The sequence below is a fragment of the Amblyomma mixtum genome, chromosome 9 (genome assembly GCF_055824585.1).
Source record: "Amblyomma mixtum isolate Tamu chromosome 9, ASM5582458v1, whole genome shotgun sequence".
Classification (NCBI taxonomy): domain Eukaryota; kingdom Metazoa; phylum Arthropoda; class Arachnida; order Ixodida; family Ixodidae; genus Amblyomma; species Amblyomma mixtum.
This window is the reverse complement of record NC_143020.1, coordinates 18,163,885-18,308,063: the sequence shown is the minus strand read 5'-3', so window position 1 is coordinate 18,308,063 and position 144,179 is coordinate 18,163,885. Positions and strand designations below refer to the sequence as shown.

The window sequence follows — 144,179 nt, the reverse complement described above, 5'->3', positions numbered from 1 at the left end:
CGCACTCCTAAGACACAGCGCTGTATCGTCTGGCCTTTCTTTGTCCGTGTCTTAGGAGTGCACTGTGTTTTTCCTCAAGATAGCGTAAATAAATGTTGCGCTCTTCTCTGAGTAGAATCTATGAAGCCGCGGTACATAGAATGAGTGTTTTGATTTAATTATGGCATTCTATGCTAGTTTGTTTCTTAAGAGCGGATATTTTATTGCGAGCATGCGTATGTGCAGTTTTTGCAAGTCATCAACGTGGATGAAGCCACGATTTCCGTAGTACTCCTAATACTCAGTGGAGTATTAAGCCAAGCAGAAGATTCTCTCAACGAGAGCGGGTTGATGACACAAAAGAGCATCGAAGCTATTCTTAACGCAGCTCTAGGCGCAAAATATAGGTCGAACTTTCTCTAGAGCTGAATCTGCTCTGGCGCCGTTCTTATTTCTGTAACAGGTCATTTATCTTTTCGTATCGACAGTTCATTACTGTAATTTGCGTTTTAGTTGTACCTTGCAATTGTTTCATCATTTGCGGCTAATGGGAATCCATTCAGGCGAACTATGCGTTAGAAAGGAAACACACGAACTAAAATGTCTGCAAGTTCCCTCCAGCATCAAAGTCTGCGTTATGACTACTACGTTAGCATTATTACTCTGATCACAAACTCTTTGATCACTATATTACAGAAATTATTACTCACCCTTAGGAGCAAGGTGGCTACCTGAATAGTGGCTAATTAAAGTGTCATGCTCGAATTCGTTGTCAACATATCTCTATGAACCGTTCAAAGGAGCCGGCCTTCATCAAAGGAATCATTAACTCTGAGGATTTCTACAGGGAATTAGACACAACACTAATTATAAACATTATAGTAAACTTAAAGAGCGGCAACTTGTAGTCATTAAGGAACTGCGTAGTTTGAATGAAAGAAATCAATCTATAATGGGAAAGGCCTATACGATCCCGTCGATGTTTCTGGTGGCTGCGGTGCCAATTTATATCCTCTTCATGCACAGCTTCAATTGCTTCCAGCGAAGCACATGGGAAGTGTGTTTAGAAATTTTTAAACTACTATTGCGGGTGCGGCTGTTTAAAAATGGCTTTTGTATAACATTCTGCGTGACAAATTCAAAAAGCTGCGCCTGCTTGCGCATTGAAACTGAAGCAACGTAATATTCAGGGAAAAAAAACATCTATGCTTCGCCTTATAGCTGATCCTGGGGGCGTGCTTGCCTTCTTCGCAGCCTTTGCACCGCTCGCGAATTCTGGCACTTCATCATTTCATTCCTTTTCTTTTCATGTCTCGGTTTGAACTCTTTTCTATTGGCTTTTTAATGTGAAAGTAGCGAGGTTGGGGAAAGTGGACACACCCGTGCAGTTTTTGCTACTTTGTGGTGTTCATTCATCGATAAATATTGAGTTTTAGCTGTAAACAGAGCATCTTCGTTTTGCTCACAGGTGCCTCCCAAGTTTTGATGTTAAATTGTGCAGAATTCGTAAGTATAATTTGTATCTTGGCTGAAGGCCCGATTCGGCGCAGAACGACCGATGGGACAAGATTCCTGCTGATGCAAACTGATGTTAAATTATTCCGCAGCGCGCATATCTGCAAGGCTTAGTCCGTGCTACGCACGTAATAAGCCATGCAGATGCGCTCTCGCACTGCGCCACGATGTGTGGATATGCATACACACCTAACATTTCCTGGAAAACATTTATGCAGTCCTGTCTTCGTGTTTGTCTCGTGCCGTCGTGTGTCTCGCGCCGGACAACACCCCCAGATATGACCTGCGCAAACGTCGTCCGTCGGCTAAGCTGCCGCCAGGCCCAGTATACGACAATGTCGCGAAACCTGCGCAGCACAATGCAGAGTCACCGCAGCAGACGGTACTCTTCTCACCTCGACTCCTACCCACTCATTGCGAAGGCGATGCTCTGTTCGCCTTGCCGCGACGGAAACGTTCACCAGGGGCTCATTGAGCCACGCCAATTTGCATTTCCTCATCTGATATTCGCATATTTGCAGCACGCTAAGGAAGGCTGTTGAACATGGAACACATCAGAAACCTGAATTTCCCGGCTTCTTGGTCTCGGACCTTGATATTTGGAGGTGCTCTGTTGAAATGACGGAGGATGAAGCCGAGCCCATTCAACAGTTTGCGGCTCTGTTCTTAGACTACTGCGCACTAAGCATTTCAGTTATTTTTGCGTTGCAAAAACTAAAGTGGGATCGTGGATGTGACGCATGCCTATCTCTACTGACTAATCGATGCAGAGATCATAGGGATCTATGATTATTCCTGAAGAATCAAAGCTGAGAACACACGGATTCAGAATTCTTCTCTAATAGTAAATGCTGACAGCCCGCGAATCCAACCTAACACATAATTATTTTCTTTTGCTCTCGCGCATTTTGCAGTGTTCGTGCTTTTTATTAATTTCTATACAAATACTGCACGCCCACCTCGGGCCCATGAAGGAGAGGATACAAAGTATTAAAAGCAACATTAGCGTAGTGAACGAGGTAAACAAGTATTGGACAAATACAAACAATATAACACTTTATCATTACAGAGGCATCGCAGTGGTAAAGATGTTTAATCAAGGCGATTAACATACTCTAAGAAGGATTATACTCATTATCGCTTCACAAGAGTAGATAGCAGTTTATTCAAGTAACAGTTAGCTGAGACGAACTAGGAATACTTGTGAGTATTACTGCGGCTTACGGATCGGGAAATACTTTCTGACTGTTGTTCCTAGAGCAGGGCTGGAGTGGTTCGTGAAGGCATGCTCGTTTTGTTGTGATTAAGTGTCTGTGACAACGTAGCTACAAAGCGCTAGGTCTGGATATTTTTCTACGCTGAGCTAGGTCTGTTTGCTTTAGTAGATTAGGTATGCTGGAATTCCAGGAATAGTACGAGTATACACATCGTACTGCTAGGTCCGGAATTTTTTTTAATTCTTTTTTATTATTTTCTATTGCTTTTTTTCTTTCAGAGTTGGTGTTGAGCCGTTACTTTTTAATTTATTTTATTTCATTTCTTAAGTATCTTTATTTTGGAAGGGAGCACAACGTATATCCGTTACAGTCTTTGCGTACCTATATTTTAGGAGTGCAATGTTGAAGAGAAGTAGGGATAATACCTCCCCTTGCGGAGTGCCTCTCGTGCCCATCTTCACTTGCGTTGCTTGTTTTGCGCCGGTGCTGATGTTGACGTTTCTGTCCGTAAGGAACTCGCAGATGTATGGATAAACGTACTCGCTGGCCACTGTTCGTGCTGTGGAGTTAGTTGAGGATCGTGGAGTGCTATACGTTATCAAAAGCTCCCTTGAGGTTGAAGGTTAGAAGCGCTCGGTTGCTGTTTCTGCGTGCGGGATCAATGACTTCGCGTTTGAGTTGCAGAAGCACATCATGGGTGGACAAGTGTGCCCGGAGGATTGCCGTCGATTGTTCTAGGCTGTCCGAGTCGTTTCTACGCGATGCTGACGGATAGGGCGTAGCCTTGCGTGTACTAACAGATACCCTCCAGCTATTCACTCGCGCGACGGCAGCGGCGCCACGACAGAAAGTTCCAGATGCTCCTCGAAGCCACACCCGGCCTTTGTCCAATGAGGACGGGCGCCCAGCGCGAGAAGGAGAACGAGACTGCACAGCCCACACTGTGTGTATGTGCACGCCTGCCTTGGCGCGAAGAACAGACGCATGTGGAGCGAGCCTTTATAAAAAGGGCGTTGACCGCCCGAGCTACGATGGCGGGGGTATCTGTTTTTCAGCCAGCGTGTTCGCTTCGGCGGACGAGGTTGTTGCTGCGCAAGTCCCTTATTTCACTTTTTCCTCTTATATTTTAACTCTCCGCTATCTGCACGTGGCAGCGGTGGTGTATCAGCTGGAGCCAGTCGGCAGGCCCATTCACTTTCGTTTTCATCTTTCTTTCAGTGCCAACAACAACAACGAGCCGCCGTTCAAGCTTCAGTGAACAAATTTAAGGAAAGGTAATGTGCAATATCTGTCTCCCACAGCTGCGAAACCAACTGAGCAGGGCTTGGCAAGCAGAGGGTAAAATTTGTAAATTGGTTCTTGAGGAAAGGAAATGCGCAGTATCTGGCTCCCACAGCTTCGAAACTTATAGAGCGGGGGCTTGGAAAGAAGAGGGTAAAATTTGTAAACTGGTTTTTGCTGAAAGCAAATGCGCAGCATCTGTCCACACATCTCGATAGACACCTGAACCAGACGGAAGGCACATAACTGCCCTCTTGGAACAGTGGACACCTCAATCGTGCTTTAAGCTACGTGATGGTAGTGGCAGATGTGCGTTGTATGCTTTGGCATTGACAACGTTGTTCTAGAAACGCTGCCACCTGGCAGGGTGGCACGGTGGGTGGGACTTCAATGTAGATATAAAGACAAGCTGGAATTTATTACCACTTATGCGGGACAACATATCATTCCTCTCACTCGTAACGGCTCCCAAGTGACAACCTCGCGAAATATTTGTGCGGACCTCGCCTTTGAGAACCAGGCTTTGGTGCAGCAAGTCGAGCATATATCTATTTCTCCATCCACAAAGCTTCCTTCATAACAATCAAAAACTGTTAGTGGAGTGTTTTTTGAAAAAGGAATATGTGTAAAAAATAACAAGCCGTCTTTAATTCTACATGCATGTTTTGCTCGAATTCTCTGCCTCAATCTATCGAAAAGCTGGAACAGCTGATGCGGTGCGCTCAAATCTCGCATTAGGAAGTAACGTAATCCGTCGGTAATTTTTTTGACTCGACAGTGTTTGCAAGCACCTCGCCTACCGGGTCGGCCGCACTCAGCCTGCCCCACCGTCCGGTAAATTTTACCGAACCGTTCGTACGTGGTAAAATATCTGTGGTATCAGCGATCACTGCAGCTCATTGTATACACCCGCAACGCTTTAGCCATTTGTGACGATAGCCGCGAAACACCGTTCGTACGTGGTAAAATATCTGTGGTATTAGCGATTGCTGCAGCTCATTGTATACACCCGGAACGCTTTAGCCATTTGTGACGATAGCCGCGAAACACCGTTCGTACGTGATAAAATATCCGTGGTATCAGCGATTGCTGCAGCTCATTGTATACACCCGGAACGCTTTAGCCATTTGTGACGATAGCCGCGAAACAGCGCAACGTCACACAGCCATAGAAGAGAGCAGAGAGAAAAGTCGAAACAAACACAACACAACTAACGACTAGCATTTATTGGGCGGGTTCGGAGTGGACGCTCTTTTCCCGGCGGAAAACCCCTGGAGCCCTGGACTAGGGGAACCGACCCTGATGATAAGATGGAAGACTCCATCTGAAGGCGCAAAAAAAAATATTGTAAAATGGAGCAAATAAACGTTTTCCACCACATCCCGGCTCCGCAGAATGAAGAAGAGAGCTGGATTGTGTGTCCGAGAGAAAAACTCAAGGAAGACAATCCCTGAATGCAAGAAAAAACGCGATCACCAATTTCTGAAGCGTCAAAAAAACCTTGTGTATTCGATCTCTCTCCTATGTAACAGTTCATATATTGGCTGCACGGGGCAGTGCCTGAGTGTTAGGCTCAGGCACTGCCCCGAAAATGCAGATTATCATAGCCTTGGTATCAACTGTTGTTATTGCAAGTGGACCCTGCAGTTTTACGTGTGCCCATTTGTTGAAGCAAAGGTGACCTGTACCGAGAAATAATTGGGGTCTCAGAGGGCAAGAATCAGGATTATTGCGCTGTAAGTCCGCCATGGATATCTTAATCGGAAAATAATTTTATATCTTGAACTCTATATCTTAGCCATTGCTGTCTTGTGGTGTTCCTGGTGTATGAGTGGGATCATTGAGGTGGCTATAATTCATTTTTGTAGTTGCGTTAGCTGTATTTATATGCACATCGCGCCAGAAAATTACAATTCTTAGTTCATCGTTGTGTTGTGTCCCTTTCTACTCTTGCCCCTGCTCTCTTCTCTGGCCGTGCGCCGTTGCGCTGCTTCACGTCCATCGTACAAAACCAACTCGCCCAACATCTTGTGCTTTCCAGCTTCGTTTGTGACGATGCTTGCGATTTCGCAGAAGAGCTGTGGTATGCTGCACCTGCATTCAGAGAAACCTTCCGCTCCGATGCGGGGCTTTTATCCCATTCGTTCCAGCAGATGGGCTTTGCTAGACGTTGTAATTACCGCGCAGCTTGAAACGTGCGGTTTCACACTGGCTCGCAAAGCGACCTCGTGCAGTTGTCGTCTATTCGACTAAACCCGACTGGAAAAATGTCCGCTTGCATCGGTCGCGTGTAATGTATGCGAACACCTCAACTCGGCTCTCGGCGCTGATTAATGCAGACTCATAAGGCCTCGTTGTACATTCAGTCGGGATAATAAAAAAAGTCTAAGTAAAAAAAGTTCAGCTAGAGCATGAATGCAACTCGGCGCCCACGCTCCCCTCCGGCACGTTGGGTGCTCGGTATCGGTGTGAACAAACTCGGAGAACAAACTCGCCCCCGAATCAGAAACGTCGCTGCAGCTCCTCCTTCCTGAACGCGTCCAGAGGATTTGTCATTTCGCAAAACAGGCGATCACTGCGTAACTAATTCTGGGAGACCATTTTGAGACGAACAAAGCACAGAACCACAATGCTGGGTGGCGGGTCTTAGGATTCCATTAACATCACTCAGAGCCACCTAAGTTGGAATCTTAAGTCTTAATTTTCTGTCTTGTTTCAGTCTAGTTCCTATTGTGGAAGCGATTTAGTTTCTAGGGAATGATCAGGCCCCACTAAAATTTAGTATTCATACCCTCTTCTGTTGGTTCTGTGTTTAGTAAGCGTCAGTGACATGAAATTTTGTGCACGTATTTCTTCATAATTTCACATATGCATTTACACGTCATTACAATTCTATGGATGAAAATTTCCTTGTTGAATAAAGCGTTTTTTCAATTACATGCCTTACTAGTAGAAGTCAAAGAAACAAATAAGATTTGTGATGCGTAATAGAGAATTAATGAAATGAAAATTGGTTTTGAGCAAAGGAAATGGCGCCGTACTGTCTCGCGTGTTGCGGTGGACACCCGAACCGCGTGGAAAAGAAAGAATAGAGGAGGGAATGAAATAAAAAAACATGAAAGAGGTGCCGTAATGAACCGGTCCAGAATAATTTCAACCACACGGGGATCTTTAGCGTACACTGGCATCGCACAGCACACGGGCGCTTTTTTTCGCTTCCGCTCCGTGGAAACAAGGCCGTCGCAGTAGCCGCCGAATAGCCGCTCATTAGACAATCGCCCTAACCACTGAGCCAGCAAAGAGGGTTAACATAACAGCGGCATGTTTAGATTTACACGATGAACGATTTGTCTACTATCTTGCTTGGATTTATTTCGCCTCTCTGTGTTTCGCACTTTCGGCAGCTCTCTACGCCGCCAACAAGGAGAACCAGATTGCAGTCGAGGAAGTTTCTAAAATAAATTATAAATATATAGAATGAACAAAAAAGAGTGGGCTAGCCTCTTTCTCCCAGCAAGATCACTGGAGAACTCTACGATTTGTAAAGAATCCGCTCCATTCAGCGGACAACAAGCAAATTTTTTGCATGCATACAGAGCCAATCCTTAAGGTTTTGATCGCCTTCCTCGTGCATTTTTGAAGAATAGGAAGAAAACTTTAAAGACCAATTTGTAAACAGTGTCACACGGACTGACCTAACTGAGGAGCGCCATGATCACTATGGTTAATGTGACACCGTCGAGTAGCGTAAACTGTTAAAAACACTGCATTACCTATTAAACGGGATGCAGGAAGGCAAAGATACAAGTCACAATATAATTACTGTCTTCGAAGCAGTGTGACGTCAATATCCGTGTGGCAAGGAACAGTAGTTTGCTCCGTGACAAAGTCGGTCTGTTCCGTCCAACGTTGACATTCAGCCATGTGTTGGAAGCGAGCACGACGATTGACTACAGTCAAACCCATTACAGCTCCTCCTGTAGGCCCTTTTTAGATGTCAAGCGCATTCTTTTTTTCCCCGAGGGCCTGTGGCTAAAATTTCCCCAGTAGGACGTCTGAAAGTGAGAAGTATTCTGTGTGCCTTTGCTTGGATATTTCTGACAAACGCCATCTGCTAACACAATATCCGATCCGCATATGTATTTTGTAGAATCCATAATGCAAGCGACGTCGGGCTGCGTAACGCTGGCCTTGAGAAGAGCGGTTTAACGTATGCCATTCGAATTTCCCGCAGTATATTAAAGGGAAACGCAGCTGGCCGAGTGTCGCCTGTGGTTATGCTCCAGTGAGAGCAGCTCCTGACGCAGGTGCGCATGGAGTTCTCCAAAGCCACAGCGGTGGCTTGCTTCAGGCCAACGCTTTAAACTGTGGTTCACGAAGCAGAACAGCAGCACGAATCAGTTCAATTCATTTTTATTTTCCAGAAAGATTCTGGCGGATTTATAGGCAAAAAGCTATTGCTGACAGCTTGACAAAGGCCTACAAAAACCGCCAACAAGGCAGTAGGTTATGACCTGATGCTGCAGAATATTGAAGAAGAATAAAATATGTTTTACACACAATATATGACTACAAACATGGATAATAGCTAAGTAGCAAAATATACATTAACAATAACATACATGAACAAGAATTACATTTTAGAAGTTGACACCAGTTCTACAGACAACAGTATTGACGACGTATCGATTATAACTTCAAAGGAAGTTTACACATATTGTTTTCGAAATAAAATTATGTGGCATACAAAAATAAAAGACATTAAGGCTAAGCAAATAATAGCATGAAAAAACTATCCATGAAATAGTTAACCGGTAATATATCTAGGAAAAGGCAGCACATAATACACTCAATTTCGAAACCAACCTTATATAATTATAGCTAAAATGAGTACACTTGTGCACATCTGGTATAATTTTGTAAAGAAAGGTGCAGCTATGTGGACAAGAATTGGTCAAGTAACTGTTTCAGCGTAGGTTTGGTTATGTGTTTGTCTTTATTTAGGTTGACTGGAAGATTATGCGGAAGTGCTTGCACTTTATAATTTGTGCGGAAACGAGGTATGAACCATATATCAGTGTTCCGTGTATGAGTGTTTTTATTGAGTGCTAAACAGGCTAATGACTTAAGGAAAGGCCTGAAAGAATATATTGCTCAGAGGGTGAATACATCAATCAGTGGGTGAATACATCAATCACGACCTTCTACCAGGTGAATGTCATCGACTTAAAAGCGAGACAAAGGCCATAATACGCAATGATTGAACAAATGCTTACATCTGCGAATTTCGACGATACTTTCGATACTTTCGACGATACTTTCGTACTCTCGTACATCGCAGTGTCCATTTTCAACCTTTCAAGATAGTACCATTCTCTAAGCAAAGATGAAAGCACGGGACACAAGTTTTGGTTAACACTGCTGGCGCTGACTTCAAGGCAAGAAAGAAGCTACATTCAGTGACAGATAACAAGGACAAGCAGGACAAGAGGCTTAGAACTGATTTTGAAACACCGCCAAATAATGAGCTAGAATTCCTTTATATAAGGTTGGTTTTAAAGCCAGATCATGTTTCCTGATCTTTCAGATGTCAATGAAGCCCTTGCTTATTTAACGTTCTGGCCATTCCAAGATAGTTAATTGTGGTACAGCTATTTCTTGTTTAGGTTCTGTGAAGATGTCATGCGTGTGGGCTGTCAGTAAGAGTATTAATCAGCAGGTTCAGAGGCTTAGGCCAGCAGGAATTCCGGATGTTGCTATCACACTTGCAAAAAAATAAAGTATTTAAAAAGATCCAGTCATGTTGAAGGCACGAGATGCCAGAGCCTTCAAGAGAGGCAAAAAATAAATTTGATGTCTTTCCCTACGTTCACCAGTTCTCTCACCATTAAAGGAGGTAGGCCGCAGATATGTGGTTGACGTCCTTTTTTAACTACCCATTAACTGTGCAAGATTTCCGTCAGGGCTAATAGGAAAACCAAAGAAAAAAAGACAAAACTAGGAACAACCAAAAAGCGTGCCAAATGAATCATGACTGAAAGTTCGTCCCTTGTGCCAAGGGAGTGGTGTATACTGTTTCCTTAACGTGCGAAAGGAACTATAAAGGGTAGACGAGAAGGTGCCTGAATACCCGATTACCTGAACACACCACCTCATTGGAAGGCACCCTTTCCTGAAACCTATCCGTGCACTACAAATAATGTCGTCGTAACACCTAAAGGCCCACTAAAGAACCATGCACTCTACTTTTTACCGATTTTAAGGTCTTGTATGGTCACAAAGCCAAACTGACTAGAGAAATCAGCGAAGCGTTTCATATTCATAAAAGCCGCGACACATGCGTCGTTCATGACTGTTAACTATTCTATCTTTCCCACCATGGCATGAGTTGATATTTTATCAGTGTTGTTGGTTTATTCTAATGCGTGCTCTTAGATGTTAGGAGAGTATAATTTATATGTTCCTTTTCAATAAACCTTCAGTTGCCAGTCAGCGCCTGTCCCGTCTTCTCTCTAGCCCCGGTTACTGCGCTGTTTTCTTCAAGAATAGTAGGGAGATGGTGTCGACTTGAGTCCGATGGCAGCGAGTCTTTTTGCCAGTTTCCGAAAAGCGTGCGGCCATGGCTTCAGCACGATGATGCTTTAGGCTTCTGCGAACTGCGCAGTGGTGTCCCTGCTCATACACAGGTGGGAGATGGCCTCGGGCACTGTTTACGTTGTTCGGAGGTTTTTAAATATGCCAGGCCTTTAGTAGCAGACGCGCCTGACTCCACTTTTTCCTCTCAGCGTCACGTAAACTTCGCTCTACATGCCTCTACCCTGTGTTCCAATCGGGATTACAGGAGTGAGCGTTGCTACGCCAAGCCATCGCTCCGCGGATGCAATAGGCCCTGCCCGCGTTGAAGTAGGAGACAGAGAGTGAAACGCAGCTGAGCGAAGCATCGGTTCCAATGTCTCACACTTGAAGTTGTTTCCACCCAAGCACTTAATCTTGACAAAGTGTTCAGTTCAGCTGTTCAGATAGCCCGGGAGTAAAGTGAGATGCTCATATCCAATTTCGGTAAGCTACTGGACAGCGCGAACGCCGATCGCTCCTGCAACTGCCTTCTGGTGCATTCCCAGTTGCAATCCCAGCCAGCGGTGAGGTTTCTCACCTGCGTACCAAAAATACATACGACCTTCGATAAGTGCACACTGTAGTTCAGTCTTACTGGCTCATGCATGCCCACTACGCATGCAGGAAAGTCCATTCTTGTTTCAGTTTGCAATTAGATTCGTATATGGGACTGCGGATGCAGGATCGCGTTCCTCCGAGGTGGCCCTCATTAGGGCAAAATTTGAATATTCGCCATCACTCAGATGCACTGTTTAATGTTGTTCGAAACACGAAAATAAAAGAGCAATAATAGTTCCATGGCGTCATGGCGTCAACGATAGCGGACAGCCAAGGTTTCTGGCGGGGTCACCGTCTGGTAAATTAAGCAGATTGGCCGAATGAAAATTACGCGATTTTTAAGGGAAGTTTGTAATCTGGGATGATTAGGCAGCCCTGCTTAGAGTCAATCTCCAGCGCTTCCTGTTTGACTGTGTACCTGAACACTCCTTTCGATAGCCGCTTGGGCCGCGACAAACGCAGGACTACTTTCTGAAGCATTGAAAGTTTATGTAAAGCTGATAAAAAGTCTTGCCTGGGTACTCTTGGCATAGCCGAAAGTTTCCGTAGAACGCCTAACCTTATTCTTATAAAGGGAGAAAAGTTGTGTGAAAAAGCTTTGTGGGTGCGCAAGAAAAAAAAAACGCTGTCTCCTCTCGATAGGTCCTGTGTTACAGTGGTACGATCGATGAGAACTTCAAAGCAGGCTGCCGTATCCCACAGTAAGACGCATAGGTGTGTACACAACACGGTAAAAGCACTGGACGCCAATATAAAACAACGCCACAAGGAAATGACTCTTTTTCACATCAAGGCGGCGCTTCTTAACTATGTAAAAGGCGCAAATAGCGCGCCAAAATGTGCCGCTGAGTTCTGAGTTTCTTCTTTGAGGGTAGAGAAAGAGGTTAATTTTCACGGCGCCTAACCCTCGTCTCACCCAGGCGGTCGTTCTCTAACTTCCAACGGTACGGCTTTCGGGTGTCTCCCCCTATATATATTTACACGTCACCTATAGTTAGCTGGTGTCACTACAGTTGCGTAAATGAAATTTAAATAAACAGCAGCTAAAATTCACGCTGCTACCATGGTACACAAAAAAACCATGACACTGTGAAAGCGTTTGACATATTGTGTTGCAAAATAGCATAGAAGAGCGGAGTTATATTATGTGATCACGTTTAATAGCACACAAAATCAAACCGCGATGGTAGCATGATGCTTACTTTTTTGGAAGTACTGATGCTATTATTAATTTTTCCTTTCATGTTGAAAGATAAAAATATTTTTGCAATCAATAACTATTAAAGCTTTAGAACATGTTCATGGTAGGGTTACTTTCGTAGTTTTATGTGCCACGTAGAGGCATTGCAGTTTCATATCCGCTGTTTGATCATTGCATAAAGCCCAGAGTTGGCATTTATTTACTTCCAGCGCTTAGCCTAGAGACGCAATTACAGCTCCATTGCACATGAATGGAGGAATACCTGTCAGTGGCTCCAAAAAGTTGTGGCGGATGAGGGTGAAACCTCTTTCACCTGCTTCCTGCTAACTCTTTGACGGAAATAATCCTTTTTTTTGTTTCACTGCAAACTGTACGCTCCATCTAGAAACATGCAAAAAAATCACTCAGAATTTTTCTGCGCAGGTGTCGTACGTAGAGTAAAGAGCCTCCGAAAGCAGTCCACACGGAACGCACGTGAGCACAAAGAAACAGCTTTTCGGTTTCACCATAGTACGGAGTAGAATGCAACTTCGTGGTTTGTCTGGTGGGTAATGTCTGTGTTCGTTGGTTCAGCCTGGTTCGAAATCTAAACTCAATTTAAGGTTGCTACTGCGAACGTTTTAGATTGGGCTATTCGTGTTAGGAGCGTTTATTAAGGACTATTGCTGCTATAAGAAGTGTGCTGCTGAGGATGCTTTAGTGCACTTTGTGCGCATTGGCACTGCAATTCTTGCAAATATTCATTGCACAGCCTGAATTGCTTTGGGACGACGTTAACCAAGCCAAACCAATCATTGCACAGACTTCAGTTACTTCAACTGAGAAATATTAAGGTTTCAACGTTTAATAACTCTTGAAGAATAAATAAGCGACGTCGATGATTACATGATGATTCGGCTCGCACACAGGAGTCTTGTCCAAAATGAAGGTGAGGCATATTATTGTGGCTTTAAATACGGCTCGTGACAAAATCCACAAATCATGTGCATAATAGTGACAGATTTGTACCGCTGCAATTCAGCGCGCGAGCTGTCGCTTAAAAAATGAAAGACTCGGCAAACAGCTGTGATGCCCTGTTGTTCTATTTTGCAAGCACACGTGCCTGTGCCCAGTCGATATTGAGGCTGATAAATAATAAATGTTTGGCAAGCGCGTTCACAGTAACTTGCCTATTTCTCGCTTCATTGTGGTGTTCTCAAAGTCTTATTTCAATGTTGCCTGACTGACCTGTACGAACATCTGCGCATTTGGGGCACGGTGTAGCGAATACGGCGTCTGGGAATTTTTCGTGTTTACGTTTTTGTGTTACTTGTGCCACTTTCCTCCTTTGGTTATATCATATACTAATTTGGTTTGTTTGTTAGCTTCTTATAGTAATTATGTCAGCCATATACTGCCACGGTGGTGACGCAAAGCCCTGACTTAATAATGTTTATGATGTCCATAGGTTTCTTCTGGAAGCATTTTCTCGGTTAATTTATTGTGACATTTCAAATATGCACTCTGACCAAAGCTGCTGTTGCGTCATTAAAAATCATCGCCATCATCATGACTTCAGTTCACAAATGGGCTTCTGGCGTGACACAAGAGGACATGATTTTGTCGTTACATCTAACGTATGTTTCAGCATTGGAGCTAACGCTGAAAATGAGGGAGATGTTATGCTGACCAGGACTCAAGAAGACAGCGCTATTAAGCCAGCTGGTCGAGATGAGAGGATCGCAATGCTACTGATTTTGAGAGCTCAGAACGTGACAAGCTTATGACTAAGTCTGTCCTTTGAACTACGAAGCACGCCTTCCCTTATTTTAGGAAGCTATGTGAGTTTCCCCTCACTCTAATAAAATCGGTCTTCTGGACACTAAAGCATTCTTGTTGTAATACATCCTGCCAACCTGTAACACTACTCTCCTCATATTGCTTTCCCCTGTAGTCCTTGCGTTGAAAATATAGGTACGCAAAGACTGTAACGGATATACGTTGTGCTCCCTTCCAAAAGAAAGATACTTAAGAAATGCAATAAAATAAATTAAAAAGTAACGGCTCAACACCAACCCTGAAAGAAAAAAAGCAATAGAAAATAATAAAAAAGAATTAAAAAAATTCCGGACCTAGCAGTACGATGTGTATACTCGTACTATTCCTGGAATTCCAGCATACCTAATCTACTAAAGCAAAGAGACCTAGCTCAGCGTAGAAAAATATCCAGACCTAGGGCTTTGTAGCTACGTTGTCACAGACACTTAATCACAACAAAACGACCATGCCTTCACGATCCACTCCAGCCCTGCTCTAGAAACAACAGTCAGAAAGTATTTCCCGATCCGTAAGCCGCAGTAATTTTCACAAGTATTCCTAGTTCGTCTCAGCTAACTGTTACTTGAATAAACTGCTATCTACTGTTGTGAAGCGATAATGAGTATAATCTTTCTTAGAGTATGTTAATCGCCTTGATCTAAGATCTTTACCACTGCGATGCCTCTGTAATGATAAAGTGTTATATTGTTTGTATTTGTCCAATACTTGTTTACCTCGTTCACTACGCTAATATTGCTTTTCATACTTTGTATCCTCTCCTTCATGGGCCCGAGGTGGGCGTGCAGTATTTGTATAGAAATTAATAAAAAGCACGAACAGTGCAAAATGCGCGAGAGCAAAAGAAAATAATTATGTGCTAGGTTGGATCTGCGGGCTGTCAGCATTTACTATTAGAGAAGAATTCTGAATCCGTGTGTTCTCAGCTTTGATTATTCACGAATAATCATAGATCCCTATGATCTCTGCATCGATTAGTCAGTAGAGATAGGCATGCGTCACATCCACGATCCCACTTTAGTTTTTGCAACGCAAAAATAACTGAAACGCTTAGTGCGCAGTAGTCTAAGAACAGAGCCGCAAACTGTTGAATGGGCTCGGCTTCATCTTCCGTCATTTCAACAGAGCACCTCCAAATATCAAGGCCCGAGACCAAGAAGCCGGGAAATTCAGGTTTCTGATGTGTTCCATGTTCAACAGCCTTCCTTAGCGTGCTGCAAATATGCGAATATTAGATGAGGAAATGCAAATTGGCGTGGCTCAATGAGCCCCTGGTGAACGTTTCCGTCGCGGCAAAGCGAACAGAGCATCGCCTTCGCAATGAGTGGGTAGAAGCCGAGGTGAGAAGAGTACCGTCTGCTGCGGTGACTCTGCATTGTGCTGCGCAGGTTTCGCGACATTGTCGTATACTGGGCCTGACGGCAGCTGAGCCGACGGACGAGGTTTGCACAGGTCATATCTGGGGGTGTTGTCCGGCGCGAGACACACAATGGCACGAGACAAACACGAAGACAGGACTGCATAAATGTTTTCCAGGAAATGTTAGGTGTGTATGCATATCCACACATCGTGGCGCAGTGCGAGAGCGTATCTGCATGGCTTATTACGTGCGGAGCACGGACTAAGCCTTGTAGATATGCGCGCTGCGGAATAATTTAACATCAGTTTGCAGCAGCAGGAATCTTGTCCCATCGGTCGTTCTGCGCCGAATCGGGCCTTCAGCCAAGATAGAAATTATACTTACGCATTCTGCACAATTTAACATCAAAACTTGGGAGGCACCTGTGAGCAAAACGAAGATGCTCTGATTACAGCTAAAACTCGATATTTATCGATGAATGAACACCACAAAGTAGCAAAAACTGCACGGGCTTGTCCACTTTCCCCAACCTCGCTACTTTCACATTAAAAAGCTAATAGAAAAGAGTTCAAACCGAGGCATGAAAAGAAAAGGAATGAAATGATGAAGTGCCAGAATTCGCGAGCGGTGCAAAGGCTGCGAAGGCGGCAAGCACGCCCCCAGGATCAGCTATAAGGCGAAGCATAGATGTTTTTTTCCCTGAATTTTACGTTGCTTCAGTTTCAATGCGCAAGCAGGCGCAGCTTTTTGAATTTGTCACGCAGAAAGTTATACAAAAGCCATTTTTAAACAGCCGCACGCGCAATAGTAGTTTAAAAATTTCTAAACACACTTCCCATGTGCTTCGCTGGAAGCAATTGAAGCTGTGCATGAAGAGGATATAAATTGGCACCGCAGCCACCGGAAACATCGACGGGATCGTATAGGCCTTTCCCATTATAGATTGATTTCTTTCATTCAAACTACGCAGTTCCTTAATGAATACAAGTTGCCGCTGTTTAAGTTTACTATAATGTTTATAATTGGTGTTGTGTCTAATTCCCTGTAGAAATCCTCACAGTTAATGATTCCTTTGATGAAGGCCGGCTCCTTTGAACGGTTCATAGAGATATGTTGACAACGAATTCGAGCATGACACTTTAATTAACCACTATTCAGGTAGCCACCTTGCTCCTAAGGGTGAGTAATACTTTCTGTAATATAGTGATCAAAGAGTTTGTGATCAGAGTAATAATGCTAACGTAGTAGTCATAACGCAGACTTTGATGCTGGAGGGAACTTGCAGACATTTTAGTTCGTGTGTTTCCTTTCTAACGCATAGTTCGCCTGAATGGATTCCCATTAGTCGCAAATGATGAAACAATTGCAAGGTACAACTAAAACGCAAATTACAGTAAAGAACTGTCGATACGAAAAGATAAATGACCTGTTCCAGAAATAAGAACGGCGCCAGAGCAGGTTCAGCTCTAGAGAATGTTCGACCTATATTTTGCGCCTAGAGCTGCGTTAAGAATAGCTTCGATGCTCTTTTGTATCATCAACCCGCTCTCGTTGAGATAATCTTCTGCTTGGCTTAATACTCCACTGAGTATTAGGGGCACTACGGAAATCGTGGCTTCATCCACGTTGATGACTTGCAAAAACTGCACATACGCATGCTCGCAATAAAATATCCGCTCTTAAGAAACAAACTAGCATAGAATGCCATAATTAAATCAAAACACTCATTCTATGTACCGCGGCTTCATAGATTCTACTCAGAGAAGAGCAGAACATTTATTTACGCTATCTTGAGGAAAAACACAGTGCACTCCTAAGACACGGACAAAGAAAGGCCAGACGATACAGCGCTGTGTCTTAGGAGTGCGATGTGTTTTTCCTCAAGATGAACTACCAACTAGCCCGCTCTTCCACCCTTGCAAGCTATTTACGCTGTGTCAGTTTCATAACGTTAATTTGAATAGAAAAATGGCATAGTAAATGAAGCACTTTTCAGACATGTGGTTTGCGGTTAAGGAGTTGTTCAGTACCTATTAAACATCTCCTGGGTATGGAAGTCAACTCTATGTGCCTCCAGGCAAGTGTGGATGAAAGGCTTTCTGTTGGTTCAGGCTCGCAATAGACAGGTTCAAGTTGAGCCTCTTTTTTAAATAGTGATGCGCTGTTTGAATAGAAACGGACACAGTAGCGCGGGCGCACACCGAGAGCAGCAGTTGAGATCAACGACAACGCTGAACACATCCTCGCTGTGTTCGTTAACAGTGGCCGTGTTAACAAAAGAAGCTGCAAAAATTAACTTCCAACAAGCCTATGCCAATTATTTGCTTAGACACAATGACCATTTACTTGCGATGAAAATTTAAGGTGCTCTCTCAATGTACAAGATGCGCTGTGTGAGAGCACCATCTGGTCAGGACTAATGAACAGAACTATGCGCTTCAAGAAATGACGCCTCCACTTATGGGTGGTAGTTTCTGGACGCCGTATCGAGATGGCATCGTTCTCATCACTTCTTGAGTGGAGAGCTATTTTCTACATGAGCTGTTAGGTGCTTAAATGGCATGTATTCGAACAGAACCAGCAGTCATGTTTGGATCAGTAGTGCGGAAGGCAATATATGCGCCGAGTTTTGTTCGATAACTAATATAAAATGACGCAACTTGACTATTCGCCGCTTACCAAGCTTAATAAAGCATGCCGACGGAGAGAGGGTGTAATGACTAGTAGGAAAACTTCGAGTTGAGCGAGTTGCTACAAACTTTAAGGAAAGAGCGCGTGAGTTAGTACATACTTGAACAAAACAACGCAGCAACAGGGACAAGAGAGAAGATGGGACACGCGCTGGAGGTTTATTGAAAAGGAACGTATAAAATGTACTCTCTTAACAACAACGACACGCATGAGGTGCACCAACAACACTGATAAGATGTCAGCTTAAGTCATGCTGGACAAGATATAGTTCACAGTCATGAACCAGAGCGGATGGGGTGCTTACACAGGTGTCGCGGTTTCTGTGAATATGAAACGCTTCGCTGATTTCTCTAGTTAGTTTGTCGTTCTATTTGTACAACACCTTATAATCGTTAAAAAGTGAAGTACGTGGTTCTGTACTAGGCCTTTAGGTGTTACGACGACATTATTTGTAGTGCAGGGCTAGGTTCCAAGAAAGAGCTCCTTCAAAATAGGTGGTTTGTTCACGTAAGTGGGTATTCAGGCACCTTCCCGTCTGGCCTATATACCTTATTTCTGTGGAGAGCGGTGACTTCCAGGGAACGATATACAGCATTTTAAAGATTTTTGATGATTGCGGACGAGGCTTAAAATTCACCTTTGAAACACCGCAAAGCAATCAGCTAGAATTTTTTTATATAAGATGGGTTCTAAAGAAAGATCATGTTTTCTGGTCATTGAGAGGTCAATGAAGCCCTTGCTCAGTTAACGTTTTGGTCATTCCAAGATAGTCAGTTGTGGGACAGCTATTTCTTGTTTAGGTTCAGCGAATCAAAGTCATGTGTGCGTGTTGTCAGTCCGAGTTTTCATCAGCAGCTTCAGAGGCTGAGGTCAGCAGTCTTTTCGGATGATGCTATAACACTTGAAAAATTGAATCACTTAAAAAGATCCAGTCATCTTGAAGGCACCAGATGCCACAGCCTACAAGCGAGGAAAAACAATTGCTGTCATGCCCTACGTTCACCAGTTATCCCACCGTTTAACTCCTGTAGGCCGCAGATATGGAGTACACGTACTTCTTTCAGCCCCTAAGCTGGGCAAGATTTGCGTCAGAGTTGTTAGGAAAACCGTACAACCAAAAAAAGACGAAAAGAGGAACAACAAAAAAGCGTGTCAAGTGAATCATGACTGAAAGTTCGTCCCTTGTGCCAAGGGTGCGGCGTATAGTGTTTCCTTAACGAGCGAGAGTAACTATATAGGGTAGACGGGAAGGTGCCTGAATGCACGCTTACGTGAACACACAAGCTCATTGGAAGGCGCCCTTTCCTCAAAGCTATCCTGGCACTACAAATAATGTCGTCGTAACACATAAAGGTCCAGTACAGAACCATGTACTTCATTTTGTAACAATTAGAAGGTCTTGTACGATTACAACGACAAATTAACTAGAGACATCAGCGAAGCGTTTCGTATTCACAGAAATCGCGACACCTGTGTAAGAACCCTATCGGCCCTAGTTTGTGACTGTGAACTATTGTATCTTGACAAGCATGACTTAAGCTGACATCTTATCAGCGTTGCTGGTGCAGCTCATGCTAGCTCCTGGTTGTTAAGAGAGTATATTTTATATGTTCCTCTTTAAAAAACCTTCAGTTGCCAGTGAGAGTCTGTACCGTCTTCTCTCATGTCCCTGTTGCTGCACTGTTTTCTTCAAGACTAGTAGGGAGATGGTGTCGGCTTGAGTCCAACGGCAGCGAGTTTTTCTGCCAGTTTCCGAGGGGCGTGCTGCCATGGCTACAGCACGATGTTGCTTTACGATTGGCCGAACTGCGCAGTGGTGTCCCTGCTCATACACAGGTGTGAGATGGCCTCGGGCACTGTTTACGTTGTTCGGAGGTTTTTGAACATGCCAGACCTTTAATAGCAGTCACGCCTGACTCCACATTTTCCTCTCAGCCTCATGTAAATTTTGCTGCACATGCCTCTCCCCTGTATTCCAATCAGGATTACAGGAGTGAGCGCTGCTACGCCGAGCAATTGCTCTGCGGATGCAATATTCCCTCCCTTAGTTGAAGTAGGAGACAGAGAGTGAAATGCAACCAAGTGAAATGCTAACACTTGAAGAAGTTATTTGCAACCAAGCACTTAATCTTGTAGAAATTTCCACGGTTAAGGTGTTCAGAAAGCACGGGAGTGTGGCCAGGTGCTCACATCAAATTGCAGTCAGCTATTGGACAGCGAAAACGCCGATCGCGCCTGCGACTGATATCGGGTGCATTCCCATTTGGAATCCCAGCCAGCGGCGAGATTCCAAACCTACGTAAAAAAAATGCCTACGACATTCGAGAAGTGTACATTGTATTTCAGTCTTACTGGTTCATACATGCGCTCTACGACCGCAGGAAAGTCCAGTCCTGTGTTAGATGAGTACGTCTAACTCAATAGGCAGAATAGAACTAGCAGAGCTGTAGCAATTAATCAATAAGCTCAAGGTAGCCGACATCAGGAAGTTTAACATGGAGAAAATCGGGCGTGCTCTAAAGAGTGGAGGTAATCTAAACCAGTGAAGAGAAGGCTAGGCATAGGTGAAAACCAGTTATATCCGATAAGAGACAAAGGGGGCAATGTCATTAGCAATATAGATAACATAGTTAAAGTAGCCGAAGATTGTTACACAAATCTGTAAAGTAGCGATTGCAATCAGAATGTTACTGAGAGAGGCAGTAGAGCACAGCAATGGGGCATCCCGGCAGTAACGAAGAAGGAAGCGAAAAAAGCCTTAGGAGCAATGCAAAAGGAGGAAGCAGCTGGTGAGGATCAGATAAAAGCAGATTTGCTGAAGAATGGAGGAGAGATTGTGCTCGAAAAAGTAGCCACCCTGTATACGCAATGCCTTGTGGCCTCGAGCCTAAATACACCTTGGAAAAACGCTAACATTATCTTAAATCATAAGAAAGGAGACGTGAAGGTCTTGAAAAATTACAGACCGATCAGCTTATATCCTGTTGCCTACAAGTTATTTACTGAGGTAATCACTAATAGGTTCAGAACAACCTTAGACTTCAATCGACAAAATGATCAGGCAGGCTCGAGAATACTCGAGCGAAAGGATACTCGAGAATAGACCGTATTCACGCTATCAATCAGGTGATAGAGAAATGCGCAGAATATAAACAGCCTCCATATATAGCGTTCATTGATTGCGAGAAAGCATTCGACTCAGTAGAAGCCTCAGCAGTCATGCAGACATTGCGGAATCAGGGTGTTGAAGAGTGTTATGTGAAAATATTGGAAGATATTTATAACGATTGAATAGATACTATACTTCTCCATAATGTCGGCAATAAAAGTGCAATTAGGAAGGGTGTCCGGCAGGTAGACACGATCTCGCCTATGCTATCCACTGCCAGTTTACAGGAGGTATTTCGGGTCCTGAAATGGGAATAGTTGGGGATAGGAGTTAATGAAGCTTACCTAAGTAATCTGCGATTCGCTGATGACATTGCCTTGCTAAGTCACTGAGGACGTGAACTGCAAACCATGATAAATGAGTTAGACAGGCCGAGCAGAACGGTGGGCCTAAAAGTAACATGCAGAAAACCAAAGTAATATTCAACAGTCTAGCAAGAGAACAGCAGTTCGCAATTGGTGCGAGGTGCTGAAGTAGTAAGAGACTGTGTCTATTTTGGGCACGTAGTGACAGCTGATCCGGATCATGAGAGGGATATAACAAGAAAAATAAGAATGGGGTGGAATGCATTTGGCAAGTTTCCTCAGATCATGGATGGCCGTTTACCAATATCCCTCAAGACAAAAGTATACAACTGCTTTATTTTACTAGTACTCAGCTATGGGGCAGAAACGTGGAGGCTATAAGAGAGGGGTCAGCTTAAGTTAAGGGCAACGCAGCGAGATATGGAAAGAAAATTGGCAGGTGTAACGTTAAGAGATTGGAAGCGGCGGAGTGGGTAAGAGAACAAACGCGGTTTAATGACATCCTAGTTGAAATCAAGAGAAAGAAGTGGGCTTGGGAAGGGCATGTGATGCGAAGGCATGATAACCGCTGGTCCCTAAGGGCAACCAAGGGCATTCGAATAGAAGGTGAACGTTGCAGGGGGCGGAAGAAAGTTAGGTGGGCGGATGAGATTAAGAAATTGGCGGGAATATGGTGGCCGCAACTGTCGAAGGACAGGAGTAATAGGAGAGACATGGGCGAAGCCTTCACCCTGCAGTGGGCGTATAGTCAAGCTGATGATGATGGGTCTGTGCATGCAGGATCGCGTTCGTGCGAGCGCTCCGTCGTTAGGCCATAACTCGAATATTCACCATCACCGAGATGCACTGTTCAGCGCTGATCGAAACATGAAGGTAATAGAGCAATGAAAGCTCCTTGGCGTCATCGCGTCAACGATAGCAGACAGCCAAGGTCTCTGGCGGGGTCCGTGTCTGCTAACGTAAGCAGAGCGGTCAAATGAAATATAAGAGATATTTAAGAGAAGTTTGTAGTCTGAGTGGACGAAAAACCATGAATGCACGAAACCGTGAGTGCACGAAAAGACCTGAGTGCACAAAAAACCATGAACAGAAAATAGTGAAGTGTCATAAAAGTCATCTGTATTCGATTCTGCTCCCATGCAGCAGATTTTATATTGGCCAGAGGGAGAGTGCCTAAGTATTAGGCTCAGGCAGCACTACCGCTATGTTGATAATGTATTCTCGTATGGTTTGTATTCATTGTCCTGATTAGAAGTGCACCCGAGACTTCAAAAGGTGTCCAGTTCTTGAAACAAGGATCAGCTGTATAGAGAAAAACAGGTCACAGAGGTCAAGAAGTAGGATCATTGCGCTGTAAGTGCTCCGTCGATATCTTAATCGGGAAATGAATTTCCTTTGTTCAACTGTATGACTTAGCCGCGGTTGTCTTGTGGGGTTCCTGGTGCATGAGTGGGCATGCGGCGGTTGCCATTCATTTTTGTAGTTGCCCTACGTGTTATTATATGCGCACTGCGCCAACTAATAACAGTTGTTAGTTCAGCGTTGTGTTGCGTCTGTTACTACCCTTGCCTGTGCTCTCATCTCTGGCCGTGTGCCGTTGAGGCTGCTTCACGACCATTATGAAAAAACAACTCGCCTAAAAGCTTGTGCTTTTAAACTTCGTATGTGACGATGCTTGCAATTTCACAGAAAAGCTGTCGCGCGCTGCACCTGCACTGAGAACAACGTTTCTCTCAGGTACGGGGCTTTTAACCCATTCGTTCAGCAGATGGGTTGCGCTCGGCGCTGTAATGATCGCGCAACTTGAAACGCGCGGTTTCACTTTGGCTAGCAAAGCGACATTGTACACTTGTCCTCCATTCAACTGTACCCAACTGAAAAATTGTCCGGTTGCATCACTCGAGTGTAATGTATTCAAACACCTAAATTCGGCGCTCGGCGCTGCTTCATATAGAATTGTGGGGCCTCCTCGTACATCCGGCTATGATAACAAAAAAAAGGCGGAGGCAGGAACTTCTGCTCGGGCATGACACGCAGCTCGGCGCCCACGCGCCGCTTCGACACGTCTAGTACTCGATATCGGGGCGAACAAACTCGGAAAGATAGGAAGCGCACCCTCCCTCTCCGAACCACGCATGGGGTTGCAGCTTCTCCTCTCTGAAAGCGTCTAGAGGGTTTTCCATGTCGAAAAACAGGCGTTCGCTGTGCAACAAATGGTCGAAGACCATTTAGAGATGAGCCAAGCACAGAAAAGCCATGTTGGATGGCGGATTTTGGGCTTCGGTTATGACCTCTCGAAGCAGCCTTGGCTGCAATCATATTTAAGTCCTCACTCCCTGCCTTCTTTCAGTCTAGTTTCTACCTTGGAAGTTTACGGCGGGATCTAGCGCACTGGCAGCCGTAAAAAACGCAGCACTGATGTTGGGTTTGGGAGCTTTTAGTTGTTGTTGCCTTGTAGTCGACCAGACGGCCACACCGCTCGTCTTATTTTACGTCTAGGCGTTCAGCGCAACTTCTTCACTGAAATCTGCCCCCTCTCCCCCCCCCCCCCCTCTAAAGGTCTAAAGGGAAGCCATCTTCTCGACTCAAGGCGACTAAATGGTGGCAGGCTCATAGTATGGCTTCAAGCGGTCGACGTGGAAGATCTCACGGCCATGGCGGCGAAGGTCGCTGGAGTGAGCTAAAGGTTGAACGAGGTAGTTGAGAGGAAAAGCCCGTTGGATGACACGACAGGGGCCGTGATATTTGGCAAATAGCTCGCTGGACAGGCCCGCTGATGTCGAAGGCACCCACAGCCAGACGCGATCACCAGGAAGGAAGGTGTGGGCGGAGGGACTGTTCTCGATGCGGGCTTTTTTGTGGCACTGATCTTCTGATGTCAGGGAACGGGCCAGTTAGCGGCACTCTTGAGCGCGTCTAGAAGCTTCGGAAACCGACGTGTACTCCGAAATTTCCGGTCGGTAGGGCAGGATGATGTCTAGCGGAGACGAAATCTCGTTACCATACAGCAGAAAGAATGGACCGAATCCGGTGGTTGCTTGGACAGCCGTGTTGCAGCCATACTTAACAAATGGTAGAATTCGGTCCCAGTTAGAGTGATTGGAGGCGATTTACATCCCCCGTCAAAAGTATACATCCCAAGGGGTTTGCTTCTAAGCTCCATAGCGGAGCTCCCTTGCATGTCTAGCAGTCCATAGCTTGGGAGGACTGAGAACGCGATGTCGTTCCTCTTTCGAAGGGTTGCGGTCGCGGACGATGCATACCGAGGCATGCAGCAGGCCTCGTAATCAAACCCCTTGGGCTGTATACTTTTCACGGGGGGTGCACATTGACAGCATATCGCCCAGCGTGCGATTGAAGTGTTCGGTGAGCCCATTCGTTTGCGGGTGGTAAGCGCTGGCGGTCCGGTGGACTGTGACGTCCATGGAGGAGCACTGCAACAACTTCAGATAAGAATAATTTGCCTCTATCGCTGAGAAGATCACGGGGGACGCCATGCTTGAAAATGAAGTGGCGACGAAAAAAGGAAGCGATATCAGTGTCCGCGTGTCGAGTGAGGTCATCAACGGCCACAATTAATCAGCGATTCCCCGCTGGCGCGTACAGCAGAGGCCCATACAGATCGATGTTAACGCAATAAAATGGTTGGTCTGGGCAAGGCAGAGACTTAGTGGAGCAGGAGGATGTGGGGGAGGAGGCTTGTGAAGCTGGCAGTCGGTACACGAGCGCACTTAGCTAACGACGAAGGTATACGTGCCGCGCCAGTAGAAGCGCTGTCGCAACCATTCATAACTCTTCAACACTCCTGCATAGCCACACTGGGGTAGTTGTGGTAAGAAGCGCAGGTAGCACTACGGAGGCGGCGAGATACAACAAGCGGCCACTTACGGTTGTCTGGTACATAATTGCGTCTGTTGAGGAGGCCGTCACGAAGAGCGAAGTGCTGCGCCTGATGACGAAGGGTGTGAGAGGCCGACGAGGGCGACGAGCTGGTGAGGATAGCGATGAGTGACGTCAGCCAGGGGTCTTTGCGTTGCTCGGCAGGCATGTCGTCAACGGACAGGGAAGACAAGATGGATCTGGAGGCAGGCGGCAAGAGTATGTCAGGGGGCACCGGCGACAGGGATAAAGCGTCGGCATCAGTGTGCTTGCGCCCAGTCTGGTAGACAACGCGGATACTATATTCTTGCACTTGAAGAGACCAGTGGGCAAGACGACCGGTGGGGTCTTTCAGTGAAGATAACCAACAAAGAGCGTGGTGGTCCGTATCAAAAACTAATGGGCACCCGTAGAAGTGCGGCCTAAATTTTTGAAGCGCTCACGCGATGGCCAAATATTCCTTTTCTGTGACGGAATGATTGGTCTTGGCCTTGGTAAGAATCCGACTGCAGTACGCCACGACGTATTCTTCAGCGCCAGATTTGCCTTGGGCCAGAACAGCGCCGAGGCCGGCGCGACTGGCGTCGGTGTGAACTTCGGTAGGGGCAGCCGGGTCAAAGTAGCCGAAAATAGGGCGCGAGGTAAGTATGGCGCTTAATTTCATGAACTCAGTGTCGCAAGCCGGATAACAAGGCAGAAAGGTCGTTGTGGCCACCAAGAAGTTGCGTCAAAGGGGCAACGATGGTCGCAAAGTTGCTGACCAAGCGCCGAAAGTAACAACATAAGCCAATAAAGGTATGGAGTTGCTTGATTGAAGTCGGTCTCGGGAACGCAGCGACAGCTCGGAGTTTGGCTGGGTCAAGAAGGATGTCATCTTTTGACACGGGATGCCCTAAACTGGTGAGTTGGCGGGCGGCAAAATGGCACTGCTTCATATTGAGCTTCCGACCGACATCTGTCAGGCACTTCAAGACCGCCTCAAGGCGAGTTAGGTTGGCAGCTAAGTCAGAGGAAAACACCACAATGTCATCCAGGTAGAACGGACATGTGTGCCACTTCAAACCACGGAGGATAGTGCCCATCATGCGTTCAGTGGTCGCGGGCGCGTGGCATAGGCCGAACGGCATGAAGTTGAACATTCCCGATAGAGTCGATCGGGAGTGATGAAAGCTGTCTCGGCCAGATCGCCCTCCGCCGTGGGGACTTGCCAATAGCCAGACCGTAAATCGAGGGAGGAGAAAAATTCGGCTCCATGCAGACAGTCAAACGCGTCGTCTATGCGGGGACGGGGTAGACGTCCTTGCGTGTGATTGCATTCAAGCGTCGATAATCCAGAGAGAACCGAACAGATCCGTCTCTCTTTTTTACTAAAACGACTAGCGAAGCCCAGGGGCTGTTGGAAGGCTAAATCACACCTCTGCGGAGCATGACATCGACTTTCTCGTCAATAATGAGGCACTCTGAGGTGGAGACACGATAGGGACCTTGGCGTAAGCCACAGTTGAGGTCGTTTTGGCGTGAAAAGAAGTGCGGAATCTGTGCAGCTAGTCGAGGAGTTGGGCGCGTTGATTAGGAGAAAGTGCATTGTCAACGGCGGCGGTGAAGGCAGCCAGTAGTGATGAGGCGGGCAAGGGATGAGGCGGACCGATGGCATTGAGGCTGTTTGGGTCTGCAGTGGCAGTGTGGTATAGAGGCGGCACGAGAACGATCTGATCGGAACGAACAGGCTCGGCGTGTCCAACGCATTCACCACGGTGCAAGGTGAGTGGGCAGAAAGAGTCATTGCTGATGGCTAGATGGGCGCAGCCGCTTCGTGCAGTAAGAAGGGCGAAGGGTAGAGAAAGACATCTTCGCAAGGCGAAAAGAGAAGACGGAGGGAAGAGGACGGCACGTTCTGAAAATGAGGTACCGGTGACTGGAACAAGGGCACAAGGAGAAGGTGGGATAACGGTGTCTTGCGAAGCGTGGCACTTGGCCTCTCGAAGAATTGTAGCGGTCGTGGATACGTCGCAGAGCGGAGAAAGCTCCACTTCCGCACAGGCACAATGAATTACGGCTTGATTACGTGATAAGAAGTCCCACCCTAAATTAATGTCGTGAGAGCAGGCACGCAATACAATAGAACTACTAACTTAGAGAACGTCCTGGATCGTGACTCGGGGCGTACAGGTACCGAGCGTCTCTATGTACTGTGCAGTTGCGGTGCGGAGGAAAACGCCAGAGAGCGGCAGGACAACTCTTCAAATCAAACGGCAGAATCTAGCGGCTATGACGGGCACAGCAGCTGCAGTATCGACAAGCGCAAGGGTAGCGACGTGTTCAATGGAGGGTCCGATTAAATTCACAAAGCGTGAGGCAGGAGTTTCGCAGCTCGACGAAAGCGCAGTTCTTGCCTGCGGAACTGCATGGGCAGGGGACGATGGCCGGGCATAGGAGGCCGGGCTGTGGTCGGCGACGTACGGGGGTGTGTGACGGGAGCACAGACGTGCAACGTGGGTAGCGAGGCCACATGCGAACCAAATGAGCCGGTTGTCAAAGGTGCGACAAGGGTTCACAGCAGGTAGTACACGGCGCTGGGAGTGAAATCAACGCGGCAGTGAGGCGTTGGAAGAAAAACGTGCGGGTGGTGGTGTCATGCCACGGCTTCAGCATTGGATAGGGGAGCAGAAAACAATGTTCATGGCGACGAGACAGCTTCGGCCTAGGTGAGGATAGCCGTGAGCGGGGCGTCGTAGAGAAATGGGCGGCAGGCAGGGGGAAGCGCTTCGGCAACTTGTTCTCGAATTACATGGCGAACCCCAGGTGGAAGCTTTGAAGTACACTCGCGAGTGCTGGGCAGCAGTGATAACTGCCGAGCGACCTCTTCCCGGACAATGTCCTTCATGTGTTGGAGGAACGCAGTCTTCAGTGACATCGGACATGGCTGCCACCGTTTCGTCGGGTTGCCGAGACACGACACGTTGCCGGCGAAGCTCGTCGTAACTCTGGCCCAAAGTGATGACGTCAGCAATGCTGCGCGGCTCTTTTATCAGTTACATCTGGAAAGCGCCTTGATGGATGCCTTGATGGAAAGCTTAGCTTGCTTAGCTGCTTCGGTCTCTCGTCGTTTCAGCAAACATTTTTCCATGGCGAGACTCGTCGAGGAGCGCGGCACGACCGGCTCCACGTGGCTGCGGTGGAGGCAGCAAGCTTACTGACGCGTGCCTGCGTTCTGGAAGATCTTAAGCTTCGCCTGTAACAGCGGAACGTGACAGCGTCTTTGCAGCGCTGCCAGGGAGTCCACAGAATGCCATCGCCCGTTCGGCTGTACGCCTTGCTCGAAGCTACTGGTTTTTGAGGAAAGGAGATGTATCTGTCTCGCATATCGCGGTGGACACCTGAACCTGGCCGCAAGAGAAGGGAGAAAGATGGGAGGCAACGAAGACACCATATTCACTAGACGCGCCTTAGTTCATTCCAAGCCATCGAACTGGCACGGCGGACTGGTTAGCGCACTCGTCTCGCACTCCGGATACCTTGGTTCGATTGCACAACTCGGCCGATTTCCTACTAGGACTTATTTATTAAGTAGGTTATGCATTGGCCACCTCGCAGGCGGCCAATAGCGCGCGTGACGTCACTCAGTCGTGGCATACGACATACGGCATGCGCGAAGCTCTACTCCTACCTTCGTAGTGAAGCTTTTCGCTTCAAAAAGTCTCGATGTAGCTGGTTATAGTTTCCCCAGACTGCTGTGTCCGGCCGCAAAACGATTTTCAGCGCGAAGCTTGCGGACTGCCGAGCATCCAAAAACATCCGCAAAGCGGGCTTTGAAGGTGGCCCAAGTCGTGATGTCGGCTTCGTGATTTAGTGTACCACAGTTTTGCGACTTGCGCAAGGTAAAAGAGGACGTTGTTGAGCTTAAGGACGTCATCTCACTTATTGTGTGTGCTTACACGTTCATAGGACGAAAGCCAGTCCTCAGCGTCTTGATCTTCGGTGCAACTGAAGACTGGCGGGTCCCGGTTGCTAAGCATTCCGGAACAAGCAACTGAAGGGGCCGGAGAAGCGGGGGTGAAGAGGGGGAGAAGCGGGGGAGAAGGAGGGAAGAAGCGGGGAGAAGCGGTGGGGGGGGGGGCAGAAGTGCTGCCGGAGTCAGTCATCGAATTGGGGAACCGAAGGCTGCGGAGCTCCAGGGTGTACAGGGATGATCGAAACCCGCGACCTCCACCAAATGTACGGCGGGATTTCGCACACAGGTAGCCCTTAGAAACGCCGAACTGGTCTTCGCGTTTCGGAGCTCGTAGTTGTTGTGTCCTCGTAGTCTCATCATGATGATGTCCTCAGTCTTAATAGCACATACCCACGGCGGGGAATTGGCCAGGGTGCATCCGGGTGGCCACACTCCTCGTCTTCTTTTACGTCCAGGTGTACAGTGCAACTTCTTCACTACAGAGGCGACTTATTTTCCAGAAAATGCTCCGACCCCACTAAAATTCAGCATTCATATCGTATCCTTTTTGTCCTGTGCTTAGTAAACGTCACTGACATGAAATTTTGTGCATGCCGTTCTTTATAACTTCACAAACGCATTTACACGTTATTACAATTCCATGGACTAAACTTTCCTTGTGGAATAAAGCATTCTCTCTGCGGCTCGCCTTACGAGTAGAAATCAAGGAAACAAATAAATGATTTGTTCTGCATAACAGCAAAAAAAAATGAAATAAACAATTTTGATCAAAGGAAATGGCACAGTAACTGTCTCACGTGTTTCACTGGACGCCCAAACCGCGTAGTAAGGAAGGGATTAAGAAGGGAGTGAAAGTAAAAAGGAAGAAAGAGGTGCTGTAGTGGAGGATCGAACAGTACACGGGCGCCTTTTGGGTTTCGCCTCCGCTGAGGCGCGGCCGCCACAGTCGGATAGGAACCCGGCTACTCCTGTTGAATATCCGAGGGCCCTATCCACTGAGCCACCGTAGTGGGTAAACATAACTGCAGCTTGTTTAGATTCGCGTGATAAACGGCTAGTGTACTATCTTGCTGGTATTTATTTCCCCTGTCTTTGCTGCGTGCATTCGGCAGCCACGAGCGCCGCCAACAAATGCAGCCAATAAGGACAGAAAACTGGACGAGTTGGTAAGGATTCATACTTTCAACTGCGCAAAAAAACACGGACACAAGGTAGAAGGCGCTCGTGTCGTGCCTTCTACCTTGTGTCCGTGTTTTTTTGCGCAGTTGAAAGTATAAATACAGCCGCATTAAAATCGCGCAAAGTTTACAAAATAAATTCTCAAGATACAAAATGAACAAAAGACAGCGCTAGCCTGTTTCGATCAGCAAGAGCACTGGAAAACTCCAGGGTTTGTAGAGATATCCGCTCCATTCAGCACGCAATAACCAAGTATTTTCCATGCATACAGAACAATACCATTAGGTTTCTGTAGCCTGCCGCATGCATCTTACAAGACTCGCAAGAAAACCTTAAAAACCCATTTCTAATGAATGACACACGCAAAGACGTAACTGAGGAGCGTCGTGCCAGTGATGGTCAATGTGACACCACCGTGCAGAGTATACTGCAAAAAAACGGCATTACCTATTAACTACGATACAGGTTCGTAAAGTTACAATGCACAGGATATGTACTGGCCTGTGAACAGCCTGACTTCATTATCCGCGCGGAAAGGAACATTAGTTTGCTCCTCGAAAAAATTCAGGGGGCACTTTGGCTGTCTAAAGTGCACAGAGGCGACAGCCTTTTCCGCACCACTTTGACTGCCTCTGTGGCACTGGTGACGTCACCGCTAGAAATCGTCGCGCATAAATAATGACTAATTACTAAGTAATGATAGATAACTAATTAATGGTTAATGACTCATTAATCACTAAAAACTAATTAACTACTAATTAATCACTCTTAAGCTTCGCTTTAGGAGTGGAACGCGACAGCGTGTTGTAGGCCTGCAAGGGAGTCCATGGAACGCCACCACTCGTCCGGCGCGATGCCTTGCCTTTTGAACGCAACGCTTTTTGAGGAAAAGAAATGGCGCAGTAATTCTCTGTCATCTCGGTAGACACCTGAACCGCACCGTACAGGAAGGGAGGAAGTGGCAGTGAAAGAAGAGGGGCCATAACGAAGAAAATGGAAATTGTATTTGAGCAAAGGAAATTGCACAGTAACTGTCTCAAAACCCAAGAGCGTGGCACCTCTGCTGACGAGCTTCTGCTGATAACCTTCTGTCGACAACGATGACGCAATAAAGGCTTTCGCCTTAAAAAACCATTCTGTTCCGTCAAAGTTTGATATCGAACCATGCTTGGGAAGCGAGTACTAGGAGTGACTATAGTAAAACGCATTACAGCCGCTCCTGCAGAGCCTTTTTGCACCTAAAACGTTCTTTTCTTTGCTCGACGTCCTCTGTGCGCTCTGTGCACCTTTAATTGCAATCTTTCTGAAAAACGCTTTCTGCTAACGCAATATACGGTCCACAATCGTGTTCTGCAGAATCCATAGTGCGAGCGGCGCCGGGCTGTGTAAGGCTGGCTTTGAGAGGAGCGGTTTTGGGTACGCTATTCGAGTTTCCCGCAGTATAGTGAAGGGAAACGCAGCTGGCGGAGATTCGTCTGTGGTTATGCTTCAGTGAGAGCAGCTGCTCATGCAGGTGCGCATGAAGTTCTCCAGGGCCACAGCGGTGGCTTGCTCCAGGCTAACCATTTAAACACGGGCTCACGAAGCAAAACTGCCGCATGAATCAGTGGATGAATATATCAATCACAACCTTAGGAAAGGTGAATGTCATCTAATTAAATGCAATACAAAGGCCATAATGCGCGCCGATTTAACAGGTGCTTAAATCTGGGCATTTGGAGACAATGTCAAAGAGTTCGACTGCGGGACGCGCATCACAGCGGCCATTTTTAACCTTTAAATAGTTCCAAACTTTATGCCAAGATTGAAGCGCGAGAGATTACTTATGGTTTACATTACCTGCGCTGACTTCATGGCAAGACATTCGGTGGCAGATAACAATCTTTACACTCGACTCTCGACAATCAAAAGAGCTTTAACGGTGTCTAGAGAGCGCGAATACAAAACGGCGCGTGAGCTCGACGCAACCAGTATGCCATCCGAGACTGAAGCTGCGCTGTTGAAACACTCCGAGCACTTTCCCAAATCATATACTCATGTGTTGTAATCTGCTGAGAATAATGATGTTCCCTTCATGCTTTCAAAAGATAAAAAATTAGAGATCTCTGCGGCTACCCGCATTGGGAGAATGCGAAAGCATATATGCCTCCTTCACACTCGTCGCTTCTCTTTGCCTCTCTGCGTAGATGAAAAGTAAATTAATTGATGAATTATCGACCAATTTTTCAAATAACGACATGTTTATTAATTATCAATCAATTGATGATTTATCGATTTTTTAATATTATTGCTCGGTGATTGATTACCGATTTCGTTGTTCAAATTCGACACCTCATTTGCGTTTCCGTCCACTTACAATATCCAGTCGAAACAATTCAACACTCCATTGCTTTTTCTTTTCAATATCTAATCATTTATCAATTTTTTAACCTTTTTGGTCAATGATTGACTACCCAATTTTTTGTTCAAATTCAACTCGTTCTTTTTCTATTAACAGACTATATACCCGTCCAAACCATTCAATCCTCCATTTGCTCTTGCTTGTAATTAGTTAACTAATTTCTTGTAAGAAATGAAGTTTTTTAATTGATTACTTTATATTTTATTCACCAAACAAATTTCAATTCATTTCGAACTTTTATTTTTACACTCATTTTTTACTATTCCCTGCTACTGCTTGCCGTCCGCGCTACTTCAACATTCCATTTCGACATTTTGACTCTGTTTGTTGGCTGTAATTAATTACCTAATCATCTTAGTGACAATTTTTCTGCATCATTCGCACATCGTCCCTTATCGATCACATCCATTCGTTTGATGTTACCTCTACTGAGAAAGTCACGACTGCTGCCGACATATTTTGCGGACACGCTTTGCGGGCAAGTTTTGGTTACACGTCTCTACCGACATAGCCTAGAAACGCATTCGCATTAATAAAACAGTGATCATAACAGGATCAGTACAGTAATATCCAGCCTAAGTTTAAGTTTGGTATATAAGTATTAGTAGACATAGCGTTGCAGTAAAACGCTCTTTGTCTTTCTGTTTTTCCTCAAAAAAGTAGTTCATCACCCTTGTCTTCGTGACTGACCCACAGACTTAATTAGGAGTATTATCTAGTGCTTCGAACACCAAGCAGCGGTTGCCCGCGCAGCGTTTGGAACGCCACGACGGCCGCTGGTGGCGCTCCAATACTCTTCTATAGCACCACACAAAGCTAGTGTGGCCAGCGGGGATAGTTTGGATGTGCTCAACGTGAACCGCGTGGTCGCTGTGTGGACGCTGCGACGTGCTGCCTTCAGATCAATGAAGCCTCGTTGCCAGCAGTGAACTTCAAAGCAGACAGTGCTATCATGTAAAGCGAAGAATGCGGAAAAGAAAACAAATTCGCATTTCTTCTCAACGGGCTGGAGCACCAGGTGTCCCGGTGCTCTAATGCTTCCCTTTTCGCTACTGCAAGCAATGAAGTACAGCGGAAGAAATGGGAACGGAATTTGCGAAGGTAGAAAAAAAAAGCCTTGCAGAGTATTCGGCTGCCTGTGAAAGCCGTCCAGGCGCTCGACATTGAGCCTACTATTCTGCCTCGTTGCCCTACCTACCATCCTGTCCCTTCTGAGAAACAAATCCCAGAGCGAGAAAAGTCCCCTGCGAAAAGCGCTTTGGCGGACAAAAAGTTGACGCGCCAGCATTGGAAAGGTGTTTAAAACCGTGCTGCTTTGACTGATACTGTGTACCATGGAGCTTCAGGTGCACAAGGAAGTCATCATAAACTCAACCGGCCTAATTCACAGATTACAAGTTCCATCGACAAAATCATGTAGTCTTCAGACTGGTGATTGTGCCGGTGATCACCTGCCGGGCCGGTATCGTTGTATATATTTAAATAGTTCCATGTGTAGTATGCTGAATGAGTTCATGCAGGCCTTTCTTTTGCAACTACTCTGATTTAAAAAAAAGGCAAGGCTTGAAATAGCTAACGAGTGTGTGGATTTTATTTATTTCACATACTGTCAATCCCATTGGGATTTTTACAGGATGGGCATATAGTAAGAAGGTACAAAGCGAATACAAATGGAATGGTATACATTAAAAACACTGTTATTTTCAAGTAATTACATGAGTACGGGAAAAAAAACACAGACAACAGAAAATAAAACACATAACGAGAGAATATTTTTCACAGAAAAGGGTGCAATTTTATACATTGTATGTTCATAAAGATGCTGTTACATGCAGTGATACGAGTGGTCTGTTGTACTTGAATAATTATGATTTAATTATCTATTTAATTATCGCTCAACTGTTCTTCTACCAAAGTTACAAATTTCTGCAAAGATGTATTAGTAGTAATAGAGGGGTTCAAACTATTCCATTCTTTTATGGCAAGCGGGAAAAATGAATATCTGAAACAGTCGATCTTGAAGTGATCTTGAAGAGATAGCCTCGTGTTTGTTGAATGCTCACAACGCGCATTGTCGATAGCTTTTTTAGCATCATTAACCCTTGTCTTTTTTGCACTGCAATGTAACTAGCATCCACAAAAACTTTGATGCTTTATGCTCTTTTTCGGCTCAACACCATTGTCATTACGATGTTGTAGTTGTAACATACACATGGTTGCTGACTAATGAATCTTATAACATACCTGATTATGCTTTTTACCCTCGCACTCGCGATACGAACACAAGAGGAGGTGGCGTTGGTTTGTACATACGGAGTCTGATTCCATACAAACGATGTACTGGTCTCATAAATTCTGTAAGTGATACTTCAGACCTTCTGCTCGCTGACCCTGGTCGCGTTATTATTGGTGTTATTTACCGAGCCCCTCATGCCGATATGAGCGCTTTCCTACATGTCCTTGAGACAACACTTCTTCACTTTTCTATTACTTCTATACATCTTATACTAACTGGATACATGGACATCGATATGTGAGGTAGTACCCATAGTGAATGCTCTGATCTTATCTCCTCATACGGCTTCAAGAATTACGTTTCATGTCCTACGCATGTCACAAGTACTACCCAACCTGTCTTGATCATATGGTATGCAATTTTGAGCCTCTGAATTATTTAGTTGGCGCCTTCGACACAGCTTTTACTGACCAGTGTCTAGTTGCCTTATTATTTTCTGCTGAGGCTAAACCCAAGGTCTCAGACTTCAAATGTAAGTCAAGGAGTAAAATTGAATATACGACACTATCAAGGCTAACTACTGAAATAAATTTCACCGAATTCGAATCCTTCGATGCCAATGCGCACTGTGATCTTTTAATTGGAAATTTACAGTCGTTATCAGAGAATGTAGCAGAACCCTCATAAAGAAAGAGTACTATATGAAACCTATTCGCCCTTGGATGACACCTGCTGTACTAAACGTTATGAAGCAACGTGATCATTGGTTTTTTAAAATGAAGCAGAATAGGGGTAATAAATATTATAGCATGCAGTATCGCACCTATAGAAATAAAGGTGTGAGCATGTTGAGGTTGCAGAAGAAGCAGTATCATTGTGGTGGGATAAATAAGGGCGCTATTAATTCTAAAAAGATCTAGAATATTATCAATTCAGTTATTCAACCCTCCGTCAGTAAAACAGTACTGCACACATCCGACGACTCTCCGCAAACAACTTCTATTGTTGATCGCTTTAATGATCACTTCTTCACTTCTGCTCAGTAGGAAAGAATCCTGTTTCGTCTATGAAGATGTATCTGGTGATGAGATCATAAGTAGTGTTAAATTAAAAGAGTCAGGAAAGGCGCTGATAATTGATGAAATTTCTATTCACTTATTAAGGGCGGCCACAATACACTTGGGACAACTTTGGCCTCACTAATTAATAAAGCATTTTGTTCCGCTAGCTACCCTGAGGCAGTAAAGGTTGCCAAAGTTATACCGATTTTTAAACATGGTGATCCTAACGAGCTCGGAGATTATAGACAAGTTTCTGTTTTTAGTTGCGTTAATACCCTGTTTGAAAATTACTAGCCCGTCGTATAAAGCTCTCCTTAGAGAAGAATAACCTTCTTTACCCTCCTAACCAGCATGTTTTTCGAGGTAACAGGTGAACGACGACTGCTATAATATCTCTGTGTGAAAGTAATAAAGAAGCTCTTGAAAACAACAACATTGTAATAGGAGTATTTTTGGCTATTAAAAAGCATTTGATACTGCATATCATAATTAAATGTGTCAGAAACTCGAAAGATATGGATTTAGGGGTGCAGTTCTCAATTTTTTTAAAAGCTATTTGTGCGATCGTAAGCACAACGTAAATGTCGACGGAGAACCTTCTAGCTCTCTGCCGGTTCGTATGGGGGTGCCACAAAGTTCAGTTCTGAGACCTCTGCTTTTTGCTCGCTATACGAGGGGGTACCCAAAAGAAACCGGACTAAATTTTTTGGTCGGCAAAGCTTCTGTGGTACCGCGTTTTGCCACTAGGAGCGCATAGAACGAACATTCCAGAGTCAGTAAGCCGAGCGCCGTCGTTGCAGGAGGTCAGACTAGTTTAGGCAGAGTTTTAGAGTGACGACTGTTTTGTGTGAATGTCGTTTTTGCAATGGCTGATTTTCGTGAACAGCGTGCGCCGGTGAAATTCTGATTTTTGCTCGGAAAAAGTTGAATGAAAACTCTTGAAATATTAAGAAAGACGTACAAGGACGATGCTACGGGGACAACTCAAGTGTTCCTGAATCGAATCCTGAATCAAAGCAACAATCATGCCAATGGAAAACTTCAAATTCACCTCGCCTCAAGAAAACTCGTCAGGTGAAACCAAACATTAAAACAATGCTGATTTGCTTTTTCGACGTGAGAGGAGTCGTCCATTGAGAATTTGTTCCGCAGGGTCAGACAGCCAGGCTTTCTACTTGGATGTTTTGAAAAGATTGGGCAACAGTGTGCGGTGGAAGCGGCCAGATTTGTAGCGGTCGGGCGACTGGTTTTTCCATCATGGCAATGCCCCTGCTCGCACAGCCCTGTCTCTACGACAGTTTTGGACCAAAAATGGCATGACCCCTATTCCTCAACCCTCATACTCTCCCGACCTTGCCCCGTGCTACTTTCTTTGTTTCCTAGAATGAAAAAAATAGGTGAATGGAAAGCGTTTCGCTGATGTTGCTGAGGTGAAGAAAAAAACGACGGAGGCACTGTCAAGCATCACAAAAGATGAATTTAAACAATGTTTTGAAAAATGGAATGAAAGATTCGACAAGCGTATCATTGCAAGTGGGGAATACTTTGAAGGAGTTTGAAGGTCTGTGCTTAAAATGTGAACAAATAAGTTCAAACAAAAATAAGTCCGGTTTCTTTTGGGTACCCCCTCGTATAAATGACTTGCCGTATTTTTTAACTGGTGCTCTCATAGTAAAGTACGCCGATGGTACAGGTATTTTAGTGACCTCTAGAAGTAAAACTCAAGCGGAACTCATTATAAACATAGAGTTTCAGTATTTAAATGAGTGGTTTTGTGAAACAAACTATCTTTGCAAGCTGACGAAATTAAATACATTATCTTTAAATCAGCTTATAGGCGCTGCAATACGATGCCTTGCCATATGCAGGTAGGCAGTAACGAACTGCAACAAGCCTTAATTTTTCCTTACCTAGGTATTACACTGGACTGTGAATTAAACTGGAAACCGAATTTAGACAACCTTCGTAAAAAGCTGTCATATTCGGGCTTCGTTCTGTCAAAAGCACATAAGTATTTTGATGTGGCGACTTTAAGGACAATTTATTTTTGTATCTCTCAGTAACACATCGCATACTGCTTTGAGGCTTGGGGATTTACATATCGTACTTATCTTCAACATTTCATAATATTACAGAAGAGAGCTTTACGGTTTGTTAACTCGGCAGCACCTAGCGCCCCGTCGGGACTGCTGTTTATGGACTCCAAAATAATGCCCTTACTTATACTGCGTGATTACCGCACCACTTTACTGGTATACAGGATAATACACAACAGCCTCCCTTTCCGTCAACTGCATTTTCTTCACCTCATAGAAATGTACGCGCTGCGTCCGAAGGCAAATTTTTTAAACCTCCCTCTCATAACATCTATGGCCACCGTCACCTGAGATACACAGGTGTGAAAGCTTGGAATCATCTTCCGTAGGCATTCTTCCTGCTTTCTATAGGTGTATAACAGTACCGCTGAAGAAAAAGTTTTTGGCGCTGCATTTTTAACCACGTTATTTTGAAACTATAAGTAACGGGCATTTGCTCATGGGTTGTGTTCTTTAGCCGTAATGGTTAGCATGTGTGCAATGTGGATTATGCAGTGTATTTTGCTGATAGGGCATGAATTGCATATTATTTGCATTACCATCATGTATCTGCTTGCGTACATGGCAGTGTTAGTTGTGCAATGTTGGTATGAATAAGTATTTGGTTTATTTTTATGCAATAGCAGCAAGAGACCTGTGATAATTTTTTTTCATGCTTAGTTTGTTGTCTTGAGTTCGTGCGTACCATCGTCCGCCTGACGTTTTCATATTCTTTGTATGAATCCGGTACTAGCCTTTGGCTATGGATCCGCTGAGCTTTGCGTGTTGAAGATGTACTTGGCTATGACAATAAATAAATAAATGAATAAATAAATAAATAAATAAATTGTAAGATGGGTACTGGGATGGTTAGAGGTACTGGGCGCCGGCGGTAGACACAGAGACACAGGCCTCGTAGACACAGAGGTCGAGCACCACGAGCACACACCCAAAGCGATGGCAATGGCGCTCAACACAACGGTCAGAAGTTCGTCGTAGTCTTCGCTTGAAGAGGAACTTCTTCGTCGTTACAACTGCCTCCCCCCCCCCCCCCCCGGGGAGAAGAGGAGCCATCCTGGCGACTTACGGCGTAGGTGGGATGGCCGGGTCATAATACGGCTTTAGGCGCTGGACGTGAACAGTCTCGCGTCCGCGTTCGAGTTGACTTGTGCGAAGGAAGGTTTTTCAATCACTTTCTGAAGCGAAACAGTTTGCTCGAGGCAACTGAGAACATCTGCATCACCAAAGGAAGCCACGTAGAGTTTTTTAAGGGAAGTGCCTCGATTTTAATAACGAAGTTGTGGAAAAGAGCTACGTTGTTTTAAGATGCCGTCTGCAACAGAAAAAGCTTAGGAAACGTCTGTGCTCCGGGTATATTGTCCCTCTAAAGCCCATGGCTTTAAAAGACGTTATGCTCTCCAGTTTCCATGGGTATATTTAATTTTGGTGGCCGTACCATTTTTGTTTGGTATTTTCTGACCTGAATAGAAAGTTATTCAGAAAGAGTTGCTGCTAGAAAACTTGTGACCTCAGACCTCACGCCATAAATATTTGTGCCAGCAAGAGGGGCCCTTTCTCAGCGGCTCAAGCTTGAAAGAGAGACCTAGCGCCTCAAAAGCCATGTAGCCAGCATCGAAAAAAGACTTGCGGCAGTGGATGCCAAGAGCTCGACTTCTGCTGAGGAGATGTTAAATGCCAAAGGCTCCACTCTTTCCGCGGGGTAACTATTTGCAGCTCCAAACATTTTTAAAGAGCGTTCACGCGAAAGCCTGATGGAAATGAAAGTTTGAAATTAATGGGCTCTAGAGTGGCTTGTCATGAAAATAAAAAACTTCACGCCTCTGCAACCACCAGAGCAAAAATCAAATATGCTGACATTACCAAGCAAAACAACAATGCGCAAGTATTCGAGGTGTTACAATACAGGATTGTCTTTTATAGCAAAGGTGGTGATGTGCCGAGGGAAAAAAAGAAAAGAAAAGGTGAGTTCCAGAAGCACAGAGTTCACATTGTGGAGAAAATTGAGCTGTTGGAGCAGATATGACTCACATCTCATGGCCACAAACAAGGTTCCATGGAGCTTGGCGCATTTGCATCCGACCTGTATAAAGCGCGATGTGGGAAACCATGGAGGGTGGCCATTTTTATGCGAAGCATACTACTTTAGCTACCACTTCAGCTCTTCACCGTGGTTATGCGCCTCCAAATCACGTGATACATGACGTCCCACCACGTGACACGATGACGTCACGACAGTAGAGAAACGGGGGCCCACCTCGCGCCGTCGCTATGGTTGTGCGCCTCCAAATCACGTGACACGATGACGTCACGGCAGTGGAGAAACGGGGCCCACCTCGCGCCGTCGCTGTGGTTGTGCGCCTCCAAATTACGCGACACGATGATGCTTCGCATTCTGCAGGCTTAACCAAGTTAAGCCTCAGCCATTTTTTTTATTCCATTTGTGGGCAAGTAGAAGCAGCATCCTGGTGCTTGTGCCTAACTAGACAGCATCAAAAGGAAGCCACCTGACTACGATAATGATTTATGCAGGGATTTTAGCCAAAATAGCAAGGCTAGAATTTTATTTTATGATACCACAAGGGCACAAGAAACCACAGGATTTGGACTCTAACTGACGTCAGGGCATCCTTGACGAAATCAAGTGCAGTGTACCGCATCCTGCGAGCCCAAAGCATCGCTTTTACTTTCTTTATGATTTAATTCGCACACTTGCCATGAGTGCATAATTTGAGTTCGCTGTGTACTAGAGGAAATCATGGCAGGTATTCTCTTGCAGGAAGCGGAGAAGGCTCCTGCTTTTATTGATTTCGGTGAGCCACTTGGACAAAACCTCCTCCTTATCACCAACAGTCCTTATCACCAACCCCTTATCACCAACAGTCCCGGTTTCTGTAAAATCCGTGTCCTCGAACTCATTGTCCCTGCACAAGTCGACAGCAGGCGGCGAACATCGACCTCTGCAGCTGGTGTGGAACACCTCGCGAAGTGGTGGGTGCAGCGTCTTCATAGTCCCATCGGCACGTGACCGACGGGTCAAGGGCCGCCCCAGCCCTAAGAGATACCGCCTCCGATTTCATTAGGTTATGAGAAAAGCGGAAGGTGCAAGGGAGAATGAGGCCACGTGTACTTTTCCTTAAGGAGGATCCTCATCATATGGCCATCATACGGACTATGTGGTGCAAGGCACCTGGGGAAGTATGAGCGTTGTCAGTATGCGTGTGTCCTCACGCTCCGGGGAGCGCCAGCACCGAGAGGTCGAGAGGCGCAGCCGAAAGCGCGTCGCTCGATTCGGTGCCGCGCACCTGCTTCGCAGTGAAACCTAAGTTTCTCTTTGTTAGGAGCCGGTTTAACAATTTCTTCGTTTGCTTAGATACAACTGCAAGCTCCAATTTGTTCCAGTGAAAAGCTTGGTGGTCGCCGACATGCTGTCTCGAGCATCCGTCGAACACCGAGAGAATGAAAGCACCGACGATGAGGTGGAAGTTCACGCTGTAAGTGTTCTTTCATCACTCGTCAGCGAGGCAACTTTGAAACGTTTGTCACAAGAAACCAGCAGGGAAGACTACTTGAGTTACGTCATTCATTGCTTAGAAAGCAATCGACCAGTCCTGGGAACAATAAAGCCCTTCGAAAGTGAACTAGTTGTCGTGAGTGGTGTGTTGCTTAAGGGATGCAAAGCTGTAATACCGTCAAGCATGCGCCCTGAGCTACTTCGAAGAATTCACGAAGGCCACTTGGGGATAAATAAATGCAAATAACGAGCGCGCAAGTTGCTGTTTTGGCCTGGTACTAATGCTGACATTGAAGCCCTCGTCAAGAGATGCGCAGTTTGTCAAACGTACGCCTACCGACAACAGAGTGAACCGCTCTTGGACCGCCCAGTGCCTAAACATGCCTGGTATCGGGTGGTGTGTCGATATTTTTCAGTGGGCTGGAAAATCGTACCTTTGTGTTTTTGATGTACTATCCAACTTTCCTGAGGTTGAATTGCTGTGTGACACAACGGCGGCCACAGTTGTGATGAAACTCAGCTCTATGTTCGCGTGGTATGGATTACCTATTGAAGGCTGCACAGACAATGGTTTCCAGTTTGCGAGTCATGAGTTTGCATTGTTTGCGACAAGTACGATTTTAAACAGGTTACGTCCAGCCCAAGGTTTCCCCGCTCGAATGGACTCGCGGAGAAAGGCGTCCAAATTGTAAAGAGAGTTTTAAAGAAGACGTTTGAGATGAAAGAGGATTTTTGGCTGGGATTGCTCACTGAGCAGTCCGCTGGAAGACGGTCAGTCGCCTGGAGAGCTACTTCAGGGCAGACTACTTTGGACACCTCTCCCGGAATTCAGCGAAGCTCCAAGAAAATTGGTAAGGAAACATAAACAGTGCCGGGCCCCAAGAGGTAGTCTTCCACCACTACAAAAAGGCCAGGTGGTCACAGTACGCGGAGACTCTTGGTCCCCAAAAGCCAACTTTCTTAATGCACATGCTAATCCAAGATCCTGCCAGGTTGCCACCGAAGATGACAGAGTGTTGCGTCGCAACCGACAACACCTCATGGCGACGGCTGAGCCTTTAAGCCTTCTGTCCAATAAAGACATGCCAGATGACAGCCAAGAGAACGGATCCACCTGCCAGGTCCAACCAAACGAGGACAGCGTACCCATCACGACGCCCACACCACCGACACCAATACCAAGAAGATCCCAGCGGGAGAGAAGGCAACCACGGCGATTGGGATATGAAGACAATTTTGTGCAGGTTCCGTGAAGGCATCTCAAGAACAGTGTAAACAAACTTTGGATCGGTGACCAGTACTGTACAGCACCATCGAGTGTGATTGTTCTGTGAAATTTCAGTGTTGTGGCTTTTATTTTTTTTCCTGCAAGAAAAGGAAGATGTATCGCGTAGATAAGCAGAATGCAACGCGGGCCTGATCATCGGCGCATGCTCGTCACTTGTTCCCTTTCTTGTTCTCTTCCCCGCAACGTGTATAAAACCAGCACGAATAAACGAAAGGGCGTCTTCGTTGCTCGGGACTGGTCCCGGCTGTGTATCTATCGACGCAGCGAACGATACAATCGGCACGTGACCGACGGGTTAAGGGCCGCCCCAGCCCTGATGCGTCTAAGAGATACCGCCTCCGATTTCATTAGGTTATGAGAAAAGCGGAAGGTGCGAGGGAGAATGAGGCCACGTGTAATCTTCCTTAAGGAGGATCCTCTTCATATGGCAACGCAACGACCTACTCCCTTCAAACTATGTGGTGCAAGACGCCTGGGAAGTAAGAGCCTTGTCAGTATGCGTATCTCCCCTCGCTCCGGGGAGCGCCAGCACAGAGAGGTCGAGAGGCGCAGCCGAAAGCGCGTCGCTCGATTCGGTGCCGGGCACCTGCTTCGCAGTGAAACCTAAGTTTCTCTGTGTTAGGAGCCGGTTTAACAATTTCAGTTCGAATTCGAAAGATTCCGTGGAAAGACATCATCTCAAAGCATATTTTTGCAATGCTGGTCTAAGTGGGAGCAGTGGGCAGAGAAGTGCCTTTGGATGGCAGCAGCCTCACTTTACAGACGACGCCCGGAATCAGCGTCATCCACACAAATCTGAATAAATTGAAATGTATGAGTGTCTTTCTTCATTTTCAGCTCTTCAGTTCAAACGTTGTTCATGGACTGCTCGTCTGCAGAGACAGAATTGAATAAAGTTGCGGCATCAACGGAGCCACACTAACTTTTCCCACTGAGTAATATAGAGAGAACACTTGTATAAATAAACGTATAATAAAAATAGGTTCTTTGATACAACGAACACGGCAAAGGTGTAAACAGATCCGCCTAATTTAGGTCTAAAAGAAGATTAGAGGCAAAGAAGAAAAAGGCTGACTTCAACGGAGTGATAACGAAAAATATCTCTTTTAAACAACTACGAAATGGCCGTAAGGCCCATGCTATTGAAGGCGTTGCCACGTCCGCCTTTCCTACTCGTGTACTCATATCCTACTCATGCAGAAAACGCCCGTTTGCAAAATGATTGAACAATACGTCAGCAGCAAGCGGAGTTCCACCAGGACTGATGAGCAAATATGTTTGTTTAATAACGCGTTTGGCGAACTACGTTACACAATACAATTCTATAAAGGGCCTCAATTTAACTTCTCTGATGTCCTTCAACTTTACAGCTTGAAGAATTAAATCCGTGAAACCACTGACACCCACCCAGCGAGGCAGCAGGAACAATAGAAAAGGTTACAGTGGCGCCACAACGCGTTGTCTTTGTAGGCTGGCACGCTTCCGGATTGCCATTCGCGCATCTTACGATGTTTCTAATTAAATGCACGCCCCCCCCCCCCCCCTACAATACATTTAGTTGGGGTTACGTCGTATTTCTAAATCGCGGATTCTACTAGGTAAAACTAAAGTCCCTTTATGAGCTTTTCTAAAAAAAGCTAAGTACCGAAAACGTTTGCGGCGCCGCCGACGCACACTATTGGACAGCGCCCACTTCCGGTTGGGAACTATTTCCGTTCCGCCATGTTCTTCCTAAGTCGTCCGGCTGCGTAGTTTGACGGCGCTTGCACGCTACGTTTCTTCGTGACGCGAGAAGCGCCCGGACTAACCTCCACTGATCGCAGTCGTGCAGAGCTGCATCTACGCTTTTCCAGATTACTGTACATGATCCTGACCTGGTTGTCTCGAAGTTTCCTTGCCGGCTTTAAATTGAGCGATGCCGCGAGCGGCCGGCATTTCGTAGTTCGGCTACTGACGAGCACGTCTGTTGCTTACGGCGCCGCCGAGTGATTCAGTTGTTTTGCGGGCGCAAGTCAGCACAAATAAAGAGCTTCGTTTACAAGTTTTGTTGCTGTCTTCCTGACCGCTGGACTGCCGTCACTACAACGTGACAGTATAGTTGTGCTGGCCACGGACATTCAGTGGAGCTGACTTTATATTTGTCGCTGTTTGCTGGAAGTCACTTTAGTTTATCGGGCTCTTTTTTTGTGTCCGCAGCAGCAGCCGAAATTCCGGGCTGTTGCACCTTCGGGTACTCAACCCAGTCAGGAAAAGGTCTGGCGTTGTTTTCAGTGCCGCTGGCGAAGAACGATATTGTGCGACAGAAAGCGTGGCTCCACAGGATTGGGAGAAAAAATTTCAAGCTGACGAATTCTAGCAAGTTATACGATGTAAGCTCAATTCCTGTTTTCCATCGTTGAGAATCGATGCTCTAGTAGCAAACTTTGGCTGGCGAGTCAGAATTGCTAAAGCTCCCAGCTCGCACTATGCTTGACGATTGTTTGATTACGCGCTGCTGTCCGCCTTTGTAATTTCGTAAACATGCATGTCAGTGCAAGTATGCGCGCGTATTTCAGCCTACGGCCCCACTCCGGCACCTACTGCAGCTGGTCCATTGAGATCAAGTAGCCAAAACCTTTTCGCTCAGTAATGCGCCCTGAAACCGTAACCTCTTGCGAAGTGTTCTTCGGTACGCCCTGCCAATTGTTTAATAGTACCGCGCGACCGTCGACCAGCCGGCTTGTCAGCGCCTGATGACAGCGCTGAGCGGCAAAACGAGCGAGAACCAGTGCATCTGAAACAAATGCGCTTATTCTCGCTTGATTCGCGCTCCGCGCCATGATAAGGCGTTGTCCAGTCGACGCTCGCGCGGTACTATTAAAGATTGGCGGTGTCAGCATGGGCGTCCGGAAGGGGGGGCAAGGGGGGGCGGTTGCACCCCCCTAGAATTAGAGATATTATTTATGCACTAGTAGAAAACAATACACAGCTTGATTAGCACGCTAAGGTGATATTAAGTTATCGGATTTTGCTTATTGAGTTCAATTCTTTGCTCATTAATAAATTCTAATGTTTGTTCTCCAAGCCTAGCACTAATTTGCAGCTTCTAATTTTTGTTTCATGTGCCCAGTTTAGACAACAAATAGTTCCTTTTTGGAGGTAACCTACCGCCTGCCCCATATCCGGCCATCGGGTGCACCCCCCTGAAAAAAGTTCAACGGACGCCCTTGGCGGTGTGTACATAACTCGCGCTCCAATTAGATGAATTTACATGTGTTCACACTCGCGCATAGCATGTCTGATTTATTGGAGTGTCTGCTGCACAAGTGCTCTACGTGCCAAAAGTTTGTGACGCGGGCGCAAAGGAATTTTATTGCTGTGCGAAACCAACGGTCAGTCTCAGCATCCAATGCCCATAATATTCCTTTCATTCTATTCCCACCATACAAGTAATCCGCGAGGCAGCACCGTAATTATTTCGTGCATACCGGCACCCCGCAGACATCGGCTTCCGTCTGTCCTAGAAATTCATGAAGGGACTTCAGTGTGTTCACCTGCATAGCTAGGTTTTTGTATTTTTCATCTTCATATATATTCCTAATACGACTACCCTTCTTTAAAGCTCCATTTTACTGAAGATCAATTCGAGCCCATAATTCTGAGGAAGCTTAGCATAAAGAAACAAATGCACTGCTGTCCCGTCAATATTCTCTCACCGGCCAGCAAAACTGCCCCGCAAACCGCCACAAACCGCCGTTGGTAGTCTTTGCAATAATATGCTATATATAAAGTTGCACGCGTGTCCGTGTTCTCTCGCGAACTGGCCGCCGCACCACAACTGCAGTTCTGCCGCACTCGCTGTCTCCGACAAAACTGAACGCAAATCACATTCGGAGCGCATTACTGGCACGTTTCCCTTCTTCTCATACCAAGCTCATTTACTACATTTTTCACTGCCCCTTACAGCAAAGCCGCGACTCTGCAAGGTCCGCCGTTCCAGTGCATACAACCGCGCCATCGGAGCGCGTCAGGAAGAACATGGCGGACGACGCGAGCCGCAGGGGAAAGGGCGGTAGGAGAGGAGGGACTTGTCGCTACTTAGCAAAGCTGATCTAGGGACTTTAGGTAAAACTAACGTGTGTCCTAAACCATCTTCAGCGCGTACACTGAATAATTACAGTCACCTTTGGAGCGCTCGGCCCACCCGACGGGCGAAAACGCGAGATGCTGAGGACGCTGCAAAGGGAAGGAACCAATGGACTTACCCAGCAATCTGATGTCTCTCTTTTACGTCCTAGCGTTTTGTGCTAACGCATAACCACGCTGTAAAGAACTCCGAATCGCATTACATGAAATCAAGGACCTTCTTTACCGACTTGAAGTGCTAACAATCGCTATATCGGTTAAAGGAGCGCCGGCGATGTAGCTTCATCCACAGTCGGTGTTCCGTTCTTGTCGGTCATTTACCGGTATTTCAGGTTCGAACAGCAATGACAGAAAAAATTGCGATAACAGGTTCATTGTAACTCGCCTGATTACAGCTAACTGTTCTTCTCTGTGTCTCATGGGCTGGTTCTATTTACAGAGGCTGTACATAAATATTTTTGCGCCTTTCAAGGGTGGCTTAGAACGCCCAGGCTCGCAACTCGGGTAGCGCACGTGCCTCACGTCTGGCCTCGGCGCATTGCTCCCGCCGCGAATGCTTCTGTCAAAGTGACGGCCATTACTCCGCTTGAGATCCCTGGCAGCTCATTTATGCGCCGCGTCCTTCAACCCAGCTTCTGCATCCCATTGTTCCTCAATGCGAATGACGCACGTGTGCAACTATGCAAATGGCACCAAAACGTCAGCGCAGTCCCGCTGCTTCTCGACGCGTGCGCTTGAATCACAGCCGTTATACGCGGTGCGCCCTCCGCCGTTCCTCCTCTCTCTATCTCCTGCACACTCCGTACGGCGGATGAGCGGACGTGGTGTGGCTCCAAGTCGAGGACGCAGGTTTCATTTTCATTTCATTTGTGTCCATTTAAAATGAAATGTAAGGCCAAGGTAAAAGCTGCTTGTCGGCAGCTTGAGTGGTCCTTAGCCTCTTTTACATATTTGCAGATGGATGGGAAAGAACACTTTTACAAAAAAAAACAGAAAAATGGTTACATATATCGCGATGATTTAAATGATTGCTTTTACAAGAAGAGATGAGCTCCGATGATTTTAACTTTTAGATGTCAAATTCGGTTTCGGATTTATAATTTAGTAGTCGCGGAAGGGTGTTTGCTATCATTTTTTGACCATAATGAATAAATCATTTTTCAGCGCTGTGTGTTATATGTGGACTTGATGTTTTTTTAGGTTTCCTATACTTGTTATTACGTTCCTAGTATCTTTTAGGCGGATGTAGTCGGTGCGTAACAGAGTTCGTTTATAGAGAAGATGGCTTTTTGGTAGGTTGTACATTGGCGAAAAGGTGTTGGGTGTGTGAGGTATAGGGCATGTTCGCAATAGCAAGTATTATTTTATCTTCCATGAGTAGTGTCTCAGTTAGATTAGAAGGTGATGCTGTACCCCATTGAAGATGGCAATAATTTATATGTGACGCAAATGGTGCATTGTAAATGAGCAATTTTGTTGACATGGGCCGGAGGTAACGAGTTCGATGTAAGATACCCGCTATGCGGCTTAATTTCTGCAAAGTAAAATCGATGTGAGCGTCCCATTTCAATGCGTCGGTGTAATATATACCAAGTACTTTTACTGAACTAACGGCCTCTATATTCAGTGCATTTTATGATATCGTGGGCGTTTGTAGAAGACACGTATCTTTTGTGTTAAAGATGACTGCTTGTGTTCTCTTAGAGTTTACTTTTATACTGTTGTCCTGGCTGCACTTACAGAGATGGGTTCGGAAATTGTTCGCGGCGTTAATCAGGCCTGTATATCAGTTTGACGATAAAAAACACTAGTGTAGTCTGCGTAGTATATAAATTTTGGTTCCTTGTGGATAAGAATAATGGCATTTATGTAAATGTTGAAAAGAAATGGACTGCGAATAACTCCCTGAAGGTCACCTACTGTATTTGTCGTGTGGATCATGTGTGAGTGTTTATGGTCGCATATGCAGACACCAGCAACGTTTCACTGAAATAATGTTAAGTCGCCTTCGCATAGGACACACACACCTGACACACAACTACTTGCTTAGAAAAGAAGAAAAACTTGTTTGTGAAAGATGCGCAGACGAGCTCACGCTAAATGATATCTTATTTGCATGTTCAGACCTAGAAAAAACTAAGAAAAATGTATTTTAGTCAATTTTCTAATCAATACATTCCAGTTCGCCCAGCTCTACTCTTGAATTATAATGCAGTTGTTGACATTTCTCATGTTTTTATCTGATTACGAGAGCGTGGTTGCCTTAATAAACTGTGAATGCCTTACTTTATTTTCATAATCCTCAGCCACTTTCTCATTCCTGAGAAGAAGGCTGAGGTGTCTGTTTAATTGGTTTGGGGCCTCGACATCCCTGCCCGGCAGAGGATAGCCTCTGAGGCTACCTTACCTTCTTTAATGCTTTTAGCATTAGCCACTTCAAACGTTTTTCCGCCCTTTACATTCACTAGTTGTATGAAAAATATTTTAGGTCCTTTACACCACAGTTTTGTTTCTTTATAAAAATTCTGCACAAGACAATTTTCCATACCTTGCGTTTGGAACATGATGCCTTATTCGCCTATGTTCCGCAAAACACAACACAACTCTAAAAAAATAGTGCATGTGCAGATGCTGTTTGCTCGAGCGCCGCCACTGGTCCCAAGCTGGCTTATGCACAAGTGCTGGTTAAACAAACGTGCGGACAAACCACTCCACAGAGAACTTCAATTTTCCTGCTTCCAGTCAATATTCCCCTCAATATTTTTTATTAACAAGAGAAAAGGTGCCACAACAAAACACTGCAAAATAAAAGAACATTTGCTTGCACATTAAGAAAACATTGCAGGACGAATTCCACATGGCGAGATACATAACGTACAAATGTAAAAACGTAACCTGTTAGGAACCTGGTCCTGATAATTGTTGCCGATAGTTTTGGTGACAGCGCAGAATGGTCTTGCATCACCTGTCGTATATTTGTGTCTTGAGAAGAAAGCATTGTCCACCTGTATGCTCGTTCTGGAGTCTTCTTTTCCGGCCACGAGTGTCCCGAAAACCCGCGACGGATGAAAGCCTTGAAATTCCAGTGAATACAAATAAACCACCATTTTGGTTGCGTTATTGCGTTGAACTTTAGCCGTTAGAAACGTGAACTAAATGAGGAGTATTGCCACAGTAGGTTTTTTGAAACGAAAGTATTAGCGGCCGCTACGTGCTACTGGGTGTTTCACTTAAGACGTTCCGCAGTTTCAGAGCGCTGCTCTTTGGCGCCCGTTCCTGCATTTCGCGGCGTCGCCGTTGTTCATTGTAACCAGAGCAGCAGCCGGGGCAGTGCGCTACGCTAGTTGCGCGTGCTCCTGGCGACATCTCCCATGACCTCCCGATAACTTAACTGCTCTCTGCACTCCTCCTCAAGTGCGACCCCTGTGCGGTGGCTATCGGAGCACCGGATTGGTGGCGGCGGTTCTCGATATGTGCACCGCCCGAGCCGAAACGCATAGCCGCCGCCGTTCGTCACTGCGAACCGCCCGCCTATATAAATAGTTTATTCTGTGCCAGTTCTTTCTCAGCCATGAGTGAGGCAACCCGTGGAAGTCCTTCGTCTACCACTGCTGCTAAACGAGCTGCCACAGCAGAGGCCCAGTGCCATCGCCACCAGAATCCAGAGGTGTGTGCCGCCGAAGCAGACGCTTGCCATCGCCGCCGTCGAATTTTTTGCCTCCATCTATCGAAAAGATGGAACAGTTGATGTGCTGCGCTCAAATTTTGCAGTAGGATGTAACGCAATCGTCGGCAATTTTAGATATAGCCTTTTCGGGTTAGAAGAGAGCTTTTTCGGAATAGGACTGTCAGCGATGTATCGCACCCGATTAGAGTTAAGACGTGCTAGCTAGCAGTGCGGGTAACTAACATTGAGCTGCTAAGTTTTCGCCATTACTTTTACTCTCTCCTTATCACAGGCGTGCAGGCCACCGTAAGTTATGTTCATATAATTTTTAGAGTTTCGACAACGCAGTTACTCTTGCCGCCGTGGCCCAACAAATTATGGTCACATGTCACCAAATTGCGCCACCTAATAGACACCGCCCGGGTCTGGTATGAGACCCACGAAGACGGTCTGACCAGCTGGGGAGTGTGCAAAAGAGAAATTGCGCGAACTGTTTGGACGGCCGCTCGGCCGAACGCTTGCCGCTCAGAGGGACCTTGCCTCCCGAGCTCAGGCTTCTACGCAGTCCTATGTTTCGTATATTCAGGACGTGTTGGCCCTATGCCACAAAGTTCAGGCCAACAGGCCCGAATCTGGCAAAGTGGGCCACGTGTTGAAGGGAATCACCGACGATGCCTTCAGCTTGCTCGTGTACAAAAACTGCACTACAGTCGAGGGAATTAATAACAAATGTCGACGCTTCGAGGAAGCCAAAAGCAGGCGTATTAGCCAGCCGTACGCACGCCTCCCCAACACGGCTGCGACTTCCTCATGTGAAGACCTGCAGCACCGGAAAACTCCACCGCCTCGAGAAAATGTGATCCGCATCATCCGATGCGAACCCGAAGTTATGTCCCCTGCCCCCCTGCGTCTACGTGATGGCGACAACCACTTGCCCACCATCTCTCTGGTACAAGCCGTCGTCCGTCAAGAGCTTGCAAACATTGGTCTCTAGCCCGTCAGCCCCGTACGGCCTTCACCACCACCCGAAATCACTGCGATTGCCCCTAGACGACCTTCGTACTTCAATCCACGTCGACGAAACCCTAACAACTGGCGGACAACCGACGACAGGCCCATTTGTTTCCTCTGCCACCGCACTGGCCACATCTCCCGTCGCTGTCGCAATTATTGGTCCCGTCGTAGCACATACCGTCCTCTAAGCTCCCCCCGCGACGACGAACAGCCAAGCCACTTCACGCCCCATCCAGCCCAGCACAGTGCTACAGTCGAGAGGGGGATTCCTCGCGTCAGCCGCTCCCGGTCCCCCCTGCGTCGACTGTCTAGTTCACCCCAACGCCGACGTTCCTCTCCTGGCCCCTACGGACGCTCACAAGCGGAAAACTAAGTGCTGCAGTGTCTGGAGGTGATGCTGCAGTACAGACCCAGTCAAAAATACCTCGCTTAGCCCTTTGCGCGCACCATAATTTTCCCGCCAGCAATACATGCGCTTCCGAGAAGCTTGCAGGCAAAGCAACCCCTCCAGTGCCCACATATCGGCAAAAACCAAAATTTTGACGGGCCACAGCTCCCAGGGTATTTACGTTTTTGAAAATTTAAAAACCTATATGGCCATTACTTACGGTTGACTACAAGCATTTCATTAATAAGGATAATAAGAGTAATAGTTCAAAAGTAATTACTATGTATTTAACCAGCCATTTAGCAAGATCTTGCTTTATTCTGACGCGCTAGAGCGTTGACACCGCTATGACGAAAAAAAAAACCGGACTTCTCATTAAAAAGCCTATTTTTAAGAATTGCCGAACATCTTAGGTGAAACAGCGTGCATAAGCAGCTGTCTCACAAGATAAGGCTTGTTTCTCCTTTCTACCTTTTTGTACATTTCAAATAAAAGTTGTCGTGAAATGCAGTTCAAGAGAGTACAGAGAACAGGATTTCTTATTTTTTATTCCTTTGCCCCAAAGTGCGATCTATCGAGACACGTTTCTAGGCCTTGCTCCGAAATGAAGTTGGCCGCAACCGGCCACACGGGAGTTATTATTGCGTCCGGGTAGACTGTGGAATTATGCAGTGCCATAAATCTGTGTACGAAGCTCGTGGCAAAACATATAAAGGATAATACACCTTTTCATTGTTCAGTTAGCTTCTTTAGACAGCTCTCCAACTGAACACGCATCTTTACAGCCGACATCCACACTTCACATAATGAACGCTGAAACGCTCAAATCCATAGCAGTAATTTTCTGGCATTTCGTCCTTGCAGTGAGCCATTTATTTTTTCGGATAGCCTTCGCTCGCCGAGCACATCTGAACACGAGAGCGCTAGCCACCAAAGTGTCTTTTAATCATTTTTTTACTAATCAGTGGCGAATGAATCTGTTTTTAGGAAACGAGGTTGTGTTTAAATTGAGCCTGTGGGCGTGTTTATAAATTGGGGAATCTAAAAGAGGCTTAAATGAAAAAAATCGCGCAACGAGCTCAGAAGCAAAATGTCGTCAAAAACAACAAAACATTCGATATAAAGGCAGTAGGTTATACATCTTCATATACACATGCTCGCTCCGGTCTCCCCATTCACTGCACAAACATGCGACGGCAGCTTCATGTCGAAGGCTTTTCCATGAGGATCATCGCTGTTTTGTTGGCTTTACAAATTTATAGCTTGAACGTCTTTGGCGCTGACGTGTCCCGACAAGCCAAGCTTACTACCGTGAGTTGTCCTTTTACAAGTCTTTTGTCCATGTGTGGGCATAAAAGGGGTGGGGTTCTTTAAGGCTACAGAAATTCACATTGGTCGATGTAACGGTTGGGCTTCTTAGAAAAGGAGCTACGAGCAACATGCCTAGCGGACAGGGAGCACTAAGGGCTAGTTGCCATACCATGGTTTCAGTAGGAAGTTCCCTTTGCCTTTTTCTTTCAGTTTTATATTTCTACATAAAAGCAAGGTATTAAAAGAAAAATATTTTCTTTACCCCTTGCAAAAATCATAGCGCTTCAATATCAGGTTGTGTCTGCATAATAATTACAGATTATTGTTAATGCTTAATGTCGGGAGAATCATGGAAAATTATTCAGGAACCGCGGCGTACATGATACCGGAAATGAAGCCGAACCTCTGGACAAAGTGTGCGAACCTTCCCTCCGAGTTGTATCCGCGTTGTCGGCTGCGAATTTCTATCGAACTCTTTGGTAAGGTGCGGCGCTGGGACGACTCATGCGACGACGGGAGGGTGAGAACAGGTTTTAGACGTCATGGTTGTGTTCTATTTAGCCCCAAGTTTGGGCTAAACAAACAAAGGGACGCGACATTTCTCTAAAATAAAGAGTGCTTAGAGGAGATTATTAGCTCGTGCCGTAAATACATTGTTACGTATTTGCTTATTTAGGTGTCCTGCTAGAGCAGGACACCTGTGTAGGCACCACTCCTGTTCAGTACGTCTCAAAAGTGGAGGATATCGCTTCCCTTTGCTAGCCGCTCAGGAATGCGCTATGCCTTCCCTGCAATGGATTTTAAGCTCAAATGTAGTTTGGGTGATGCGATATATTGCAATATATTGAGATGTATTGCAATTTCTCTTATTTGTTTTCATAATATGGCATGTTGCTCATGGTTTTGCTGCACAACACTATACCTGTATTGTTATGCGGTTCGTATTGGGCGGCGTGTGTACAAGGCTCAAAATTCAAGCCACTCGAGGACTTTTCGCCAGCAATCCTGAGCACTGCATATGCAATTTGGGGTGCATGTCTAACCGCTGGGGTGGCTGAATCGTTAGCGTGCTCCGCCACTGAGCAAATGATTGAATGCTTAACTTATTAATTCATTGAAGAAATTATTCATTTATTGTTTTCTTAACTGACTGATTCTTTCTTTGTTTGACTTATTTCTTTTTCTTAATGTCTGAATTTTAAAACGATACTTAATGTAAAACTCTTCCTCCGAAGCGGATACGAGACGATGTTGCTCGGCTTTGCGGACGCTGTGGTTAAATTCAACGTATACATGTATAACAGGGGCGACGTTAAGATCTATTTGAGATCTTGGCTCTCTTGCAATTTTTAAAATCCATTCGACTTTCGAACAGCTGTTTTCGCTCGGTGGATCATGGCCACTGTCGCGAAAGAGTAGCGTTCTGCTTCCGCAACGGGCGCCCCATCGCACAAAATTTCTCAATGTGATGATTTCTACCGATTATGTGTAATCTTCAAGCGCGTGCTTTTCTCAAAAACAATTTCTCTCAATGCACTAGTGGTGCGAGTAAGGCTCCCTTGTATAAGCGCCACTCTGCACTCTGTGGGCTTCCCTTGCACACCAAGAAGTCTAACCGCCCTTGGGTTCATTTCTGTTGCTTGAAAATGACCTTCCAGGTCATTTTCTTCCCTTAGTGCCTCTAGAACGTATTAACAGTAAGTGTTTCTCTATTCCATTAGTAAGCCGTCTTTATGAATGATTTTCGCAGTCATTAATTTACTCCTCTGCCTATGGGTGCCTCCCGCCTTCGATGCAGAAGCTGGACTCTTTTGTTGCTAGCAATCAACCCGCGAATCACTGCGGGTAGCTGCTGCTTGTTGTGTGGCGTGGCAAAATTGTGAGCTTCTGTTGCCCAGCGCCCAGCCCAAATCACCCCTCCTTTTTGAATCGTATTAGCTTCAAACGCTGTGTCCAAGAAGAAGGGCACGATGCTAAAAGGAGCCTGAATTTTTACAGGGCAGGCATCAGCATCAATTTTATGATACATAGGTCCGATCTTTTTCCGTTCGCAAGTGGATTTAAGCAACTTCATACCCAGCAATTCCGGACAAAAGGATTATTCAGCGGGAAACCGTCTATGAACGCTTTTTAAGCATGAAATGCTTTTAGCCCCCGTTGTCGGCAGTGTGGTGACGTCACGCCGAGACCGAGAGCCATCATCCGGGCACTGAAATCCACTCATCCGGGCACTGAAATCCAGTAATCCGGGCACTGAAATCCAGTCATCCGGGCACTGAAATCCAGTCATCCGGGCACTGAAATCCAGTCATCCGGGTACTGAAATCCAGTCATCTTGGTACTGAAATCCAGTCATCCGGGTACTGAAATCCAGTCATCCGGGCTCTGAAACGAGAACATCTGGGCACCGTACGAGACTTAACGAGATTTAACGAGACTCTCTAAGCCCTCCTACGCGACCGGCATGCAAGCGCCGGTTGGTCTCCAAACGAGACAAAAAATAACTGCTGCCAGTGCCTTCTCAATGTTTATCAAGATATCAGTGGAGCTGTGGGTTTGATAATGCACGGAATTATAATTTCCGATTTCTAATAACGCGTGCAAAAAGCACATAAATGCCACGTTACACTTCGTTGTCATACGTGATCTCTTAGGGGCTTCGCGCATCGAAGCAAAGCCGCGCAGGCGCACAGGGGCCCGGGGGAGAAGCGCTGCGTTCAAAGGGCAAGACATCGCGCCGAACGGGTGGTGGCGTTCCTCCCTTCCTTTACGGTGCGGTTCGGGTGTCCACCGAGATGGCAGAGAATTACTGCGCCATTTCCTTTCCTCAAAAAACCTTGCGGTCAAATGGCAAGGCATCGCGCTGAACGGGTGGTGGCGTTCCTCCCTTCCTGTACGGTGCGGTTCGGGTGTCCACCGAGATGACATTAGGCCCGTAAACATTTCATGCTTACTCTACTCTCGTTTACGGGAGAGGCAGAGATTTTTAAGGAAGGGACATGGCGCAATATCTGTCTTACACATCTCGGTTTACACCTGAACCAGATGGAAGGGGCATAACGGTCCTGGAACAACGGACACCTCAATCGTGGAGTCGGAGAGGCTGGCTGGACGTGGCGTGGATCGGACGCTCGTGCGAACGCTCCACGCTTCACCCATGCCCACCGCTGAATTCAGCGACGGTCAACACCGCTCTCGCCTGGATTTCGTGTTTGAAGCTCGGATAACGCCGTCGAACGCATCGGCAAGTCCCTTTTTTTTTATTTCCACATAGTGGTGACTGCTGTCAAGAGAAAAGGAAGACAGCGAACATGGCTTTTAAGGAAACTTTTTATTTCCGCTGACTTGCGCCCGGAAAAGCGTGAATGAGTTGGCTGTGTTGTAGCAATGAGCGAGCTCGAAGGTCGTCGAGCCAAATGCTACCGCTCTCGGCCATGCTCAATTTAAAGCTGATAGCGAACTTTAGTGATAAAGCGGGCGATGTTACTGGAACATTCTGGAACAACATAGACTCGGCTTCGCCGGGATGCGATCAATGTAGATAAATCCGGTCGCATCTTGCATTACAAACTAAGCGACAAAGCAGCGTGCCCGCAGCTTTGAAGAATGATGATTTGGTTTATGGGGTCTCAAGTCCCAAAGCGACTCAAGCTATGAGAGACGCCGTAGCGAAGGGCTCCGGAAATTTCGGCCACCTGGGGTTCTTTAACGTGCGCTGACATCGCACAACAGATGGGCCTCTAGAATTTCGCCCCCATCAAAATTCAGTCGCCACGGCCGGGATCCAACCCGCGTCTTTCGACTAAGCAGCCGAGCACCGTAACCACTGCGCTACCGCGACGGGGCTTTGAAGAATGAAGAAACAAACATTACAAAGATTCGCGACATTACTCTACTCTCAAAGAAGCGTCTAACAGATGCATTAAAACACAAGGCTACTACAAATAAAGCGAACTGTGCAGTGACATGGACCGACATGGCCGAGATGGACAACTTCTGGTTGTACGCGGCGTCACTGGGATGCAGCCAATTCGTCAGGGACGATTTCATAGTCCAGTCCTCAACGTCGTCTGGCGGCGGTGCATCTACAGGGGCTCGTGACAGGCAATCAGCGTCGGAGCGCTTGCGCTCGCACTTGTAAGCAACGGTTACATCAAACTCCTCGAGGTGCAGGCTCCATCTAGCAAGGCAGGCGGAGGGCTCCTTCGAATTTCCAAACCAGCACAGTGGGTGGCGCTCGCGTACCTCCTTGAACGGTCGTCCGTGCAGGTAGGGGCAGAATTTCGGCGTAGGCGAGATGATAGCGATGCACTCCTATTTATTTATTTATTTATTTGTGACGCTATGTGTGCCGCACGGCGTGTTTTTCGTTATCCACAGCCGCAAAATGAAATCATTGTTTCAAGGCAGGCTTGCCTCTTGAAGAACACGAGCACTCACCAGCGAAGTTGCTGGGCATGTCCACAGTATGTGGTGCATATTGGTGTCGGAAGCGGGTGCTTCGCAGTGTCACCGAACTTCACGCACTTTTGCGTGACGTTCCCAGACACCTTAGAGCGTGTGGGGGTAGCGGTCTAGTACTCAAAGGAGGTGCCCTCGACTCAGCGTGGCAAGCTCAGCGGAGACCAGCTGCCACGTGACAAGAGGTTTTTGGTCGTTTGGTGCCCAGCTTTCGCCGTTTGCACGCCAGAGAATGGGTCGGAGCCAAAGGTTCACAAACAAAACAAAGTTTATACAGTAATGAGACGATACAGAGGATTTCACAATCAATAGTACAAACACGTACAATGTGATTAACAAACCAATGCAACTCGCGCAAAGTTTAACTCGAGAGAGAATACACTACAAAATGGATATTGCACCTAAAGTGCACCAACACAAGAGAGATTAACAAACAAAACACAATTTTTTCACCGGGCACTGCGACAGGTCCACGATGATGCCGTGCCGCAGACTGGCGCACGCTGTCTCGTTGGTCCTTGGTCCGTGCCTGGGCGAGTGGTGTTCTCCCGAGAGTCGAGCGGGCGCGCTTCGATGAAGCTGAAACGGTGGCTCGGACTAAACTGACAGCGGTCAACGCCCTCCTTATATAGGCTTGGTCCGCGTCTGTTTGTTCTACGCGCCAAAGTAGGCGCGCACATACACGCAGTGTCGGCCGTGCTGTCTTCTTTTTCCTTCTCGCGCCGGCCGCGCGTCCTCATTGGTCAAAAGCCGGGAGTCGACTCGGAAGCTTCACGTAATTTCTGGTGCGTCGCCGCCGCCGGCGTGCCAGTGCAGAGGAGGGGGACATGTCCGCGCACGCAAGGCTAGGCCTTTTCGGTCAACAACTCGTCGAAACGACTCCGACATTCTAGAAAAATCGACGTCGTGGCTGACTCATCCCCTCCGGCGAGCGGTGGTGGAAGGGGCAGCCGCACAAACATGAGGCTAGTCGCTCTCCAGGGGTTTCCTTCTCCCCCGTTTTATGACCGCGCCGGTGAGAGGCGTCCGCGCGGTGCTAGTTCTGTTTCTTTGTTTCAAAATGCGCCGAATTTTGTGACATGCAGTGAGGGCATTTTTGCGGCGCAATAATCTTCTCACTTTGCCAGTGGTTGCGAACTGCAGTCGTAAGGGCCACTGCGACCCGCAGCCGCCTCGGAGAGACCTCCTCCACCTGTGATAGGTTGGATGAAGGGGGTAGGCACACGGGGGAATAAGAGCACGTGTACGCTGCCTGACGGAGGCTGAAGATGTTAGAAGGGTCAGAAGTGGATCTGGTGGCAAAGAGGCAGGTGGAGTTTGTGAAATGTCAGTCACACGAGATATCATGTCAGGTGCGATGCTATGGACATCTGTGCGAGCTTGAACCTAGTGGATGAGTATAGGCACCGGGTAAGATTTACAAGCAGCATGTATGGCCTGGGAAACCCGAACGGTACCACGGACTTTCTTTAGACACTTCAGAGCTTCTTGTGAATAAATACATAGGTGCACCTGATTATAACGAGAGTCGTCTGGTAAAGCTTCTATGCATTTATTATCGCTTGCAGCCCCAAAGGACGAGATGATGAAGTGTCAGTACAGTAGGCTTGTTGGCTGTAGGGTTGTGGATGTGTCCGTCTTATAGAAGCAGTTTATCCTCCTTTTGGGGTTATGGCGACATCTGTGTAAAGAATGCAGCTATGATGATGCGCAGTAAAAGCTTGTGGTAACGGCGGTGAGGAGAACTCCGACTTTTTATGACGAGTAGGCTTTGATGTAATGCGACAGTAGTCCCATGGAGGTGGTTGAGGCTTGAACATTGGACGAAGAGAAACTTTAGGTGCTGTATTGGTTTGTCGCTGGGTAATTAAACCTTCCAGTGTGTTGAGCTGCGCATACTCCTGAAGCAGACAAAGAGGAGTTGCTCAGGGTAGGCTAGTAATGACTTGCATGGCTTCGTGGTTGAGTGCTTCAAGTGTGGACCACTGTCGTTTCGTAAGTTGTTGAAACTGAGCTTGGAATAGGAGCCAAGGTTGAAGGACAGTACGAAGTCGACGTTCTGTTTCTGAACGGACACCTACAGAGCGATTGCCTATCTGCAGATGAGGCCAAGTGTGTTTATAGGACTCTTGCACATAGCTGACAACCAAACCGTGTCGTGGCCTTTAGCATGAGCGTGCGGGCCCAAAAGATTGGTATGTGGTGCATTGTCAGGAAGGGGTGCATTTTCAATAGTGAGCATTAACGGAGTGGCTTTGAAAATGCGGCGGCCAGCTTTATTGCCCACATGAACATAGCAGGATTTGGAGACGTTGAGGGAGAGGCCTGTGCCAGCAAGAAAGTTGTGATGAAGATTGAGGGCATTTTGCAGGGAGTCCTAGTGCACCAGAGCTGCGCGATTTGTGGACCAGAGAGTGATACAGTCTGCATATGCTAGACCCTGAGCATTAGGAAGGATGGAGAGACTGTGTATCAGAGGAATGAATGCAATTTTAAATAGAGTAGGGGCTAAAACTGAGCCCTGTGGTTCACCGTGCTAAGAAATGAAGTGGCCTCTGGGTTTACCATTAACGCGGATAGCAAATGCCCGTTGCGAAAAAAAGGCATTAACTGCTCGACATAGCTAGAAGGGCATGCCAAATGATGACATAGTGTTGAGAATGGCTGCGTGGAGAAAGTCGTCGTAGGCCTTCATGATATCTGTTGCTAGCACTGTGCTGACGAGACAGCTGTGAGATGAGCGAAGTATCCCGTCGTTGGCAAAGCGGTCAAGACGATCCTCAGCTCCGTATCTTGGTCGGAAACCAATTTGAGCAGTCGTATATTTCTGATGATGGTCGCGCCACCAGAAGATTCCAGTGACAAGCAGTTTTTCATACAGTTTACAAATAATTAAGGTAAGAGATATCGGTCGTAGGGCTCCAAGAGTTGTGGCGGATTTTACGGGCTTTGGTATAGCAACTACCATTGATTGTTTCCAATCGGATGGCACTTCACTGGATGTCCAGATTTCGTTAAAAATCCTGAGAAGGGAAGTCAATGCTTCAACGTCCAGGTCCCGAGATCGGGCATAGGGTACACCGTCATGACCAGGTGCAGTGTCAGGGCGAATGTCTTCAATGGCAGCTATAAGCTCAGCCATCGTGAAAGGGACTGACTCATGTTAGGGACTGACTGGAGAAGGTGCAGGTGAGCAATCATAATTCGGAAAGAAGTGAAGGGCAGCTTGCGAAGTGAATTCATCTGGTGAAAGACGAATGGCAAGGCGAATACTCTCGGTGTAGTCTTTGACGGATGGCTTGCATTCCGTGGAATGGAACACATGCCACAAGAGGCGGTCGCCGGCAGGACTGTTGAGTTGAGAATACCACTTTGTCCAGCGCTTGTTCACAAGGCGTTTAGAATACCGACGGGCTTTAGCGGTGACTCTATGAAGTTCCGTTCATGCATTGTGATCTGACAGATGCTGCGGGACGTGTACGTCCAGCTGCTTGCGCCTTGTCCAGAGATTATTGAGGTGACAGTCAGAATTTGGTTCGTCTTTGTTGACAGTGGAAGAAACTGTAATCCGGGTTAAGAAAAGAACGAATGTAGAAAGTTCTGAGGCAGGAGTTATTGAAAAGAGGCGGCCATCCGTGCGAAGCCTGTCCCAAGAAGTGATATGGATCTTGCAGCGAATTTTACGCAATACACTTGAGACAAAATCAATTAGAGTGGGGGAGTGATCACTGCCCCAGGTGTCTGCTTCGCGAGAAGAGTGAGGATTGCCGGGACCCAGCCACCACGTAAGGTTCGAATTTGAAACAGGACCCTTATAAAAATGGTCTATAGACTTTCTATAGACTTTTTATAGACTCTATAGCCATCCTATAGACTTTTCCTTTTGTCTATAGACAGTCTATAGAAAATCTATGGACTAAAGTCTATAGCGGCTTCAATTTCCTTTTGTCTATAGACGGTCTATAGACTCTCTATAGACTAAGGTCTATAGCCGCCTCAATTTCCTTTCGTCTATAGACTGTCTATAGACCCTCTATAGACTAAGGTCTATAGCTGCCTCAATTTCCTTTCGTCTATAGACTGTCTATAGACTCTCTATAGACTAAGGTCTATAGCTGCCTCAATTTCCTTTTGTCTATGGATTGTCTATAGACACTTTATAGACTAAAGTCTATAGCTGGCTCAAATTTCCTTTCGTCTGTAGACTGTCTATAGACACTTTATAGACTAAAGTCTATAGCTGGCTCAATTTCCTTTTGTCTATAGACTCTCTATAGACTGAAGTCTATAACTACCTCCATTTCCTTTCGTCTATAGACGGTCTATAGACTCGCTATAGACTAAGGTCTATAGCCGCCTCAATTTCCTTTTGTCTATAGACTGTCTATAGACTAAAGTCTATAATTGCTTCAATTTCCTTTCGTCTATAGACGGTCTATAGACTCGCTATAGACTAAGGTCTATAGCCGCCTCAATTTCCTTTTGTCTATAGACTGTCTATAGACTAAAGTCTATAATTGCTTCAATTTCCTTTCGTCTATAGACGGTCTATAGACTCGCTATAGACTAAGGTCTATAGCTGCCTCAATTTCCTTTTGTCTATAGACTGTCTATAGACTAAAGTATATAACTGCTTCAGTTTCCTTTCGTCTATAGACGGTCTGTAGACTCGCTATAGACTACCATTCTTTTCTATAGACTATAGACTAATTTTCTTTTGTCTATAGACTCTCTATAGACTAAAGTCTATAACTGCTTCAATTTCCTTTCGTCTATAGACGGTCTGTAGACTAAAGTCTATAGCTGCCACAATATCATTTCGTCTATAGACGGTCTATAGACTCTCTATAGACCAAGGTCTATAGCTGCCTCAATTTCTTTTCGTCTATAGACGGTCTATGGACTCTCTATAGACTACGGTCTATAGCTGCTTAAATTTCCGTTCGTCCATAGGCGGTCTATAGACTCTCTATAGACTACGGTCTATAGCTGCTTCAATTTCCTTTTTTCTATAGACGGTCTATAGACTCTCTATAGACTACAGTCTACAACTACCTCAATTTCCTTTCGTCTATAGACTGTACACTATAGATAGTGTACTGTCTATAGACCAGTCTATAACAATCGTAATTTTATCTAACAATCTTCGATACACTGACTTTCGACTAAGTCCAGAACAATGTCAATTTCTTTTTGCACTGCATGTTGAGGGGACCTGCATCTAGTGACCGCAACAAAGTCGGGAGTCCCCCACCTCCTTCGCTATTACGGAAATTAAAAAGTATTGCGTAAGGCCATTACACCACTCTCCTGTATTTTGTTTTCAGGAGCATTGACAAGCTCCTTTTCGTTATACCGTGACGTACATTGTCAATACAATTAGATATTTAATGCTAACAAGTAAGCCGAGGAAAGGCAGCCATTCTTGAAGTAAGTGCGCCCGCAAACTGTACTACATCGAACGAATACGCTGTCCCTTAAAGGAATCGCTCTACACAATTCCATTCCATCTTTCGATCGTTACTGTCCAACGCGCTGAAATCAGAAACATTTCATCAACGGTTCTACATTTCTCTTTAAAACGTCCTGGAAATAAAGGGGGAAATACGGGTGTGAGAATTCAAGGAAGCGCCCATCCCTTAGAAACACCTTAGATTAATATCAAAGAGCCTGGTCCTCTGTGCGATTAACATCTGCCATTTCTACCTTTGCAGTTTGTATTCACGTGAATAAGTGCTGCGACGCAACAATCACAAAGCCAGTATTTTTTCGTTCCTACCCTTGCACCTGTTGCTTCGGAGCCGATGACACGCTGATGTGGCGCATATCAGTTTTCTAAACACGAACACACGCAAAAAAGACGTTATGCTATGCAACCTTATTATTATTATTTGAGAATTGTACCACATACTCTTCGGTGGGAGATGCGGCGCGTATACCGACAAGAAGTTAGATTTCGGTTCTGTTTTCACGAAAACAATAAGATTTTTAGAGGGTAAGCGAAGAATTTAAGCTTATAAACCAAATGCCTTCTGTGGTCTTGGATATCAGATCAAGCTGCACACGGCAAGAGTGCGAGCGATAAACATATGACCGTGAAATGGGTTTCTGTTTCACGTTTTACCCATTTTACCGCGAGACGGCGGAAAATCATTCGGGCTGCAAACAACCCTGTGCGTGGCTGCATCAATGGCGTTAGCGTGTTTTTCGCGGATTACGTTTTCTTCAAAATCCAGCTTCATCGTCCGCTTACGGTAAGTCTACACGTTTATATTTTATTCATTTGGTCTCCTCAACCACTCTAAGCAGAGCTGTGTGTGCAGAACAGATTATGTGCGCAGTTAGAAACGTCCTATCTTCGTTTCTAAGGCGGAAGCCATCGGGTTCTCGACTAATGCCGCTTATCTCTGTCCCGCTGTCTTTACTAACGCGCGGAAAGGCAGTCTGTGCGATGCCCTTGATGATAATCCGCTCCTCGCGAGCTGTCTACTAGATTTTTCGTGTTTCAAGGTAGATGCGCGGCCAGAAATGTCGTTTAGCCTGTAAATGACGACCGAAATGGAACTTTGTGTTAGTTAGCGCCGTGTGAGCTCAATTTACTTTGCACCTCCGAAAACGTAATTACATACAGTCTCGTTCAGTGGTGGATTACATTTATTTTCTTATCTTTGTGTTATCGCCTGTCTGGACTATGGAGTGCTGTTCTTTTTGAGCTGTGCATTGCTTGCTACGTATGGACGCTCGCTCGGTGCGCGTCGTGGACGCCGACGTTTCAGCAAAGGTGTCTTGTAACGCTATAGACTGGAGCGCGAGACGTTTGTCAAAGTTGTATTCAAGCGGCGCTGGAGGAATGCTTATAGTGTGATGGGTGAATAAAATTCGTTGCCGGCACGAATGTCCGGCGTGCTCAAACACCGCGAAGAACCCACGAGCTCCATCCCATCTCCCCTTCGTTGCACACGTATGGATTCGTCCGTGTCTGTCATCAGAGCCGTTGGCCGCCGCCGCTGGCTTGCGGGCACTTCATTTTGAAAGCTGGGTAAAGGTCGGCTCGACAAGAGGTGGCTTACATTTCGTTCCGAGTGGTTCGTTCATGAATCCCGCTCACGCGTGCACAGATTTCTAGAATACCGTTTGCACGAGAGGCAAAGTATGTGTTTCTGATTTCAGACTGCTACGTTACGAAAGCACCGATGTGACTCGCCGCTTATTTGCGCCTAAAATTAAATTAAGCTCTCGTGTTACTATAGCTGCGCCTGTTGAAGGCGTTAATTGTTTCATTGAAATACTTCCTACTTTGACCACGTTCAATGCTTTCGCTGATTTTTCTAGCAGCGTTGGGTTAGGCTGCCTCCATGCAAGAAACACACCTCTCTACTACGCTGTTGGAGCTGCACTTGAAGGAAAAACTAAGTGAATTTCAGACAGTATTTTATCGTGACCGTAATTTGCTGTCTCAACCTCGCGACTGCTTTTGAAACGGCGCAGCTGCAGCCTCTGTGTGCTGTATTAGTTTTCTGAATAATGAGCGCGGCATGGAAGCCCTGCAACCCGCTTGTTTCTAAGAGCGCGCGCAGATGTACGATCGAGTATGCTGTTCCGCCTTTGTGCTTCAAGTTATAGGCGCAAATCTGTGGTGAACTGGTTGCTTCTGCCTGCTGGTTTTGTATAGCTTGTGCCCGTTTGAGTACCGGCTTACGTATACACTCGGCCAAATCTTTAACTGGCTTAGGTGTTGCATCGCTAAATGCACCTTGTAAAAAGGTGCCTTTTGGCTACACTGCTGGCATATTCATGTTGTAATTTGACGCGTGAGATGGCATTTCATAGTTTCTTTTTGTTAATCTAATGTTTGAGTGGAGTACTCGCATGTTTAGATCAAAGTTATCATAAATATTCATCGTCTGCCGCTACGAAGAGCCGAAACAAGCGGAATACGCAGCAATGGTTCTGGTGGCGCGTTTGCACTAATCTGGGTAAACGACTTGTCCGCCATGAAAGGAGTGGTACTTTACCCAGAGGATGAGGCCATATGGACCAGGTCCATTGCTGCGTATGCCGCTTCCTTCAGCTGTTCTTAGTGGCAGACGAATGTTTCTGATAACGTTGATCTAAACACGCAAGTACTCCACTCAAACATTATATAAACAAAAAGGAACCACGAAATGACATTTCACTCGTCAAATTACAGCATGAATATGCCAGCAGTGTAGCCAAAAGGCACCTTTTTACAAGGTGCATTTAGCGATGCAACACCCGAGCCAGTTAAAAATTTGGCCGGGTGTACCAGGCTTAATTCACGCAGGGTATTCTGAAGCGCTTCTTCTATAGCGGTTATAAGAATAAATGCTGCAATATTCTCCTTTTTAGATCCCTCTGTAAGGTGCACTGAATCTGTATTTTATGGAGGTGGCATTCTTAACAGCTCCTTGCGAGTCAATGCAGATATGTGGCACAATTGTTCGAAGTCTTCTGTTACAAATAGTGTAAAAGGATTGCCATAAAGAGATCAGTATTGGCTGCAACAGTATTGCCATACAGAAATCAATATGAGTACTGGATTCAGAGTAGAGTGCTCCAGGGATTAGGGGTCTTTGTTACAATGTTTTATGACGACACTTATAATCTGTCGTGTATTTACTGAAATGATTGAGCCGGCGTGATAGCTCAGTGGCTATCATGTTCGTATGGCGACCTGAAAGATGCAGGTTCGATTCTGGCCTAGGCGGTCGCATTTTCATCATCATCTTCAGCCTGACTACACCCACTGCAGGGCAAAGGCCTCTCCCATGTCTCTCCAATTAACCCTGTCCTTTGTCAGTTGCCGCCACTGTATCCCTGCAAACTTCTTAATCTCATCCGCCCACCTAACTTTCTGCCGTCCCCTGCTACGTTTGCTTTCTCTTGGAATCCACTCCGTTACCCTTAAGGACCAGCGGTTATCTTGCCTTCGCATTACATGCCCTGCCCAAGCCCATTTCTTCCTCTTGATTTCAACTAAGATGTCATTAACCCGCGTTTGTTCCCTCACCCACTCCGCCCTCTTCCGATCTCTTAACGTTACACCTATCATTTTCCTTTCCATAGCTCGCTGCGTTGTTCTTAACTTAAGCTGAACCCTCTTTGTTAGCCTCCACGTTTCTGCCCGATAGGTGAGTACCGGTAGGATACAGCTGTTGTATACTTTTCTCTTCAGGGATATTGGTAAGCTACCATTCATGATCTGAGAGAATCTACCATATGCGCTCCACCCCATTCGTATTCTTCTAGTTATTTCCCTCTCATGATCCGGATCTGCGGTCACTACCTGCCCTAAGTAGACATATTCTCTTACTACTTCCAGCACCTCGCTACCAATTGCGAACTGCTGTTCCCTTGCTAGGCTGTTGAATATTACTTTGGTTTTCTGCATGTTAATTCTTAGCCCCACCGTTCTGCTCTGCCTGTCTAACTGATTGATCATGCTTTGCAGTTCTTGTCCTGAGTGGCTTAGCAAGGCAATGTCATCAGCGAATCGCAAATTACTCAGGTATTCTCCATTAACTCTTATCCCCAACTGTTCCCATTCCAGTCCCCGGAATACCTCCTGTAAGCAGGCAGTGAAGAGCATTGGCGAGATCGTGTCTCCTTGCCTGACCCCTTTCCGTATTGGAATTTTATTACTGACTTTATGGAGAACTATAGTAGCTGTGCAGTCGTTATAAATATCTTCCAATATTTTCACATAACACTCTTCTACACCCTGATTCCGCAATGCCTGCATGACAGCTGAGGTTTCCACCGAGTCAAATGCTTTCTCGTAATCAATGAAGGCTATATATAAGTCGCATTTTAATAGAGGCAAAATGCTAAAGGCCTGTGTACTCTGCATAGGTGACCGAAATTATTCCCCAGCCTTTCAATTCAGCGTCTCGTAGCCTGTCGCCTTGGGTCTTTGAACCCCATAAAACCAAACTAAAAGATCAAGATTGCCTTTCTAGAATGGCATAGCCAGGATATGCCTTGCATTGTAAAGCACATGTGTAGAGATGGAATGGGAATTTTTTTTTCAGTTCCTCTTATATTATTTTTTTCCTTTGTGCTGTACAGGTGAACATGCCCGGATGATTTACTGCAGACAACAGGCCACAAGAATGCTTTTCTGAGGAAACTAGCCCGACTGTTACTTTCAACTTTTATTTTACTTTGGTGCATTCTAATGGTGCATGTATTGCATATTCCCAGCCTGGATAGCTTGGAAATAAACTAAATTTGTAAGTATATTGATTGTTTCATGTGTGAACTCTGTCTGGTGACCTTTTTCAATGATTGTGGACAGTCTATAGGCAGTCTATAGATAATGGTCTACTAATAGTTTAGTAGACAGACGTCTATAGACTGTCTATAGACAAAGGTCTATAGCACTGCCAGGCCACACCCCTATGAAATGTCTATAGACAGTCTATAGACATGTCTACTGGACCAGTAGACGTTTGTCTGTAGACTGTCTATAGACAGTAATCTACAGGAAGTCTATGGCCATAAGTCTATAGGTCGTCTATAGTCCGTCTATAGACAAGTGTCTATAGACGGTCTATAGACAGCTCTATAGGAAATGTATGACCATAAGTCTATAGATCGTCTATAGACTGTCTATAGACCTGTGTCTATAGACTTCCTATAGACCTATAGACTTTCAGTAGACATTCGTCTATAGGCTGTCTATAGACAAAAGTCGATTAAAAGTGTATGGCCATAAATCTATAGACTGTCTATAGACCAGTCTAAAGGATTTGTCCATAGACAGTCTATAGACTTCATAGACTAAAGTCTATAGACAGTCTATGGACTGTCTATAGAAATTTTCATAAGGGGAGCACGCGGGTGCGTATAGTTAGGAGATTTGCTAAGAAGTGTAAACGACTAGTGGAAGAACGCGTCGTAAATATGATCTCCACGTTTAGAGTTATGAGTGGATCTCCAGCCTGTAAGTGGCCCATTAAAATCTCCTCCAACTAGCATGGGTTCACTTGGGTATGAGGTGCGCAGGAGTCTAAGGCATCTAAAGTTGAGTACAGAGGCTTGGGGCCGACCATAAAAAGAGACCAATAATACTGATGTACGCTGCGGCTTAGTGAGGATGGCAACTACTTCTTGACGGGTATTCCACCAACGAGATAGGTCGATGGGAAATGTGGTGCCGAACAATGAACATATATAGCTGCTTTACCAGGAACAAGAACATCTGCGGCGGTCGGATATTGATGGATAGTGATATGCGCAATAACCAGAGAGAGGAAGGATGGCATTATGTTCCTGTAGAAGCAAAGCCCAAGCAGAGAGTTTGGCGTCTTGAATTCGCAGCTTCAATTCAGGAAGCTTATTGGTAAGACCCTGACAGTTCCATTGTACGTTATGGGAAGTAGCGTTAGTGGACATTCGCTTGCAAAACAGATGTAATCATCTGAGGCAGTTACTGCAACAAGATAACCAGGGATGACATTTGTTTATTTATTTATTTATTTACTTTCACAATACTGCCGACCCTCATTTGGGTCCAGGCAGGGAGGGCAGAAAAATACATTCACTCAATACAGCTGCATCATAAAACACAGAATAATAAAATTGTCTATTCTAGCACATATACAATCTAAAATAGATCCCAAAGTGCGTTTTCAAAATCAACATTCGATATCACTTGTAGGGGGAGGGCGTTCCAATCGTCAATAGTTCTTGTTAAAGAAAGGAAGTTTAAAAGCGTTAGTATGCCCGATGTATGGTGCCAAAGTACGATTATGATGACGACGAGTTCTACGCGTTTCTAAAAACTGCACATAGGAGGCTGGAGAGATACCTAGTTTTCCATGAATTAGTTTGTGAAGGAAGGATGGGCGGGCTATATTGCGTCCTACTTGGAGAGGTTTGCAGCTGTAGTCACAGATTGCTCGGATTGCTCGGATGCCACGTAGTGGTGACGGCATTCGGGCGAATAGTATAACAGCGAGGATGTCTTCCAAACGAAACTCTTTATTTGGGCAGATTTGCGCCCGCAAAGAACTGAATCACTCGGCGGCGGCGTAGCAACAAGCGTGCTCGGCGGTCGTCGAACAGAATCTGCGCCGCTCTCGGCCTTGCTCTTTTTAAAGCTGATAGCGAACTTTCCAGATAAAGCGTGGAAAGTTACTAGAACACTCTGGAACAACGTAAGATCGGCTCCGCCGGGATGCGATCTATGAAGATTAATCTAGGCGCGTCTTGCATCACAAACAAAGCGGTAAAGCGGCGTGCCGGCAGCTTTAAAGAATGAACAAACAAACGCTATAAACATTCGCGGCATTACTCCCCTTTCAAAGAAACATCGACCCTATGGTTTAGGACTTATTGCGGGCGCAAAAACTAAAACGGATTGTGTAAAAATAAACACCAAGGGTATAAACACAACGTGCTTTAACGCGCACAATAGGGCTTTAGACGGACGACATGGACAACTTCTGGTCGTACGCGGCGTCGCTAGGATGCAGTCATCTGGTCAGGGACTACTTCACAGTACAGTTCACCTAGCCGACGAAGAACCTTGATTCTTCAAAACCTTGCACGGGCCGAAATAGCGGCGCAAATGTTTTTTACTTAATCCGCGGAGGCGAATGGGCATCCAAACTCGGATTCTGTCTCCTGGCTTGTATTCCGCGTTGCGTCTTCGTAGGTTGTAGCGTCTGGCGTTGGTTCGCTGCTGGTCTTTGATGCGTAATCTGGCAAGTCTTCCGGCTTCTTCTGCGCATTGAAGGTAGGCAGCGACGTCGACGTTATCTTCTTCGGTAACATTGGGCAAAATGGCGTCCAGCGTGGTCGTGGCCTCCCTGCCATGGACGAGCCTAAGAGGCGTCATCTGGTGGTCTCCTGCACTGCGGTGTAGTAGGCGAAGACTACGTAAGGCAAGATGACGTCCCTGGTCTTGTGTTCGGCATCGGAAGTGACCCCCAACTAAGTGGATGCCATCCTGACGTTCGGCTAATTGGAGCAGAATTGGGCGCTGCGTATGAAATGGGAACAAGGCATGAGAACCTATTTATTAACGTTATTTGACAGCCTAAAACAAGACAGATGTGTGCTAAAAAATCCTTATTTTTGTTATTATTGTGTGCTGGTTATTTTGTCCTCAGATGCAAGTTCTGGCAGGTGCAAAATGAAGTGAGTGAGTGCCGTTGAAATAAATTTGTTCAACTCGCTCTAACCGTTATATTTGTGTTTATGTGAGAGTAACTCGGCTTAACATTGTGCACCTGCACAGATGTCATTCAGAACTGTTTACCTTGCTCTGAAGTGTCCTCGCTCATCACTGGAAACTCTCACAACTCCTAAGCCTGCAAAAAGAGAAACGCAGCTAGGCACTGCATTACATTCTTGACCATCACAATATCTAGGCGGCATGGAGTTCAAAACACAGAACTACGCACACAAAATGTGGGTGGATTTTTCATGGCATGCTTAGTGGAGCAGCAAAGAAATCTGACAATACAAAAATAAAACTGCCCACCACTGGATGGCCTTCTTTGAAAGCGAGTGTTTTGTTACACGTTCTGATTGTTAAAGCGCGCACCACTGTTAGAAGGAAGGTCTCTTTTAAGGTGAACCCTTTCAAGCGTGAGCGTAGTGAGCTGCAGCAAGCGTGAGCCTCACTGCGAGCGTAGGTTTGTACGCTACAGTGAGGCAATTGGGCGAGAGAGGTAGCCCCCCCCCCCCCCCCCCCGCGTGGGAGTGACAGCTACTGTAAATGTTAACTTCAATGCACGCCAGCCCATAGCACCACTGGAAGTGTGCATTCAGCAGCACCTTTTAAGCATTTATTCAGGTTCAGGCTTTGCATTTAATCAAGCCGATTATGAGACAAAAAACTACACGCGTATAGAAACTAAAACACGCATTCTAATGGCGCATCGCGTCGTTTATTTCGCAGAAATCTCGAGTGCGGAGTATTTTTTCCTGTATTTTTATAACTTTCGCCTCAATCTGAATCACTTAACCATGTAAATTGTAAAATGCAGGGCCTGGTATCGCATTCTTACTGGCATTTTCTGTCTTTAGGTCTAGATCGTGGTGTTTATAGTTACATTTCTTTAATGTGCGTCTGTTATTCACTGTGCTCATCGACTGTCATCATAACGTGGCGTTGATCCTCGTTCTATATTAGAAAATCTTGACTTTTCCTTTTCAGGCTGTCAAAGCACGGGTAATTTGCAATTAGTTGTCACACCATGCGACTCGGCCGCCCCAGGCTACGAAGAGGTTGTTAGCTGGGCGAGCTTCATAGGTAACAGTGCAGGGCTACAACAAGGACATCGCCGTAGTTAGGAAACAGAACGCGAAAGCACCGCCTCTCCAATGAACTTTTCGTGGAACAAAAAAAAACAGCAAAATATTCTCGCAAAAATCTCAATTATCAAAATAAGTAAATAGAAAGATCGGAAAAGCCAATACCTCGAAAAAGAGTACAGCACAGCAAATTCCGTGGCCCAAGAAAAACAAATAATGTGAGTGCAGAGTAATATAATTTTGTAAATCTGATCAATGCAATGTTGCGTTGCTTATCAAACTGCCCGCGCCTTTAATTACCACCTCAATAACCGAAGCAATCAGTTTCCCAGCACCTCTGAGAGAGCCCAGACAGTCAGTCTCCAACTTGGCCCGTTCTTGTTTGTCATCGCACTACGATCCTATGCTTGCGGCCGCAAGGGTGGATTCTGAACCAAAACTCTTTATTGCAACAGCACCGGCCCCTGGTTATAGTGACCACTGAAACATTGGATGTTCGTCTAAAAGGAGAGCCAAGGTGTAACCTTCCTTGCTACTACACAACGCGCGTGGCAAGCAGCGTGGCTTTTGGATGACGCTCAAGATAAACATTCTATACTGCACCACAGTACCGAAATTTTCGACCCACACATGGCTGTTACTGACCCGCAGCTGCAAATCTCTTGTCGGATCCAGGATTTAAGCTCTAGTAGTCTTCAAGTTAGTTATTCGAATTTTGTTACTCTCTTGACAGCTAACGCGATACTTATTTTTTTCTCAATTCCTGCACTGCTGTTATTACTCAGCCTCAAAAGCGATCTCATTGTACCCAACTCTAATTTTACCAGTTACTGCTGATATAACCAGATATGCGCAGTATGCGAAATTCGGAAGAGTGCAGTGTTTCAAGTCACAGGCCCGCTTTCACTCTCGCAGTGTGAGTTGGTCCGGGACTTCGGCTACTCCTGCGAGACACTCACGGCCACTACGGATGACGGCTACGTACTAGAAGTAGATAGGGTAGGGAGCGAAAACTCACGACAACGGGACCAAATCGACACAAGGTGCCACACGTGGAACTCCTATTCTTTTGGTGCCAGGAGCAGTTGGAGAGTCTGGGACTTGGTTCATCAACTTCCCGGCCCAGACACCAGGTAACAAAATGGTGAAATGTACAGGAAGTGCAGTCCGTGCAAGTGTGAACATTTCTTAAAACCCATGAGCGAAAACCTTATGATTCCGTACCATGCATGGCGCTCGTTAATTCAGGATTCACATGTAAAGTCTGAGGAGGGCCTCTTTGTGCAGTTTGCTACCTGCGTTTCAGAACCGAAAGTACCCTGCTTAAGGTGCGCCCATGTCTGTTGTTCGAATGCCGACAGCAGGTGGGTATAGCATAATAAATCTTGGCTGTTTTCTCATAGAAAGTATTTTTTGTATTTTCTCTCATTTATAGGCCTAAACTACCCTCCTTTATTTATTTATTTAGTGGCACTGGAAGCCAAATTTGGCACAAGCAGCAGAGGCACTGAATACAATACACACATAAAAGTGAGGGAACGAGAAAAAAATCAATAAAACCATTCAAACAGACATCTGTTTCACTCCACGAATGGCTAAAATGATGTTTAATCGTTTTTATGAAAGCGTCCGACTCAAAAGTGTCAATGGGTACAGAATTCTAATCTGAAACTGTATGCAGGAAAAAACTGTATGAACGCATGGCAAAAACACTTTTTTTCTGGAGCGGCTGTCTTTCAGCGGTAGGTGGGAAGCATGCGACCCAGTTTTTGACATGCATCCACAAGGCAGTGGGACCCATGTGTTCCACTTTTGTCACGCGACCCTTTAACACTAGAGAGCTGAAATTTCGCATGCCACCGATTACAGGTGGCATGACCATGTCATCTTAATACGCATCGTGCATCACTCACAACCTTTTCTCCACAAATTAATATATTGACTGTACTGTACTTCTGCATCATAAAGGTCTCGAAACTAGATGTGTGTACAGTATATAGCTTAATTTCGTTTCTATATAATAATGGATCATGTAGCATTGTCATCAAGAGCACTGGCTAGTCAAAATCATCAGTTGGCTTGTATGGCTGTGTTCTGTACTATTAATACACATGTTGACTAAAGAACGCAATGATTCGTGCGAATATCCAGAAAGGAAAAAAATGAAGAAATGGAGAGCACCGCGATAAAAGTTGGAAAGCGCACACAGAAAAACAGGAACTGAGACACACTAATTGTAATGATGACAAACAAAACTTCTAACCGTTAACTGAATTTACAGTATTCATGTTTCAAAAAGTGTTTCAGGTTGACTTCAGAAGTCCTGGAAAAATCTCTTCTCCTAAGCTGATGGAAAAAATCCGGAACATAAGCAGAGCGCCTAACCACTTCATGCTGTGGCTGAACGATGAACAACTTGAAGGAATTTTCTAAGTTGCCGCGTGGATATGGTCCCGTGTTTAAGTGAAAAATTCCGGAAATATTTAACAGTTTCAACCACCAGGGATTTAAAATACGGGTGTGCTAGCTCGCGGAGATATTTGAAGCTAGTAGCATGGGAGAGTTCTGGTCAAAAGTTTTACGAAGACTTTTCGCAAACACGTGATTACATTATGAGTTGAGTGCCCTATTGCATTAACGCTTTTTATGCAGCTCACGATGTGTCTTTACGTTCTTCTTATGACTGTGTATTTTCCCGTCCTGCTGCTTTGCCCTCTTGTTTACTTTGCGTGACATCACAGCTCAGCCGCCTCATTCATCCCTCGCTTACTCACTCTTGCATAAGGGTGGTACTTGAGGGTTTCAACGCCAGACCTTTCACGCGTCTGGCAATCACCCGCTCGCGTTTTGGGCTTTCATGACGGCACTTAGTTTGAGTGCGTCCTATTCTGGAGACCAAAGAGCAATATCTCTCGCCCGCATCCGCACAACATATTTGATGGTGAACAACGCCTATGCTACTGACTTCCGTTCTGAGCAAACAAAGTAAGCGGTGTTCCAAGATAAGTTGCTATCGAGAAAAACTCCTAAAATTAATTACTTCGGTATATTCAGAGGGTGTACATGCATAAGAAAGAGAGTCGAACTTCTGTAAGCAGAGAAGCACGTTAATTACAATAGTTTTTAGCGTAGAGCGCAAATATGCTGTTATCTTTTCAGGCATTGACAGCAATCTTATATCAGTGAACCAAAGCACTGCATTATATGTACGTGTCATTTTCTAGTATTCTAGTGGCCTTTTGAGAATAATGAGATAACAAGTTAGTAGCACAGAGTCCTCCGCATAGTGGAACCGCGAACGTTCAGAAATTGCCATAGGCAAGTCATTAGTCAAAGCGTTAATCAAGATTGGCGATAAAATTAACTCCCGAGGTACACCGGCACTCAATGCCAAACTACAACTGAAAACCCCCTTCCCATCGAAGCGACCATTTCATCTTCATTCGTCATGTATTCCTCGAGAACTTTGTAATAAGACCAGCGGAAACTGAAAAAAACAGTACGCATACAATGCTAGGTAGCTCATGGTCAGGAGCGATGACGCAGTGGTACCGCATCCACCTCGCGTGCAAGAGGACCGGGGTTCGAATAACGGCGCCGCAAAAGTAATATTAAACGTTAGGCGTGTTTCCCGTGTTACTGTTATGCTGCCTACTCCAGTAATGATTAAACAGCGTAGAAAAGCTAATACTAACAAAGATAGGACACAAAGAGTCAATAAACGATGACAACCGGCGCTAAGATATTTCAACTGACGTATTATCTCGCATAATACACTCATTTCTCTCCAAACAAGTATTTAATGTTTAGGGGGGAGGAGGCGTAATTGCGTAAGGGGAAACTTGAAGCGGCAAGGACGAAGTCAAGAATAGATAGAGTGGAGGGAAGAAATATTTCAACACGCCCCATTAACCTCAAGCTTAAAACATACACCATATTCAGCATAGTTTCTTTGCTCTTGAGCAGATGGGAAAACTTTTCTGTTAGAGGCACGTAAACTCGCCTGCCGACCCATAATTTTTTCTAAAGACCGGACTAGATTTCACTCGTGCCAACTCAGCGCATTCAGTCCGAAGATCTAAGGTACCTCTTCATCTAGGCTTTGTTTCGATACGTTTTCAGATTTCACGACGAACATTCTTATTTGCTCCTCTTCCCACCGAGCGATATAATACTCGTTGTATTCCATATATTGTTATTTACAGCACTCCGTAGTTCCTTCGGCTTTCCAAATAGGGCGATCATTCACAATCATCAGACGATTAGAAAGCGCCAAAAGATTGGGGTGCGACTGTTACGGGAAGAGAAAAATCGTCTTTTTAAGAGGCAAATTCGTGGGTGCGTTCATAATAAGAGCCCATTACTCGAGTAAATGCGGCATGCGGAACCGATTTACCAACAACATGCTTAGCTAAGTCCTGGAGGAACCAAGCCGCAAATTTATGCTGCCGACAACACTCAGTTTCTGATTTTAACGCTGCCAGCGATCATTACCACTTATTCCACTTAGAACAGGATGAGAAGCATTGAGTTCTCTTCAATTCGTGTCCAAAGAATGAGAAAACTGCCAAGTAATTCAAAAACGTTGCTGTGTTCCGTCCTCTTTTCACAGGCTTCCTTCTGGCCGACGCTGGCTACGACGTGTGGGCGATGAACACGAGGGATGTTGGATTCCGTTCCAGCCACCTCGAGCTGAAGCAGGAAGACGACCGGTACTGGCAGTGGAGGCAAGATGTTTTAAGTACAATGGTCATACTCGCTGATGCGGCGCGAAACGCTCCCAAGATAATTTTACTTGACAATGTGGGTAGCACTCTGTTCTTGTTAAAACAGCTTCGTAGGCCTATCATCTTCATAACGATCCAGCAATTAATGCAGCGCATTATGCTAATAAGCTTAACTAGAGGCATAGCATGTCCTTCACGGTAACCAAAGATCAATGTTAATTTCGTTGAAGTAGAATACAATTCAACTTCTTGTTAAGCTGAGCTCCTTTCGTACGCGGCATTATGGAAGTATTGTCACGTCTGTCGAAACCAATTTCCAGTAATATATAAATTTTCTAATTGGTTTGGTATTTTACGAAACAAGACTTCACGATTATTGTGTCGTCATTCTACTTTTTGACCTTTTAGAACGCGGGCTACAACAGCAGTAGGGCTGCGAAGGACTTTTGTGTTTCACTTTTATAAACAACTTCATGCAAATAATCAGTCGTGGAAAGCTGTGGCAATGAATTCGAACATAAATACATTTTATGACATATGCACAAGAGCACGACCATAGCTGTAACTATTGCCGAAACTGCAGCCTTCACCTCCTCTCTCCAACAATACCTCGTGACATTAAAGTATCTTCTACGCTAGCCCGTCTAAATTTATCGCCTCCTTAGAGGGGCAAGCTATGGGTGTGTTGTGCGTGAAATGTGTGGTAGTGTCAGCAAAGTATAAGGTCACATGGCATCAGACGTCATCATTAGCTGGCGGATTATAATTCTATGACAGCTTTAACCTAGACAAAATCTCTGCAGGATACTATCTACAGACGCTGTGCAGCTTATAGTTAACGAGAGGAACGCGAGCTGAGGTGACAACGGCGTTGTGAGCGGGCTTAAGGAACTATGTGAGCAAGTGCAACCATCTCTCTAGGAGGAACTAATAAGTGGAATAGCAAGAGTGCGCTGAAATAGCAGCTGTTGATACTTCCTGCTTGATCGGCCGTCAAGGTAGCAGCGGTGGAAAAGAAAAGCTCTCACAATTTCTTTTCCACTATTTGTTAGTGAAGAAAAATAGTACCACTCACTCGAGGAAACCACTACTCTTAATGGCGTGTACAATTGTCATGGAGATAAAAAAGTCCCGGTTTATAGCACATGTTGGACTCAGAGCATACGAAGAGTTATCTTCCTAGCAGGTTTTATTAGCAGCAGAAAATATGCCACTAAGGAGTAAAATGCCGTAAATTACTTGAAGCCACACCAATAAAAGGAGTGACTGAAAGACGCAGTGTACTTGAGTTCCGAAACACACGTTAGCTGCACTTTTAAGGCGAAAGCCTTTTATGGCTAATACTCGAAGCCAAGGTCACGTCCAGTGTAACGCTGTCTTTCACGAATAACGCGGAAGCTGATCAGGATAGGAGAAAACGAATGGTAGCGTCAGATACAGGCGACAAAGTGTAAACAAGACGCAGTTTTACGACTGTAGAGTGATGACTTTATTAATTATAGAAAACTACAGCCAAAATAACAAAGAAAACAAAATGCAGCGATATAACGCGGACGTTGATAAAGCGACGGGAACGGTGTGACGTCACATCCATTGGAACTCGTCACAGTATATTGACAATCATCACAGAATGGGCGGAAAAACGCCGGATTTGGCTCAAATTAGATTGAAAAATGTGTAATTAGTTTGGTGTGGTTTGGTTTATTAGGGTTTAACGTCCCGAAGCAACTCAGGCTTTGAGGGACGCCGTAGTGAAGGGGTCCAGAAATTTCGACCACCTGGAGTTCTTTAACGGGTAATTAATCGTAATTAGCACTTAAGAGCACCGCAATGTCTATATTTTGGGTAAAATGGCTCAGAAACGAGGAAAAGCGGATGATGACATCACAACAGACGAAAAGACGCCGAAACAGTGCGATCCACCGCCAAACAACAACTACAGACGCACTGCCCATGCGCAGCGTGACGTCACCGCTTCCTCTGTCACCCTGGGTTCCTCTGACGTGAAAGCAGTTCAAGCTCGGCAAATTCAAATCAATGCAGTGAGTCGCAAACGGCTTTCACCTTCCCGCAGGGTTGTCTAAATGCCTCGAACGAATTTTTATCAGTGAAACAGTTTCTGTTGTGTGACTCTCACATCCACTTGTTGCATTACAGGTAAAATCATTGCAGCACGTTCACACTGCGGGGAGCAGCAGTGGTGTAAAAAAAAATGACGTGTTGAGATTACAAGTCATATTCCTACGATATTGGGCTGAGACTGCGGGATATTTATTGGCTTATAAAGCCTCAGCATGCAATGTTGAGTTTCGGGTTCAGTCACTTTAGACATAAATGTTTTGGTGTTTCGCCAATCATTGTGAGCACATAGACTCTTTATTAACGTCTCATCCGGTCGTCGTTTGCGAAGACGCGGGTATTGCCGCGGAAATTGTTCGATTGTGTATTGTTCAATTGTGTTATTAGAAACTTGCAGTTTGTACGCAACGTACGCAAGTTATGGCTTAGTTTCTTTTCATTTGTACATGAATGCCTATGTACCTTCATTCTTGCTCAAAACTTTTGAACTGCACTTTAGTTATATTGCTGCATTGTACTGTGTATTTCTCGTATTCATTGTGTTGTAATTGAAAAGCGTGAACATGTTATCCTATTGCAACCGCGTACATGCTCAAATTCAGAAAATGTGTGTCTGCTGCTGCTGCAGGCTGTAACTGATGTGAGGGGGCTAAGGCCTCGTCAGGCTTCCAAGCCTTTAGCCTTACGCCACCCGCAGGGATTCATCTGTATTGTTTCCTGCAAATAAAAAGCCAAAAAAAAGTGAGACGGCCAAAGACGCTTTCACTCACATGTGATAATGTGCGCCCTTTCTCATGAGCCCACAGTTTAAATTCCCTAATAACGCCTTCATAGGTCGTTCCCCTTCTATCGAACTCTTGGAGCAGTTTTGACGAGACCGGCCGCTTCGATCTAGCGGCGTTCGTCGACCTCATCCTCAACGCCACCGGTGCGGCCAAGCTGCCTCTGCTGGTCTCCTCGCAAGGATTCACAGCTAGCCTTGTCCTCTTGTCCACGAGGCCCGAGTACAACGACAAGGTACGTGCGTCTTAGAAGAATGTGGCGCTCCGTAAGAAAACAGTGACGCTATAGTCCTTGTTACTATTTCAGCTAAGGCTGCCTATTTAACGCTTTGTTCTAGTTCGGACTAGAGAAAAAAAAACGCCAGTGTGTCCATTCGGCTCCACAGTAATGATGGGAGTGTATTTTAGGCTACACATTTTACTGTTCATTAAGTTTAAATGTATAGATAGCTTTTTCTTTTGCCCCAATGTCAGTCCCCAGCGGCTGCGGAGCAACTGACCAAGGCGGAGGTCACACCTGTGACGCAGCGGAGGGTGCTAAGAATCACTGGCTCCAGACAGGCCCCCATTGGAAACTTAAGCTAGCAATGTTTAACGCAAGTGCCTTATCCAATGAGGCTAGTTTAGCTATGCTGTTGGAGGAATTAGCGGGTATTTATTGGAATGTCATAGGGCCTAGTGAGGTTAGGCCAGATGAGGCGTATACAGTACTAAAGGGCGGGCACGTACTGTGCCATTGGGGAGTAGCAGACACACGAGTACTAGGCGTGGGATTCCTCCTCAATCAGGATATAGCTGGCAACATAGAGGAGTTTTATAGTATTAAGGAGAGGGTGGCATCTATTTTAATTAGGCTTAATAAGAGGTATAAGCTGAAGGTGGCGTAGGCCTACGCGCCTACATCAAGCCCTGATGTCCAGAACGTTGAAACCTTCTGTGAAGAGGTGGAATCAGCGATGACAAAACTAAAATCACAGTACACTGTAATGATGGGCGACTTCAATGCGAATGTAGGCAAGAAGCAAGCTGGAGATCAGGCGGTAGGTGATTATGGCGTAGGTTCCAGGAATAGCAGGGGAAAGTTATTAGTGGAGTTCACAGATAGAAATAATTTAGGGATCATGAATACCTTCTAGCGCAAACGAGCCAACAGGAAGAGGACGTGGAAGAGCCCCAAAGGTGAGACTAAAAATGAAATAGACTTCATACTGTGCGCTCACCCTGGCATCGTAGAGGATGTAGAGATGCTCGCAAAGGTCCGTTGCAGCGGCCGCAGAATGGTAAGGTCTCGTATTAGCTTAGATTTGAGAAGGGAATGGAGGAAATTAGTGAAGCGGAAGTCTATGAACGAGTTGGCATTAAGAGGGAAAGTGGAGGAATTCGGGATTTAGCTGCAGAACAGATTTTCCGCTTTAACTGAAAATGACGACCGTAATGTTTAAACAATGAACGATCGTCTCACAGATGTTATTACGGTGTGCGCCGTAGATATAGGAGGTAGGATGGTTCGACAGGATGCCGGGAAGCTACCTCAGGCGACAAAGGATCTGATAAAGAAATGGCAAAGCATGAGGACGTCTAACTCCATAGACCGAATAGAACTAGTAGAGCTTTCGAAGTTAATAAATATGCGTAAGGTAGCCGACATCAGAAAGTTTAACATGGAGAAAATCGAGCATGCTCTGAAGAGCGGAGGTAGCCTAAAAGCAGTGAAGAGAAAACTAGGCATAGGTAAAAACCAGATGTATGCGATAAGAGACAAAGAGGGCAATATCATTAGCAATATGGATAAGATAGTTATAGTAGCCGAAGAGTTTTACACAAATCTATACAGTAGCCACTGCAATCATAATGTTACTGAGAGAGGCAGTAGAGCACAGTAATGGGACATCCTGCCAGTAACGAAGGAGGAAGTAAAGAAAGCCTTACGAGCAATGAAAAAGGAGAAAGCGGCTGATGAGGATCAGATAACAGCCGATTTGTTGAAGGATGGAGGAGAGATTGTGCTCGACAAACTAGCCACCGGGTACACGCAATGGCTTGCGACCTCAAGGGCACCTAAAGCTTGGAAAAACGCTAACATTATCTTAATTCATAAGAGAGGACATGTCAAGGACTTGAAGAATTACAGATCTGTCAGCCTATTGTCTGTTGCCTACAAGGTATTTACTAAGGTAATCGGCAATAGGGTCAGGACCACCTTAGACTTCAATCAACCAAATGACCAGGTATTCTTTCGTAAAGGATACTTGACACTAGACCATATTCACGCTATCAATCAGGCGATAGAGATATGCGCAGAATACAGCCAGCCCCTATATATAGCGTTCACTGATTACGAGAAAGCATTCGACTCAGTAGAAACCTCAGCCGTCATGCAGGCATTGCGGAATCAGGGCGTACAAGAGAAAGCATTCGAAAATATTGAAAGATATTCATAACGATTCCACAGCTACCATCGTTCTCCATAAAGTCAGAAATATAATTCCAATAAGGAAATGTGTTAGGCCGGGAGACACGATCTCGCTTATGTTATTCACTAAGGTATTCCGGGTCCTGAAATGGGAACAGTTGGGGATAAGAGTTAATAGAGAATACCTAATTATTCAGCGATTCGCTTATGAAATTGTCTTGCTAAGTCACTCAGGACATGAACTGCAAAGCATGATCAATGAATTAGACAGGCAGAGCTGAACGCATGGGCTAAAAATTAACATGCAGAAAACCAAAGTATTATTAAACAGTTTAGCAATGGAGCAGCAGTTCGCAATTGGTGGCCCGCTGCTAGAAGTAGTAAGGGAATATCTCTATTTAGGGCAGGTAGTGGAAGCTGATCCGGATCATGAGAGGGAAATAACTAGAAGAATAATAATGCGGCGGAGCACATATGGCAGGTTCTCTCAGATTATGAATGGCAGTTTACCTAAATCCCTCAAGAGAAAAGTATACAACAGCTCTATCTTACCGGCACGCACCTATGGGGCAGAAACGTAGAGGCTAACAAAGAGGGTTTAGCTTAAGTTAAGGACAACGCAGCGATCTATGGAAATAAAAACTATAGGTGTAACGTTAAGAGATTGGAAGTGGAAGGAGTGGGTGGGAGAACAAACTCGGGTAAATGGCATCCTAGTTGAAATCAAGAGGAAGAAGTGGGCTTGGGCAGGGCATGTAATGCGAAGGGAAGACAACCGCTGGTTCTTAAGGGTAATGGAGTGTATACCAAGAGAAAGTAGCAGGGGCGGCAGAAGGTTGGGTGGTCGAATGAGATTAAGAAATTTGCGGGAAAACGGTGGCCGCAACTGGCCAAGGACAGGGTTAATTGAAGAGACATATGAGAGGCCTTTGCCCTCCAGTGGGCATAATCAAGCTAATGATGATGATGATGATGACGAATGACAACTAGCATCCAGCGTCTTGTGTGCGAAATCTGAGAGAGAGGCTATGATCCACGTAGTAGAGCATGGCCGCACTTGTTTTTTTTTCAGCCACCCAGCGTTCGTTGCAAGGCGAATAAATATTTTTTCTTTTAAACATTCATCGCAGGTGCTCCTCGATGCCAAAGATAATGTGTGAAAGATTTCAAAATCGGACGCCGTTTTAATTCGGTCGCCGTTTTAATGAATTTTAAAGTTTTCGATTTGATTGCCACAAAACCCTGATTTCTGCTGGGAGCCTTGTGATTGTGACGTCACGAATAAAAAATCTGATGTCAGTCCCTCTGTTTTCTCTGAATGAGAAAATTTTGATTCCCTGTTTGGTTCAAACAATGTTCTGTATTCAATATTCAGACAAGTTATCGCTTACTATTGCTTTTTGAGCCACTGAACACGCTCCCTGGAGCTTTGTTGATACGGTTCGTAACAGTGACGGAAGTGGTGGCTTCCCGTGACTCCACATATTGGTCCCATACAAGTGCCGGCTTCAGCTGCTCTAAAATTGTTTGCTCATAACTTTTGAAACACATTTAGCACAGCTTAGCTTGAGCGAGGAGGTACATGTCCTTCGCAGTTGCCTTTTAGCGGCTGTCGGAACCTGGGCATAGGACCCCTTTTGCATTTCGCCTGCAGAGAATGCTCTTGCAGCTGTCGGGACGCTACTGAGAACCTCGCGCTCAATGCCAAAATGCCGCAAGATTTGACCCACCGCGGCTAGTTTTAGCGTCTTTAGAGAAATCTCAACAACGGTCTTTACTACTAGCTCCTTACGTGAGATTTGCTTCTTAATAATAACATGACGACAAATTTATCCCAGAAACTTTAATTCTGATTACTATGATGTTTTCAGGAAACGTAGGCAGCATAGTGTTGAGAAGAAGTGTCATCGTTAACTGCGTGTCTTCGTTTCCTTTTTTTTTACGTTTTTCAAGCACACTAATTTTATTTGGTTCACTTCTAGGCACATGTTATTTAATCATACCCAGAACTCATTATAACTATCGTTCGCTGTCTGGGCTCGGCTTAAAAATGAGAAAAAATTCTTTCAAAGGTTAATTGCATCAATTTCTTCCCAGTACGCTTCAGAACTGACCGGTGTGTAGTGATGTCAAAATTATAACCGCAAATCTTAAACGTACCATAAAAAGCCATTCGTGCAATACATTAATGACAGAGTTCTCAACCAGTCTATCCTCATAACATGTTTGAGTGGTAAATTTAACTAGAACAAAAAACGTGGGCGCTTCTTTTTGCGAATGTTATGGCATGTTTAATGAGTCATCTTTTCGGAGTTAAAATTTCTGATATGACCGATAGCTTGTAAAACAACTTTGACTTCTGAAAATTATGACATGACGTGAGTGCTTCTAAATGCACTCTGACTACATTTTGAGTTAAAGCGAATATGAAACAACCAATCTCTTCTATGACCATCTTTTTCATAAGGCTGTAATTTCTTCAGGACAAAGAATGAGAGGTTTGCAACAGTTTTATATCCCATTTATACACCTAATATAAATGACCGTCGTCCGGTTGAAGGGCATAGAAGCTTTTTCTGTGAAGTAACATGATGCGGAAATCCCTTTCTTTTGCAGGTCGATATCTCGCTTGGCTATAATCCAGTAGCGAACATCACTCATGCGAAGTTTCCTACTCCGTAACTGATCGGTATCTCCGATGCATTGTTTGTGAGTACCGTTTACTGAACGCCTACGTTGCCGTGACTGTAGCTATAGCATACGCGGGCTCCAATAATCTGAGAATGCAGCAGGAAAGCTGTGGGAGTGTAGCTGAAAGATGCTGTTATGGTCGATCAACCTATTGCAGGTTTGTTGTCCAGTCAATAGTGCTGGAGAATATTAAATTCTTTTCAAAGCTTGAAAGCCCTAGACACCTACTTCTTTTGATACCTAAATGTAGACAGCGATCGCCCGACTCACCAAAAGTGGCGGCCGATTTAAACGTTTGTTGCAACGGCATGCGCCGATGCACGCCGTGATTTCTTCCACTCCGGATCTGATAAGTTGCCGGCACAAGACACGAGGAACTCTCGTAATTTCGACTGTAAATGGCGCCTTAAATGCATCCCATCACGACTCCTGATGACAACACACAACGTTCGTCAGAACATCTAGCAGACTGTGGAGCGCCAAAGGTCTCATTTTTTCAGCACGTCGACCTTCTATTCGACCGCTGGAATTCCCAGCGACGACGACAAGAGCATGGCTAAAACACAGTCAAGGTCCCATTCACGGTGATACATTGGAAATGTTTTATAGAACCGTTTCCCTTCCGGGGATGCTGAATGTAAAAGTCTGTTTATTAAGGAACTCAATTTATAAAGAACTCACTTAATCGGAGGATTTCAAGATTTGCAAGTGCGGCTAGCGGCTCTACGGCACAGCTGAGTTTGCTCTGGTATGCATAGCTTAGCGCAACTCCGTTAAAACGCGTGCAGTTTTATTCAAGCTTTTGTCGTGAACGAGCCTTATCGTCCTGTTTATTTGCGAACAGGCTTCCGAAGCGAGCGGTGCTTGCTCGTTCACTTGCTCTGTTTCATTAAAGGAACGCTATCGACAATACCACGCAATATTTATTCTCAGCAAACCTCTCCTATGGGCATTGCTGTCCAGGTTTATGTTTTTCCGGGAGCGAAGAGAAAGCAATTTATTGCTGCGGAAATTAAATTTAAAAGTTATCCTGCCATTATGTTCAAAGTCATGATGCCTACACCAAAGACGGCTCTCCGATCGCCGTTTACAAGTTAATAGCGATGCAGCCTATGGGCTCAGGGACCTGCGCTAAAGCTGCGGTGTCGGCACAATGCTGCTTACTTGCGAAATATGGCGGTAAAGGCTAAACTGATGTTTCGTATTTTGATTGTTGCTAGCTTATAGCAGCTCAGTTTTCAGAGAGAGTAACATCTTTGGCATGAGAACATGGAATGGCTCGATAAAGCCCTCTTCAATTTGCCCTCAATGACGCTTTTAAGTCACCTATGTTTCAAAAGCGTATGGGCGATAATGGCTTGAGAGATCAACTCCTGCTGCTTAGCAAAGCTCGCAGTGGCAGGAACAGCTACCTTATAATTTCTTAGCAAGAACCGTCGCGCACTAACAGCAATCGAAACAGCTTTTTCTTTTCCTGGCCATGATATATTTCAACTAACTCGCTCACCTGACATCATGGAAACTGCAGAAGGCAGGAAGGCCGACGCATAGCCATTGAAATAGGTTCGATAACGCATCCTTTAAAAAAGCCGAAGAGGAAGAGTTCCAGAAGCGCCTTTATAACCTATGTGAACTTGAATGCGAGGCTCCTGCCGCCGGTGGAAAGAGCCGTCTTCAAGAGTTTCGCACAAAACACTTAAAAGCTTCCCGCATTTGGTCTTGCTCTAATTGCGACTTGCACTCTGTGTGTAACCCCAGTGCCTTTGTCCGCATCGTTTGTTCTGCTTTAAGATAATATCTAAAGCTACTCCGAAGGCCTTGATTTGTGGGTGCCGTCTTGTGATTGCAAGGCGAACGCCAGTAGGTCGTTGTCGCGATGTGATGAACTTACGTCACAATCGAGAAGTTCTGTGCGTCCCGGACCAGGAATATTTTTTCCGAAGTTTATGTGGAAATTGCATACCTTTATTTTGTTCCTGTATGGCTGGTCCTGCAAGGATGCAAATGAGTAATTAGTCCGCTATCGAATACTGCTCTACCAGATTGACTGTTAATGGCTGTGCTCACAACAGGTGATAACCTTTTCTTGGGCCAAAAAGAGCGTCTCCGTAACGGCCCCTTCTGTTCACCCTTTCCCTAGAGCTGCTACGTATAATTATACTGAAGGGTAGTGCCGTGCGATATTTTTGTTTATTTTAGTATTCTATACAACCAGCGCAAGTTACTAACTTAAACAGAAAGTCCAATGTCTTTCTGCCGAAACACGCCCAGTGGGGATGAGGTTGTTGGTTTGAATAAAGAACTGGGCTCAGTATACGGCGTTCATATCACCTGTTCCGGTCTGTAGTTTGGCTTGGAGACAAATTAAGTTTACCGTTCAACGTAGTTGTTTTGGGTGCGAAAAATATCGCACTCACGCAGCCCCGACCCTCTGTTGTACAAGGTGAGCACGAGGACATTTCCTGTGAATACATGGCTTCAGACAACAGGCATTTTTGTGTCGCGGGTTAATTGCTCTTTCTGTGTTCCAGAAACAATTAGGCGTTGCTTGAAATTTGTAAAAATGCAGTGTGGGTCTGGATGTCCTACCAAGCACCTCGACGAAGCAAATAATTTTTACTTCTGTGAAATGTTCATGAACGCCTAGAGGGAGGAAAAACCACTTCTTCAATCAGCGGCAGATTAAGCGCCTAAAACACACTGGACTTTTGTTCATTCTGATTAGACTGCGCAACTTCTGGAAAGTTCCTGTGATAGGCCAGAATTGTGAATCTAGCCTGAACGAAATCCCAAATCAACCAATTGATACTGTCCATATGAGAAAGGTAAGCAACCACAGAGACGTTGAACTGGCGTGAAACTTCCTGTTAGACACATGCTGAGCCCTGCCTACCTTCTAGTGCTGTTGTCCAAACTGTGTTTTTTTACGTGGCTTTGTTACCGCTTTCTACAGGCTTCGTAGAATTTTCAGGTAACGATAACGTTATTTTACTCTCATAAGTGCCACGTACAGAAACACTGCTCTGGAAAAGTGCGTAAACGCGCGCGGTGTTGATGTGCTTTTAGTTAGCTCCAATTCACTCTTAGGCAGTAGTCATGTTTCAGTTCCCATTTGCCGTCTCAAATCTTTTCTTAGCGACTAAGTCTTAGCAATAACCATGTAGAAAATACGTGTTAACCAGCTGCGTCATGGCTTTGCGAAAAATCTTGCTATGCACTCCGTACATCAGTACACAGCAGTCTGCTTGAACCTACGGCGACTTCAAGGTTAAACAATGGATGTACACATTTTGCACGAGATTACTGCTTCCTCCATATATTTATGTGCAAGAATTTGGGCAACTGAAGCAGCTCGTTTATGTGGATGTGAAGCGACTGTTTCTGGCTATCAAATGTTTTTTTTTTTCGGTACGGCCAGCTAGCGGTTTCTCAAACAGTCAAAAACCTCAACACCACAGGCTTTCTCTGCCACAAATGACGCCATTAGGTAATTATATTTCGGTGTGTTAACCCTCTTCGGTCTGCGGCAAGCTACTGGCTCAATGCCCGGGCGCTTCAGCAGCGACGAGGATCTAACAGAGCACAGCGCAACTGTCTGCTGTTGGACGATTTTGTTCTACTCTATAAAATATGAATTCCTGCTAAATCATCGAGTTGTGCACTGTCTGTCGTAATTATGGCGAACGTTCTACAAAAGCATACCAAAATATTGAAATCATCTTCTGCCATTACACTAGTAAAGGAATTTAGGCTATTTCGTTCTCCAATTTGTGGTGGGCTTCATATCTGCTCTTCTTGTGGATGTGGATGAGAATAATGCTGGAGTAAAACGTTTATTGCCTTCATTAAGGACCTTGTCCAATCCGAGAGGGCCCAGGGCTGATGCAGCCGCTGCCGTAAGCATGGTCCGATTCAAAAGCTTGCGCTGATCATCCAGGTCCGCGCTGGACTACACGGCTTCCCAGTGGCCGGAATGAGACTGCGGGTAGGGCAATCGCCAGATTGAGTTGGCATGACCAAGTGGTGTGGTGCAGGGAAGGGTATTCATTACAACTTCAACATTTGTTACGGAAGAGTAGACAAAGCTCACTGCTCCCGCATATCTGTCCACAGTACATATTTACAATTGTGGAAGTGTGGAGTAATTTTTATATAGCATTCTTTTGTACTCCGAAGTTCCGCATCAACTGGGTCTGCTGTCGCAATCTCCTCCATTTTTGCTTCGATAATACTTCGGCTAGTAGACACTGCATTCATTTGATAATACGTTACGAACCAGTTCCGTTTGCCGGCGTTGTTATCCATTTCGTTTTCAGCTTTTCTCATTAGCTGCATGATTCACGTACCTAACGCCTTCCTCTTTTGTATATTAATCCCTTGTTCATAGTGGTAAAGAAGCTGGCTAAATTCATGTACTTTAAGCTCGCCTTACACCGATAGGCGTGTAATCTGCTCAGCCTATTCGTCACTGGCAGTTATATGAGCTCCTCTTAAGCTGAAGTTGTCTCTGGTGCTCCAGACCGCACACACGTGCTGAGAAACATTTCACAACGCCGAGCTGCATCATTGAACTGCAGCGCTTTAATCAGAGGAATTTACTCTGGATCAAGATTAATATTTTCTCTGTATTCTGCTAGTCTCTTCTGCTCCAAATTAGTGTCCTTGCTTTCAGGGTGTGCAGGTATCTCCTGGTCAAAAGATGCAGGCTGCCTCCAATTGCACAGAAAATTTGGTTCACTGGTAAAACCTGAATATAGGCATTCTGGTCGGCTGAAACACCGGTGTATTCATTTTTTTACCTTCATTTTGAAGGCATTTTAATTATCAGTCATCCGATTTGTCGTTCCATAAGAGCTATGGCAACATTTCAATCCGATAATAAAATATCCCCGCAGGCGGGCGTCTGCAGCATGCAGACGTTGGTGAGTGGCGAGACCGCGGGGTATCCCGAGCATCCACAGGGACATCCCCGCAGGGGAACGATGGTGAACAATGCGTCACCACGGACCCGAGCATCCGCGCTTAGCCGTGCGTGGCATCGCCGTGTCCGGGGAAAAGGGGATCTTGGTGGTTGAGCCGATGCCGAGCGTTTGGACCCTTAAGGCCCCTCGGCGGAGGCAACACACCACTTTGGCCCCAGCTTCCTGTAGACGGCACCTCCGGCCTGACCCAACCGGAGGAAATCGGCAGTCGCCTTTTCCTGTCCTCCCCTCTATCTTTCACTTTCCTATTTCCTTTCTTACAACTTTTCCTGTATCCTCCTCTCTTCTTCGTTTTTTCCTCTTTTTCCTGGCGGCGAGGGTTAACCGTGAGTGACCAACTACCCTGAGTTGAGTCATATTAGGTTATAGTTAAGGTGCACAGCTGGCGTAGGCAGGACTTTCTTTCAAGTTCCTGTCGCGTCCCCTTGTTGGACTCCATGGTGGGTGGCCGGCACCATGACCGAAAAACATCAATTTTTTATGGCTGCCCCCCTTTCCAAACCTGATCGCTCTCTTAAAAGAGGCGGAACGAGGCTGCAGACTTTTTTTTTCGAAAAAGAAACCTACATTCCCAAAATTTCATGTAATCCACAGCAACTGTGACGAAAAGCAAGCCCGAATCATATCCCCATTCCTTGTTACCAAATGCTTAACAGATACCTTGGGGCCTGGCTACAAGGTATCAAAAATGGCCAGTGGGGACCTACTCCTCGAACTGCGTGAGAGCATCCAATGCTCAAAACTCTCAAACATCGATTCCATAGGGGACATCTCTGTCTCCGTAACTCCCCACCGATCCCTCAACACAGTCCAAGGCGTGATCTCAGAGGCTGACTTTATCCACTTAACAGAAACTGAAATGCTTCAAGGACTATCCGAACAAAATGTAATTGATGTCCACATGATCAAAATCCGTAAAGATAACAAGGAAATAGACACCAAACACATGGTGCTCACATTTAACACCAGCAGCTTGCCCGAAACTATAGATGTCGGATACTTGAAAGTCAACGTCAGGCACTACATACCCAATCCCCGCTGCTGTTTTAACTGTCAGTGGTTTGGCCATGGCTCACAGAGCTGCCGCGGCCCTAAACCTGCGCGAAATACGCTTCAAAGGATCACCAGTCAGAGGAATGCGACGCAGCACTACGTTACGCGAACTGTGAAGGAGCCCACGATGCATACTCCAGGGCGTGTCCGTTCTGAAAAAAGGAGAAAGAAATTATTACAATAAAGACCAAAGAAAACATTTCATTCAAAGAAGCGAGGAGGCGTTTTGCGCTTACCAACACATTCTCCTTCACAGCGAAACCTAACTTGGCTGATGTGGTGCGCGGAGGCGTAGCACCACACAGCGCTCCGGCACCTGCCGAGGCCAGTTCTACTGCGCCTGTGGCAGGGCCACCCACGCCCCAGGCAGGGACAGCGAAGGCTGCTCTGCCAACTCCAAGCCAGGGAGTGCCGGCCCATGGATCGACATCCCGCAGGACTTTCCCCCGTCAGGGGAGGCCTGACACTCACCCACCCGCGGCTACCCCGCGGTCGTCCAGCACCTCTTGCGAGGTGATGGACCAAACTCCCAGCCCGCCTGCTTTACAGCGGCGGAACAGCTCCCTTGAGCGGAAAAAAGACAGGACCGTCATAACGGCCCCAGAAAATAAGTAAACTCTCAATCGTTCCTATCCCAAACATAAATATGGCTTTTCTAGTTCAGTGGAACTGTAGAGGAATGTTGAGGAACTACAGTGACATAAAAGATATTCTAGGGTCAATCTAGCCCGTAGCTTTATGTCTTCAGGAGACCAATCTTGGTCCACAACATGCAAATATCCTGAAACACTATAAAACTTTTAGACGCGATCGTGAGCAGGCAAATAGACTCTCTGGAGGCGTCGCGATTGTCGTGCAAAGCGACGTCCCTGCTCAAGAAATCAAACTCAAAACAAAGCTTGAAGCTGTTGCGGTCAGTGTTGTCAGCCATAAAACAATTTCTATCTGTGCTGTATATATTCCTCCACATTTTATATTACAGTCCACGATTTACAGGAACTTGTCAATGAACTTCCAGAACCGTATCTAGTAGTTGGGGAATTTAACGCTCACTCCCCTTTTTGGGGAAGCGAGCACCGTGACTCTAGGGGTCAAATAATTGAAGATTTTATCCTCACAAATAATGTATGCCTTTTAAATACAGAAAAAGCCACATACTGCTCCCCTACCTCAGGGAAAATGACCTTTTTAGATTTGTCGTTTAGTTCACCTTCTGTTTTTATTGATTTTAACTGGGACGTCATTGACAATCCATATGGCAGCGAGCACCTCCCTGTACTAATCACTTTAACATCCCCACCGGAAATAATCCCCACAAGGCCACGTCGCTGGAAGCTCCACCTCACCGACTGGTTACTTTTTAGAGCAAAGGCAACTTTAGAAAATATAGTTTTAGAAAATCTTACCATCGACCAGATAAACGAAAAGTTTACTAATTGTATCATAACTGCCGCACTCACAGCTATTCCTCAGTCGTCAGGAGTGACGCGACAAAACCATAAAGTATGGTGGACAAAAGACTGTAAAGAAGCTAAAAAGCAACAAAACAGAGCTTGGGGTAAATGCCGTAGGTATCCGACACATGAAAATCTCTTAATTTTTAAAAAGGCAAAAGCTAAAGCTCGGTACGTCCGTCGCAGTGCCGAGAAAGCTTTATGGCAGAATTATGTTTCATCTATCAACAGTCAGATCCCATCTAAAAAAATGTGGGAGCAGGTTCGAAAATTAAACGGTAACTTTTCACCATTCACAGTTCTGCTTTTAACAACACCTGGCACACAAACAAGCATAGAGGAACAGGCAGACATGTCGGGGGAACATTTCACTGGAGTTTCAAGTTCATCACACTACACGCAGTCCTTTTTAAAATACAAAAATACAGCTGAAAAACAGAGGCTACCAACAACTGGAGGTGCAAATGAAAAGTACAATAGTCTAATTACGCTCCAAGAAATCAACAGAGTACTGTCTGCCGGAAAAAAAAACTGCTCCAGGACCCGACCATATACATTATGAAGTGCTTGCACATCTTTCTGAGCCTGCCATAGAAGCACTTTTAAGATTCTTCAACACAGTTTGGATATCAGGGAAAATACCTGTAGCCTGGAAGAAAGCTATTATTGTACCGTTTATTAAACCTAATAAACCTCCAACCTCTCCTAGCAGTTATAGATCCATAGCCTTAACCAGTTGCCTCGCCAAATCCTTCGAAAGTGTCCTAGATATAAGACTAACCTTTGTTCTTCAATCCTGTGAACTACTTGATATCCATCAGTGTGCATTTAAAAAAGGATGCTTTACTACAGATCACTTAGTCCGCCTTGAAAATACTGTCAGAGAAGCTTTTATACACAAACAACACTGTCTTAGTGTCTTTTTTTATTTAGAAAAAGCATATGATACAACCTGGAGGTTCGGGATTGTCCAGGACTTAGCTGAGCTCGGCATCCGTGGCAGAATGCTCAACTCCATTAAAGACTTTTTGTCTAACCGCTCATTTAATGTCCGCCTAGGCTCGACCCTTTCGAGGGACTTCATTCAGGAAAATGGAGTTCCTCAAGGGTGCATTTTAAGCACAACTCTCTTCGTTGTAAAAATGAATTCTATTAGAAAAAGAATCCCAAGGTCCATTATGTATTCAATGTATGTTCATGATCTTCAGATAGCATGTACATCTTCCAATATATCCACATGCGAACGACAAGTACAGCTTAAAATCAACAAAATGGCAACATGGGCAGACAAGAATGGTTTCCAGTTCTCAACACAGAAAGCAGTGGCCTTACTTTTTTCACTCAAACGAGGCTTGCACACAAATCCAACATTACACCTAAACCAAACTGAGCTGCCTTTCAAAAAGGAACACAAATTTCTAGGCATCACCTTCGATAAAAAACTAACTTTCCTGCCTCACATAAACGCACTGAAAAAGAAGGCGTCGCTAGCACTTAACATACTGAAAGTCCTTTCACGCAAACACTGGGGTTCTGATCGGGTATGTATTTTACATATTTATCGCTCTGTAGTACGTTCCATTCTAGATTATGGTTGCATAGTGTATGGATCAGCAAGGCCATCGTACTTGAAGCGACGGGATCCTGTGCACAATTTGGGATTGCGCTTTTCAACTGGTGCATAAATGACGTCACCAATAAAAAGCCTGTACGTAGAAACCAATGAACCACCACTTGCAGACAGAAGAACAACGCTCACATGCTCATAAATTTTAGAGATCCGTTCCCAGCCTAAACACATCTGTTATCCACTCGTTACAAAGTGCCCATCCCGAACACTATTTACCAACAGACCCCTCGCAATCAGGCCATTTCTTTTCCGGTTTGAAGAGAAATGCCGGAATAAACATACACCGCATGAAAAGATATTACAAGAGTATTTAGCACTAAACGAAAAATACGGAGAATACGAAGCATTTTATACTGATGGATCAAAATCAGCACACTACGTCGGAAGTGCTGTGGTTCAGACTAATTGGGAAAAAATAGTACGCCTGCCTGAGTGCGCATCCATATTCACCGCCGAGAGTTACGCAGTCTCGGTGGCTGTAGAAAAAATAATAAATGAGAACATTCAAAACAGTATCATTTACACTGATTCTCTGAGCATACTAACCTCACTTCACCATAGAAATGCAGTGACACCACTAATTGGTGACATCATACACAACATAACAAGCGCCACAATGCAGGGACAAGACATAAAATTTTGCTGGGTTCCCAGTCACATTGGAATCAATGGCAATGAGAAGGCAGATGAATGTGCTGGAAAAGCTCGGAACAAAGAAATAATGAAAGTGTACATTCCTTACAAAGATGGTATGAGGTTGGTGCAGTGAAAATTAAGAAATAAATGGCAGTCGCAATGGAATATCGAAAAAAATAAGCTACATTTAGTAAAACCCATCCTAGGCGAATGGAAATCATGCTTACACCAAAAACGATTCATCGAAGTTATTTTATGCCGTCTCCGTATTGGACACACACATCTCACACACAACTTCCTGCTAACAAAGAAAGACAAACCTGTTTGTGAAAAGTGCGGAGATGAACTAACAGTAAACCACATATATTCTCATGTACAGAACTTGAATCACTAAGGAAAAAAACATTTCACTACCTTTTACAAAGAACACATTCCTTTTCATCCAGCGTTGATTTTAGGCGAAGATGCACTTGTCAGTATACCCTGTGTTTTTAGCTTTTTAAGGGAAGCCAGTATTCTTCATCAACTCTAATCTACTCACCCTGTGCTTCGCTACATACAATTATACACCTCAGCCACTTTCTCAATCATGAGAAGGAGGCTGAGGTCTTTATCTGAGTTGTTGGGAGCCTCGAAATCCTTGCCGAGCCAAGGATGTCTGCGGAGGCAACCCAACCTTTAAAAGTTTCTGCTATCAGACATTTTTAAAATTCTTGTCTTTCATCAGCTAGTTAGTAAAAATAACTTTTAGGCCCTTTACATCACCGTTTTTATCCACTTTGTTTTCAAACTCTGCTCAAGCATATTTTTTCCATACCTTGTTCTTGGCGCATGATAGCCTTAGCTGCTTATGCGCCAATAAACCCAACAAAACACAACGATAATAAAATAGCTATAATGTACGAGATTGACCACTGCTTTCTTTTTCCGCATGAAAAGAAAACGTAGTCGGATGAGCTTTATATTGTCATGCCAAAAAACTTCGCGCCATTAGGTTGCAGTAAGCGGTTCCGCCAGGCGCTATTTCAATTATACCTACGGCTATTCGCTACCTGCTGAAGCCATGTGCCTGGTGAGAGTCGGCAACACGCTCATACGTGCCCGAGGATTGGAACCGCAGCGAAACAGTCTGATGCAAGGCAACATAACCTGCAATACGAGAGAACGTTTAGTCACCCTATCGCTGCAGCTGCCGAGCGGCTGGCGTCATTCCGGAGCATCGCTGTGTCGGAAGTGTCGACCAGCTCTCGGAGCATGCTTCAATACTACTACGGATACGCGAGATGAAATACTGAGCAAGGACTGCAGTAAAAGACGTCACCAGATGACGTCGGCATATCGTCACCAAGCGAGCCCCGCCTGGAGAAACCATCGGTTCCCTCGCTCAATTGCTGTCCGAACCAGTTATAAATATACAACATAAAATTTTCTTCGTTCACCTCGTCATGATGTTTCTTCCGCTGGCCTGTCCATGCGAGGAACCCGCTTCGACTCTCAGAAAGTGTCGGCCGCACTACCATGATCACCCCAATGTTTCAGCATTGATTCCAGAGGTGCGATGCCATTCACAACAACGGGCAACCTTGGGATTTCTGGCTGTTAGTGGTTATTTCTTTTGCAGCCAAAAGCTGTTGTGCTTTCAACTGCAGCTGCTCAAGCCCGCGCGTCTCGTTCTTCGCTTTCTGATGGTGTCGCTCGAATCTCGATGTAAGCGGCGCGTCCATCGGCGGCTCCTGCTAATGTTCTTCTGGCTGGTGGACCGCGTATTACCGCTTCTGAGGGCAGCTGAATGTCTGCAGGAGGCGGCAAGGTAGCGACGCGTGATCGCATGGCTGTGCGCATGTAGGTATCTCGGGCCGCTGCTTAAGCAGGTGATGCTGAGTCATGGCGCAGCTAAGAGCGTCAACTTTGTCGTAGACGTGTGCATGCTTACAGAGAAAAGCAGCAACGTCGCGTGTGAGCTCCTGCGGGATATAAGGCTCAGTCGTCGAGCGAGCATTCAATCCTCTCTTTGGTGCACCAAGTGCATCACCGGTCCAGTCCGCCAAATAACTTAGCTGTGCCACAGTTGACTACACTCACTGTGCAAAGTTAAGCTGAACTTACATATGCTACTTTTTGTTACTTCGATCTGTGCTATCGGGTTTTTCAAGCTTATAAGTTCACCTTCAGAGCAAAATACATGGCTTCTAAAAGACTAGATGACTCAGAGATTGTTTTATTTTGTTACACTTCCTGTTTTTTTTTACCTTTTTTATATGCACTGTCCTTCGGCCCTACTATTTGTTCGTGTGACGCGAGCTCTTCTGTTTCTCATCGAATAGCTCTGCTACTGCGCACTTTTCATCTTTCGCATTTCCTTCGTCATCAGGCGCTAAACACTTTCTGTGCATGATTCGACATCTGTCCGCTACGAGAGTCCTTTCTGCACAAGCAAAGCGTTGGCCCTTTCAGATTTCGTCAGCCACAGCTCTCGCACCCTTTAGCGAACTATTACTTTCCGAAAATTCCTCAATATTTTTCCTGTGTTTTATTCTCAAATGGTTCCTTTTTTTCAATTTTCTCCCCTATGGTCTGCTGAAGGTGCTGTTTTGACTACTGATTTCTTGGCGTTCGATGCTGACCGGTGTTCTGATCATTTGCATGCCTGTAAATAGAGATCGTCTTGTAAATTTTGTTTTATATTATAAAGCTTTCGCTAAGTAGCTAGTTTTTAACTCAATGGCTGAATTTGTTCCCTCGCAGTTTCTTCTCGATCCGCTGGGAGACAGTGGGTACCTGTACTTGCCCAGTGCCCCCAGAGAGGTCACAGAGCTTCTCTGCAGGGTCTTGCAAGGGCAGCCGTGCTCTTTGCTCCTCGCCATCACGCTGCTGTCGAATCCCGAGCAACTGAACAATGTAACGCACTTGCTATTTCCACACATTTGTGGCAACCAGCAGACCTACGCGTGAATAGATACCTAGAAAAGGCAATGCCGCTGTGTAAGTGAAAAAAGGCTCCAAAATGACCTCTCGAGGTCAAAATCAAAGCGATGTCCTCTACCATGTCAACGAGAACACAAGGCGCACTACACCACGTGAAGAGAATAAACAAAAACATTTTTCCAATCGCATTACCTAATGTGGAACCTCGTCTAAGAAATGAATAATCTTTTTCTGCATCCATGTGAACGATCGCACTTCCTCGGAGGACGCGCCTGCATGAAATTAATGGTCGTTGACTACTCCCTTCCAGACGGCACAGGCAAAGACATTGTAAGCAGTTATAATTGCACTAGAACACGACACGGGCACTGCTGCTTGGTGAGGACGCGTAGAAATGCTCAGGTAACTAGAATGAAGCATTAGATGTAGCTTAACCTAAGTTATAGTCACTTCATGATCAGGTTAAATAAAACAACCGAAATCGCACAGGAATACAAGCTGCAGAACATGGCACGGGCATTGCTGCGTGAACCAGTTCCCGTGCCACGGATTGTTGCTGGCGTGTATAGCTCGCGTGCTGCGTGCGCTGAAAGCCCTTCCGAGATTCTTAAGGTGATCGCGATCACATGCCTCTCATGAAGAACGCAATATGTGCTTGTGACCTTTAGCACAATAGCTTTAATGCTACTGTTCTACAGAATATCCGACATCGTCGCCTCGTCGCCAGCGGCGGCATCTTTGTGAACGAAATAGCCTCTGGGCCACCAGCCACCTACGTTCCCGGTCCCTAGGGCGACATCCAACGTGTCCACCGTACTGGGAAGAAACTGAACACCATGGCATGAGGCACGCAAATTAACGATGGGCCGCCAGAGGTTGATCGGGAAGAGCAACCTGGGACTCAGAAGTCGCATAGCTAGCTGTGTTTGAAGCAGCCACTTGCACATGCCAGAAAGTGCCGCATCGCTTAAACGCTTCACCATTGCGCCAGTTGTGGTATGAGGACTCCTCGGGATCTTTGAACGTGCAAAAGAAAATGACTAATTCCGCATACATGGGCATATAAGCAGAACCTCTTCGAAGGGATATGCAAAGAGTACCCCAAGCGGCTGAAGGAACCCATTAAAGACATCAAGCCACACCCGTAAGGCGGAGCTGAAGTGTCCCGTCAAGTTTTTTAATCTTTCCCCCTCGTAGTAGTGAGCCGAATACATTACACGGCAAACATCTCCAGTTGTCATTCTGGAGTCCTCCTCCTCCACTTTTTCACACTGAGGTATTAACTGCCGGTAGAGTGACATGTGATGCCATAATGGTCTATAAAAAATGTTGTAAAACAAGAAAGCAGCGCGCACAGTCATGGCGTACGTGTGTTCCTGCCTCACTAATTACGGCAAGACTACGAGAGATGCGACATTATTCTTTTTTTCAATCCAAAATTTTGATCAATGTGCAATACAGTGGGCCTCATCTTCGTCTTTTGCGGTGCTTTGAATTTCTCTTCACATTTTTACCCGCTTTTCATGCATCTTTATGTCATTTTTAAGGTTTCAATTCATCAGCTCAATACACGCAATCAGAAGGAAGCCAAGATTTTAAAGTTGTCTAAAGCTAGAAAAGTCCTTCCGAACTGTATAAAAAAGAAACATTCCTAAAACTGTTGTGGCTTTTCAAACTAACAAAGAGCAGGCAAATTGTGATATATAAAGCGCGTCTAAGGCCTAAAATAAAGTGGTGTGCAGTGCTAGAGCAAAAATGAACTGCGTCTTGTCTTTCTTCTCATCATGTCTTACTTCTGTACAGTGCTCATTGACTGCAAAATCAAAACTAAACAAACTGGAACTGAACAATTCAAATTGCATTTTAATGAACATGACCGCTATGTATGCGTTGTTATGTAACTATATATATTGAATGCAGAACAGTCCAACGCGCTCTAGAATGTGGCCAGATTGCCCATCGTATCAACGATATCACTTGAAGTGAAATATTTTAAAGGCCTGTTTCTTTCAGACAAGGACGCCGGTAATTTTCACCCACTATCCTATAGGAACCTCATACCAGAACCTTCGCCACTTCGTTCAAGTGAGGAGTACAATAAAGTACCATGTGCTAAAATTCACGCAATTCTATAACCAGAGGAGCTGCGCACATAGTCATTTCAGGCTACAGGAAATGGCAAGCTGTGTATATGACATGAAGCACCAAATGCTGCGTTCATATACATGGGAAGAACAAAAAGGGACGAATAAAGGTTTTATTTTTAATAACATAGGTTATGGTGCCCCCTATCACACATGACAGAAAATTAAACTTATGATCTCCCCGTAAAGAAAATCAAAGCTCCTAATTTTCGTTCCTTAAGGACGGCAGGTTAGAAGAGGTAGGTATATTGAGAGTGTCATGTCTTGCATAACTGCATATGTTATGTACATACCACATTCATTCCACGTATGTGCATAAAATATGAAGTTTTATGAGGGAATTCTCAAAAACGTTGCAAACGGCAGACGAGATGATTACCATTTATACATGGCCTTTCAGCGAAACCCGGCAGTATCACTTTCACTTTCATTTATACAAGCTTTAAGGGCCCGTGGGCATTACATAAGGCGGGGGCAAGAACAATGTGCAACATCATCTTCATACCACTTCAACAAAAACAAAAAAAAAATAGTACCTCATTCCATTCCAAAATAGTACCTCATGTTCAAACATTCCACCAAAAATGCATTTGGTACCAGAAGTACTTGCATTTCAATCAAACAGAAAGTTACTTAATATATCAATTCTTGTAGAAGGCTGTCGATATCAACAACTTGTGTAAGCACAAATAGCGCGGTGACAAGCAGATTGGCAATTCGATCTAGTTAGCCTATGGCTTACAAGTAACGACACCAGCGCAGCCAGAGAATGCACGAACACAAACGCTGTCTTGTTCGCGCTTGTATTCGTCCATTTTCCGATGACAACGCACTTGTCGTGAGGGCCAACGTCTAATATACAGTTCCACACAGGCAGGTTAATAACAATAAGAACGTCCGAGGGACATCAAGCTTGTGATGTACCATGTACCTGCAAATACCGAAAGGAAAAAGGAACAGCCTGAAACCATCATCCGTATTCGTATAGCGTGTGTTCTTACCAAGCAAGCTCGCACTTCAAGTGGTAATGGTACCTGGTCCCTCTTCAGTTCATTGAGATTTCTTAAAAATATCATGAAAACTAAACAACTTCTACTTTAGCGGTTGCTCTCAAGCCGGGCACACGTATGTTAGTGCTGAAGGCTTTGTAGCTGGTGCATAGCCAAGTTCGTGTAACAAGCCGACAGATCGTTCTTAAGACTTCAAACAGTACCATAGGCGCAGTCCTCTGTGCCCTTCTGCATCCCGTGATTCTGCTTCCCGTGTGCCCTTCTGCATCCCGCTTTTGACAATATCTTTGTTGTTCTTGTGTTGTTGTTTTGGGTTCAGTGGTGCATAAACAATAATATCTTTGCAACGGGAAGGCTTTCATAGCTTGGAGGCCTAAGACTGCACCCCTGCGCGTATGCTCACTTCGCGTGCGTTATACAATTTTGATTGAACCAAAGGGTAATAGAATTAGTTCCTGAAACATTCCGCATGAATTTCTGTGCACACCTGGCAAAACTTCATGGGCACCAAACGAGACGTGTTTACAGACTTGTTTGCGGAAGAAGAAATACGCGATGCGTTTTCAGCATTTCCGGGCACTGTTACTCTAGGTTTAGGATTACTTCTTAATCCTATATCCCCGTGTAAAGCCCTTTATTTCTTCCCTACTTCTGGTCCACGCCGTAGTACGGCTAGGAGATGGGCTGCTATGCGTAAGGCGGAGATGTTGAATTTCGGCTGCGGCGGTCGTATTTCGAGGAGGCGAAACTACAGTAACAAACGATTGCTTTGCGACATGATTTGACGGTAAACAATCGTAGCTCTTCCACGCAGCCCTTCATTACGGAGTCTTTAAAGACCCGTGTACACCTTCTGCACCCCAATGCAAACCTACTTTTGTCTTTTATCGAATAGGCAGTGCTAGAATATATTTTCTTGATATTATTAAGAAATCCAACTGCTCAGAATGCACTCTCATTCGGCACCGTAAGTATAGCCGTACATGCACTGATCTCATGAATTCGGTTACAAAGATCACTAGTGAAACCTGAAATATTCACATCCTATCAGTGCGGGAAAAATTTCGCCATATATACAATTCGATGTTTAAAAAAATGCCCATCAGCTTATCAGCAACGTGGAAGCTAGAATAATTAGCACCGACGCCATTGACGCGCTTCTTGCAGCGATGTTCTCTAACCGGATGGTGCTTTAGAGAACTTGTGACTGCTTAGCGTAAAAGATCTAATCATCGTAATGGTACACTATCAATAGAATAATATAGTTAAAATTAAACTACAGTTGCCTTCCGCACTCAATTCGGCAATACAGCGAGCGAAGCGCGCCAGGTGAAGGTAGCCGTCTTTCTTTAGTTTATAGGTCCGTTACATGGCATGGCATGGCATCGAAAATGAGCGGCACAGACCGCAGGTCATCGTCAGTCACACCCCACCTCCATCTCTTTACACAGTTTCACAGCACTAGCTGTGGCACCAGGTGCCCGAGGCCACGCACCGAACCTTCTCCGCGCGCTGAAAATTATCGATGTGCGCCATTAGGGAAAGCCTCAATTGTAGGGACACGGCGTACCGTTCGAAATATCAATTGTTCCACTGAGTGAGCTCGATAAACGTGAACAAGGGTGTTATACTTTACAAAGAGATTTGCAAGAGTATGTTCTCACTACACAATATAGAAAATAATTCCATCTATACGTGATCGATGGTACTGGCCATTTCGCACGTCCTTGCTACCACAGTTTACAAATGCTGCCTTGTAGCTTCATGAATTACGTAAACAAAGCTATTTATGATACCGAGGAAACGGCGTGAAAAACAAGACAAAAGAAGAGGCGCGCTAGAGAGCACGGAACTTACACCTGAAAGTATTCCATGCGATATCGTAACACATACAGAAGGCATACAACACAGGCAAAAATAGCACCAACCTGATATTGTCAGACTTACTGGACCATGTCTAACAACCCTATCTCTTTCTTCGATAAGCGAAGCGAAGGCACGCTCGAGCACTTGTCCTCTCTTTTTTGAATGACAGAAGCTTCGTACAGTTATCGCTTTCGCTGACTTGCGTACATGCCGAGCACTTTTCATTGTTCGCACTGAGGAATAAGTTTGCATGCTGTCGCGTGCGTGGCTAGTGTAAATCCTGCCATTTATTTCGAGCGCTTTTAATCCGTCATTTAAGCAACAGCCTGTCTGGGTGACATAACTGGCACCACATGACAGAAATTCCCCGAAGAACGAGATAGGCCTCTTAGATGTTGACCAGTAAGTGCGACAGTATTGGATTGATGATGTTTTGCTTGCGTTGCATGTCTTAAGTATTCAGTTGGTTCGTGAAATCGCTTTTCTCTTCCTAGGCTGTGACTATCATTAAGGTTAGCAATTTCAGTGTGGTTATTTTTTCAGACCAGGCCTCCTGCTTACCCAGTGAAGCGCATCACCGTTCCCGTGACTCTTTTTGCGTCCAAAGGAGACATAATCGCTACCCAAGACGACGTAGCTAGCCTCGCAGAGAGGCTGGGCTCAAGGCTGCTCTTCAACAACATCTTACCGCAAGCGGACTTCCGCCACCTGGACTTTACCTTCGGCTACCGAGCGACGCATTTCCTCCACCTGCCAATGATCGACACTCTGGAAAGTCGCGCTGAAGGAGAATCCTGAAAAGAAACAGTCAAGTTCCGCCCATGCACTAGAGAATTTTCGGCTTTGAAGTGAGCCGCCAAGCGCTCGCTGAAGTTGGTGCAAGTGGCAGCTGATAATAAAACATTATGCTTAATCTTCTCCAACTGCGTCCATTCACAAATGCACGATGTCTAGTCGCCTGGTCAGCTCCTCACTTTGTGGAAAGGCTGCAAAATGGACTGAAATCAGTGTCAGCGCACCCACTGCGACCGTTGTTAACAGGTGTGTACGCCTCAGTCCGTCGCAACGCCTCCGACCCGGGTCGATGACTCCCATGCATAGTCGACGCCTGAAGTGAATGAATGAAGTATAGAAGCTCGGTCAGTATATGATTCATGAAATTATTGCTTTCGAACTGCAACAATCTGACATCATCAGTTTGATGACATGATTGTTTTATTATTGCCATTTGTATTGCATGTTTTGCCTCTATTTTCTACTCTTAAAAAAAAATTAGCACTGAACCTGTATTTGTATGTTTTGCCCTCTCCTGTAAAAATCCCAAGATGGGATTGACAGTATTCCGAAATAAATAAATAAATCTCTGTCCACGTGCCGCAATCATTTCATTTAATGCAGCTGTAATCAGAGAACATCGCCAGCGCCATCCTCTGGCCCTGCTTAACTCAGCCGGGGTATTCAGCACCTCTTTACTGTCCTCTTGAACATGCACTGATGATGGACGTGAGGCGGTGCAACGTCACTCAGAATAAGAAGTGAGCAGAGGGAAGAGTAAAAACGGATACAACGTAGGGAACAATGGGGAAATGGCATTCATTAGGAGCGCTGCGCGTATAAAAAAACGTAAGGCAATCGAATAACTGAATAAGAAGTATCGCAATGAGTACACTCACATGCACCAGAAAACCAGCAAGATAGCAATGGCTAAGTCATACAGTTATAAAAAAGAAATTCTTTTTCCCCAAAAAATATCGACGGGGCGGCGGCGTTTCCATGCAGGCGGAACGCAAAAGGCGCCCGTGTGCTGTGCGATGTCAGTGCTCGTTAAAGATCACCGGGTGGCCGAAATTATTCAGGAGACCTGCACTACGCACCTCCTTCGCTCTTTCTTCTTTCAATCGCACCATCCTCGTTTCCCTTACTGCGCGGTTCACGTATCCACCAAGAGATATAAGACAGGTACTGCGGCATTGTTTTGCCTCAAGAATCAATTTCCCCGACTGAGGCTTGTTGGGCCTGTAAGTCGTGGCAGCCGAGCAGGGTCGCCTATCAGTCCACCAATGTGGGTTGGGGATGGGGGAATAGCAGGGTTGGAGGGGCAGGCCCACGCTATGTTAGAGGTGTCAGAAGACACCGCAGTGCAGTGTGGGCAGCTGCCCCTAAAGGGGGGTCAAAATGTTTTAGTGCTGCCGGGCACAACAATATATTGGTGAGAAGGCGGAGAAAGAGCCGCTCCCTGCTTGAGTCTTTTACGTGGGCGAAGGTAAAGGCGATGGATATGTTGATAGCAGGATGTAATATCTTTGAAGGTACAGACTGGGCAGCCGCGTTTCGATGGAAGCGGAGCGCAAAAGGATGCCGTGTGTTGTGCGATATCAGTTAAAGATCTCCAGGTGGCTGAAATTATTCCGGAGACCTCTACTACGGCACCCCTTTCGATCTTTATTTTTTTCACTCCCACCTTCATCCCTTCCCTTATGGCGAGAATCACGCATCCACGCAGATATGTGACACATACGGTGCTATTGCCTTTCCTCAAAAACCAATCTGCCAATCTGCCAATTTTACTTACACAGCTATAACGTTGCTTCTTGATATCTGTGGCCCCATTATTTCCCGGCACAGCTGATCTTTGTCTCTAGCAACAACACAGCAATGTTCGAACTTCGGGATGGACTTACAGTCACGACAATGGGCGCAAAGGTTACGAGCATCTGCGTTTTCAACATTGTGGCTGTGGTGCCTGAGCTTAGGCACTGCCCAGCCTGGCCAATATAAAAAATCGACAGTGGCTTAGCTCTGGTTAAGCCTGAATAGACAAGCGAAAAGCCACACTTATGCTTTGTTTCACGTCATGGCTGTGGCAGTTCGCGCACAATGCACTGGGAGCACCATGTTAACGTTAAGGTGTAGGCAAGCGCATTATTAGCCCTCCTTGCGCATGCATAGCAACTGTGGTAAGCACGCGGCTGCAACGAAAGGGCAAACGGTGGCGAGTCGGCGAGCGCGCAGTTGCCAGCTCCCTCACTACCACTTCTGGGTCCTCTTTTCCTCCTTCCATGGCGAATGTCTGCGCCTCTTCTACGGCCGCCACCGCCGCTCACGTGTTCTCGCAACGCCTTGCGAAAGAACCTTCTCCTGTTTGGAACGGCGGCGGCGACCGCGCGGCAGCGGCAAAGGGTGGCGAGGAGGAGAAGGGTGACGTAGCGCGCGACGTTCGCCGCCGCCGCCACTCACAAGTTCTCGCAACGCGTTGCGAAAGAACCTTCTCCTCTTGGGACGGCGGCGGAGACCGCGCGGCAAAGGCGAGGGGTAAACCGGTGGCTACGAGGAGAAGTAGCGACGTAGCGCGCGCCGCGGCGGCGCCGAGGGGTGGCTCACGCGAAGCGCGGTGTTGACGAGCCTAGTGAAGCTTTTCGCTTCAAAACTGTTACACGGCAGAAGAACTGAATACACAAAATTTTTTGACACCCGAAATTTGAGCTCATGTTTCTTCGGGCACTCGGGGATTGTTTTCCCAAGTTTTGTTCACGCGCAAAAACTTCCTAGCTTTTCCACAGCAGAAAAAACAACGTCCACTTCAATATTTCTCAACTCCTTTTCAAATTATGCGAGGGACTGTACCGAATGACTGTTAGTCATTTTCCGGCTTGAAATTCAGTCAAGGGAGAGAGAGAGAGAGAGACTCTTTAATGAACAGCAGAGAATTTAGCCGGCGTTGAAAAATCGGTGGCATGCTACTCTGCGTAGGGAAGGGAATTTGGGAGAGAAAGACAGAAGGAGAGCAGTGTGGAAGAGGTAAAAAAAAAGAAGATAAAATGCGGCGATGAAATGGGTACTAAGGATGCAATGGCGAGTATTGATGTAAGTACATAGTCCGTCAAATGGGCTGACGAAGTTCACTGCATTAAGAATGCAAGAAGGTAACGTGCAAGTGAATTTAAAGCTTATCGAGATGTCCATTGTCTTTTAAATATGTGAATAGAAAGTTCATTGCAAGTCTCTGTTGCCTAAGGCAGGCTAAGGCAGGGCAGGGGCACTGGGCAGAGCTTCTGCATGCAATGTTTATAGTACGCACGCTCGTGAGCATACGCAGGGCACTCAAACAAGATATGTTCCACAGTTTCTATCGAGGCACAGTTGTCACATTGCGCACTGTTCATTTGTCTAAAACGGTATCGTAAGCCGTTTGTATATGCAGCATTCAGACGAATTCGATGGTAAAGTGTTTCCAGATGTCGAGGAATTCTGTGTGAGAGTCTTGATCTAAGATGTGGGTCGATTGAGGGAAGAAATTGGTACTGATGTGTCGGGAAATTCCAAAGCCGATACGTTTCTTCGGAAGCAAAACTTTTAGCCATTTGGGACGCATCAGATTTCGTGAAAAAAGTTCGAATGTATCTCCGATGTTGATGGCCCTTATGGGCCGCTTCATCTGCTTTTTCATTAGCCTGAATGCCACAGTGAGCAGGTACCCACTGAAATGTTATGCAGTGGTCTGCGGCAATAGCTAAATGATGTAGATATCCGATGTCCAGGAAAACTGGCTGGTGATTCGTTTTCTTCAGCATGTTGGCCAGGATCTGCAGAGATGCTTTTGAATCGGTGAAGATAACCCAACTGCCGACGGTTCGGCGCAGGATGTAAGAAACAGCTTCCTTAATGCCGTGAAGCTCAGCTATCGTAGAGGATGTCCTCCGCTGCAGCCGGTAAGAAAGGGCATGACCTGATGAGGGCACGTGAAGGCCACATGAAGAGGTTTCTTTAGTAGTTGAACCATCGGTGAAGATATGGGTGTGCTGCCTATATTCCTCCGTTAAGTAGGCGAGAGTAGTTTGCAGAAGCGCTGCCTGTGGCATGCGGCTCTTTGTATTCAAGATGCAGGGGTGATCGTTAGGGAACATTTCCTTATTTTCAGTAACACATCGGTCCTAGACGAAAGAACACCAAGTGGATAGCCAGAGTCAATTATCACATTCACTTGATTGTATAGAAAACGTATGTTGAGGATATCGGCGCTTTTACAATTACGGAAAAGCTCATATGCACGAGATAACGCGTGCAGCACAATCCTATATTATTTATCTCAATCTCTGAGCGCTATAAAACTGTGCCGCTGTGAAAAAGAATTTTTTTTAGAGCGAAAAATATCTACCGTTACGGACAATGATAAAAGCGACGCAGTAACACATGATATACATAGGCGTACTGTAAGCTGTGCGTACAGTCGTTCGAAAGACACAAGTTTATGTACACTACAAGAGATTACATGCCAGAAAAGCGAGGCGTAATTTACCAAGGTTACAAACGATATAAACGTTTTGGCCGAAAAGGCCAAATTCACCTCTTTCAATCTTATAACTTTGGTATATATGGTCATCCGTAACGAAGTTGCACTATATTAAACTAACTGAATGAAAAGAATACGGTGTCTGGCCCAGCACTTTATCATGACTAAATTGTCTTTTACGACTGCTTGGAGTCGCCAAAGTGTTTTATTTGATTTTTAGGACGATACTTCCTGCTGCTGGAAGTAATTACGCTGCCATTTTACGCCACGGCATTCTCTGCATAATCCCATGGCATGGTAGTAGTAGTAAAAGACTTTTAATCGACCATAATTTATAGGCCGAGCATGTCGACTGCCTGGGCGACCAGAAGCCGCTGTTCTTCCCCTTCAGCGCCAAGCCAGTCGAGCCAGGTGGTGATGGATAGAGAGGGTGGGGGGAAGGAACCAGACTGCTGAGCAGCCGGGCAATAGAAGAGGCAATGGGGGGGTCCGCATAGATACAGGGGCAGTTGGGACAGGAAGGGTCCGATCGATAGCTATACAGGAAGAGGCGGGACGGGGTGATAACTGCATTCATCTGAATGTGCCGAAGAAGGCGAGACTCCGGCACCGTGAGTGATGGATGAGGGAGAGGGCGTTTGTCGAGGCGGAGCTCAAGGTACACCTCTTTTATGGTGCGGCGAAGGGTGAGTCTCCCACCGTCCTCCGAGGGCTTGGGCCAGGGGATCAACGGTGCCCGGAAAAGTGTGTCGCGGGCGAGCTGATGGGCCAGCTCATTGCCGTCAATCCCTGAATGCCTAGGGACCCTGAGGAGGAAAACGATGGAAGGCTGCAGTGTGGAGGCCGCTCGTTCGACCTCCTGTTGGAGAGAAGGGGTCAGGGTGCGTTTCTGTATGTGGTGTATAGCGGCTTGTGAGTCTGAATAGACTGTGTACTCTTGGAGAGAGGGAAGGAGGGCAAATGACTGGAGGGCATGCGCAATGGCGAGGACCTCGAGGGACAATGCGTCTGGAGGGTGTAGATACGGCCCGCTGGTGTGGGTTTCAGGAGCAGGGACGTGTGGATGGTACAGGGCGTAGCCGCAGGAACCTCGAGGAGCCACGAAGGAGGCATCCGTGTAAGCTACACCCTGGGTATCAAAGAGAGGGGAATGGTGCTTGCGGCCGCATGACGACGTCCAGCGTGCAGGACGGGGTTCATGTTGGTCGGGAAGGGAAGGATACGAAGATTGGGAGCGGGGGTGGGAATAGGAGAGGTAAACGGCGAGATTGGAATGGGCGAGATACCCGCTTGAGTCAATAACAACTGACCCTGACGGGTAAGGGAAAGCCGGGCAGGCTGCGCGTCACGATGGAGACTGAGAAGAGAACGGAGAGGATGGAAGAGGCCTGTGGCAGAGAGCTTAGTGGTAGAGGTAGTGATAGGGAGGTTGAGAGCTGCCTTGTAGAGGCCCACAAGGGCAGTCTCGAGAGCGTTAAGTTGAGTCAGTGAAGGAAGCGTAGGGTGCAAAGTACAAGACCATGTTGAGGGCCAGCGCGTGGGCAACTGGGCACGCGTGAGCCTCGTGGAGACCTGAGCGTCGAGTGACCACGCGCCGCAGCAGGTTAGTTACAGCGTGGCAGGTGGTGAGAGCGCGGTGGAGGGCTTGCACATTCTTCGCCGCATGCAAAGGGAAGCCAAGAACTTTGCACTGTGTGACGGCAGGAATGGGAGAGCCAGAAAGGTGGAGAGAGACGAAGTGGTTGTGTGAGCGCTGGTAGGAGGAATGGTTGAGAAGGAGAAGCTCGGATTTCTCAGGAGCAGGAGAGAGGCCAGCGGTGGTGAGAAAGGAGTCGATGAGATCTAGGCCACGTTGCAGGGTGTCCTGTACGTCACCGGGAGAGCCAGATGGACACCAGAGAGTGATGTCATCGGCGCAAAATATATGATGCAGGTCGGGAATTTCAGCTAGCCGGTAGGCGAGAGGGGCCATAGCGATATTGAAAAGGGTAGGAGAGAGAACAGCACCTTGAGGAGTGCCACGGGTGAGGTGGTGTGGGTTAGACAAGTGGGTATCTACTCGAAAGCGAGCCACACGTTTAGAGAGGAATGAGCGGATATAGGAGTACATGCGGGAGCCACAATGCAAAGAGGCGAGTTGAGAAAGGATGTGATCGTGGCAAACACCGTCAAAGGCCTTGCGAACATCGACGGTCACAAGTGCGTAAATTTGAGTGGGTGTAGGGGACAGGAACGTTTGCTGGAGAATCAGAAACATGTCCTGTGCACAGACGCGGTGTCGGAAGCCAATGAGAGAATGGGGGAAGAACTCCCGTGCCTCAAGAAAATCAGAGAGGCGAGTCAGAGCCATTCGCTCAAGGGTCTTACCAACGCACGACGTCAGGGAGATTGGGCGGAGGTTAGAGAGAGAAGGAGGTTTGCCCGGCTTTGGAATCATAGAAATAAGGGAGGATGTCCAGGAGCTCGGCAAGCAGCCGCTCTCCCAGGCCTCATTGTAGGTTTGAAGGAGGAATACTTTGGCGCAGTCAGGAAGGTTACGAAGCGTGTTGTATGTAATGGCATCCTCACCGGGAGCCGAGCGTGTAGCATTAGCAGCCAGAGCAGATTCGAGCTCCCGGAGAGTGAAGCATTGGTCCAGATCGGGGTTAGGTCCATCTGAGTACACCGGGTAGGAGGGTGCCAGAGGGGGCGGGAGGTAGAGAGAGGCGAGTTGATCAAAAACTTCGGAGGGAGTCCCCTGAGTGAGGGCTTTAGCTAGAGTGGGAGCAAGGGCAGGCTTAGTTCCAAGGAGGGATTTAAAGAGAGACCATGCGAATCGCGAGTACAATGCAGAATCAAGGCCATCGCAAAGAGCACTCCAACGAGAGTGCTCGAGGGAGGCGCACTGGGCGACGATCTCGGCCCGCAGCGCAGTGATCCGGGAGGAAAGTTGGGTATTGTGTGGTTGGGAGCGAAAGGAGCGTTGAAGACGTTTACGGCGACGCCATAAACGGAGAAGGTGAGGATCTGGGTCTTGGATTGGGTAACGAGAGCGAACGCGACGGCTACTGAACGTGAGCGCTGCAGAGATTCGCGACGTCCAGTCGTCGTAGGATTGAAAGGAGTCGGAGGCGAGATTAGTGCGAAAAGCATGCCAGTCAGTGTGAATAACGGGATGACAGCGAGGGATGTGGGAAAAAGAGGTGGTGATATGGATGAGAAAGTGGTCACTTAGAAGAGTTTCGGCTGTCACCAGCCAGTGAAAGGAAAGTGAACCCCGATAAAAAGTGAGGTCGGGTGTCGTGGGGCGTTGTGAGGCAGTGCCCGCTCGAGTAGGAGAGCCAGGAGTATTAACAATGGTGAGGTGGCGTTCCTGGGCCCGACAATCGAGGAGCCGGCCGGGTTTGAGGGTTTGTGGGTAGCCCCAGAGTGTGTGAGGGGCATTAAAGTCACCAACAAAGAGGAGATGGGAAGTAGAAGGAAGAGAGTGAAGGAATTTGTCCAGAGCAGAGAATAAAGAGGCAGTGACAGGGGGGTTGTAAAAAGACAAAAGGACGAGTGAGATGCGGGAAGAAGGGTGGTAATAAACCACACCAACTAAATATTTAAGGAGGATGGAGGGGATGTCAATTTGCTCTACGAGCACGTCACTGCGTACATAAATAGACGCAAGTGGTGTGGCCATAGTGGCATGGTAGGCACGGTAGCCTGGGACATTACGCGCCGTCCGGGTCTCCTGGAGAAGGACAAAATGAGGCAGAGAGGGGCGGGTGAGTAGATACTGGTGGAGGGGTGTCTTATTGTGGCAAAGATTTCGGCAGTTCCACTGCACAATCTGGAGGTCCTCGCCAAACGCGATTATGATAGTGGAGAGGAACGCGATGGTACGCGTTCCTTCTTTTTTGCCGGGGGCAGTGACTCATAGAGGGATTGGAGCATACATGTGAAGAATTCCAATTGCTTTGATTGTGCTTGGAGGGTGGTAAGAATCTGGAGAACCGAAGTTTCCAGCTGAAGCAAGCGAGCGTGATGTGCCTGTGTGGTGGTTTCGACAAGGTCAGCCAAAGGGGTGACCTGGGCGCTGGAAGAGGGAGTGGTGAACGTGGCAAGGTGCTCATTTAGCTTGCTAAGCTGGGAGGTAAGAGAGTAGGTGGTTGACTGGAGGGTTTGAGTCAAGGCATGTATCTGCTGTTGTAGATCGTGGGAAATGCGCTGCTGCTCTCGCTGCTGGCGTTCCAGCATTGCGAGCCGGAAGTCGAAGGATGGAGAGGGTGGTGTAGTGGAAGAGAGGGACGCTGGCACCGAGGATCCTTTAACTATGGCGGCGTAGGAGCCTGGTGGTGGCGTGATCGGAGCTGATGGAGATTCATGATTAGAGCAGGAGGAGGAGGATGGGGTGGTGGGTTGAGTGGCCCGGCGCAAAGCTAGGCGTCGGAGGTATGCAGCTTTAGCACACTCGCGTTGTTTAGCAAGGAGGAAGGGGCAAGTGGGGTCGAGGGAGGGGTGGGTGTTCACCTGGCAATGAACACACCAGGGCTGGGCACACACATGAGCGGAAGGGTCAGCGGGTAGAGGAGCAGCACAGCGACGGCACCTGGCCGGAACGCTGTGCTGGGGGCATTGGTGGGCGCGGTGGCCTAGAGTGAGACAACGGGTGAAGGTGGGAGGCTTAGGTTTATGAGGACGGCACCGGAAGGCAACGCGTTTGAAATATACAAACTGGGGGATGACGGTACCAGCGAACGTTATGAGCATTGATTCAGTGGATCCCATCATGCGAGCAGCGAGAATATCTGCTTTGAAACATTCCAGATCATGCATGAGGTCATCAGGAGTGAAGTGGCCCCCGACGTTATGGATGACGCCGAGGCATGAGATGGGAGGATGGGGGGTGTAAGTTTTGATAGTGACAGGCTTACCATGAAGCTGAGAGAGAGAGAGAGAGTGAAAGGCAGGGATGTTAACATGAAGCTGAAGAAGCGTGACAGAGAGTAGGAGGTGGGCGGTGAGAGGAGAATGAGTTTTTAGAAACACAAGGCTTTGGGCTGGCTTGGCCTGAAAGGTGATGTCGGCACTGGTCTTGGAGGAAAGTTGTGCAGCGGAGGCGACTGCGGCGAGTACGTCGTAGAGCGGTAGCTTGGGGGTGAGGGTTCCAGGGGGAAGCTGGATGGCAACTGTGAAGAGCTCGGCGCGGGGTCGGGCTGCGGTGGCAGGCTTACGGTTGGCACCGATGGTGCTCAAGCCGATTTCCTGGGATGGAGTGACGTCTGCCGGGGACGTCGTAAGGTCCATGTCTGAGTCCTCAGCCGGAGTTTCAATGTGCCACGCGGGTGCCGGGCTTGAGGTCTTGGTGTCAGTGGGACCTTTGGCTGGAGTAGGTGCAGCGGCTCCAGCGGCGGCGACGAACGCAGCCGGCTGCGACGCGTCTATGGCCCCGAAGCTCTTGGCGTCCCTTAGAGCGTGGAGTTGGCTAGGTGTGGACGCTGCGCCGACGACGAACGCTGCCGGCTGCGCCGCGGCCGTCGATCCGGTGCTCCCAGCGTCGCTCAAGGCGTGCAGTGCGGCAGGAATGTGCTCGGTTGCGTGGGCAGCGTTGAACGTACCCGTTTGAGAGACAGCTGTCGACGTGGTTGGAGCAGGCCCCGCGGTGGCGGCATCGGTGGGTCTGGGCTGCAGGGGCTTGGTGAGACGCTGCATTGCGGCGGTGCAGGCGCGGCGCGTTAGGGTTAGCGAGGCGCCGCGCCGCTTCACAGTTTTGGAGACGCTTGGAGGGCCAGTTCGGCAGCGGGCCGTGATGCCGATGGTTTCCACGTGCTTCGGGAGCCTTCCTGAAGCGATGCAGTGTAAATCCAGGGGCGGGCGAGGCCCTGGACCAGGCCAGGGGCAGGTTAAAGCAGAGCACGGTAGGCAGCCAGCTAACCAGGGCGGCGCCACATAGCGGACCTCCCGTGGCATACGTTCTAATGCAGGAGAGAGAAATTGCATGGTTCTTACAACGCTTCACAGTAACCACTGCCGCCGGACCAAACGGTTAAACAGCGGTTCTGAGTTATTGTAGGTTCTTTTTTTAGCTTTATGTACAGACTGTCTCTGCTAAGTTTGTGCAGGAGAGGTACTCACTCCAAGAGTGGGTACGGGAATAAGATATGCCTTATCCATAAAAAAAGACGTTGAAATATATTTTTGGCAAGTGTTTTTTTTACTATTGTGACAGGTAAAGCTTTGGAGCATGTGTTTCATAATACTATTACGAGTATGGTCGTTGTTAGGTGACCATCAGGATGTTCATGGTGAAGATGCTACAGTGAAGCTACAATTCATGGTGAAGATGAACACACACGGGAAACTTGCAGAATGGGCCAGCGCCACCAAGCGCCTTTAAACGCCGCTGCGTAATACTTAAATCACGCTGTATCGCGGCACACCGCACAATTCCGCAAATACAAGACACAGAAGTTATGATGAAGATTATTGCGTCGGCGTGGAGCATCAATCGCGTTGCAGGATGAACTGTTGTGCTGTGAACGCTGCACGTATGGGGAGGCAAGATTCACAAACATGTGGCCAGTTGAACATCCCTCCTGAAACGTTCCAATTAAGTGAGACCAGAGTCCATAAGGTTTTAAAAACATATGGAAATCTATGTTTTTCATATACTCTTCAAATTGCTTCAATATGGTTTTAGTATAGTTTGTATATAAATTGCATAAGTGCATGAAGTGCATAGAGTGGGCATGTTTGCGTGTTCGTGGACCATGTAGCTCATTTCGGCTCCACATGGTCTATTTGCTGTCTGTGTGGTCCATGTAGAAAACGTATGGAACTATGGGACTCCGCATATGGAACGCTTCACAAAAGGTAGGGCCGTTTGGATGGGCGGGCTTGCACATTGCGGCATGGAAACACAAATAAAAAGTGCGCCCATCGTTACTTTCAGTTTTATTGAGGACTTACAGAATCAAACTCGATATAAACACCGGTGGCAATGGTCACGGGAGCCTATGCCGATGAGAAAAAAAAAATCGAATGGAACAACCAGGTCAAGACATAGGGTGAATGCTATCGGGACGCAGACCGCGAACGCTAAGTGCGACGAGATCATTTAGCCCGTGACAAGAGAGTTTCTAAGGCGCCAAAACCAAAACCACAATGACAGCTAACTGATGCGCAGCAGCAGCAGCGGTTACAAAAGTACAACTAGAAAAGCGCACGGTAAATCAGCTAACGTTTATGGTGTGCTCTACACTGGTAACCCTTGCGGGTAATAGACATGTAGATGTTTCAGGCACCGTTGCGACCACCTGTTTCTTTTGATGAACATGCCACATGTACATTTAACATATGTTAAACATGTCACAGAACACTGTAGAGACGTTCCTAATTTTGTCGCAGCGTTCTACGTCTCCAGGTTAAACCGAATAACTAAAGTTGCAGGAAGCGCGAGTGGCCTGCTCTGGTTGGTAGTGGGATCTCGGATCACCACGCGCCTCCCAGGAAAGCGACGAAGGAAGAGGCAAATGTTTTTTTTCACAGTGCGTGCATGATATTTATGTGGTGCAAATGCGTACCATATGCCGCTACCGCTGTGGTACATCGGTTCACTGCTCAGAGCGTCACTCTTTGTCAACGGTGCGTCCGATTGTGGCAGCAGAAAATCTCTTCTTCTGTACCCATTTCATGAGAAACAACCACATAACGCCTGAATACATGGCGTGAACGACCACGCAGAACACTCAATGGCACTGTCTACTGTATTCCACCGCAAACACCCCGAAGGATCCTATATGAATCAGCGGCCACCGTTTTTTTTTTAGCTGTCGTGACTGCAAAAACAGGCATTCGCGGGATGTTTTCGTCAGTGCTGAATTTTATTGTGTAGGAGCAAAAAATAGCAAGACGGTTCTGAACTCTAAAGGAGATTTCAGAGAAAGCTTTGGCGGCACTCCTGGCTTCATAGTCACGCCGTAGCTATCTTTCTCTCTCTGAATGGTGCAGCACTTGGCTCATGCCACTAAACAATACTAAAAAACCCTTTCATTCTTTCCATCGCCGGTGCTAACACTTACACAATTCGCACTGTTCTTGTCATATCAGTTTATTCCTAGAAGTACCTTGACATCCACATAAAAAAATTTAACCTGGTACCTTCATATTCCTCATGTGACTAATTCCACAAATCAAGTCTAGAGTAATAAAGTTGTAGAGTATTGTAGAGTATTTACGGTATAACCTTTCATGAGCACCTCGTTCTATTAAGCTCCTTTGTACGTCGAAACCTTCAGTTCGCATGTACTTCGTCTGATCCCTTCTAAGCTAAGCTTATCGCCATGATCGAATCGATTCAGAACTGTGCTGCCAGGTTCATTTGCTCCATCTACTTTGATCACACTAGTCTCTCTGCACTAAAATCTCAGCTCCATCTCTCCACGCTAGCCTGCCATCGCAAAACCACCATCCTTACTTCTATCATAGATATTATCACAACTTTAACCACGATGCCCCGAGTATCACACGCGCTTATCGCATATCCCGGAATTTTTTGCCTAATGCCGTCTACAAGCCATATTTTTCCTTAGAGCAGTCAACGAATTGTATGGCCTTCCATCCGAAGTGGCGACCACTGTCAATCCCGTTCACTTCGTGTGCCGTCCAAGATCATCTGCATGTGAAGTAACACCGTTTTGTCTGCCCTCCCCCCCCCCCCCCTCATGTATTTTTTCTTCTGGACCTAGGAGGAATAATAAATAAATAAGTACACATTAACCATGCCGTGTTTTGAAGGGAAGAACAAGGAAGTGAAAGAGAGAAATAGGCGCCGCAGTGAACAGCTTCTAAATTATTTCTACAACATGCGGTTGGTCAATGTGCTCTATCACACCACGCTAATGTCTCAAACTCGTACACATGAGTGCATTCAGTATGGCATACCTTTTGTCCCACCTTTCACACGACCTCTACACGACCACACGTCAAAATGACCTCGCACAAATGTTTGCTAGCCCTCGGTCGCGCGAAATGTAAAGCTCAGCGTCAGCTATATTCATCTCGTTATTGAAATGCTAACAGTGCACGGCACCCCGGATTTTTGCGACGTTCGGCCTATATCATACTCATCTCCATTTCTGCGCTGGTAGCACACATTCACCTATTTTCCAGAATCCTGGGCCTTCAAACGATCGCCAGCCGTTTCATGTGTTATGACATTATTTTCGCCACGCATATGTGGCAGGTCTGACATACTCTACATCGTGCATACGAGTGTCAGTGCGATAATAGTTTGCTCTGGCCCAGTCACTGCACTACCATGTTCACGGTGGAAGTGCGAGAGAGAAATACCTGCTCTCATAGGCGAAAACATCTCAGCCACTTTCTCTGTTTAAGCAGAACACGTATCCTCCGCAACGTCCCTGTGCCTTCATATTGTCACCGATAAACGCAGCAAGAAGCGCGAAGCACAGCCGTTTTCTAGGATGAAGATCGCCGAACAGCCGAGCTGATCCAAGACAGAGAAGACGCTCGGCCACGCTCTCGGAGACAAGGTTGGGCCACCAGGTGGCGCCGGCATAGTGTCAGCAGTGTGGCATTGCCCCTCTCCCTTCCATCAGGCATCGGCTTGATGCCGCACGGGCGGGGAAAGAAATAATAATAAAATAAGGCGGAAAGTGAACGGCGCGAGTGTCTTCGTGAAGCGGAGCTAACGGGAGTAATACGGCTTCATTCGCGCCCCGTGGACTACTTCGGACGTCGGTTGTCGAGGGGACCCGACAGTTCCTTGAGGGAGCACTTCGTACGTCACCGCGCTGAGGTGGCGTAACACCTGGTAGGACGCAAGGTAACGGCGAAGAAGCCTCTCAGAGAGTCCTTGCAAACGGATCGGGCTCCACACCCAGACTTGGTCAGAGGGTGTGTAAATCACCTCCTTGCGGCAGAGGTTGTAACGCTTGGCGTCGCGTTGTTGTTGGCGCCAGATTCCTTGTCGAGCCACATGGCGAGTGGCTTCAGCGTCACGAGCAAATTGGTCAGCGGCCACGGCAGAAGGGGCAGGGTCCGGAAGAAGCATGGCGTCCAGCATGGTCAAGGCTTCGTGACCGTGCACCAAATGGAACGGAGTGAAGCGTGTCGTTTCGTGTAGCAGTGTTGTACGCGAACGTGATTTAAGGCAATAGCCGGTCCCAGTTCCCATGGTCCTCCTCGACATACATCGAAATCATATCGGCAATTGTCTTGTTAAGCCGCTCAGTCAGTCCGTTCGCTTGCGGATGGCAGGCTGTAGTCTTTCGATGGCTGGTGCCACTGAGACGAAGTACCTCGCGCGTTAGTGCCGACGTAAACGCAGTTCCCCTGTCAGTTAATACGACTTTAGGGCTCCGTGAGGAAGCACAACGTTGTGAATGAAGAAATGAAGCCACCCCGAGGGATCTTTCACATTCAGCAGCCAACTCAGGGAATGATGATCGCTCACAACTCGAAATGGGCGGCCAGACAATTACGGACGAAATTTCGTAACGGCCCACAGCACAGCCAGACATTCCTTTTCCGTGGTGGAATAGTAAACTTCGGTACGGGCTAAAGTGCGACTGGCATAAGCAATCACGCGTTCTAGGTCATCTTGCCACTAAACAAGGACCGCACCGAGAAAAACGTTACTGGCATCAGAGTGTAGTTTCGTGTCTGCCTCCTCGTCGAAGTGGCCATGTACAGGCGTACATTGCAGACGGTACTTGAGTTCCGTGAAGGCATTTTCTTGGTCCTGGCCCCAGAAGAAGGGTTCCGCGTCTTTCGTCAGGCGGGTCAGAGGCTCAGCTAGCTTGGAGAAATTATGAACAAACCGGTCATAATAGGCGCAGAGGCCCAAGAAACGACATAGGCTCCGTTTGTCTGTGGGCTTGGGAAGCCAGCTACGGCGGCCGTCTTTTCGGGGTCTGGACTAACGCCTGGAGCGCTGACAATGTGACCAGGAAACTTCTGGTCATGAAACGCAAAGTGGCATTTTTTCTTGTTTGAGAGAGACCAGCGGGGCGTATGGCCTCGAAAACAGCACGCAAACGTTTCAGGTGCTCATCGAACGTGTCGGAGAAGATCACGACATCGTCGAGATATACGAGGCAGGACTGCCAATTCAGGCCAGACAGCACGGTATCCATCATTCGTTGGAATGTGGTAGGGGCCGAGCAGAATCCAAAAGGAAGCACCTTAAACTCGTATAAATCGTCAGGGGTAATAAAGGCGGTCTTCTCTCGGTCGCGTTCATCCACCTCTATTAGCCAATACCAACTGCGGAGGTCAAGGGACGAAAAGTAGATGGCATGACGCAGGCGGTCTAGGGAGTCATAAATGAGTGGCAGAGGGTGAACACCCTTTTCCGTGACTTTATTAGGAGGCCTGTAATCCACGCAGAACCTGAGGGTGTCATCTTTCTTCGTGACGAGGACAACAGGCGAGGCCCAGGAGCTCGCGGACGGTTGTATGACGTCGTCAAGGAGCATATGTGTAACTTGGCGGCGGGTGGCGTCACGTTCTTTAGAAGACGCACAATAAGGGCGCTGACATACCGGTCTTTGGTTGTCAGCAACGATAATTCGTTGCATGGTAAGCGGCGTCTGACTGGCCAAGAGGTGCGGGTTTACGTTGGTCGGGATGGCTGTAGCCGTCGCCTCATCGAGGTCTGACGTCGTGGACAAAGAGCACTGCCTGGTACACTCTCAAAGCCCGTCAAAATAAGCGACGACCTCTGTCTTCGTAAGATGTTGCGGTTCACGGGTAAGGTTGCTGACTATGATGTCGGTACGACCGCTGGCAAGTACTACTAGGCCTCGGGCTACACAAACTTGTTCGCTTCAGCGATACCAAGGGTGCCGGTGCTGCCATCACACTCGACTGTGACGAATTTGCTGGCTCGCGGAAGGATCGTTATGTGGTCGTCAGCTAGCTGTTGGTGTCAACGGCTCGCCGGGCGGAAAAAGATACCACGAGCTCCCGAAGGTCGATGACTGCACCATACTCTTGAAGGAAGTCCATGCCCTGAATGAGATCTTTCGAACAGTCACGTAATACGGCAAATGAGCCAGTGAAAGTATGACCTCGGATCTGGATGCGGCAGGTGCAGACGCCGATCGGCGTCACTACATGGCCATTGGCGGTGCGGATCACGGGTCCACACCAAGGCGTAAGAACCTTACCGAGAGTCGTGGCGAGCTGACTGCTCATCACAGAAAAATCAGCGCCTGTAATGACGAGTGCGGTCACTTGACAACTGTCGGCGGCAACTAAAATTTCAGCAGGAACTAATCACTCGCAGAACGTCGGTGAGGTCGTCGGATCGGGTCGTCGCCGCCCGGGTCGTAGCGTCGAATCGTCGGGTGAAGGCTGTTGACTCTGTGCAGTGTCGGCGGCCCTACCCCCGGAGGACGCCGTCTTCAGTTTTCGCGGCGAGGAGACGTTCGTCTGAACTGACCAGAGGTTGAGGGCCGATTGGGCGAAGCAAAGCGCCTCGGGGATGGCGATCGCGATTGGCGCTGCTGCGAGGTCATCGGGAGCAGCACGTGAGCGGCGAGGTACTCCTCTATGTCCTGCGGTCTATCAATATAGCGCAGTTGAGGCGCGTCCAGCGGGAATCCTCTCAAAACCGTACGCCTGTACGAGCAATGCCGCAGAATATGGCCAGGCTCCCCGCAGTGGTAGCAGAGCGGGCGATCGTTGGACGTGCGCCACACGTGCGCTTTGATGATAGGAAGGCGCAGGTCCTGTTGCTGCTCGACGGGGCACAGGTAACGGTGGGGTGGTCGAGGTGGGCAACGGGGCGAAACGCCTGCGGTACGGGGGCAGGTCGGCGCCGGGCATCGCTGTAAGACAGGACGTGCGGCTCCGGTAGTGGTGCTGGTGGTGGCTGCATCGCTCGCTGGACTTTGTCATGGATGACGTCCCCTGTTGAAGGTATGCTTGCCGACGGAGCATCCAAGCAGAGGTGTCGCAGTTCTTCGCGGACAATGCCCCGTACAACCTCTCGCAGCGCCTCGTACCGGTGTCTGGCAAGGACGCGAAGTAGTGAGTGGCCGCTACCATCGCCCGACGGCCGTATTGGGCACTCCGTTCCTGCAACGAACGTTCCATGCTCGTAGCTTCCTTGGCGAAGGCGGCGACGGTTAGCGGAGTGTCGCGCATGAGGCCAGCGAACAGATGCTCCTTCACCCCACGCATAAGGTGCCCTGCCTTTGTAGCTTCGGGCATGGCAGGGTCGGCCCGATTGAAGAGGCGCGTCATGTCCTGTATAAACGTGGCCACGCTCTCGTTGGACTGCTGTGACCTGGAGCGAAGGGCAATCTCAGCATTTTCCTTCCGTTCGCTCGAGCTGAATGCGGCGAGCAACTCGTAGAGAAAGCTACCCAGTTGGAGAAGGACGCCTCGTGGTTCTCAAACCAAGTTTTGCCGAGTCGAGTAGTGCAAAATACATATTCATCAGTTTCCGCTCGTCGTCCCACTGGTTGATTGCGGCCATAAGGTCAAAACCGGCCAACCAATCCTCTACGTCCTCGAACCGGTCGCCGTGGAAGGATGGTGGCAACCGAGGTGCGAGAAGGACGAACGACGGAGCACTGACCTGTCTGGCTGCCAGTGGTGGACGGCATAGCTCTCACAGGCCTTGTCGGTGGCTCGGCTGTCAAACTCGGGTTGCAGGCCTCGCAGGCGACGGCTCGCTTTGTGGACGGGTGTGGCCTCGGCGCATTGGGGAGAAGCGTCACGGCTGTCGTCGGGGTCAGCGTACATGGGATGGTACCCAGCAAGGCTCCACCAAATGTCACCGACAAACGCAGTAGGAAGCGGGAAGCACAGCAGTTTTCTAGGACGAGGCTCGCCGAACCGCCGAGCTCATGCAAGACAAAGAAGACGCTCGGCCACGTGCTGGGAGAAAAGGTGCGGCCACCAGGTGGCGCCGGAGAGCGTCAGCAGTGTGGCAATATTGTCCCGCAGGGAGAACATCAGCGCGAAGGTGCGCCATTATGTTCCAAGCTCTCTGGGAATGCTGCTGATCGTGTGGCAATAGCCATTCTAAGGGCTCTGACGGCGATGTTTCATTTTTCTTTGGCCGGAATTTATCTACGATGGATCACAAGCAATTGTTTTTCTTTTTATTGCTTAAATTCGCAACACTCACGAAACTGTATAGTATTTTTTTTTTCGAATAAAAATACTACGCTTAAACCTCTATCCTCACATTCCTCGTCGGAAAATATTGGGTGATTTGCCCTTCATTTTCCTGCATCATGCCATAAACTGGATCGCCATGCAGTTGACTAAGCGTAACATCATACTCGCTCAGCCTTAATTGAGAGTTTTAGTACTGCGTTCGCCATTACAGCTGCCGCGTACGCTCGCTGCCATTGACGCCGCGAGTGAGTTAAATGGAGAAAAACATTTAATGCATAGAATAATTCGAGGTTAGTTGGGAGGGCCCTCATTCGAAAAGACCATTGGGTTTTGCTGCCGCTCTTGGCAGTAAACGCGCCAGTGCAAACGGCACAAGGTGCCTTCGCGTGGCGCCTCAGGGAAGTCTGAACATGCAGCGATTTAGAACAATTGATGTCAGTGGGATCATGTGACCACCGTACTTCGAATACTGATGCCACAGACGTCAGTTCTAGCCTTCCCACAACTACTTACTGAACGGTTAGTTATCTCTTCAGTCTCGTCTTCTAGATATTTGGGTATTCAGATTTCCAGCGTTGTGTAAAAATTCCGTTTAAATGCTCATGAAATTGGTGCGCTGCTTCCGGGGCAGCAAAAGCTGTGCCCTTTGTGAGGCTAGGTGGAGCAGGCGTCACATGTCTCATGTGGCGGCAGCCCTTTGTTCCAGAACGTCTACAACTTCCGGCCCTACAGTGACTGCGTGGCGAGGTTAACTATCTGAAAATTCTTGATGACATAGAAAGGGAACCTCCCTGTGAGCGTCCCTTCTATCGACCTTCGTTAGATTTAGTTCAGATAGCGGTATCGTTAATTTCTTCGCGTTCCCGCCAGCGGCCATAGCTATCTCCGTCTTTTTATATATGTACTGTGTTCTGGTTTTGTTTTCTTTTCTACTTGCGCGGCTTCTTTCCTGCCTTCTTGCGAGAACAGTTCTCGAGAGGAAAGTGATACAAAAAGAGGAGCGCCGGCCGCTGAAGGAAGTCATTCATATTCCACCTCCGAATGGTTATTTCCGAATAAGTGTATCCAGTACTTCTAGGGAAGGGGCGAGGGATGGCGTGAGGATCTTGTCTTAGAAACTTGTAGATCACCGAAATCGTACCTATTAATATGTCATGTTCTCCAGAAATGCTCGTTTGAGCCGATGATGTCGCATCGCAGCGGCTTTCTTCGGTAGCGGGTATGAGGTGGCATTCATAATGAGTGCTGCCTTTCTGATTGGTTGGGCGTTCAGTTTGAATATTGTTGCCGTATACTCGAGAAACCGATGCAAAATATTATGGCTCCGAGCTTTTCGGATCCCACAAAAACTGGAAAAAAGCAGTGAAAGCGAACAAAAGCCATTAAGAATAACGCTATAGGGCGACACTTTCGATTTCGCTTCAAACCTGTTCAAACCACACCAAGAAGGCAGCGGAACAAGAAAAGCCAGTCGAAAAATCTTGCTTAAACATGTGAACACAAAGGCCGGACAGGAGACGGAGGACAGCCGACAGCCTTCCAATCCTACCTGGAAAGAAACATCGGGGAACTTCCATTGGTGTCAGTCACTATTTCCCTGTTTACGGCGCCACGTACACGGGGGGACGACATCGTCAAATTCGCGGCTGTGGGCTGCTCCGGCAAAACAGGAATTGCATGCAAGCCTCTGTTGCGCGTGCTCTAGGCGCGATTCGATTGGTAGCGCCCGATGTAAGCCCTAGGGGAGTGAAAATTTTTTTCATCTGATCTTTTTATTTGTAAGTTACAAAGCGGAGTAACCTTCATTTGCGTGCTTCGATTTCGATAACTCTTTTTTTTCACTGGTCTCTGCAACTCATGATAATGAAAATCAATAATGTGAATGATATGAAAAATTCCTTTTAATTGGCCTTGCAGCGAAGTTTATTGGACTGATTATTCATACAAAGGGACCATAGTCCCTCACAAAGACAAAAACACCAAGGCAGCGACTAGTGTCGCTCGGTACAAAAAAGCTATGAAACAAGAACACTAATTGAAGCTGTTGTACAAGCCGCAGCGTTTCGGGTATTACGCCATGGAGTTTATACAAAGGACATCGACAGCGTGCATTTGCCCCATAGCGCTGTCGTCTCTTTCTTATACCGGGTGTTTTTTTTTAGAAGGTCCAAGATTTAAAAAAAAAGGTAAATTGCTTTATATTTATTTTAGCACTGGGGCTATACTGGAGGCTACGGCGGGCGCCAGGCAAGAGGAAAACCGCTTTAATTAGTTCGCTGATTAACTAAATATGTCAGTAAACTTTTCTAATTTTTATTTTAGTGGTTATGTTGTATTCGCAGAATTGGAGATCGTCCTCGAAACAGTCCAACCGAGAAAAAACAATTTCAATAAAAATTTTGCACGCACATTACGAGGCGCGAAAAAGTCACCCTGGTAGGCATCTTCACACCGTAACTCAGCGGCGGTGAGCGCCTCTGACGTAATTCGCTCCGCCCTGCGCTTTGCGTCACACGGCTGATATCACCTGAAGCCCGGACGGGCGGCCTGCGCTATCGTTGCTTGTTTCGCTCTGCTTCGCGGCCTCACGGAATGCCGCGTTGGAACAAAAACGCATTGACACAAAGCGCAGGGCGGAGCGAGCTACGTCACAGGCGCTCACAGACGCTGTGTGACAGTGTGAAGCTGCCTACCAGGGTGACTTTTTCTCGCTTCGTAACGCGCGCAAAAAATTTTTTCATGAAAATCTTTTTTCTTGGCTGGACTGTTTGGAAGACGATCTGCAATTCTGCTAATACAACATATCCCCTAAAGTAAAAATTACAAAAGTTAATTAGCGTATTCAGTTAATCAGCGAACTAATTAAAGTAGTTTGCCGCTTACCTAGCGTCCCCAGTAGCCCTCAGTATAGCCCAGCATTGAAATAAATCTAAAGAAACTTAAATTACCTTTCTTTAAAAATTTTGGGCCTTCTACGAAAAACACCCGGTCAGCGTGTCATGGTTATTATGGTCCTGCATGACGAAGTCTGGTGGCAAATTGTATGCTGCACTACATTAATCGTTTGAATTTCAGTGCCATAGACGGAGTACGAATGTCTAAAAATAAACAACTTTTTCTGGTCCATTAGTGATTTTCTGTAAATCGCATTACCAAATAAACAGGAAAGGTTCATGTTGCTATCCCTTCAAGAGGTGGCCCCGTACGATGCCACAATTTACTGCAAACCTGATTCCACTCCCAAAGAGTGGTGTAGACTACCTAAGCATTGTCTAAATCGGTTTAAAAATCATTCCACTCAATGCGTGTGGTCATTGCGTGCTTTTTCTGACCTCTTCCACTCTTGTACCCGGTTCTAACAGTCTGAAAGCTGACTATGCCGAAGGTACTAAATTCTAATATCATGTAGATTTCTTTAATGTATTCCTACTGGCTGTTTCTATGTCCTCACTGCTAAAACAGTCCAATAAGTGTAGCGTTTGTTAACTAGCCCGCGATTGCCCTGTGACCGGAAACATTGGAGTTGTTGTTTGGTATTCCTTGTATCTCATGAAATAAATATGGCTGTTAAAGTAAATGAGAGTCTCGTCATTTACAAAAGGTTCCTTTCAATATAGACGGACACATTGTATCGATGCATGCTGTGCCCGGATTCGGATGGAGCCAAGCAGACATGTGCCGGCCCGTCCGACATTTCACCCGAAATAGTGGGGAATCTGCGCGTCCAGTTTTACGAGGGTGAAACGCATGCGCAAAATGAGAACTAATTTTTTGTTGTAGTATTACGCTTTGACGGCAATTGGAAACCCAGCTCTTCAGTAGTGGACAAAATAAATGCAAAACAATTTTTTCAATTTAGAGTTCAGCCTTCTTTCACGGGTAAATCTTGCTATAATAGAGCGTGCGTACTTGTGGGGAGTAATCTGCTGACTTTCCTTCAAAGTTACTACAAAAGCAATAAAGAAATGACAGCTATTTACCCGTCTCAATAGACTCCCAATTTGCCGATAGGTTTTCGTGCTCGCTACAAAAAAAAATTTTTTTTGCTCTTCAGATTGAATAATTTCCGCACCGCTTGTCGTTACCGAAGGCGGAAGAACCACTAGCTTTAGAAGATGTGTACAGAACCTTCATATTTCACTGATTGAGGGGCCTTTGAAGTACTAGAACACAAAGCGCACCATAAGTTTAAGTTCATTGATGTTTAAGTTTAAGGATTTGCGCTTAACCTAAACGCCGGGAATGTTGTAGGTATGATTTTTATATAACAGATTTCAAGCCAAAGTGGCACTAAATACTTCTGAAGTACGGATAAGTTCCTGTAGCCGCTATCATTAAAAAAGAGCTAAATTTTATTAAACCCAGCATAGCCTGCTTCATCTCCGTGCGAAATGGCTAACCAAAAGCGAGGAGCGTTGGATCCTTCGCTTATATACCAACATGGTACTGTTCCCGGCAGTGTTGCAATAATTTAATTTGGCTTTTAACGTACAGTGCCTATTTTGTCGGTGTGCGTTCTCGGACGTGTACCACACGGTGTGTGCATGCCCCTGAACCCCGCTTATCCCCCTTTACCCTCACCTACACTTGAAAGGTGGGAGGCTGTCCTGCTAGGCTGCCAACAAGCTCGCGTGAGTAGGGCCCGAGCTTCTTCGGAAGCCACAGGTGTCTCGGACTAGGGACCCCTTCTAGAATTTCTAAGGGGCTCGTCTTTAAGGCCGGTCCCCGCTCTCAGCTTTAAATATTAGCTTAAATAAATGTTTTCCACCACAACCACCGCCTTTCTGCCACAAAGTTGTTACTGTCAACGCATACAACGTACATCTGGCACTAGCGCCACGTAGCTTAAAGCCCGACTGAGGTGTCCACTGTCCCATCAGGCCAGTTATGCGCCTTTCCCTTGCATTAGAAGCTTCCGCTCTTTATCGGTTTCGGCTCCACGTTTAGCGCGTTTACGCTCACTATGAGTTGCTAAAACCCTCCCAGAACGCATGATCAGACATGGCCGGAAGTCTGCGAGCACCCACTCTCGAGGACGTCGGCTCCGGCTGACTTGCTTCGTGCATGACAAGGCACTGAATAGGCCGCGCGCAGCGGTCCTCGCAGCGGCCGGTGGTGGTGGAGAAACATTTATGTAACCATAGGGAAAGTTGTTGGGGGTCACGCCTCGGGAGGAATGACCGCAAAGGGTCACGCCCTTATAACCGCTAGGTTGGATGTCTAGTCAGGCACCCATCTGACGGTTGCCGCAGCCCGGGCGCGCATCGTTAAGGCCCTTTGGGCATTGAGGGTGCAGCAGCCGAACATGGTTGCTCCCCAGTCCTCTCGGGTGGGGTTTGGAATAGAGGGTAGTGGTGGGTTCTGCTTGCAGGCCCAAACCTTGTGGCAGATGTCAGACACCTCCCCACAGTGCGAGCACCGCCCGTCCAATTGAGGATCGAAATGCTTTAGAGTTGCCGGGCACATCATCGTGTTAGTGAGCAGGCGCAGTAGTACCCACTCGTTGGCCTTCCCGAGTCCTTTGCACGGGGTGGGAAGAGCTTGGTGCGGGGATTTGAAACAACGGCATTTTTCCTTAAAAGTCTAAACCGGAATGAAATCGGAGTCGTGGTCGTCATCGGGTCACGTGGGAAATGCCCGGAGAGAGAGCACGCGGGTGGCGGCCTCGGCTACATCGTTTCCGTGGAGGCCTTGGCGACCTAGAGCCCAAACGAGAGATCGGAGCGCGCGATCCCAGTCTCGGCTACAGTTTTTTTATATGCGATAGGCCAGGGAAGTATCCCACCCTTGCCAGACGCTTCGACAAGCCCCTCGCGAGTTGGTGTTTATGTATTAGGAGTAGTCGGAGGCTGCCAGGGCGATGGCAACCTATTCTGCGTGAATAGCTGACTGGGCACTGAAAGTAAGGGCGTCTACTGTTTTGACCTTGTGAACGACCGCGGCCGTGTACCATCCCTTGGGGTCCGGGCCAGAGGCGTCCACCTATAAGACTCCTGGATTGCTCCCAAAATGGCGGTTGAAGGCTTCCACCTGCGCCAGGCGCCTGCCATTATGGTACTCTTTGGACACGTTGGGGGGGAGAGCCCCCACGTAGAGGGCGCGTCTCTAGTGCACGGGAAGGCAGCATCTCTCCTCTGTGAATTGGGTGCGCTGGATGTGAAGTCGGGCCAGAAGGCGGCGACCCGACCTTGCCTTTGTGAGTCGAGTGTATTTATTGTAGGGGTGGCCTTCTTGAACACCATCAAACATCCGCAAAACGAGAAAATTGTCCGCGCGTTCGACCTGAAAGGAGCGTTAGACAACGTAACTCACGAGGTCACACTCACATATTTCAGTCAAACTCACTGCAGCATGAATAGCTTCAATTACGTGAAACAATTTTTCATGGAGAGACTGTCCTACATCTGAATACAAGACCAAAACCACAGACATTTGCTGGTCGGCACGAGGGCACTCCACAAGGCGTGGTGCTGTTCCCACTGCTATTCAACATGGCCATGATGCACCTACCTGCCCTGCTGGGAGCGCTGGAAGGGGTCCAGCACGCTCTGTACACCGACGAAATCATCCTCTGGGCTACGCAAGGACGCCTGGGAGCCTGCAAGCGGCCGCCAGCATAGTGGACCGCTATGCCCGATACTGTGGTCGGCAATGCTCCCCAGAGATATCGGAATTCGCGCATCTGCGCCCCTCGCGCACATGCTCGACCCAAATAAAAAATTCAGGGGGCACTTTGACTGTCTAAAGTGGGTATGGCGGAAGCGTTTTCCGCACCACCTTCGCTGTTTCTGTGGCACCGGTGGCGTCACATATAATTGAGTACTAATTACTAAGTGATGACAAATCACTAATTAATGGTTAATTACTGATTAATGCCTGAATATTAATTAACTGCTAATTAATGACGCTTCAGCTTCGCCTTTAGGAGTGGAACGTGACAGCGCATTGTAGCGCTGCCAGGGAGTCCACGGAACACCACCCGTTCAGCGCGATGCCTTGCCCTTTGAACGCAACACTTTTTGAGGAAAAGAAATGGCGCAGTAATTCTCTGTCATCTCGGTGGACACCTGAACCGCATCGTAGAGGAAGGGAGGAAGTGGGAGTGAAAGAAGATAGATAAAGAGGAGCCGTAATGAAGAAAATGAAAATTGTATATTAGGAAAGGAAATTACACAGTAACTGTCTCACAAAATTCAGGGGGGCACTTTTTTGACCTAAAGTGTGGTCACTGATGCCCCTAAGAGTGGAACGCGACAGCGTCTTGCAACGCTGCCAAGGAGTCCATAGAACGCCATCGCCCATTCGGTTCTATGCCTCGCTCGTCAGTAAATTGGTTTTTTGAGGAAAGGAAATGTATCTGTCTCTCATTTGTCGGTGGACACCTAAACCTCGCGGGAAGGGAATGGAGGAGGATGAGAGTGAGTGAAGACACCTTATTCACTAGACGCGCCTTTGTTCATTCCAAACCATCGAGCTGGCATGGCGGAGCTGGCATGGTGGCTGGAAGCGAGGAGTGCTGTAGCCATGTAAATAGCCATGTAAATAGTCACATATGTTGTAATGCACTGTATTCCCACGCCTTTGAAGGCAATAAAGAAAAAAAAGCTGGCATGGCGGAGTGGATAGCATGCTCGTCTCTCAAGCCTGAAGACCGGGGTTCGATTCCTGAGCTCGACCAATTTATAATCGGTTTTATTTATTTATATGGCCTGACTAGTAAAGGTAATTACGCTAATTGGGTAATTAAGCAATTAACTAAGCATACGATCCCTTCAATTGGTTGCATGGTTACTAGCCAAAGTACAATTGGCCCCGTTTGAAATTCGCGCACTGTGACGTCACGACCGTTTCCACCAATTGAAAAGCGTGACATTTTCTGTCGACAACTGCTGCTTACAACGATGAGACATTAAAGGCTTCCGCCTTAATATCTTTTGCGACGGGATCCAATTCACGAATCCAAGGAAATCAGAGTCCTCGGACTCGTCATAGACAACCTGCGATGCTACAACACAACACTCGCCAAGCTCCGACAGGTGGGGTACCAAGTGGGCCCCATGGTCCGACGGGTTTTCATCAAGCACAGTGGGTAACGACGCAAAGACGCCTTGCGGCTGGTGAACGCATTCGTAACCAGTCGAATCTTGTATTCGACTCGCACCTGCGGAAGCAGAGGAGGATGGCCTCGAGGACATCCTCCGTAAAATTGTGAAACGAGCGCTGTACCTCCTGGTGTCTACCTTTACCAGCCATCTCATGGCTCTGGGGTGGTATACACTTTCAGGGATCCTCGGGAGGCTCACCTCAACAACCAGCTGTGGTACGTCACGTGGTTGCTTACGTGCTCCGTTCTTCCTGCTGAAGGTTTGTATTGCGAGGGGTACATGGTTCCGCTTTGGTGAACGCGCCACTTGCGACCACATCTTATGCAATTTTAGGAAAGAACCGCCCCGAGTGGGGCTAGTAAAAATGCCTTTTTTCGAGTGGTGGGAGGCTGTGCTGACCAGCTCAGACCCCAAGAGGCAAGTCTGGGCCGTCGATTGGGCCAACCAGGTTGCCAGCAGTCATGGACTAGCGGCCATCTAACAAACACGGCTCTCCGATCCCGAAGCTCTTTATGATGAAATAAAATGGTTTCAGTCCAGTCCAATCCTGCCGAAGGCCATTCGTGCGTAAACAGCGAAATCGGAGCCGTTAGGCTAGTAAAGCTTCCGCTTAAAAAAAAAAAAAAACATTGAGGCCAGCACCAAGGCCCAATGAAGAAGAGTGCTTGCTACACCAAATCCCGCTTATAATCTGCCGTGCCCGAGTGGAGCCAAAGACTCCGAGAAAGAGGGCGAAGGTAAACAAAATAAGGGGAGGTAATGACAGTGTCTAATGAGTACAGTGTGTTCTGTGTGTGTCTTGGTATCTGGGCGATTGGCACAGTGATCTCTGTCACGCCATCCGAAGTTGAAGAGGATTAGTTGAGTGAGGAGAGTGTTCCTTGGAACTTTGCTAAGTACGTGCACTTGTACCGTACTTACTGACGGGCAAAGCGAAGCTCCAGCAGTGGCGGAGACAGTTAACACCCTCTTGTCGGAGATATTTTGGATAACATTGTTGATCGCACGGCGTGATGTTGTTGGAACTGGAGAAAGAACGGAGAAGAAAGCACACGGGCTTCTCCACAGCCTCAAGCTGCGGCACAATAACCGTGGCGTGCAGCGAGATGATACTCGTACTTTGCTTTATGGGCATACGTTCGAAATCTACTCAGGATATGGGGATGCGATCTTGAAAGGCTGAGGATAATATCGACCACCTGGTTCTTCATCTCGTAAGTGCATCTCACAATGCAGGGCCTCTAGTAATTGAAAAATACTAGTTTTTTTGTTTTCTTGAGGAAAAGAAATTTCGCAGTAATTGTCTGGCGTCTCTGTAAGTACCCGAACCGAGCCGTAAGGGACGGGAGGAAGATGGGAGCAAAAGAGAGAGGCACCGCAAAGGAGGCCTCTGAATAATTTCGAGCAGGACCACTCAGAGGGAGAACCTGCAAAAGCTTCCACAGTCATATGAAGGGACACGAGAGGGCCTTTTACTTGATGTTAAAGACCGATAAATCGGCAATGCTCTTAGCCAAGCCTTCGCACATTATGGCGGTGCGGAAAAAACGCAGCTTAACTCCCCCATTACTGTCGATGAGGGTAGAGCAGAAATTGCCAGGATCAATCAATCAATAAATCAATCAATCAGGATGAACTGCAAATCCGCATCTGGTCTAAATGCGGTAACCAACGAGATTATGCGCAACCTGAATGACGAGCTTCTACACTCCCCAACTCAGTACATGCAGATTGCTGTTCGGAGCATTCAATTCCACAAACATAGAAAACGCCAGATATCATTTTCATTTCAAAAGCAGGCAAGGCCCTAAGCCTTGACAGGCTCAGACCAATTTGGCCCACGTTTTGTGTAGGTTAGCTCGTGAAGCACGTAGATCAGAGCCGCCTGAACAAGCTTATGGAGGGGAATGAGATGTACCCCCTACCATGATCGCATTCCGATCACAACTTTCTACGCAGGATATAATGGTTAAGCTCAAACATCGGATTATTGAGGCGCAAACGCGTGACACCAGAATATTTTTCGGACTAGACCAGGAGATAGCCTCTGATAACCTCAGACGCAATGCGATCTTGCAGAACCTTCACGAACTCGGGGTGGGAGCCAGCACCATCAACTATATATCCGCGACCTTCTCTCGGGTAGAAAGGCCTATTTTCAAGTGGGCGGTCTCCATTCGGATGACTTCTTTCACGGGAACAAGGGAAGCCCGCAGAAATCGGTCCTTTCTTTTCAACGTTGCAAGCTGAAACTTCCACACCGTGCTGTTCGTGCTGTCCAATAGCTCACCGCAATTTGATGTGAGCATCTGATCACACTCCCTTGCATTTTGAATGGCTTAATAGTGGAGATTTTGACAAGATTAGGTGCTTGGATAAAAATGACTTTCTCAAGTGTGAGACATTGGCACTGATTCTTGGCTCAGCTGCGTTTCACTCTCCGTCTCCTACTTTAACGCGGGGATGGCGTATTGCACCTGCTAAGCAACGGCTTGGCGTAGCAGCGCTCACAACTGTAAAACCCAATTGGAACACAGGGCAGAAGCATGTAGAGCGAAGTTTATATGAGGCTGAGAGGAAAAATTGGAGTCAGGTGCGACTGCTACTAGAGGCCTGGCATATTTAAAAATATTCGAACAACGTAAACAGTGCCCGAGGCCATCTCCCACCCGCGTACCAGCAGGGACACCACTGCGCCGTTCGCAGAATCGTAAACAACATCGTGCTGTAGCCATAGCCGCACGCCGCACGGACACTGGCATAAAAACTTGCTGCTGTTGGACTCAAGTCGACAGCATCTCTCTGCTAGTCTTGAAGAAAACAGCGCAGCAACAGGGACAGGAGAGAAGACGGGAAAGGTCCTGACTGGCAACTGAAGGTTTATTGAAAAGGAACATATGAAATATACTCTCATAACAACCAGGAGTAGGCATTACCTAAACCAGCAACACTGATAAGATGTCAAGTTAAGCCATGGTGGTCAAGATACAATTGTTCACAACGGCGGATGGGGTGATCACGCATGTGTCGCGGATTTTGTGAATATGAAACACCTCGCTAGTTTGTCTTAGTGATTGTAGAAGGAATAAGAATCGTTAAAAAATGAAGTACATGGTTCTATAGTAGCCCTTTAGGTGTTATACGAAATTTTTTGTAGTGTACGGATAGGTTTGAGGACAGGGCGCCTTGTAATGAGGTGGCATGTTCACGTTAGTGGGTATTCAGGCACCTTCCCGTCTACCCTATATAGTTCTTGCCGCGCGTAAAGGGAACACTGCACACCACACCCTTGGCACAAGAAACGAGCTTTCAGTCATGATTTACTTGACACGCTTTTTTGTTTTTCCACTTTTTGTCTTTTTTTTTCTCCACTGGTTTTCCTCTTAACCGTGGCGCAAATCATCCCCGACTTATTAGGTGCTGAAAAAAGTATGTCTACCACACATCTGCGGCCTACCTGTTTTAAACGGTTGGAGAACTGGTGAACGTAGGGCAAGACAGCAAATTTCTTTTTTTTTCTTGACATGAATGCGCTGCCATCTCGTGCCTTCAAGATGGCTTGATCTTTTTAAGTATTTTATTTTTTGCATGTGTCATAGCAACATCCGGAAAGCCTGCTTACCTCAGCCTCTGAACCTGCTTCTTAAAACTGACTGACAGCCCGAACGAATGACCTTTATTCACAGAGCCTAAAGAAGGAATAGCTGAACCGCAATTGACTATCTTGGAATGGCCAGAACATTAACTGAGCAAGGGCGTCATTGACCTCTGCAAGACAAGCAAACATGATCTGGCTTTAAAGCTAATCTTATATCAAGGAATTGTAGCTCATACCATTGCGGTTTTTCAAAGGTGAATTTTAAGCCTTGTCCGAAATCATTAAAAATCTTTAAAATCCTCTCTATCTGTCACTGTCTATCTGACATTTCATATTCACAATAACCGCCACAGTACCATAAAAACCCCATTCCTTCCTCGTTCATGACTGTGAGCAACTGTATCTTGACAAGCAGGCCATAAGATGACATCTTATCGCTGTTGTTGGTGTAGCTCATGCGTGCTCCTGATTGTTAACAAAGGATATTTTTTTATGTTTCTTTTCAATAAACCTTCAGCTGCTACTCAGCGAATGTCCCGCTCTATCTCTTTGCTGTGCTGTTTCTTCAAGTTTGTACCAACTCGCTCAACTCACCGTTTTTCTACTAGTCATGTCACCTCTCTTCGTCCACAAGCTTTGTTAAACTTGGTTAGCCGCAACTGGATAAGTTGCGCAAGCCTATACTATTTATGGAAGAAATTTCGGCTCATATATTGTCTGGCCCACTACTGAGCCCAACGTAACTGCTGGTTCTGTTCGATACGCTTCATTTCAGCCCCTAACGGCTCATGTAGGGGGATGTTCTTCACTCAAGAAGTTAGGAGAACGACGCCATCTTCATATGGCGTCCAAAAACCCGCACCCATAATCGGATGTGTCATTTCGTGAAGCACAGGGGTCTCTTCATTAGTCCTCACCCGATTATGCTCCCGAACAGCGCTTCCTTGCACTTTGGGGGCTTGTTCAAAGGCATGTCGAAAGTTCTTTTTCGCAGCTCCTTTTAATAACACGGACACTGTTAGGGGATATAGAGAGGATGAGTTGAGCGTTATCGTTCGGCTCAGCTGTTGCTGTCCGCGTCTCTCCACGTTTCGACGTCCGTTTCGATTCAAGCAGCGCAGCTGAAGTAAAAAAAGGTAGTGCATAAACCTGTCGATTGCGGGCCCAAAAGCAGCCAACGCAACATTAATCGTCCACCTTTCCTACGTGTACAGTTTCCTGGAGGCACACAGAGTTCACTTCCATGCCCAGGAGATGTTGAATAGCTACTGAAAAATTCACCCCGCAAACCATATGTCGGAAAGGTGCCTCTTTACTCTGCCAGTTGTCTGTTAAAATTTACATTATAAAATTGACACAGTGTTAATCGATGTTCTGCTCTCTTCTCAGTACCAACTATCAAGCCGCGATAAACAGAATAAGTTTTTTATTTATTTCTGGCATTCTATGCTAGTTTGTTTCTTGAGAGTGGAGATTTTATTTCGATTCATGCGTATGTGCAATTTTTGGAGGTCATCAACATGGAAGACGGCACCAGGCACCAATTTCGATGTACCCCTCATACTGAGTGGAGTACTAAGGCCAAGCAGAAGATTCTCTAAACGAGAGTGGGTCGATGATACAACAGAGCATCGAAGCTATTTTTAACGCAGCTCAAGGCGCAAAGGCAAGGTCGAACTTCCTCTAGAGCTGGACTTGCTCTTGCGCCGTTTATCTTTCCCGAACAGGTCATTTATCTTTTCGTATCGACAATTCATTAGTGCAATTTGCGTTCTAATCAAATATACCTTGAAATTGCTTCATCATTTGCGACTAATGGGAATACAAATAGGCGAACTATACACTAGAAGGGATACACATGACGCAAAATGTCTACCAAGTTGAGGTAAGCATGGGAGTCATTGCGATACGACTACTGCGTTAGCGTTATTACCCTGATCACAAATTTTGTGTGCACTAATTTGCAGAAAGCATTCCGCTTCCTTAGGAGCAATGTGGCTACCTGAAAAGTGGAGAATTAAAGTGTTATGCTCCAATTCGTTGTCGACATATCTCTATGAACTGTTCGAAGCAGCGGACTTTCATCAAATGAATGATTAACTGTGAGGATTTCTGCAAAGAATTAGACACAACAGAAACTACAGACTGTATACTAAACTTAAGGGGCGAAGGCTTGTAGTCATTAAGGAACTGAGTAGTTTGAATGAAAGAAATGAATGTATAATGGGAAAGGCCTATGCGATCCCGTCGACGTCTGTGATGTCTACGCTGCCGCTTAATAAGCCCTTTCATGCATGGCTTTAATTAATTTCAGCGAAGCACATGGGAAGTGACTTTTGCAATTTTTAAACAATTACTATTGCGCGTATAGCTGTGGCAAAAACGTCTTTTGTATAACTTTTTGCGATACCCATTCAAAACGGTGCGCCTACATGCGCAGTGAAATTGAAGCACTGTAAAATTCTGGAATAAATAGTCTATACTTCGCCTTAAAACTGTTGCTGGGGGCGTGCCTGTCATCTCCGCAGTCGTTGCACCACTCGCGAATTCTGTCACATCATCATTGGATTCCTTTTGTTTTCATGCCTCTGTTTGAACATTTGCTTGTTGCTGTGAAAGTAGCCAGAATGGGGACAGTGGACAAGGCAGTGCTGTTTTTATGCTGCTTTAGACTGTCCATTCACCGATAGATGTTCAGTTTTAGCTGCAAACAGTGCACCTTCATTTCGTTCACAGGTGCCTGCCATGTTGGGATGCTAAATCATGCCGCAGACGGCAGGCAAACTGGTTGGTATCTTGGCGGAAGGCCCGATTCGGCCCACAAGGACCGATGGGACAAAATCCCTGCCGCTGCAATGCGATGGTCGAACAAAAGCTCCCCTGATGCACGCCGAAAGTGTTCGGTGTAGGCCTGCATTGTATTTCTGTAACTAACGGATAAGTGGCGTAGTCCGTGCAACGCATGTACTAAGCCGTGCAGCAATGCGCGCGCAATGGGCCACGGTTTGGGGCCATGCATACACACCGAACATTTACTGTAAAACATTTATGCACTCCTGTCTTCGTGTTTGTGTCTTGCCTTCGTTTGTCTCGTAGAGGAGACCGTCCCAGATATGACATGTGCAAACTACGACCGCTGGCTGAGCTGCTGCCGTCCCTTAGTATACAAGAATGTCGTAAAACATGCGCAATACAATTCAGGGACACCGCTGTAGACGGTACTTTTCTCACCTCGGCTCTAGCCGACTCATTGTGAAGACGATGCTCTGTTTGCCTTGCCGCGACGGAAGCGCTCACCTTGGACTCATTGCGCCGTACGAAATTGATCTTCCTCTTCTAATATTCGCATAACTGCAGCACCCTAAGGAAGACTGTTTGCTGCACATGCAAGACATGAGAAAGCTGAATTTCCTGGCTTCTGTAGTTCGAGCCTTGATATTTAGAGGGGCTCTGTTGAAATGACGCAGGATAAAGTAAATCCCATTCAACCGTTTTCGGCTCTATTCGGAGACTGCTGCGCCCTAAGCATTTCAGTTATTTACACGTTGCGAAAACTTTCCCATTGCACGTAAAACCACGAAGAGACAGAGGAACGCTGAAAGCAGAGCCTAGCTGGCAGAATTGTGGCTAGCGGCGGCGCCTCCGCGACCCGCAAAAGCAGGCAGGCAGGCTATTATCACTACAGAGCGCTACGACTACGAAAACGACTGCTCTCGGAGATGAGGTATTCTGAAAATGTTAGTAATGATTGTTATCAGTTTTTTAGGCTATCATGTGAGCCTTTATTAAAAGTTACAAATTTTCGCTTTGCACAAGGCTCCTCTCACTTGTCGTTTCAACGCAGTTTCGTAGTGCATTATCGCTGGCAAATTAAATAGGCAGCAAAGCGAATCATTACATAACATGGCACCAGTTCTAGTCTCTTTTCTGACGTATGTTGATGCCTCCTTCTCATTTCACAGCAGCAGATATTCGAGGTCATTTCCGTCTTGATTGTCTCATTGTACTTGTAGGACACCAGGAAACAAGTGATAAAAAAGATAAAAAAATATCAAGGTATGCAGCACACACGACGCTGAGTAAAGTGGGCTCGCAGGTGTGTCGGCTGTCTTCTCTACTGACTCATCGTATGCTAAGATGCCAGAGATTTACGACTATTCTCGAAGAATCAAAGCTGCGATCCCGCGGATCCAGAATTCTTCTCTAAGATTTAATGCTGAGAGGCCGCGGATCCAGAATTCTGTAATCCAAACCAATGCAATCCAATCCATTTCAATCCAATCCAATCCAATGTACTCTAATCTAATCTAATATAATGTAATGTAATCTAATCTAATCCAATCTAATCCAGTCCAGTCAAGTCGAACCCAATATAATCCAATCTAATCCAATCTAATGCAATCAAGGTGAAATGAAGGTCAATGGTGGTCACCGCCGTGGCACGATGGTGGTCACCGGCCGCGGCACGGCAAAGGCGTGAAAGTGCAAGTAGTATTGCTTTCGCAATAATAAATCTACATCAAGCTACACAGCGTAGCTTTCAAGCATGCAACATATGTGACCAAGCGCAGCTCTGCGAGTTGAGCGAGCTGGTACAAACTTGAAGAAAACAGCACAGTAACTGGAAGCAGAGATAGAGCGGGACATGCGCTGAGTAGCAGGTGAAGGTTTATTGAAAATAAATATAAAAAATATACTCTGTTAACAATAAGGAGCATGCATGAGCTACACCAACAACAGTGATAAGATGTCAAGTTAGGTCCTGCTTGTCCAGATACAGTTGTTCAGAGTGATGAACGAGGAAGGAATGGGGTTTTTGCGTGAGTGTGGCGCCTTTTGCAAATATGAAAAGACAGATAGACAGTGACAGTGAGGGATAGACAGCATTTTAAAGATTTTTGATGATTTCGGACAAGGCTTAAAATTCACCTTTGAAAAACCGCAATGGTATGAGCTACCCTTCCTTCATATAAGATTGGTTTTAAAGCCAGATCATGTTTGCTTGTCTTACAGAGGTCAATGACGCCCTTGCTCAGTTAATGTTTTGGCCATTCCAAGATAGTCAATTGTGGTTCAGTTATTCCTTGTTTAGGTTCTGCGAATAAAGGTGGTGCGTGCGGGCTGTCAGTCAGTTTTAAGAAGCAGGTTCAGCGGCTGAGGTAAGCAGGCTTTCCGGATGTTGCTATAACACGTGCAAAAAATAAAATATTTAAAAAGATCAAGCCATCTTGAAGGCACTAGATGCCAGTGCATTCATGTCAAGAAAAAGAAAAGAAATTTGCTGTCTTGCTTTACGTTCACCAGTTCTCAAACCGTTTAAGGGGGGATGTGGGGATCAGATCGCAAAAATCACGAAAAAAGTTGATTTTTGAAAAGTACACTTTTTGGCATCTCCAACACTGTTTTTATGTTCTACTGAAATATATCACCCAAAAATAAACTTTAAGCACTCCAAATAAATATATTTGTTGGCATCTACACATAGACAATGTGTGCTAGCTTAGAACTTTCAGGCTTGTTTTCTCGAAAGTTTGTTTTGAACTTAATATTGTTCGTGGAAAGCATAGCACAGCAATGCTTGGATGGATTTTTACCCCGTTTGTTTTGTTGTGATCACTGAAATGTGGTCTGCGTCAAGACAGTCTCAGATTTACCATTTAGGCTCACGTTTTCATCACATGGTAATTAGAGCATGATACGTTCTAAACATAAAAGAAGGTGCATGTTGTGTCCTTTGTAAAAAAGAGCAGAGAAATAAAAAAAAAATTAAGATAGTCTTGGCTTACACCACACTTCCTAGTAAATATTAAAAGCATTCACAGACCTGTAGCTTGTTTTTTTGTCATGCTAGGCTTTCCACAAGCAAGCAATATGGGGTCAACATATAAACAATGATAAAAGGGAAACTACTAAAGATGTCATTGTGAAACTTTTTATCTGACTGTTTGATGCTGTTTTAAGCCAGTCTGCCAAATTTCATCACTCTAAGTCGAAAAATAGAAATGTTTCCTTCGATCCCCTCATCCCCCCTTAAAACAGGTAGGCCGCAGATGTGCGGTAGACTTACTTTTTCAGCACCTAATAAGTTGGGAAAGATTTGGGCCACGGATAAGACGGAAACCAGTGGAGAAAAAGACAAAAAGTAGAAAAACAAAAAGCGTGTCAAGTAAATCATGACTGAAAGCTCGTTTCTTGTGCCAAGGGTGTGGTGTGCAGTGTTCCCTTCACGCGCGGCAAGTCCTATATAGGGTAGACGGGAAGGTGCCTGAGTACCCTCTCACGTGAACATACAACCTCATTAGAAGGCCCGCTGTCCTCAAACCAATCCGTGCACTACAATAAATGTCGTCTAACACCTAAAGGGCTACTACAGAACCATGTACTCCACTTTTTAACGATTCTTATGTCTTGTACAATCACGAAGACAAACTAGAGAAATCAGCGAACCGTTTCATATTCACAAAATCCGCGACACATGCGTGAGCACCCCATCCGCCCTCGCGAACAATTGTATCTTGACCACCATGGCTTAAGTTGACATCTTATCAGTGTTGCTGGTGTAGCTAATGCATGTTCCTAGTTGTTATGAGAGTATATTTGATAGGTTCCTTTTCAATAAACCTTCAGTTGCCAGTCAGGGCCTGTCCCGTCTTCTCTCCTGTGCCTGTTGCTGCGCTGTTTTCTTCAAGACTAGCAGAGAGATGCTGTCGACTTGAGTCCAACAGCAGTAAGTTTTTGTGCCAGTGTCCGTGCGGTGTGCGGCTATGGCTACAGCACGGTGTTGTTTACGATTCTGCGAACTGCGCAGTAGCGTCCCTGCTGATACGCAGGTGGGAGATGGCCTCGGGCACTGTTTACGTTTTTCGAATATTTTTAAATATGCCAGGCCTCTAGTAGCAGTCGCGCCTGACTGCAGTTTTTTCTCTCAGCCTCATGTAAACTTCGCTCTACATGTTTCTGCCCTCTGTTCCAATCGGTATTACAGGTGTGAGCGCTGCTACGCCAACCCATTGCTCAGCGGATGCAATACGCCCTCCCCGCGTTAAAGCAGGAGACGGAGAGTGAAACGCAGCTGAGCCAAGAATCGGTGCCAATGTCTCACACTTGAGAAAGTCATTTCTATCCAAGCACCTAATCTTGTCAAAATCTCCAGTATTAAGCCATTCAGAAAGCACGGCAGTGTGATCAGATGCTCACATCAAATTGCGGTGAGCTATTGGACAGCACGAACGCCGATCGCTCCCGTGACTGACTTCTTGTGCATTCGCAGTTGTAATCCCAGCCAGCGGCGAGATTTCCAGCCTACGTACCCTTTTACCCTTTTATTGGTCCGCTCAAAAAAGAGGTAAAAAAACATAAAAGAAAGAGAGAGGAAGCCTGGACCAGCAATGCTTTGCCACGCTTAACGCCAATTAAAAAAAAAAGAAAAATAACTAAATGTTCCAAAGAAGAAGAGAAAAAAAAATTAAGCGAAAAACAAAGCATTAAAAGAACTCATAAGAAAAGAAAACAAAAGTCTCATCATAATAAGTTAGACGCAGGCAGATAGCCAAAGCACAGCGTGCAGTCCGCGGAATAAATAAGAGAAAACCCAAGTCACTGCAAAGTCATTGTCACCGTAACAGTCAAAGAAAGCACTGAGCGTCGGCCACAAAATAAAAATCAGAAAAATAAAAACATAATCAAGACAAAAGAAAAAAAAACCGAAGTCACAGTCACTTAGCCAAGGACACAGTCACAGTCACGCAGTCAATACAGAGTCGCAGTCACACAGTCAAGAACACAGTCTCAGTCACAGTCACGCCACGACAAAGCCACCTATGCTCAATAAAGGAGCACGGGGCGCTCCGCTGCGCAAAGCTTGGGGAAGAGAGATTAGAGGAAAGAGAGAAATCAGCGTGAATAATTTCGAATTGTACTACTTATGAGGTGAACCATTTGAAGGAGAAGAGCACAAGCAGCAGGGTTTCGGAGAAGGGAGGGGCAAACAGATGGTGTGATGTCCGATGAACAAAGAGATTTTAAACGAGAAACTAAAGAAGCAGTAACGGAACAGTCCCGGAAGTAATGACGGATATTTTCACATAACAATCCACAGGAACAAGTTGAAGACGGAGACAGGCCAAATATTTTAAAATAGAACGGAAATCTACCATGCCCAGTAAAAATGCATACTACCTTCGATAAGTGTAGATTGGAGTTCAGTCTTACTGGTTCATGCATGCACAGTACCACCGCAGGAAAGTGCAGTCTTGTTTTAGATTGCGATTAGATTCGTATCTAGGTCTGCGCATGCAGGATCGCGTTCGTGTGAGCGGTCTCTCATTAGGCCAAAACTGGAATATTTGGCCAACACTGAGATGCACTGTTCAGCGCTGCTCGAAACACGAAAATAGTGGAGAAATGAAAGCTGTTTGGCGTAACGATAACCGACAGCCCCGGTATCTGGCGGGCTCACCATCTGGTAGTCTGGGATGATTACTGAGTCCTGCTTACAGTCAATCGCGAGCGCTTCCTGTTCGACTGTGCACCTCAACATTCCTTCCGATAGCCGCTTGGGCAGCGACAAACGCAGGACTACATTCTGAGGCATTGAAAGTGCGTGTATAGCTGATAAAAGTTCTTGCCTAGGCACTCTCGGTGTACGGAATAAACTTAGCTGCGGCTGCCGTAGACCGCCGAAGCCTATTCTTATAAAAGGAGAAACGGGGAAAGGAGCACCACCTAGAGTACCTCAGCGAAGCTATTCCCATTTACTTGCATCTCTACAACACAGTTCGCACTGATTCGCCACTGCTTATGGCAGTTAATTTTTTTTTAAGTCGAGTTTTCGCCTTAGGCGATAAAACGGTATGTAATGGTGGATGATGAGGATGCTTAAGTAACTGCGAAAAAGTGCGCTGATCTAAAGAATTCGAAGAGTGAACGACGATGTGGTCCCTCTTGCTTTATAAAGTAGACGCCATTGCTGTCGCGTATACCTCCAAAAGCCAAAGTGAAAATTGGTTTTCAGGAAAGGAAATGACACAATTACTGTCTCACATGTATCCCGGGACACCCCATTCTCATAATTACTCATATACTGATTGAGCACGCGTGAAGTGTTACGAAGCAAGATGCCCTGCAGCTGCAAAAGCCTTCAAAACGAGTATAATTCTCTACTCAACCCTCGACCTGCGCATGCGGAACTACGGCAAGGACCAACTCGATGTCATACACCACAGAGTCGTTAAACGTCCTCTTGACCATCCTATTCCCACATCCAACCAGCGTTTGTTGGACCTGGGGGTAGTCGACACCTACAGGGAACTTCGAGACGCCCATCTCCTCGATCAATGCACGCGCCTATCACAGACGCCATCCGGTCGCCGCATTCTTGACCGACTCCATATCGAAGACAGCACCAACTTTGAGGAACGCGTACAAGCGCCAGAGCCCTGGAGACGCTCCCTCAGAGTCCGACTCATTCCCCGCAACGTGTCAGACTCCGACCATAATGGCCGTCGCCAGGCGTGTGCGGAAGCACTGGAGAGACATTACGGTCGCAAACAACACGGGTACAAAGCGGGCATTGTCGGTCGCCACTGTGGGGGGTGCTTCACTGCGGCAGTGGTGCACAACACCAACACAGTGGCAGGACTCATGTTCCGCGCCTACAGCACAACACACGCGGAGGAAATCTCTATTGCGCTCGCCCTCTCTCTCCCACAAGTAAAGCACAACATTACGGACTATGAGGGGGCCTCTCGGAATTATGAGCTGGGTTTGATACATCCTATGGCCTGCCGAATTCTACAAAGTTGCCGTCGGTTGAGCGACTCTCCCAATTGCGACCTGATCTGGGCTCCGGGCCACCTGGGGCTCCAGGACAATGAGTTAGCGGATCAGGTGGCCCACGCGCTCTCTCCCCGGGCACTAACACACATCCTCTGGAAGCTTAATCCGAGGCCACCGCATGCCTTTAACGTAGGTCACGGGAGGAGAAACGGCGTGCACAAGGACCTCGTGGCTCAATGCTCAACTCGCTAGCAAAACATGTCGGGCGGCGGCTGTGCAACGTAAAGTTCGAGTGAACAAAGCCCTTTCTTGAGTTGAACGAGAATGCT

The 144,179-nt window shown here is 46.5% G+C and overlaps 2 pseudogenes; both read left to right on the top strand.

Annotated features, from left to right (window-relative positions):
• The first annotated feature begins 25,710 nt into the window (after positions 1-25,710).
• LOC149328419 (uncharacterized) lies at positions 25,711-52,488 on the top strand (annotated as a pseudogene).
• Positions 52,489-70,026: 17,538 nt separating this feature from the next.
• LOC149328418 (lipase member M-like) lies at positions 70,027-128,990 on the top strand (annotated as a pseudogene).
• Positions 128,991-144,179: the final 15,189 nt, after the last annotated feature.